The sequence below is a fragment of the Eulemur rufifrons genome, chromosome 8 (assembly GCF_041146395.1).
Source record: "Eulemur rufifrons isolate Redbay chromosome 8, OSU_ERuf_1, whole genome shotgun sequence".
Classification (NCBI taxonomy): domain Eukaryota; kingdom Metazoa; phylum Chordata; class Mammalia; order Primates; family Lemuridae; genus Eulemur; species Eulemur rufifrons.
The window spans coordinates 19,088,576-19,205,474 of record NC_090990.1 but is presented as its reverse complement, the minus strand read 5'-3'; the positions used below and the strand labels follow the sequence as shown (position 1 = coordinate 19,205,474).

Below are 116,899 nucleotides of genomic sequence, written 5' to 3'. Positions count from 1 at the left end.
CCGCGCCCGGCCTGGATTTTTTTTTTTTTTTAAATTCCCAGAGCAGAGAGAACTAGGACTAGAATTAAATAGAACCTTGAGAAGTGGTTTAGGCCGTGTTTTGGCTTCAGGGCTAGGCTTTTGTTGTATACTCTCATCTTTTATAAGTATACCTCCTATCTCATTCCCTGCACATTCAATATCCATTGGACCTGCCTTGTTAAAAAACTATTTTTGAGATAGAGTCTTGCTTTGTTGCTCAGGCTGGAGTACAGTGGCCTCATCATAGGAACTCCTGGGCTCAAGCAATCCTCCCACCTCAGCCTCCGGAGTAGCTAGGATTACAGGCACATGTCACCATACCCAGCTAATTTTTTTTTGTAGACATGGGTTTTGGTATGTTGCTCAGGGTGATCTTGAACTCCTGGCCTCAAGGGATCCCCCTGCCTCAGCCTCCCAAAGTGCTGGGATTACAGGTGTGAGCCACCATGCCTGGCTCAGGACCTCCCCTTTCTGATAGTGGTTTTCCAAACTTTCCTCTCCTATCTACATCCGCAAAGACTCAAAATTCGTTCATTGTTTCAGCAAACACTGGGCAATGTATACCTCCAAAACAGCCTCCTGGAGACACTTTAACCTCACAAGGCAATAGCAATCTGAGGCCTCTTTGGAGGGCTACTAGAAGGGAAATCAGTAGGTAGAATCCGATGACATAAGCAGTTCTGACTCATGGTTTCTTTTAACTCTTGGTAAAGTGTGATGCACTGAAAAAGGCCAGTCTCTACAGTGACAAATAGAAAGTGAGTCATTGCTGAGGCCACCTGGATTGAAACTGGGCTGCTTGCCAGAAAAGAGGACATGAAGTACTACTGTCCTTTTGTGATGTCAGCCTGAGGTCTATTTATATATGGTCCATATTGAATAAATCCTGGGATGCAAGTGCTTATTCTTGAATATATTCAAAGAGTGATTATATAATTTGCTTTGACCTGGGGGAAGCAACTTTACCTCAGTTTCTTCATTGGTAAAACCACTTACCTAACAGGCCAGGGGCAGACTAAATAGGATAAAGCTCCTAGCACAAGACGTGGCAGGTATGGGGTTCACAGTTGGTTCTCCTGTCTGCAGCCTATTCTTTTTCCATGTTTGGGCACAGACAGAAACAACCATGAATGACCCTCATACCTCTGGCTACATTTAATGTCCTATTTTTTTTTTTTTTTTTTTTTGAGACAGAGTCTCACTCTGTTGCCCAGGCTAGAGTGAGTGCCGTGGCGTCAGCCTAGCTCACAGCAACCTCAAACTCCTGAGCTCAAGCGATCCTCCTGTCTCAGCCTCCCAAGTAGCTGGGACTACAGGCATGCACCACCATGCCCGGCTAATTTTTTCTATATATATTTTTAGCTGTCCATATAATTTCTTTCTATTTTTAGTAGAGATGGGGTCTCGCTCTTGCTCAGGCTGGTCTTGAACTCCTGAGCTCAAATGATCCGCCCACCTCGGCCTCCCAGAGTGCTAGGATTACAGGCGTGAGCCACCGCGCCCGGCCTAATGTCCTATTATTTCCACCCCCCTCATCTACTTCTCACTTATGGTCATTAGCAATATTTTAGGTTATCATTTTTAAGCTGGCTTTGATCTTTTGGAATAGAGTAGAACATAAAAAAATACCTCACACCAGAATAGTATAGTTTGGAATTTTAAAATTCTAAAATACTTTAATAATTAATATTGATGGGAAGACTGATATACAATGCAATTATTTATTTTACAAGGAGATTCTGTACATCAGGGAAGCATCTTGAAGTACAATACACCAGACTTTTATTTCTTCTCTACATGATTGTGAGTTTCCATGTAAGTTGGTAGTTACGTAGAAAGGGAACACAGAATCGATTTTTATATATACAACACAAACAAACACCTGAACAGACTTGACCCCCAAAGTGTCTTATTTCAAAAGAACATTGAATGAGATGAAAGATTAACCAGATTCCTTGGTGGCACACAGAAGGCAGACCAGTAGCTCAGGAAATCAAATCCTGTTTCAGGCTTGGCACATTAAGGGTAAGAAAGGCAGTGAAAGAAGGGTTTGAAAATGTCACCTCAGGCCACAGAGAATGCTGGCATAAGCAGTCTCCAAACCAACAAGATAGAATGGTTAGAAGTTGTCAAGTTAGCAATTAAAGTGTGGCTATCTTATATCCAGACCTCTAATAGAGGAATCATTAGTAGAATCATCACTCATCTTCCCTCAGTTATCCCAAGTGTTAATGAACTTCAAGGAGATGTGGATCCAGTATTATTTCCATAGCCATAAAACATTTGACAATAACTGAGAAATCCCAACCTCCCCCCCCTTTCCCTATACAGAGAAGACACTGCCTTTTAAGGTCACTTTGGATTTTTTGTTTTGATCTGATATTCTGCTTCTTCAGTAAGTCTTAGGTAGATGTGAAAGGAGAAAAACCTACTGAAAGATTATATAACAGAAAAAAATGACAGGGACCTGCAGAATAAATCAGAATAAATCCATGAAATAGCCACAATTTCTTGAACATTAAAGTGAAGGCAAAAAACCACATTCATCAGTTAAATAAAAACTTTTTTTTTCTTCTACTTATAGTGTGGATGGGAATTAGAGGGAAATAGTGAGGCTGTATGGTTTTCAATACAAATTCAAACAAAGCAACGAAATTTTCTGTTTTAGGAAATCATATTAATGTATATTACAAACACAGAAAGGGGAGGGGTGCCGAGCCAATGCCCAGGCACCAAGTACGCGGCTACAGTGTGGAAGAGGAAGGGTGATGAGGTGGAAGCTGCCAGAGGGGGTGAGCAGGAGGATGGGTGCTGGAGCGAAGAGGGATCGGGGGGCAAACAGCACAGAGAAGAAGAGGGGGCAGTGGACCATGATCGTGCCACCTTCTTGCTTCTCCAAAGACCTTTCCCGATCTAGCGCCCCACATCCCTTAGCATCTTGCTGTGATTCTGGCTGGAAGTGTGAGGACAGACAGCTCACAAATGCTCTCACAGAGTTGCTAAAACTCTGCTTTACGGAGAATACATTTATTGGTCAAAATGATTTAGAATATCATCTGGTACAATAAAAGGACAATAGCCTACAAAATTTAAGCCATGAGTCAGTTTTCTGCCAAGTTGGCATTAATACTAAGGCCTTTTCTTGTTTTTGTATATAGAAAATATATATGCTTTCTCATTTAACCAACATGGATTCTGGTTGTAGCTCAGATTGCTTAACAGACAGGAAGAACATAAGTTCCCATTACTTTAAGATCACTTTTTAATAATCAGGATGACATGAAAGAATGAGGAACATGTCAGATCCTGAGCTTCCTCTCAGGCTAGGGTGCCTGAAGACTATATTGCTGTGTCACAAGAGGTACAGTGCAATGCTTTCATCTGACATGCCAGTGTGGCATGAAGGCTTTTCCTGGAGGTGGGGACCCCTTTAACAGAAGGTTGGGAGCCTCCAGAAGGTTTTTCCTACCACAAGTTGGATTTAATGGCTGGAATTTAGCACCTGCACAAGTAGGTCCCACACCCAGGGCAGGGCAGGTAAGGCTAATGGTGTAAACTGTGCCTCAGCACAGGCAGTCATCTTGGGGAGAGGGTGTGGTACAGCTAATAAAACCTGGAACCTGCAACTGGTCTAGAACTTTGGTGGCTGGTGAGGGAAAAAACCCTCGAGTGTGCTGCGATATCAAAAGATTCAAAAGCACTAACAAATGTTCAGTTTTGCCCCAGGGGCAGCACATGAGAATCCGTTCCAGTGAAATGCTACATTCATAGAAGTGCTATTCACCCCAGAACTAGATCCCAGAGGACGCAGTTCTGGCTGTGCTGGGAAGTGCTCAAGTTCACTCCATATGTCACTCTGGAGACTGAAGTGGCAAAGCAGCCCTGTTTGGAGGGGTCGTTTAGTTCATCTTTCAAATTTTGGCATCAAGGACGATGGTAGCTAAAAGAGATGATCAAAAAGAGACAAGTTACCAGATAATGTACATTGCTTTGCTATTATCATATCAGTAGCAATGAAACATTATATCCTAATTAGAACTGCCTCTACTCTGGCTCTAATTCTATCTGGCCTTTCTGTTGCACCTGATACTCCTCAGCCCCTTCCTTCTTTTCTTTTCTTTTTTTTTTTTTTTTTTTTTTTTTGAGACAGAGTCTCACTCTGTTGCCCGGGCTAGAGTGAGTGCCGTGGCGTCAGCCTAGCTCACAGCAACCTCAAACTCCTGGGCTTAAGCGATCCTACTGCCTCAGCCTCCCGAGTAGCTGGGACTACAGGCATGCGCCACCATGCCCGGCTAATTTTTTTGTATATATATATTTTTAGTTGTCCATATAATTTCTTTCTATTTTTAGTAGAGACGGGGTCTCACTCTTGCTCAGGCTGGTCTCGAACTCCTGACCTCGAGCGATCCACCCGCCTCGGCCTCCCAGAGTGCTAGGATTATAGGCATGAGCCACCGCGCCGGGCCCCTTCCTTCTTTTCTGAAACTCTCTTCTCTTGGCTTCTGTAACACTATCTTTTCCCTAGTTTTCTTTCTTCTTTAATTGCTCTTCCTCAGTATATTGTCCTGGTTCATTTTTCTCTGTCCACTCTTTGCTTTTTATTCTTTTTAAAAAAATTTTTCTTTTTTTTTGGATAGGGTCTCACTTTGTTGCCCGGGCTAGCATGCAGTAGCGTTATCATAGCTCACTGCAAACTCAAACTCCAGGGCTCAAGTGATCCTCCTGCCTCAGCCTCCCAAATAGCTGGGACTACAGGTGCATGCCACCACAGCTGGCTAATTTTTCTATTTTTTGTAGACAGGGTCTCGCCATGTTGCCCAAGCTAGTCTTCAGCTCCTGCCCTCAAGGGTTCCTCCCGCCTTGGCCTCCCAGAGTGCTAGGATTATAGGCGTGAGCCACCACGCCCAACCTGTCTACCATTTAAATAAAAAACAATTTCCCTCCTAAAGGTCCACTGTCTCCTCTCATTTGTGTCTTTAGACCTTGCTTTCTTTCTTTTTTTTTTTTTTTTGAGACGGAGTCTTGCTTTGTTGCCTGGGCTAGAGTGAGTGCCGTGGCGTCAGCCTAGCTCACAGCAACTTCAAACTCCTGGGCTTAAGCAATCCTACCGCCTCAGCCTCCCGAGTAGTTGGGACTACAGGTATGTGCCACCATGCCCGGCTGATTTTTTCTATATATATTTTAGTTGGCCAGATAATTTCTTTCTATTTTTAGTAGAGACGGGGGTCTCGCTCTTGCTCAGGCTGGTCTCGAACTCCTAACCTTGAGAGATCCACCTGCCTCGGCCTCCCAGAGTGCTAGGATTACAGGCGTGAGCCACCACGCCCGGCCCTAGACCTTGCTTTCTTTCTGGACCCTAGACTGAATTTCTGTCTTCTAGCATCTCCATCTCAATGTGTCACAGGCTCATCACACTCAACATAGATGATTTGTTTTCTAGCTTTTTATTGTCTGCCTTCCTCTTTTAGAATAAAAGCTCATTGAGGATAGAAACTTTTATCTTGTTTCCTGCTGTATCCCAAGGACCTAGCACTTATCTATCTTGTAGTAAGTGCTCAGTAAACATCTGTTGAATAAACTGTTCACCTGAACTCCTTATCACTTTCATAGATCTCAAAAAATACAAGTTAGAAATTTCAGAGTCATTTTGATTACTCCTTTATTTCATCCCTGGAATCCAACAAATTGCCAAATCTTATTGATTCTATATTTGAAATGTCTTTCAAATTTATCCCTTTGCATTCTCACTATTACTTCCCTGGTCTGAGCTACCACTATGCTCACCATGACTATTTTTTTTCTTTTAGGCTAGTCAAGTGAAGCAGTGGGAGTAGAGAAGGAACAAAGGAATCTGTGACTGGTTGTGATCAATTAGCTGTCAATATCACTGTACTCAGACCAGCCCACTATGACTATTCCAGTCACTTCCTGAATGATTTCTTTGCTGCTAGTCTCCTTCCATATCACCTTCCACAGTTCCAGCAGAGCTTGTTTTTGTATGCATGTATGTATTTATTTTTTCAGAGCTTGTTTGAAATACACAGATTCCCTGCTTATAAACTTCTAATGGTTCCAACATTCTGGCATAATAGTCAAAGCTCTTCAAAGTGATACCGGAACCCATCTTTCTGGCTTATCTTTACCACACTGCCCCACAAATCCTGCTCCAGCTACATCTTTTGTTACCCAGAAACACCATGCACTTTTCTACCTCCCATACTCTTGCTCATGCTGGTCCTTCTGCTTGCAATATTCTTTCCCTCCTTCTTCTGCAGATAAATTTGTTTATATGCTTTAAGATCTAGCCTAAATGTCACATTCTTTATGGCTCTTTCCTTTGGCAAAAACTATTCTTTTGCTTTGCTCACTATAGCACTCTATTACTACTACTACTACCACTACAAACATAGCTAACGCTAGCACAGCCAGGATTTTGGATGGAGGTAGAGTTTGGATATGAATCCTGGTAGACTAACTCAGGCATTTATCATATTAATTGTAGTATATTTAGTAATAAAAAGGTCTTCTGCAGATTAGACTAAGAAGTCCATGTAGGCAAGTATGGTTTTCATTTGTGCTCATATTACAGTGCTCTAAATAGAGTCATTGCTGTTCAAAGAATTTTTTTCTTTTCTTTTTTTAAAGCCAGTCAAATTCAGCAGTGGGGTTGAATACCAACTTTAGTGACACTAATGTTAATAACTTCTGATAACCCACTACGATCGGACCAGTCGCTGTTCAAAGAATTTGTCTTCTCCACTCCTATCACGTTCAGTACAAAAAGATTCGGTAATCAACATAACCATTTGTCTATATGGTGATGAAAAAACACTTAACATTTTATTTTCCATCTCTGCTTGTTCCTTTATACCAAGGTCTGTAATTGTCATTATATGTTCTTTCATTTAGTGTCTTTTCATAAATGTTCTGAGAGAGTCATATAAAGATACTTTAACTGATTGCAATTTGTCGCTAGCTGATTCTTTAGATATTGTAGTTTCTTATTCTTAATCACAATAGTAATTCCAAATCAAAATACTTCTTGGCTGTTTCATGAAGACAGCTAATTAAAATGAAGTTTATTTACTAAGTTGGTAAGATCAACTGTGCTAAACAGAACTGAAACCAGAAAGGGCAAGGTCTTGTCTAACTTAGCACAATCTCCTTATTCATAACCTGGGAGAGTGAAGTGCAAGGAAGAGAGCACCCCAAAGCTTTGAAGTCATTCATTCCTTTCTCCAAATCCTAATTCTGTAATTTACTAGGAAGTCAAGCAAGTTAACCCTTCTGAGCCTCCATTTTCTCACTGATAAAATAGGGACATTAACAGATCTTGTGGATTTATTGCAAGGATTAAATAATATACATAAAGTGCCACACTCAAATTAGGCATTCACTATTGTCTGTTACTTCTCATCCCTTTCTCTGAAAGTAGTCTTCTTGTCCTCAACACTGTGTGTCCTCCTTTTTATCAATGTCATTAGAGCCGTTCATATCTGAAAACTCTGGTTTTTTGGGGGGAAGCTCTATTTATCTCATAGTACTGGGTCTTTTGGACCTTACCGTGTAAAATGTTTGCTCTCTTCATGAACCTCCATCTCTGAGCTTTTAAATTCATTTAATTCTTTTCTTATGGCAGCCTGTGGAATAGAAACAAAATGTTTCAGCTTCTTCTGGCTGCTGTGCTATAGCAGTGTGACTTCCCACCTATTCTCTATTGTGCTCTGAGTACAATACACACATCACCTTCCTGGACACCATTTATCTCATAATAAATATAAAATCTTGAGTTTAATCAAAATAGGTGAAAAACCTGAAAGAGATTGTAGCTTTAATAGTTTTCACAGCATGCAAAAATGCTTTTCTCATTATAAAAGTGAAATATGGGTAATTACTAAAATATACAACCCACAGTCCCTCCAACCAAACATAATGACTGTTAAATAGCAGGGATTTTGTTTTCTTCAGTGTTGGTGATGGAGTCATTAGTATAAAGTTTTGGTTTCTACAACTTGGCATTTTGTATCCTCATTTCAAATTTAACATTATATTAAAACTAGAAGCTTTGTTTATAGTTCTCCCTTCTAGTTAGTATCTTGCATCCTTCAAATAAAAGAGAAAAAGAAAGAGAATGCCTGAACAAGAGAGCGCTTTCCAGGTACCTTGTCAGCAGGGGTCAGTTTGGTCCAAGGTTTGTCGGCTCGCCGATCATAATCTTGAGCATCTGTTACCTCCACATATTCATTAAACCTCAGAATCTTCCTGGCAAGTAGTTCAGCCACAGTTGGCCTTTGACTGAGCTGAAAGAAATGGAGTCTCTTAGTTCACTAAGCCAGGAATTAGGTATCAATCTTTCATTCAAATTGCTTCTAACTCAGTACTTCAACCTTCATCGCACATTGGAATCACCTGAGGAGCTTTAAGCACTACTGATTCCTGGGTCCCATCCCCCAAAGATTCTGGGCAACAGGACTTTTTTCTTTAAGCCATTCAATGCACAGCTAAGACTGAAAATCACTGCTATAATCTAGTGCTTCTCAAACTTTAATATGCATACAAATCATTTGGGATCTGGTTATGGTGTAGATTCTGATTAAGCAGGTCTCAGGTAGAGCCTGAGATTAAGCATCTCTTATAAACTCCCAGGTGATGCCAATGTTTCCTGGTCCATGGCCCACATTTTGGGTAGCAAGGCTCCTGTAAATTTTATTTCAACATGAGTAATGCCCAAGATAGCAGATTCTGGAACACATTATGCTTTAAGGTTGCACAATAAGGTAACCTGCTCAGTCTGAAGGCATTAAATCCAGCCATGGCTTCTAATTATCAAGAATAATTCCTCTGTTTCTGGCGAGGGAAGAAATGGGCTAAATCAAGAAAAGAGTATATAGATCCTTTGCTCTCCTGGGGATTCTTATAAGTTTTAATAAATATCTAGAGAACTCAGACCAAATCAGAACCTACAGGAGGTATTCACAAACTTATGGCGGGAAGGAAAGGAGAAAAGAATTAATCCCTGGGCTTAAAAGTTAACACAGGTCTAGTTAAGAAAAGACTCTATCCTACTTGATCTGGGACCAATGAGAAAATCATGGTTTTTCATACTTTTCAGGTTTTACTACTCAGGGTTATTTAAATTCTTTTCGTGATTAGAAAACAACCAGTTTGTTTTGCAAAATTGAATGCTACACACTCCTCTAGTTACTGTCACTACACATCAATGAGTTTTAGTGTCTACATCAAAATCACAGGACTACCAAATAAAAGGTCAAAATTTGTTTTGTCAAACATTTATTGGACACCTTGGGCTAGGCCTGTGTGAGATATTAAAAATGAGAAAAAAACCTCTTGATGTTATTTTCTATATTTGCATCATGTATATTTTCATAACAACCTATGGCACTTGGAGTCAAATTCATTTATTTCCAATCAAACAGGTCATTCAAATACAACATAGTCAACTGAACACATGGGCAGCAATACCTTTCTAGTGAGGCGACGTTTAATCTCTCGTTTTTCTGCCTGACGATCAGCTTCATTTTTAGCTATATTTGATAGTCGGAAACAAAGAATATTACTTCAAAATGGCTGCAGGTATCTTTTCAATTTGCATATCAAACTTTTAGTAATCACACCAGATATTTCTTTCTTTCTTTTTTTTTTTTGAGACAGAGTCTCTCTCTGTTGCCCGGGCTAGAGTGCCATGGCATCAGCCTAGCTCACAGCAACCTCAAACTCCTGGGCTTAAGCAATCCTCCTGCCTCAGCCTCCTGAGTAGCTGGGACTACAGGCATGCACCACCATGCCCGGCTAATTTTTTTCTATATATATTTTTAGCTGTCCAGATCATTTCTTTCTATTTTTAGTAGAGACGGGGTCTTGCTCTTGCTCAGGCTGGTCTCAAACTAATGACCTTGAGCGATCCTCCCGCCTCGGCCTCCCAGAGTGCTAGGATTACAGGCGTGAGCCACCGTGCCCGGCCACACCAGATATTTCTTATAGGTCCAAATCATAATAAAATTTGGGGATGGCTAATCAAGATAATTTTCTTGTCAACTGGTACAAATGCTTAAGGCTGGGCATAGTGGCTCATGCCTGTAATCCTAGCACTTTGAGAGGCCGAGGCGGGAGGGTCGCTTGAGGCCAGGAGTGGAAGACCCGCCTGAGCAACATGGCGAGACCCTGTCTACAAAAAATAAAAAAATTAGCCAGCCATGGTGGTGTGCACCTATAGTCCCAGCTACTCGGGAGGCTGGGGCAGGAGGATTGCTTGAGCCCAGGAGTTGAGGTTGCAGTGAGCTATGATGGCGCCACTGCACTCTAGCCTAGGCTACAGAGTAAAACCCTGTCTCAAAAACAAAAACAAAATCTTAAGAACAAGGATCAGCAAGCTGTGGTACCAAATCTGGCCAGTTGCCTTTATTTTTACTGCCCATGAGGTAAGAATGGTCTTCACATTTTTAAATGGTTTTATAAGTACCTACAAAATAGTTATTCATTTACTTTTTGGCCTATAAAGCCAAAAATATTTCCTATGTGCCCTTTAAGGAAAAGCTTGCAGATTCTTGCTCAAGAGTACCTGCTAAGAATGGACCATGGAGATCACGTCAATTTTCATGTGATATGTGTATAAAGGCTCCCACATTTTAAAATTTACAAGTGATTAAGTTATGAATATCCAAACAGGGGTGAGAGAACAGGGAATGGGTTGGTCAGACTGAGCATGCCCACAAATAACCCCAGGAAGGCCTAAACCTCTTCAATGAGGCTTCTAAGGCCAAATTTCACTCTATACTCTGGAAAATCAAATCAGTATTGGATTAGAATGCTATTTCAGGAAGTTAATTACACAGACAGCAAATTAAATACATGGTCCTATTTTGTGACTCTAGAGGCAAGAAAGTCTTAAGGGATTAAAAGTGGGAGGAAAACTGCTTCATTTGGAACTTGTTTTGGGCTTCAGCCCTTAGATTCCACTTGGAACAGGAAGGTCTTCACCACATACACAGCCACCACCTTAGCTCCCTGAAGACAAAGAAAAGTTGGGCACATCTCCCACATACTGTCAAATCCTCCCAAATGCCCAAGGCAGTCCCAGGATACTGTCAGAACATTAAAACAAAATTTTCTGGGGTATCACAGTACACGAAACAATACCATAATGACATCTTCCACGGGAAGCTTGGGGGAGTTCTTTTCCTTTAGGGGGAAAAATATGAATAGTCCTTTCCTGGCTGGAACACTCTCTCCTTAGTCATATTAACAAATGCTTCTTTTCTCTTTTATATATATTACAGTCAGAAACATATCAAAAAAACTATACAACTTTATTTCCATAGCCAGACTCACGTTGTAATATATTTCGTTGTTCCAGTTCTTCTGGTGTTGGTCTTTGACTCAGTCGCCTAAAAAGGAGATAAATAGGGGTATTGTCTATGTTAGACTTCTCAATTTTGTTTATAAAGATTTTTTTTGGCCATGGTTTATATTAGCTCCTACATAATAAGAAATCAATAATTTTCCAAACTGATATATTTATCTGCTTGCTTATAAAACAATTTCACATTGAAAATGCTAACACAGATATCACATTGTAAAAAGAACTGTATGTGGAAACAGGAGGCCAGGATTTAAGTTCTAGCTCTGACATCAATGAGAGATACCACCATAAAAGATGCTGAGTGTCCTCATCTGTAAAATGAAGGTTTGGACTGAACTGGTGGCTCTGAAACAAATTTGCCTCTTCAAAAGCAGTAGAGACTTTGTTAAAAACACAGATTCCCAAGGCATGTTAATAGAAATTATGATTCAGAAAATCAGGATGAGGAATGAGATTTTATACATACATATTATATATATATATATATATTTTTTTACATAAAACTTCCTTCTCATATGACTCTGATGTACCCCTTTGGATTTTTAAACCAATGATTTAGAAACACTGAAATTTAAGTTTGTCTTTTTCTGGCTGATATTCTATAACACTATGATTTTATTTGCAGTCCTCTATATAAAGTATTTGATGAAGTTTCTCATCGCAACAACAGTTCTGAGATGTTATCAATGACAACCTGTCATTTCTGGAATCAGAAAGCTATTCATTTCTTACCTTTAATTTACACTTCTCAGGTAGTATTTGAGCTACCCGCTAATTTTTCAACCCTTTGGCTGCCTGCATGAAGCACTCCCAGCCCCATTCTATATATAATTTATAACTTTATATATTTTAAATTTTTCTTTCTGAACACTATCTTCCTTTTTTAATGTTCTTTAAAAAAAACAGTTTTATTAAGGCATAACTGACATACAATAATAAATAAATACGTACAATTGTGCACATATTTAACATGCATAATTTTGTAACTTTTGACATTATTCACCTGTGAAATCATCACCACAATCATGAGAATGAACATATCCATCACCCCTGTATTTGTTTCCTACGGCTGCTCTAAGAAATTACCATGAACTAGCTTAAAACAACAGATAATTATTTTCTCCTAGCTCCAGAGGCTAGAAGTCCTAAATCAAGGTGTTGGTAATGTTGGCTCCTTCTGGAGCCTCCGAGGGAGAATCTGTTCCATGTTTCTCTCCTATCTTCTGGTAGCTGCCAACTGTCCTTGGTGTTCTTTGGCTTGTAGACACATCAGTCCAATCTCTGTCCGTGTTGTTACATGGCTATCTCCTTGTGTGTGTCAGTCTATGCCTGCATCCAAATTGCCCTCTTCTTGTAAGAACACCAGTCACTGGATTAGAGCACACCATATCCAGAATGATTCCATCTTAACTTGGATACCTGCAAAGACCCCACTTCCAAATAAGGTTATATTAACAAGTACTAGGGGGCCGGGCGTGGTGGCTCACGCCTGTAATCCTAGCACTCTGGGAGGCCGAGGTGGGCGGATCGTTTGAGCTCAGGAGTTCGAGACCAGCCTGAGCAAGAGCGAGACCCCATCTCTACTAAAAATAGAAAGAAATTATATGGACAGCTAAAAATATATATAGAAAAAATTAGCCGGGCATGGTGGCTCATGCCTGTAGTCCCAGCTACTCGGGAGGCTGAGACAGGAGGATCCCTTGAGCTCAGGAGTTTGAGGTTGCTGTGAGCTAGGCTGACGCCACGGCACTCACTCTAGCCTGGGCAACAGAGTGAGACTCTGTCTCAAAAAAAAAAAAAAAAAAACAAAAAAAAAAACAAGTACTAGGGGCTAGGACTTGAATATATCTTTTTGGGGGACATAATTCTACTATCTACAAACCCCATCACATTTCATCACGTTGTTTTATAATCTCACCTTCCTTAACCCAAGGCAAATAATGATCTGCTTCTGTAACTATAGATTTTCTAAAATTTTATACAAAATGAACTCATATAGTATGTGCTCTTTTTTGTCTAGCTTCTTTTTATTCAGCATCATTGAGATCCACCCACATTGTGATATTATAAATAGCTCTTTCTTTTTTGTTGCTAAATAGTATTCCATTGCATGAATATACCACAAATTGCTCATTCATTAACCTATTGGTGGATATTTGGGCTGTTTCTAGTTTTTGGCTATTACAAATAACAGCCAATGGAATGACTGGGTCATATATAGGGATATGTTTAATTTTTATAGAAACCACCAAATTGTTTTCCTAAGTACTTCTATTTTACATTCCTACCACCAGTGTAGGAAAATCCAGTTGCTCTTCATCCTCAGCAACTCTTGGTATTGTCTGTCTTTTATTTATTTTTAATTTATTTTTATTTTTTATTTTTTTGAGACAGAGTCTCACTCTGTCACCTGGGCTCTGTTGCTGGGCTAGCTCATAGCAACCTCAAATTCCTGGGCTCAAGCAATCCTCCCGTCTTGGCCTCCCAGAGTGCTAGGATTACAGGCATGAGCCACCATGCCCAGCCGTCAAGTCTTTTAAATTGTGTAATCTTAGCCATCCTAGTAGCCTTGTGGTGGTATCTCATGTTTTATGTTAAAATTTCAATCCTTGTTTTATTGTGGTAAGAATACTTAACATGAGATCTACTCTCTTAACAAAAATTTAAGTGTACAATATTGCTGTACAATGTTGTACAGCAGATCTCTAGGACTTACTCATCATGTATAAGTAGAAGTTTATACCTACTGATTTCCAACTCCCTATTTCCCCTCCTCCCACCCTCCAGCCCTTGACAACCACCATTCTACTCTCTGCTTCTATGAAGATGACTATTTCAGATACCTCACAGAAGTGGAATCATACAGTGTTTATCCTTCTGTGACTGGCTTATTTTACTTATCTTTATGTCCTCAAGGTTCATCCATGTTGTTGCACATCGCAGAATTTCCTACATTAAGGCCAAATAATATCTTACTGTATGTATATACATTTTCTTAATCCATTTGTCTGTCTATACATATTTAAGTTGTTTCTACATCTTGGCTATTAATGAATAGTGCTAGTGAATGTGACAGTGCTACTCTTCAAGGTTCTGATTTCATTTCTTTTGGATAAATACCCAGAAGTGGGATTGCTGGATCATATGGTATTCTATTTTTAAGTTTTTCAGGAAACTCCATACTATCTTCCATAGAAGCTACACCATTTTGCATTCCCACCAACAATATACAAGAAGCCCAATTTCTCCACATCCTTGCCAACACATGGTTTTTTGTTTTGTGGATAATAGCTGTCCTAACAGGTGTGAGGTGATACCTTGTGGTTTTGATTTGCATTTCCCTGATGATGAGTGATGTTGAGCATCTTTTCATGTACAAACTTGTCATTTGTATACCTTCTTTAGTGATGTGTCTTAAAGTCTTCTACACAGTTTTAAAAATTGGGTTGGTTGTTTTACTGAGTTTTGAGAATTTTTCATACATTCTAGATACAAAACCTTTACCAGATACATGATTTGCAAAATTTTCTCCTCTTTGTGGATTTTTACATTTAACAGTGTTTCTTAAAAAACAGAAGTTTTAAATTTTGATGAAGTGCAATTTTATCAATTTCTTATGAATCATGCTTTCAAGTCTGTATCTAAGAAATCTTTGTCTAACCCAAATTCACAAAGATCTTCTGCTTTCTACTAGAAACTTTTATAGTTTTTAGCTCTCATATTTTAGTCTATGATCATTTTGAGCTAATTTTTACATATGGTACAAAGTATGGACCAAAGTTCATTACTTTTGTATATGCAGAGAGATGTAAAACATGCATATAAAAACACTGGAAAAGAATATTATGAGTATTTATTTATAGCCCCCATGGGCCAAATCCAACCTAAGACCTACTTTTGTGGAGCCTGAAAGCAAAGAAATATTTTTACATTTTTAAAGGTTGTTTAAAAAAAATGACAGAGACTGTATGTAGCCGGCCAATCCTAAAATATTTACTGTTTGGTTCTTTACAGAAAAAGTTTCTGAACTCTGGTTTATAGGGCATAAGATTATGGCTGGTTTATTTATTTATTTTTTTTTGAGACAGAGTCTCACTCTGTTGCCCGGGCTAGAGTGAGTGCCGTGGCGTCAGTCTAGCTCACAGCAACCTCAAACTCCTGGGCTTAAGCGATCCTACTGCCTCAGCCTCCCGAGTAGCTGGGACTACAGGCATGCGCCACCATGCCCGGCTAATTTTTTGTATATATATATTTTAGTTGTCCATATAATTTTTTTCTATTTTTAGTAGAGACGGGGTCTCACTCTTGCTCAGGCTGGTCTCGAACTCCTGATCTCGAGCGATCCACCCGCCTCGGCCTCCCAGAGTGCTAGGATTACAGGCGTGAGCCACCGCGCCCGGCCTATTTTTTTCCCTTCTTTCGTAATTTTCAAACTACAATATAATGAACATGTTTTTCTTTACTTTTATACTAGGAAAAAATCTTTGCAAAGCTTGATAGAAAGAAGGGAGGATTATTTTAGTTTTTCCCACATAGTGATTAAAGCTATGCTAACGTGTCTTCCAAGAGTCTGGAAAAAAGACTGTTCCCAGGTCTTGGGAATATGTATGGCAGTAGACAAGAAGGATGAGTTCCCTGCTCTCTCAGAGCTGGGGGATGAGATGGGATGGCATGGGGAAGACAATAAACAAGTAAATGACAACAGCCAAAAGTGTATAACCACAATCTCATCATGAGGAAACAATTACAAAATTCTAATTTAGGGATATTCTACAAAATAAGTGGCTTGTGTTCTTAAAAAAATGATAATGTCATAACAGAAAATAAATAAAAAAAGCTAAAGAACTATTTCAGGCCGGGCGCGGTGGCTCACGCCTGTAATCCTAGCACTCTGGGAGGCCGAGGCGGGTGGATCGCTCAAGGTCAGGAGTTCGAGACCAGCCTGAGCGAGACCCCGTCTCTACTAAGAATAGAAAGACATTATATGGACAACTAAAAATCTATATAGAAAAAATTAGCCGGGCATAGTGGCGCATGCCTGTAGTCCCAGCTACTCGGGAGGCTGAGGCAGCAGGATCGCTTAAGCCGAGGAGTCTGAGGTTGCTGTGAGCTAAGCTGACGCCACGGCACTCACTCTAGCCTGGGCAACAAAGTGAGACTCTGTCTCAACAAAAAAAAAAAAAAAAAAAAAAGAACTATTTCAGATTAAAGAAGACCAAAGAGACATGACAAGTACATACAATATGAAATCCTAGACTGGATACCAGACCGAGGAAGAAACTGCTATTAAAGACATTACTGGAGATAGCAGAGTAGCACAGTGCAAGTGTGCTGGGCCCGTAAAGACATTACTGGAATAATTGATGAAACTGAATGTGGATGGTATACTAGACAAAAATATTGTATTGGTGTTAAATTTCTTGAATTTGGTCAGTATGCTGTGGGTATGTAAGAGAGAATGCCCGTGTTCATAAAAGATGACATGCTGAAGTATTTAGAAGAATCATGATGTCTGCAATTTATTCTCAAATAGTTGAGAGAGAATAAAAAGTATATATGTGTGTGCAGAGACAGTAAGCACACAATAATCATTAAAGGAAACATGGAAATGTTAACACTCTTCTAAGTGAAGGGCAGGTATTCTTGTAACTTCTTTGTAAGTCTGAACTGTTTTTTTTTTTTAAATAAAATGAATGAACAAACGAATGAATTAACACACACACACACACACACACACACAATCTCTGCACCATAACACACTGACTGCCACACTAGAAAAAAAATTTTTCCCTGGGGCCACAGTGTTTTATTAAAACAAAATGATCCTTTCTAATTTGTTATTTTTTTATTGTTTTCTGTGCGTGAGTTATATGCAACGCAATCCATGTTTTTAGAATTAAATTGTCAATATTAATTGTAACAATAAGAACATCAACAAGTTAAGATTTTCAAGAACCAACTGCAGGGTTTTGCGTCACCAGGCTCCAGGCTCCAAACTAGCGTGAGTTAAATACAACTCACAGGGCAGTTATGTAAAGGGCCAGACCCCCAACCTTCCTTAAGATGACCTTTCGGTATCACATCCTCATGGACATTTAACAAACTGATTTCTAGACTGGTGACCTCTGAGTTATGGACACTGTCCGAGCAAGGAAAGGCCTCTATTTCCCTTTCCTCTAATCTCCCTTAATTTTAAAAGTAGTCAGACCACAGAGGTCATACAGGCTGACCATATGTTTAAGAAGTCACAGAGAATGGTTTCAGGATCCAAAACATGTCTATTGGAAGACAAAGGGCCAAACTTGTCCCTATGTACAGCATACACTGTAAAGCCAGGTCTCTGAGGTAGGAGAGAATATATTTTCATTAATGGACATCTTCGATTAATTATTTTGTAGGAAATTATGCCAGGACTTCGAACTCCTTTTCCTCTCCCTGCTGGGAAAAACATCTGTGCTGGGCAAACACCTGTCTATATACCTGGACTCGTATGGGTATTACATATGCAGGAAGCTAGCCTACATTCAGTTTCTCTATACTTCTGGTTCCAGCTGACTTTAAAAATATAATAACATTTTGAAAGAAGGCAGTTACAAGAAACATGTAAAATAGATAATATAATGAAAAATATGGTTATGATTGTTAATTGGGTTGGCATCTCATGGTTGAGCACCCAGATAAAAAAGCGATTTGCTGTCCTGGGAACCACCATGACTTCCCTAGAAACCTTTGCAAAATGAAGTGTCCATCTCACAGTTTAAGGCTCTCAGAGCCATCTAGTTCCTTAATTTCTAAATTCTTAGAGGATATTCAATTGTGTCCAATATATATTTTTAAAAATCACATTTAAAAAGAAAGATAAATGAATGCCCCACCACAAAGTAACACATATACCAGCATAACTAAATTAAATCAAGGTAATCTAAGCAAAGGCCTACCGGATCAGTGTGTTCCCAATCTGGTGCCGTATTTCATTCCACTCCTCCTTGCTTTTATGAGGCCACGAATTCAAGTTCAATTCTGGTTCACTGGGTCTGTGGTTCAACTTCATTGCCAGTGTGTCTTTCCTCTTCACTTTGTTGGCCAGAGCGCCTTTACACAACAGGAAGAAAAAAATGCATAAGCCTGAGAGTTGAACCAAAGGCTCAACCTCACCTGGAGCTAAGCAAGAGTCTGAGTGAAAAATAACTCCCTGCTTCTCACTTGGCCTCAAGTGATCCAGCCAAATATTGAGGTGGGGGTAAAGTTGAAGGCAACTAAAAATCTTTTTTAGCCAGATGCACCCAGATGGGCAAAAGATATCTTTTCTCTTCTACCGGTCCTCTACATTTTTCTCCTTACTAAGAGTTGCTAGAGAACAATCTAAACACAGGACAGCCCTCTAAATTAAAACACAAAGCCTTTCACATTAACACATGTATTTGTTTTTTCTTTGTTTGTTTTGGTTTTTTTGAGACAGTCTCGCTCTGTTGCCCAGGCTAGAGTGCCATGGCATCAGCCTAGCTCACAGCAGCCTCAAACTCCTGGGCTCAAGGGATCTTCCTGCCTCAGCTTCCTGAGTAGCTGGGACTACAGGCGAGCACCACTATGCCCTGCTAATTTTTTCTATTTTTAGTTGCCCAGCTAATTTTTTTCTATTTTTAGTAGAGACAGGGTCTCGCTGTTGCTCAGGATGGTCTCAAACTCCTGACCTCAAGTGATCCTCCCTCCTTTGCCTCCCAGAGTGCTAAGATTACAGGCCTAGTCTATTTGTTTTTAAACCTGCTTTTTCACTTTTATAAATCAGAATTCTATTATTTGCAAAGATTCGTGGGCATGGATACGGTTTTCTTTTTCTCTGTTCTGTGACAGTAAGTTGATTAGACCAAAGGAAAGTATCACTTTTGTCTGTTTTTTTTTTTTTTTTTTTTTTTTGGAGACAGGGTCTCACTCTGTTGCCCAGGCTAGAGTGCAGTGGCATCATGATAGCTCACTGCAACCTCAAATTCTCCTCTGGCTCAAGCAATTCTCCTGCCTCAGCCTCCGGAGTAGCTAAGACTACAAGTGTGCACCACCACACCCAGCTAATTTTTCTATTTTTTGTAGAGATGGGGTCTCACTATGTTGCCCAGGCTGGTCACCAGCTCCTGGCCTCAAGTGATCCTCCCGCCGCAAAAGTACTAGGATTGTAGGCATTAGCCACTACGTCTGGCCTGTCTTTTCAACTTAGCCCATGTGCCAACTTTCCTCTCTCTATTCCATATTCTTTAATACCATTAACGTGAATAGTTTTTAAATAAAAAACAAATAAAAACCTGAAATCAGTACAGCCACTATAGAAAACAGTATGAAGGTTCCTCAAAAAACTAAAATAGAACCACCACATAACCCAGCAGTCACAGCTGGGTATATATCCCAAACAAAGGAAATCAGCATATCCAAGAGATTATCTATGTTCTCATGCAGCCCTGTTTCCAATAGCCAAGATAAGGAATCAGCCCAAATGTCTATCAATGGATGAATGGATAAAGAAAATGTGGCATATATACACAATGGAATATTATCCTGCCATAAAAAAGAATGAAATCCTGTCACTTGCAGCAACATGGGTGGAACTAGAAGATATTATGTTAAGTGTTATTTAAGCAATGCACAGAAAGACAAATATTGCATGTTCTCACTCACATGTTGGAGCTAAAAAAATTGATCTCACAGAGGCAATGACTAGAATGGTGATTACCAAAGGTTGGGAAGGATAGTGGAAAGAGGGATAAAGAGGTGTTGGTTAATGGGTACAAAAATACAGTTAGATAGAAGGAATAAGATCTACTGTTAGTTAACAACAATTTATTGTATATTTCAAAATAATCAGAAGAGTAGATTTGGAATGTTCCCAACACAAAGAAATGATAAATGTTTGAGGTGATGGATATCCCAATTACCCAGATTTGATCATTAACACATTGCATGCTTGTATTAAAATATACATGTATCCCATAAATATGTACAACTATTATGTCTCCATAAAACTGAAAACTAAAAAAAAAAATTAAAAATCCCCAAACCTGAATGACTCAATCTACTTGGGTCCCTCTTACGACTTGTTTTAACGGAAGGATGACAGCAGTGTGAGACAAAGTAACAAACGTAAGCAGCAGCCGCGTTTGCTCTTTTCTGCTTGCCAGCATTATTTCACAAAGCCCCTGGCTGTTAAGATGTGCAGCTCTCTGGAAAAATGCTTTGAAGACAAAACAGGAGAAAGGACAGGGCCACCTACATCTTTTGCATGAGTCACTATATTCCTTAAAAGATAAACAACCCTAGTCCTTGCTTTTCCTGGACATAATATCCGACAGGGTTAGTGATTATGCTTCTGTAACCTATAACAAGATGTACTGTTACACCCAAACCTTGATGTGATTCTGCTTTAATCTAACTTCTAAGCAAGTGCGATGTGATTTTTCATGTACTGAACCTCTACAACCTATATATAAGCAAAGGCTGATATACTGTGCTGGAGCTGTCTAAAGGACTGCTCTTGGGCTACAGGCCTTACTCTATGGTTCTCAGTAAGACTTCTAAAAAACCCTAACTTTAATTCTTTAAAAGCTTGATTTCTTTTCCTTTAGTCAACAGCAGGAATAATGACTCCTTCACAGTGGTTTCCAACATCACTTAGCCAGATGAGTCCATGGGAGACAGTGCCTGTTTCCATTCATCTTACATTTGCAAAGATCGGCAAATAGGTTTATCTGTAAAAGAATTTTCTCTTTTGCCTTTCTCTCCCCTTCTTACTCTGATGGCTTTCATCTTCATCCTCTTCATCTCGGTACTGAATGGGCCCCTCTGAATCAGAGTCACTCTCCTTCTCTTCTTCCTCCTGCAGATACTGCGGTAGCTTAGGAATGACTGAGGTAGACATCACATCTTCACTGAATGCAGATGGGCAGATCTGCTCCTCTTCTTCATCGTCTGGACTAACAAATTAACGTAATTATATTTTCTTTTAAGAAACAAAGAGGATAACTGATTTGTAAGACAAAGGAGTAAAATAACTATGGAAAAGTCCATGAATGAAATATTAATAACTTATAATGCTCTCCCTTAACTTTAACGATCTTGCTAGGAAACTTTTCAGCAGCTATTAATCAAAGGGCTATGGGTTCAAGTCCCAGCTCTAACACTTATTAGGCACTGGTGCTTTCCAGAATTTGCCTAATATCATTCTCACAAGCCTACAGAGTATACATCATTTCCATTTACAGATGAGATAACTAAAGAGCAGAAACGTTAAGTTAACTTATACTACCATAAGCTGAAAGTGCTTGTAGACCTGGAATTTGAATCCAGGGCTATTTTACTCCAGGCAAACGCTCTTAAGCACCACGTTATACACTGCCTTCCTTATACCATATAAAGCTAGTGGTTTTAATTTTCATGTACTTAAGTTTGTAATGTTTGTGTTATCATGGAAATCTCTATTAAAAAAAAAAGAAGAATGAAATCAGCAGGGTAAAAAAAAGTCCAAATTCTAGGACTTACCCTTTTGGCAAAGTACCCTTTGTACTTTAAATTTATTCACATTTTCTTTTTATAAGTAAGTTTTTCCAAGCAGGGCTTCTTGCAGTAAAGAAAGAGAAACAAGAGGGAAACTTTAAAGTACTCACACTTTCAGCATTTCAATAGTGATGGGAAGTGATCTGGTCCGACCCAGGGTACTGCTGTCCTGAGAAAAGCTGTCGCTGTTCTCAAAGAGCAAGGACTGAGCTCTGTGAGAGCCCTCCAAGGGAGGAGTCATGGGAAGTGGGCTGGTCAGGGCCTGCTGGATTCGAATATGCAGTGGGAGTGGAGGCAGTCTAGAAGGTATATGGGGCTCCCCAAAGCTCTGGTCCAATATCCTCTTGGGGACTTCCTTTTTCTGATCTTCCTGCTGGGGAACTTCCTGGGGTAGATCCAAGGATGGTGGAAACTCAATTTCTGGCACAACTGGAAAACTCTTAGCAGGGAATGGAGGGGAACGTGGAGGCTCTGGAGGTATATGAGTAGGCAGTGGCGGGGACGGAGAGGGAGGTGGGATCATCATCAGCGGTTCAGAGCCTACAGAGTACATGCTCTTCTCTCTTTGATCACTTGGTGTTTTTGTGGTGATGGCAGCAGCAGACTCCAAGGTGGGTACCAAGGTTGATGGAATACCTCTCTTAGGTGGTAAGGGTGGGGATGGTTTTGATAACAATGTACCACTGTTTATTGCTTGGGACAGTTCAGCTGGAAAAGAGAGAGTTAACATGTCAATTTAACATGGCTTTACAATGTCTTAAGGGACCAGCCCAGGGACTAGAATTAGAGCTGAACTTAATTTTAATCTTTTAAGCAAATTATATAATTTTATGGCTTTGCTACTCCTTACATACCTCATTCTGAAACAAAATTTATATTTACTCAAGTAGAAGGCTTAATAAATGTATAGAAGTGTAGGAAGACTCTGGTAAGTATTTTACTTCGTTGCTATGACCGTAAATATGGTAACTTTTTATTTCATTTTATTTTTTTGAGACACGGTCTTGCTCTGTTGCCCAGGCTAGAGTGCGGTGGCATCATCATAGCTCACTGCAACCTTAAATTCCTGGGTTCGGCTGGGTGTGTTGGCTCACCCCTATAATCCTAGCACTCTGGGAGGCCAAGGCAGGTGGATCGTTGAGCTCAGGAGTTCGAGACCAGCCTGAGCAAGAGTGAGACCCCGTCTCTACTAAAAATGGAAAGAAATTAGCTGGACAACTAAAAATATATAGAAAAAATTAGCCGGGCATGGTGGCACATGCCTGTAATCCCAGCTATTCAGGAGGCTGAGGCAGAAGGATTGCTTGAGCCCAGGAATTTGAGGTTGCTGTGAGCTAGGCTGACACCATGGCACTACAGCCTGGGCAACAGTGTGAGACTCTGTCTCAAAAAAAAAAAAAAAAAAATTCTGGGCTCAAGTTATTCTCCTACCTCACTCTCCCAAGTAGCTGGGACTATATCCCTGAACCACCACACTCAGATAATTTTTCTATTGTTTTTTGTAGAGACGAGTCTCGCTATGTTGCCTAGGCTGATCTTGAACTCCTAGCCTCAAGTGATCCTCCCACCTGGGCCTCTCAAAGTGCTGGGGTTACAGGCATGAGCCACCATGCCCAGTCTATGATAACTTTTTATAACTTGATATTGGTGTACATAAAGTTAATATGAATAGAGACAGGGCTGGGTGTGGTGGCTCATGCCTGTAATCCCTAGCACTTTGGGAGATTGAGGATTGCTTGAGGGCAGGAGTTTGAGACCACCCTGGGCAACACAGCGAGACCCGTCTCTACAAAAGTAAAAAATAAATAAAATCAGCCGGGCATGGTGGTCTATGCCTTTAGTCCCAACTACTTGGGAGGCTGAGGCAGAAGGATCACTTGAGATCAGGAGTTTGAGGTTGTAGTGAGCTATGATGACACCACTGCACTCCAGCATGGGTGACAGAGCGAGACACTATCTCAAATAAATAAATAAATGAAATAAAAAATATTAATATTAATATGAATAGACAGAAAAAAGCTGATAAAAAGTTCTTTTGTATGATAGTACTCCATTTAAAATTTAAACATTAAGATAGCATAAAAAATAAATACAATTGGACACTTTTATATCCTGATAAATGATATTTAGATATCTTAGCTCTGTATTATAAAACTATTAATAATAAGATCTTGAATTTTTATAGCAAGTGCAAAGGCCTTTGAAGAAATCAAAGTGTTTTTCTATTCTTAATATTATATTCTTGTTATCATCCTTACCATTTTTCATTAGGGAAAACTGAAGTCACAGAACTTAGGTGACTTGCCCAAGATCATATTACAAACTGGCATGGACTCAGCTAGCATCCCAGTCTCTGACTATTTGGCTCCATTCTTTGGATCCCACTGCCTCTGATTTTTATTAGTGTGCATACCTCTTATGGTCCCTTTGCACCTCACCCTTCCATGTCTACTCCCCACTACATGATGGGCTCCTTGATGGCAGGGTAACCCTTGCCTCCATCAGCATATCCACAGGGCTGTGCACAGTGCCTGGCACACAGTGGACTCTCAATATGGTTACTAGATGAGAAGCCCACAAGCTGTATCATGACAGTATACATCCCTATTGATTCCCCAAAGCCCACCATGGCTCAGCAAAGGTGTTGATTCAGCGAAGTGCCTTTGGAGGGCTCCAAATGACCTGTAAGAAGTGGATCATCAAATCACATAGGAGCGAACCTTGCAAAATAATTAAAGAGTAGTTCTCTGGATTACCAACCTCTAACCTTGTATGTAAACCCCTTATTTTGGTCTTAACTAGTGTTTTCAAATGGTCCCAACAAGCTTTCCCAAAGTAAAATTGTACTTGTCCTAAATCCCATTCCATTGGAGACATTCAAAGTAAAAGGCCAGCTAATCTTATAATGTTTTAATGTTAGTCATCATTAAGTAAATTTTTAAAAGGATATTATAGGAAAACATTGCATTGCATATACACACAAAAATATTTTAAAAATGTGAATTTTAGGATCAATGAAAGAGATATTTTTGGATAGACTGAATATTTGCTGGTTCTCTAAAAATATCAGTTACCTATTCCATCTACAACAAAACACCCTTGAAAACACCATATTTGAGTATTTGCACTTTTGAATTAATAAGGCAAATTACTTCCAGTAATTTAAGGAAGGCACATATCTCAAGATGTCAAGGAAGTAAATTCTGGTACATATGCCCTGACAACAGCATCTGGCTGTAGTTTTGTGAGAAAGATGCCAGAGTTCCTGGGATGGGTTATAAATTCCCTTAACCTGTTTAGCTATTGATGGTTGTCCTTCCTCAGTCCTAATACTCCCTATTATGCCTATTAGAAGATAGTCATTTTTTTTAAAAAAAGAAAGAAGATAGTAGTACTTATAAAGCAGTGGTTTTCAAACTATTGGATTTCAAGGACCAATGCAATAAAAAAAACTCTTGACCAACCTCAGGCTGTTTGTTTGTTTGTTTGTTTCTTTTTTTTTTTGAGGTGGTCATTTTTTAAAGATTCTCAAATAAGGCTTGGTATTAAGTAAACCGTTTATGACCATAATCTTTTTCTGAAAGAATGGTATTTTAACACCAAAGAATTAGGAAGGTCATATTTCAGGTAAGAAATAGTTCTTTAAATCAAATCTGTTTAACTTTAATAAAAGCTCTGTGAACTGTCCTATTTTTCTCCTGCTGAGGAACCCTCATGGACTGATGTTCATTCCTCAGTTACAAGGCCTATTATTTTGGGCTACTCAGTTCAGGTAGCAGTTTAGCCCATGATACTGTACGCATATTATCATTTTATGTGTTGCCTTAACCTGGAAAGGATGGAGTACCACTGGTCTATGGCAGTGGCTCCCAATGTGTGGTCCCTGGACTAGCAGCATCAGTGTCACCTGGGAACCTATTAGAAATGTAAATTCTCAAGCCCATAACAGACTTATTAAACTCAAAGGACAAGGCCTAGCAATCTGTGTTTTATTAATAAATATATAGAATACTTATAAGTCTTCTAGGTGATCCTGATGAGAATACCAGTGTAGAGAACAGAGGTCTGGACCTGACAGTAAAAAAGCCTATGTTCGGTTTCTCTCACTAACTACAACCTCGAATGAGTCACAATATCACGTTCTAATTGCCCTATCTATGTGATAGATAAAATCAGTTTCCTATAGCACAAGGTGGTTATGAAAATAAGTATGTGAAAGCTCAAGTTCCTCAGAGATAAGTCAACATAACACTATGTATCCAAGGTGTTGATAATAATAATCTTCATCCTGTTTTTATCAAGCTACTCCAACCTGTCATACTCACAATATATTCTAAACCTGTTTTTCAAGGTTCTAGTCACTCCACCCAACTTGGTGATATTATTTAATGAGCATACTTTCTATTCATCCATTCAATCATTAAGAACTTTAAGCAGTATAAGCCTATTATCATTTTTTCTGAAAAGCTACATTTTCATTAGCTTTGAAGCACTCATTAGCCTTTCCTCTTTCCCTAATTTTCTTGAAAATTCCTCTAAGTTATGCACTTATATAAAGAAAACAGACCTAAATAGAACTTTGGGTAGATGCAAAAAATTTACTAAACCCATAAGAATTTACTGATTACCTTCTCTTTCTCTACCACCCCTCATTGTAATATAAGAGTAGCAATCTTAACTCTCCCAAGATAAAACATACTTTTATCAGAACAATTTAAGTAACACCTTCTGCAGTTATCCATGAAGACATATGTCAGACAATGAATCACAAGTTACACTGGAATCTACAAAATCACCTTTTATCTACTAAACTAGTTTATTCTTATGGAAGGCATTGGTAGTTTTAAGTAGGTTTAAAAAAAAAACCCAACTTTTCATTTGAAAAGTTTGCCTTGCCCCTTGAAAGCTGTGGCATTATTTTATTTATTTATTTTTTTTGAGACAGAGTCTCGCTCTATTGCCCGGGCTAGAGTGCTGTGGTGTCAGCTTAGCTCACAGCAACCTCAAACTCCTGGGCTTAAGTGATCCTTCTGCCTCAGCCTCCCAAGTAGCTGGGACTACAGGCATGCGCCACCATGCTCGGCTAATTTTTTCCTATATATATTTTTAGTTGTCCAGCTAATTTATTTCTATTTTTAGTAGAGATGGGGTCTTGCTCTTGCTCAGGCTGGTCTCGAACTCCTGACCTTGAGCTATCCTCCCACCTCGGCCTCCCAGAGTGCTAGGATTACAGGCGTGAGCCACCACGCCCGGCCACATTCTTATTTTTTCAGTAAGTGCCACAGATAACTCCAGGCAGGTCAAATCTGCTATGGTCTTCACACATCCAGTCCCCCAAATATACATAGCATTTTGGAAACACTGTTTTAGAAAAATAGATATAAATCCCCTCAAACCTAAACCTAATTTTAGTGATGTTTCCATTTATTGCTATTTTCCTCAGTTTCAAGACCTCTTTCTCATATATTTTTTCCCAACCCAAGACTTTTCTTTATATTGAGGATATTCAAAGGGACAAGATATGAAAAACTCTCACAGACCAAATCAATACTGTGCCAGCTATCCAAAAAAATAACCATCTCAAACCAAACCAAACCAAACCAAACCAAACAAAAAACACCAAAAGCCTAAAGACTTACTTACCAATGACAGGGTTGCTATTTCTGTGAGCTGGTTTAGGGGGAGGGATAGGGGGCTGCTTGGCAGGGACTGTATGAGTGAGGCTCGGGGTAGCAGTAGTGTTAGTGCTGGCAGGAGCAGTAGGCAGAGTCCTGGGTGCTGGGGAAGGGGTGACAGAGGAAGTAACAGTCTTTGCTAGGCTTGTGGCAGCAGTGGTGGCAGCAGGTGCTGTGGTGGTGGTAGTGAAGATGGACCTTGCCATGCTGCCAGAGGAGGTGGTATCCTTTGCTTGCCCTTCACTTGCTTCATGAGAAGAGGACAAAGGTCTTTTGGGAGGAAGTAAAGGCTGTTTGGGTACATTCTCAGGAACAGACTCTGCTTCAGAATTAGGCTGACTTCCAGTTGAACCTGTGTAATAAAATATATGATGTAAAAGGGAAGAGATAGTAGCAAGAGAGACTGAAAAAGCTAATGTATCTATGGATTCATAGTTAACTTCATCAATTATTTGCTTTATAGATTAGTTTACAGGTTAGAGTTCTCAATGTTTCTCAGCTTTAACATACTTAAAAAATGTAAAGGCCAGGCGCAGTGGCTCATGCCTGTAATCCTAGCACTCTGGGAGGCCGAGGCAGGAGGATTGCTTGAGCTCAGGAGTTCGAGACCAGCCTGAGCAAGAGTGAGACCCCGTCTCTACTAAAAAATAGAAAGAAATTGTCTGGCCAACTAAAATATATATAGAAAAAAAATTAGCCGGGCATGGTGGTGCATGCCTGTAGTCCCAGCTACTCGGGAGGCTGAGGCGGTAGGATCGCTTAAGCCCAGGAGTTTGAGGTTGCTGTGAGCTAGGCTGATACCACGGCACTCACTCTAGCCCGGGCAACAAAGTGAGACTCTGTCTCAAAAAAAAAAAAAAAAAAAAAAAGTCAGTACAAGAAGCTCAGTAAGAGATGCTCATTATGGTAGTGATTCTTCACACAACAGCCAGGCTACTGGAGGAGAGGCACGTCCAAATTCCTTGGGTGGAAGAAGAAGAATGTGTAGCTTGGGAAAATTTTATAGGTATCTGATATTTAACATCCTCTTCCTTCCTTAAGAATCACAAATTTAGATATTTTGTGAATGCAAGAATGGGGTGGGGGGAATTCTACTTAAAGTTGCTAGTTAAGGAATTGCTAAAGGAGAACATAATTCCCTCACAATTTTACTTCTCCCTGTTCTCTTACAAACCCCTGAGGTAAATGAGAATGATTGGTTCATGGCTCTTAAACTAAAAAATCCAGAATTTCTTACCTAGTCGCTTCTTTGGGTCTTCTTCTGGAATGGGTTGCCTAAGACTTGCTATTCTTACTGGCTCTTCCTCTACTTGAACTGGACTAGGAGATCTGGCACTCCCTATGGGGGTGGTATGGCCATTCTTTAACATGGTGTGGCTCGACTTTCCTGGATCCTCATCACCTGCAAGGTAAAAGAGGAAAGTGCAAAGTGATGGAATTGGCGTGATCTGATAGCGAGAAGAGCTGGTGATTTCCAACCTCTCTTATCCCCTTGCACCCCTCTTCGTGTTGTAGCTTATTCTTGAGATCTAGATTATCTGGATCCCATAGTAGTAATGGAAGTAAGTAATTTCTTTCTGTAATACACATTTGATTGTCTATTATTTGCCAAGTACTTTGCTATAGGAATAAGACAGACTTCCTATAGATAAGTAATTACAATGCTAAATGTCAGGAGCTACAATGGGTGAAGCGTTGTGGTAGGAATGAAGAAGAAACTATTCTCCTTGGGGTGGGAATGGGGCTGGGAAAGCTTCATAGAAAATATCTGAACTGGATCTTTTTTTTTTTTTTTTTTAACAGAGATAGAGTCTTGGGTCAGGCTCAGTGGCCTGTACCTATAATCCTAGCACTTTGAGAGGCTGAGGTGGGAGGATTGCTTGAGGCCAGGAGTTCAAGACCAGTCTGAGCAACATAGTGAGACCCTGTCTCTACAAAAAACAAAAACAAAAAAACTAGCGAGTCATGGTGGCCCACACCTGTTAGTCCCAGCTACTCAGAAGGCTGAGGCAGGAGGATCACTTCAGCCCAGGAGTTTCAGGTTGCAGTGAGCTATGATGACACTACTGCACTCTACCCGGGGCAACAGAGCAAGACTCTGTTAAAAAAAAAAAAAAAAATATATATATATATATAGAGAGAGAGAGAGAGAGAGAGAGAGAATTTCACTATGTTGTCCAGGCTGGCCTTGAACTCTAGGGCTCATGATCCTCCAACCTCAACCTCCCTAGTAGCTGTGACTACAGGTACACACGATTGTGGCTGGCTTTAAGATGAATCTTTTTTTCTTCTTTTACTCCCACTGATCAGTCTGATAAGATGAATATTGAAGGAGAGTAGGAGCCTACTACAATGATGAAAGATAGTCTATTAAGGAAAAAGCCAGTCTATGAAGGATACCAAATGCCACATAAAGGAGCCTGCACTGAATCCTACAAAACAAAACAAGAAGCCAAAAGAATTATAAGTAGTAGAAAGACATGATATGATCCATCTTTTAGAAGGTTAACTCTGAGAGCTATAAGGATGGATTATAGATGGGCAGTGATAGGGACAGGATAATAATAAGCTACAGTACTGTTAGACTGTAAATGAAAAATAGCAGAGGGTGACCAAGGGCAGTAGCAGTGGAAGGCAAGGGGCATCCATCAGTTGATGGACAGATCAGAGGTAAACATGATATACTTGTAACACGATGATTTTCTACACATGAAACTATAGGGATGATCAATAGAGGCTGGAGGCTTTGGGATGACCTGTAGTCACCACTCATTGCTATGAAAATCACAGGTGAGATTCCTTCATGGAGCAATTAGACAAACCTACTGCTGAGGTTTCCTAAACTTTTTTGGAAGAGAAAACTGAAAACATTGATGTTAGAGACTAAAAACTCTGTCTCTAACAGAGTGTCATGGAGATTGGAACCAGTTGCTCTCTAGATGATGTCATTTACTTTCCATAATGAGATACTTTGGGTAATAGCATTTTAGTGTCTCGAGTTAGTCCACTGAGTTCTCATAGACCAGTCCCTCTCACCCTGACCCACAGCCTTCTGCTCGGAGATTAGACAGTGTTGGTCTTCACGAAGCCCCAATAAGAGGCGGAATTTGGGCTAAAAGTAATGAAGAGTCAAGGCAAAGGAAAAGGTACTTCTAAAGCTGAAGAAATTTTTCAACCTACTTTTAATTTTTAAAAAGGGGAGGGGGCAAGATGACTACAACCACAGAAAAGTATTAAGTTACTGCTCATGTTAATATAGCCCAGCTTTAACAAAACAGGATTTTCTAGACTACAAAGCAATGATTTTAAAGCCAACAAACCCTATTGGTGAAAACCATAGAGACAGTTTGTGAAAACCACATAGTGAAAGTTTAAAACACATTTTTGTTAATCAGTTTCTACTTAGCACATACCAGTAAAATATATGCAAAAATGATCAGTGATCTCAAGTTACTTAATAGGAATGTCTACTTTAAAGTATCATTTCTTATATTTAATGCAGAGAGTTTCTGCAATGCTAACAATGTAGCAGTATTATTGGGTTTTAACATCTTTGACTGTTCCCCCCAAACTCAGAAAATCTATTAAATATGTTATAATATAGTCAAGTTAGAACAATAATCAAGGCAAAAGCCATCTTTCAGCATGAAAAGGACTTCAAGGTTCAAACACCGCTTTTGGCCTAAAGTGTAGATCTTATAGGCCAGGCCCAACGCCCTTTCCCCCTATGTTTTCTGATACAGAATAAAGCAGTTCTCTGGTTGGCAGAGTGGCATCTTTTTCCAATGCCTGCAACTCCTTTTTCAACTGGGCTTTTGAGGCTTTAAACTTGTAGACTCAAAACAACTTGGATTAGGAACCAACAGGAAGCATAGGACAAGAGATTGAATGATGGTGAAAAGAAGTAAAACACCGGGTTTGTGAACAGTGAGCAAGAAATGTGAGAGACAGGACAGGGAATGGGGAGAGGAATGGCTATATCAAAAAAGCAAAGGCCTGAGTTACCACAGTGTCTGTAGAAAAGGGGGAAAACAAACAGAAGCAAGAGCCAAAGAGGTGCCACAATGGAGGCTTTATAATTGCACTTAACTACCTAAATACCTAGAAGAGGTTGTGTCCTAATATAAAAAACAAATAGTGTTATGGAAACAAAAGTTATACATGCTCATAACTAATCATGTAGAAAATTCAGGAAAAAAGGAAAAAACCGGCTGGGCGCGGTGGCTCACGCCTGTAATCCTAGCACTCCGGGAAGCCGAGGTGGGTGGATCATTTGAGCTCAGGAGTTCGAGACCAGCCTGAGCAAGAGCCAGACCCCTGTCTCTACTAAAAATAGAAAGCAATTAGCTGGACAAATAAAAATATATAGAAAAAATAAGCCAGGCATGGTGGCACATGCCTGTAGTCCCAGCTACTTGGGAGGCTGAGGCAGGATTGCTTGAGCCCAGGAGTTTGAGCTTGCTGTGAGCTAGGCTGACGCCACAGCACTCTAGCCCGGGCAACAGAGTGAGACTCTGTCTCAAAAAAAAAAAAAAAAGGGAAAAAACCCACTCATATTCCCATATCGACTTCTAGAAGTAATCAATGGTAATAACATTTTCTAATTACTCCTTCAAAGCTTGTTTTCTCTGGTTAGATTTTATATAGTTGAGTTTTTATATAGTTTTATATAGTTTTTATATAGTTGAGATAATAAATCTTCAATATCTATAATTTAATTTAGTGAACTGGCAATACATTCGCATGGTTTGCGAATATATTGTACAAAATATACTGTAATAATCCATCTGTTTGGTTCCCCATCCTCCAAAGGTATGGTATATTTTTAAAACTTAGCTTTCAGATTTTGTCCCACGCAATGTAATTGAAATGAAATGCAATCAATATACTAGAGTTCTACATTTACAATAACCTGCTTCATAAAAGTCATACTTTAGAGAAAGACCTAACACTATTAAACTAGCAATGAGTGTTAAAATATCAAAACATGATCTTTATGACAAATAATCAAAAGAGTAGGACAGCGTGACATAGGCATGGAGACAAAGTTGGTCAAAAAAGGGAAATTACGCACAGTACTGCAGCTGGCACAATGTTGAGGATGTAAAGAGACACAAGGATTGTTTGCCCCAAGGATCCTTCACCAACCACTCAATTTTATAGTTAAAGACCACAGCCAGACACTTGGAAGGGTGAACATTATTTTTAAAGTCTCCCCGCCACCTTAACAGCAATAACAAAAGAAAGAAAGAAAGAATATTCCAATCCCTGGTCAGATCCAATCAAACACCAAGTGTACAGACATAGGCATATGCTATTCATTTGTAAACTCACCCTGCTCAGGGTCTTCCAACAGAACCCCTCTTTTAACCAGCTCTTCTCTTGGTTTTCGCATAGATATTTTTCGCTCTAAAACTAACATTAAATTGGAAAACAGCGCTCAGAAATGTGGCAGTTGAAAGTTAACATTACTTTTAGCATTCTAAGTCTATAGTAAAAGAATAAAGTAGTTCAGATTTCTATTCTTAGGAAAGAGAAAAACAGGGAAACTAACTTCAAATTAAAACATGTGAATTTCTTCCATAACCTGTGCTATTGGGAAAACACCATTCTAAAAAACTAGCCTTACATAACTGTAGCTTAATTGAAATCTCAATAATAAGATATTTACTACGGATGAACTTTGTGTTGATGGGAAGTGGGCAGAGTAGGAAAAAAGAAGCATCTTAGATTTATTTGCTACAGCTCAAGAACTCCATTTGCCACTCAATAGATGCTTTAATCCCATCAAAATACAAATTTGGGATTGGGACTACAGAACATAGGTTTAGTGAATGACCACTTGGTTGTTTAATTCTGAAAGATTAAATTCTGTCTTCAAATAGACGGTTATGGAAACTTGGGAAGAGAATGAAAAGTTAGATAATTCTAAAATAGAGAACTCTAACTTACAACACATATTTAAACCTTAGTAGCTCACCTTCTGAAGTCTCTTTGAATTTATCACTACTTTTTTTTTTCCTCCATTTCCAAGGCTTGAAGATCTTGCCAAAGCCAGAGAACTTGCTCTTTCTTTTGGTGGGAGGTGTTGTGTCTCCTGCTTCCACACTGTCCATGACCATGCCTGGGTCTGCAGTGGACTGGTCTGCTTCTTCTGTTGCATGGAGAGAAGAAGAGAGGGAAGAGAACAGTCAATTTATTATTTCAGCATAATCTCAAAAATGTCCCTTCCCCTCTCTTCCTGTGGTAGTTGGAAAAGATCACAGCAATGATAAACAATCATGCAGACAGTTAGACTTCTTGACATCACATGAACACCAAACATCAAAATCCATAACAGATAAATTACTTAGCAAGAAAAGGAACCAAACCAAGTGGACATCATTTTAGGACAAAATTTGGTGAAATGATCAGAACTAGCTGAAAATCTTTTAAAGGCACACACACACGAAATGTGGATGTCTTCTCAGTATATATGAGATCTTGCCTCACTGAAGCAGGGAATTCCACCATTAGTCATTAGTGAGTGATTCATTACTCTCTGTTAAGCATTGCCCTATCCCTGCCCTTTACAGGACATAAATAGTTCAGGGAGGGGTAACACATTAAGTGTTAACACCTTACTTGTATCTATCAGATAGTTTTCTTCCTTCACAAAAAGGATCCCAGATAATTTTGGAGTACTGGAAGGTGCATGAGGTAGGAGAAAGAGGTAGCATTAAAATGGAGGGACATTTTTTGGGAACTAGAGGTGAGATTCCAGTCTGCCTATTACAGTATTGCTTTAGGGACAATCCTGATATTAAAGATTTGACATGAAACATAACTGACATGATACGTGTGCAGGATTGAAATGAAAGGCCATGAGCCCCTCATAATGACCACACATGCAGGGTTTTGTTAGTTAGCTTTAATGGCAGAGAAAGAAGCAGCCAAGGCGGGGCCAAGAATTAAAAAAAAGAAAAAAAAAGCAAAAAAAAAAGCAGGAAGGCAACAAAAAAAGCAGGAAGACAACACAATACAGCTTTGCACTCCACCTACTGTCCCAGGGTTCTCTGGAGAAGTCTAGAGGGGAAGAAAAAAAGAGTCATGTGGAATAACCATCTTGGAATTAAAGTGGAACCTCTACAGAAATACATCAAGGAACAGCATGTGATCAATTAATATGTTTATTGTAAACAATTTCATATGTGAAGCAAATACCACTTTTGGAGGGGGGTAAAAAGGGTATAGTGCACAAAAAATCACTTTCATCTTTTAATACAGTAGATATTTGTTAGGAAAAAAACACAATCCACAAGAATTAAATTTTTTTAGAAAACAATTTCTAAATTTAATCTTTTTTTAGTTGACAGATAGAAGTCTAGGGAAGTCCATAGATAAGGGTCTGATTTACATAGTCATAATTTAACTGCAGCGATGACTGCTGATGAATTAGTTTGCTATGCCCAGAAGATTTAGGCAAAATAGGGTCCTGGTTACCAATGTGCAACAAATTGAGATGACAGAGGACAGTAATTCTTTTCTTCCTAGTTGCATGATTTACTTGAGAGCATCTGGGGTTTCAACTAATTTAATTCTTTACATGAAATGTACTAGAATCTGTATTATAACACTGGACCATATATTTCAAAATTTGGTTGCCAGAGACATCAGAAGAACTTCTGACATAATAATGTGTCCTTAATGGTATCCTGGGATGGACCCCGTAAGTGGCATTAGGGTGAACACATGGTATTTTTTTTTTTTTTTTGCCTAGATAGGGTCTCACTCTGTTGCTCAGGCAGGAGTGCAGTAATGTGATTACAGTTCACTGCAGCCTCTAACTCCTAAGCTAAAGTGATCCTCCTGCCTCAGCCTCTTAAGTCACTGGAACTACAGGCACATGGCACCATGCCCTTTTTTTTGAGACAGAGTCTCACTCTGTTGCCTGGGCTAGAGTGCCGTGGCATTAGCCTAGCTCACAGCAACCTCAAACTCCTGGGCTCAAGCAATCTTCCTGCCTCAGCCTCCCAAGTAGCTGGGACTACAGGCATGCGCCACCACGCCCGGCTAATTTTTTCTGTATATATTTTTAGTTGTCCAGCTAATTTCTTTCTATTTTTAGTAGAGATGGGGTCTCGCTCTTGCTCAAGCTGGTCTCAAACTCCTGAGCTCAAACGATCCACCTGCCTCGGCCTCCCAGAGTGCTAGGATTACAGGCGTGAGCCACCAGCCCAGCTCCGACTAATTTTTTAAAAAAAATTTTTGTAGAGACAAAGTCTCATTATGTTGCCCAGGCTGGTCTTGAACCCCTAGCCTCAAGCAATCTTCTTGTCTCAACCTCTCAAAGTGCTGGGAATACAGGCATGAGCCACCACGCTCAGCCTGCTTTTTAAGACTTAGTGCTTTAATTAAGACAGAATTCTCCTAATTATGGAATGTCAATAAGAACTGAAGACATTTCAGAGCATTCATAATACAATATTTAACATGTGTTAATAATAAGGCTTTCAAAGACCTAGGCAACCTCAGAAATGGAACTAAGTAACATAAAGTAACTGTTCAATCTCAAAATAGCCTTAACTTGGAAAGGCTAGGAGGGACTGAAATTTTAAATCTCCTGCTAACCCACACACTGAGTGTTCCAAAAGACACATGGGAAAATGCCTATTTGGTTATAAGTAATAGGGAAAATATATATAAATTAAAAAAAAATAGACTAACACTATGAAGAAGAGGCTATTAGTGCTATTATTACTTTTACAAAGAAAAATGGCCAAAAAGCTCTAGAAACACATTTAGTAACATATTCACAGAGAAGAGCCTATCTGTAAAGTCCTTAAATGAAATACTGCTGACCCTTGAACAAGTCAAGTTTGAACTGCTCAGGTCCACTTACATATAGTTTTCTTTTTTTTTTTTCCCCCAATAAAAAGCAGACTGAAAATACAGTATTCTCTGGATGTGAAATCCAAGTATACAGAGGTACAGAGGGCCAACTTTTCCTGGAACCAATTCCCCCAAGTACAACGAAGGAGCACTAGCATAGACAATCTAGCTTGCTTCCACTATCTTCTAGGATACCTTTCTAAACTAGAACTTCACCCCTTTTATTAATAATAATTCTTCTTTACATTGAATAATATATTTCTATGTCACCTTTCTCTTATAGATTCAAAAAGACATGGCCGGGCACGTGGCTCATGCCTGTAATCCTAGCACTCTGGGAGGCCGAGGCGGGTGGATCGTTTGAGCTCAGGAGTTCGAGACCAGCCTGAGCAAGAGCGAGACCCTGTCTCTACAAAAAACAGAAAGAAATTGTATGGACAACTAAAAATATATAGAAAAAATTAGCCACATGGTGGCATGTGCCTGTAGTCCCAGCTACTCGGGAGGCTGAGGCAGAAGGATTGCTTAAGCCCAGGAGTTTGAGGTTGCTGTGAGCTTGATGCCACGGCACTCTAGCCTGGGCAACAGAGCGAGACTCTGTCTCAAAAAAAAAAAAAAAAAAGACAACGGAATCATGAAATCCTTTCAAACATACTTATGTCTGCCAGCACATGTAGTCAAAACAAGTTTGGTTTGTATTAAAAAGTGAAATATGTATTAATATATGAATGTGTTTGGATTCACATCTACTGCTAAGAATAGCCCTCCTTTTTCTTTATGTAAAACAGTCACTGAATATAAAAAGCAAAGAGAGCAGCAGTTTTTTTCTTTGCTTCTCTATGCAAATTTGCTTAATTTTCATGTTTAGAAAACTTTAGAGGTAGATATGCTTCTTGTCGCATGGGAGTTTAGCCACACCCAGCCCTGCCCTAGTTATTATCCCAAATTCATTCATTCGTAGTTTTATATTCTCATGTTCTCCATTCTCTATTCTCTACTACAAACAGAACATTATTTCAATGATTCCCAAATCTGTCTAAATACTTAGAATCAGCCTTTTAAAAATACAGAATCTCCAGAAGGTGGGACTTGGAATCTGTTTTTAAAAATATCTCCAGGTGATTCTTACAGTCAGTCCCATTTGTTAAACCCAATCCCAGATTATTATCTGGAAACCTCATGTGTATTAAAGGAAACAGAAGCAGACATTCTCTGGCTATAATCTGCTTCTTTGTTACAGAAAAATAAACTAGAAAATTATGGCATTATTCCAGTGTTTCCTACTCAGCAAGGTATTTCCTACAGAGGAATTATGAGGGTCTTCCCTGTGTTTCCTGGTCTGAAATATGGTTTAAATTTTTAAAAACAACAAAAAGTTTACAGTTACTTCTTTCCAAATTTTTAACATATTTTGTTCCATGTGTACATGGAAAGAAGTGTATTATGCAGTTGTTGGGTGCTGTGTTCTAAATATGCCAATTAGGTCAAGTTGGTTAATCATACACAAATCATTAACATCCCTTCTGGTTTGTTGTCTGCTTGTTCTATCAGTTACTGAGAGAGGTATGTTAACAACTTTAATTATGAAAGTGAATGTCTCTCTCTTTTTAGTTCTATTAATTTTTGCTTTGTATACTTTGAAGCTATGTTATTAGGTATATACAAATTTAGAGTTATATCTTTCTGTTGAATGGACACTCATCATTAGGAAATTCTCTGTTATTCTAGAAACACTTCTGCCTTGATTTTGTGTTTCTATGTAGTTTGATAATTTTTTTTTTTTTTTTTAAGAGACAGGGTCTTACTCTGTCGCCCAGGCTAAAGTGCAGTAATCATAGCTCACTGCAACTTCCAACTCTTGGACTCAAGCAATCCTCCCACCTCAGTCTCCCAAGTAGCCAGGACTACAGGTATAAGCCACCTCTCCTGGCTGATTTGTTTTTTGTTTTTGTAGAGACAGGGTTTTGCTATGTTGCCCAGGCTGGTTTTGAACTCCTGGGCTCAAGCAATCCTCCTGCCTCAACCTCCTAAAGTGCTGGGATTACAGGCATGAGCCACTATGCTTGGACTGACAATTATCCTGTAATTGGAGTATTTAGTCCATTTATATCTAATGTTTTCACTGGCATAATTGAATTTAAGTCTATCATTTTGCTATTTATTTTTTATTTGTTTCATTTGTTCTGTACATTCTTGACATATTACAAACTATGTTAAGTTAGCACTTTTACTGTTTTTTGAACAATGCAAGAATCTTACAACATTTTAACACTATTGTCTGTGATGTTTTCATATATTTCACTTCTACATACGTATAACAGTAAACCACAGAAATTTTTTTTTTTTTTTTTTGAGACAGAGTCTCGCTCTGTTGCCCGGGCTAGAGTGAGTGCCGTGGCGTCAGCCTAGCTCACAGCAACCTCAAACTCCTGGGCTCAAGCAATCCTCCTGTCTCAGCCTCCCGAGTAGCTGGGACTACAGGCAAGAGCCACTATGCCCGGCTAATTTTTTCTATATATATTTTTAGTTGGCCAGCTAATTTCTTTCTATTTTTAGTAGAGACGGGGTCTCGCTCTTGCTCAGGCTGGTCTCAAACTCCTGACCTCGAGAGATCCACCCGCCTCGGCCTCCCAGAGTGCTAGGATTACAGGCGTGAGCCACCGAGCCCGGCCTCCGCAGAAAATATTGATGTTTAACAAACAATATTCTTTCATATTTCCTACATATATTTTTCAGGTACCCTTCATTTCTTCTTGCAATTCTGTGCTTCCATCTAGGATAATTTTATTTCCTCATTTTTGAAGAATATTTTCACTGGGTATGGTATTTTCAGTGGGGAGTTGGTTTTTTGGTTTAACTTTAGCACTTCATAAGTGCTATTTCATTGTCCTCCCATCCCAACTGCTTTTCTTTGTATGGTTCAGTTCAGCTGCTTCCTATTTGCCTACACAGCATCAGTGACAGAGCTGTGATTTAAATCCAAATCTCCCTGACTTCAAAGTCTGTGATCCTTTCCACCATAATACCTTCAGAACAAAGACTAAACTGATATCTTACAAGTCTTTCCAACATCTGGTTTCATTCATCAACAAAGGTTTTTAGAATATAATTTATAAAGCTGGCATGTTATCTAATTTAGTTCTCACAACAATCTAGATGGTTGGTGTTAATCTCTTTTTTATATAATTTTTTTGTTTGTTTTAGAGATGGGAATCTTGCTGTATTGCTTGGGCTGGCCTCAAACTCCTGGGTTCAAGCAATCTTCTTGCATCAGCCTCCAGAGCAGCTTCCCAAACATTAGGTTCCTATAAAAAGGAATTATTTCCCACATGAAAGTCATAGTCTCAAATACTAAGCAAATTAAACCAGTCAAGGATAGCAGATTATTTTGGTATTTGGAGTACTGACACATGTTAAAGTGAATAGATTTAGATTACCCAAACAACACTTTCTAGTCCTAGATTCAAAACACAGGTGATCCTTGAACAACTCAGGGGCACTGATCCCCTTGCAGTCGAAAACCCATGTATAACTCTTGACTCCTGAAAAACTTAATTACTGGCCAGGCATGGTGGCTCATGCCTGTAATCCTAACAATTTCGGAGGTTGAAGTGGGAAGACTGCTGGAGCCCAGGAGTTCAAGACCATCCGGGGCAACATATCAAGACCCTGTTTCTACAAACAACAACAAAACCCTTATCTACTATTAACAGTAGCCTACTTTTGACTGGAAGCCTTATCAATAACATAAGCAGTCTATTAACTATTTTGTATGTTATCTGTATTATATACCGTATTCTTATAATAAAGTAGAGAAAAAGTTATTAAGAAAATCATAAGGAAGAGAAAGTACATTTATACTACTGTACTGCATTTATTGATACTGTAAGTTTACGTCATCTGTTTACAAGATGAATTGTCTGTCTGAAATGGTGGGCAACTAAAGCTGCAGACTTCAATCTATGTACATATCAGGCAATTCAGCTTTTTCTTATAATGTCATGACTTTTCTCTGCTTTTTGAGAGCACTTTCAGCATCGCTAGTGGCATGTCGTATGGATCCCATGGTGTGATTCAAAGTATACAGTATTGTACTAAACACGATGAAAAATACATGAACCATGAAAGAACCATGAGAGATCACTTTTTACTATGATACACAATTTACTGAAGTGAAGAACTCCTCACGTGGAGATGATTAGCATCACATGGCATTTTAAGCAGATATTTGGATATTTCCAACACTTGAGCTCACTGCAATAGCAATAGGAGGTAGCAAAGAAATTACAGTAGTGCAGTATGTACTACGGTTAATTTTGTGCAGTTCTGATTCAATACCGCATCTTCACATTTGTTTACATTTCTCTTGATTGCAAAAAGTTGCCATGTACAGTCTGCAAGTGTTTTGTGTGCACAGGTTTTGAAACACTTTTAACTTACAATAGATTTTTGCATATTTTATGATGGTAAATGATAGACTAGTATCTACATATATTTTATGTATTCATGATATAACTAACTTTTTCTTTTTCTTTCGAGACAGACTCTCATTCTGTTGCCCAGGCTTGAGTGCCGTGGTGTTAGCCTAGCTCACAGCAACCTCAAACTCCCGGGCTCAAGCAATCCTCCTGCCTCAGCCTCCCGAGTAGCTGGGACTACAGGCATGAGCCATCATGCCTGGCTAATTTTTTCTATATATATTTTTAGTTGTCCATATAATTTCTTTCTATTTTTAGTAGAGACGGGGGTCTCGCTCTTGCTCAGGCTGGTATCGAATTCAGAGCTCAAATGATCCATCTGCCTCGGCCTCCCGGAGTGCTAGGATTACAGGCCTGAGCTGCTGTGCCCAGCCAACTTTTTCTCAATTTTTCTTGATTATTTCTAGGCTATGTGGTTTGTCTGCAAGATTTTTCAAATTGTTGTAAATCTCCAAAAAATTTTCCAATATTCTTATTGAAAAAAACCCCACATATAAGTGGACCCAGGCAGTTCAAACCTGTGCTTCTCAAGGGTCACTTGTAATCTGGATTTTAAATGTTGTTTGAAGTATATTCTCCTGGTTTGCCATGAGTACAGTCTTGTGCTATCAGAGCTAGAAACCAAATTTTAAAAGATCTAAACATACCAAGTGGAAACATTTTAGCTGTAGACTGAAGAGCTTTAAAAAATACATAAATCCTTGATAGTAGTGGCCAACTAGATCTAATGAAGCCATTAATCTCAGCAGCATTCTGAGATCTAGTAAAGTTGCTACAATACGCCGGGTGCAGTGGTGTGCGCCTGTAGTCCCCAAGGAGTCACTGCACTCCAGCCTGGGCAACATAGTGAGACCTCATCTCTTAAAACAAAAAATCCTACAATAGTTTAAGCTTCTTACTATGAACTTCTGTTCGACAGAAAGAACATTCAATTGCATCCCTGAGAAAACTAAAATAGAAGAGACAGATGAATATATAATAGAACAAAAAGTATTCTCAGGTATCTAGAAATCACTTTTTTAAGTGATATAATTATACCTCAGATTTGTTCTAGCCTCATAAATAAAGGGCTGAAAAAGGTGAGCTTGAAACTGTTCATGAGCAAATTTGCACATCAACCTTGGTTTTCAGTATCTCTGAGTTTATGACCAGCTCCCTCCCATTTCCTATTTGACAGAAGAAACACAGGCTTGCAGTCACATTTGGATATCCCATTGTTTCTGTTTAAACTAGTTATGAAATTTTAAATGGGCTTATGACCCCATTCTGTTTTCTATGAGTGCCAAAAAAAAGGGGGAGATCCCTTCCTTGTTTCCCTTTGTTTGCCAGAAAACAGGGTGTAAGATGCTGGATATAGTGTTATGATTGTGTGTTCTAAAGAAAACACCTTTTTCTTTGAGTCATGCGGCTATAAGCCACTAGGAAAGCATGTCACAGAGTTGGGAGTCTTGGTGTTTTTTGGAGGGGGAGGAGGATGGGAGAGGCAGATAACTAACCAAATTACAATTTGGAGTTTCCTATTTGAGTAGTGCCAGGAAACCAGGCCCTGGTATTTAAACTACTGACTCCCTGATTCAAGTTGTAGCACCTGACATTTCACAGATTTGTTTCTTTGTATCACATATTATGCAGAGTTCTAATAGTTTCTTCAACTACCAGATTTTTCCTGGTCAACATTTAATTCAAGTTTTTTAAGTTCAAGTTTAGTTGTTCCATATGAATTTCAGAGGTGATTTTTACATAAATGTATTAATATATTATTTTTAAAAAACCACTTAGCACTTTTCATCTTCAGATAAAGTATTCATTAACTATTTGCTATAGATACATATTATATCTACATAACTTGATGGAGATACAGGATAAAACAGGACTAACAAAGATCATGTTCATTTTAGAATCAGATTTACAACCAATCCTTCACTTCCTCTCTCCCTTCCTTTCCATTTACTTATTTTTAGCAGGCTAGTGGGGAGGTGGGAGGGAGGACACCTTCCTTCCTTATTGGAGATGGGGTCTTGCCATGTTGCCCAGGCTGATGTGAAGTGGCTATTCACAAATATAATCATTGCGCACTACAGACTCAAACTCTGGAGCTCAAGTGATCCTCCCTCCTCAGCCTCCTGAGTAGCTGGGAGTACAGGTGTGTGCCACTTTACTCAGCACAACCAATTCTGTTTTTTTTGGAGACACAGTCTCACTCTGTTGCCCAGGCCGGAGTGCTGTGGCATTAGCCTAGCTCATGGCAACCTCAAACTCCTGGGCTCAAGCGATCGTCTTGCCTCAGCCTCCCGAGTAGCTGGGACTATAGGTGTGCGCCTGGCTAATTTTTTCTATTCTTAGTTGACTGGCTAATTTTTTTTCTATTTTTAGTAGAGACACGGTCTTGCTCTTGCTCAGGCTGGTCTCGAACTCCTGACCTCAAGTGATCCTCCCGCCTCAGCCTCTCAGAGTGCTAGGATTAGAGGCATGAGCCACCACGCCTGGCCAACACAACCGATTCTTAATCATCCATGTTGGATGGCAAGGTAACGCAGAAGCAACTGGGATCTAAGGGGGCAGACTCTTAGTTTTCATCACAGCCTTCACTGCCCTCTCTCCTTCACTAGACTTGGTAATAAGTGATATTATTGGGTCTGTGTGAATTCTACCTCTTTGATACCTTATCAGATTTTAAAAGATGTTTAGCTCCAAAGGGTACAAAGTTCTCCCATTTTCCCCATAAAATTTTTATATAATTGGTTATTTGTCCAAAAATTTAAAAATCTATGGTTTTATTCAACAAAATACATATTTTAGTATCAAGAAGTGCCAAATATCTTTATAATCTAACAGTTTTGTCTGTCTAATATATTTTACGCCCACCTAGCTAGAAACAAACCTTGCTGTAAACAGCATTTTCACAGCATCAGGACACTGCAAATGGAGAACATTCACTTATGGACTTATGCTACTGTATTTACACATTTTAGTCTTCTAAAAGAGGATTATTATTGGATTTAAAGAACTGTTTCAGAAAACTGCAGCAAAATTACAGAAAGCAAACCTGCCACTAATGAACAAAGCAAGCTTTGTCTAGAGAAGGCCCATAACTTCCTGTGGAAATATTGCATAGCTCTGATCCTTGGGAACTAGAAAGAACTGGGCAAAGCACTCAAGAGAAGATAGGGAGAAGGTCTCTGTCTGCAGTTACGTACACTCAGGTCTGAGATTCCACCTCTAGAAAAACATAGTTTTCTGACTAGGATTGTGTCAAGTGATGGTGCTTTACCCTTGGCAACTTGCTGTGCACACTTTTTTGATAAAAATTCCAGGTTGAGGGTAAGTTTTTATAGTGAGAGGCCAGAATTTAAAATATTTTCTCATGGAAAGAACTCAAATTTTCCAAAGTTTACCTGAAAGTGGAAAGAGGGAATATATGTAGGTCCTGATAACAGACTATTCAGAAAATCTACCAGAGCAGAGAGAGGGGTCAGTAATTTTTGGTTGGTATTCCAAATTTGGTAACAACAGAAAATTCTTTAAGGAGTCCATGACAAACTCCTGTACAGTTACCTCCTTCTCAGAAGAAAGCAATTATTATTGTTAGACTCAGATAGATATGAGAAAGGTCTCTGATACATCTGATGACTAAATACTACTGTTTTCCTCCAAAGTCCCATGAATTACTTTGTTTTAAATTAAACCATCTATTATTTATTTCTGTTTTATTGTTGCTATGTGGCTATATTAAATTTTATTCATCTAGCAATCTCCTTAGCATTTTGCCTCTGAATGATATTTCTAAATTACCTCCCTCCCAAACTACTCTCAGTATGAGGGTGAGAACCCATAACTACAAGTTTCAGAGCAAAACAAATCAGATTGTGATGGAAAAGAAAGGTCGGAAAGAGAAAATACAGTATCTTTTGAAGCAATATATTCCTATGTAAAAGAAAGGTGGGAAAAAAGAAGTTAATTAGTGAATGAAAGGTAAATGAAGGGGCAAAAAGAAAAGAAAGCTAGAGGAGGGAATGGAAAGGTAGGGAGAAGGAAAGTTCCAGACTAAATAGTTGCATAGAGCTTATTAAAACTCTTTGGTCTTGTTCCTAATTTAAGGATATATGCTAATTAATTATGTAGTTGTTTTAATACGATACATAATAAACGATTGTAGCAAACACAGAAACAGCTTTTATGTTGATCAAGAATTAGAGTGTTATTTACAAGTTTTACCTGGATAAATCTATTGGCTTCTCTCCTATGAACATATTTCATTTACAGGTAATTTTTTTCTATGAACTGATGAAGACAATTGCTTATTTCCTGGAATGGACACCACAGCATAAATTCCTACTCTGCATTCAAATGCTCAATTAGTTCTCCCATTGTTACAAAGATCCCAATGGTTGGATAAGGATATAACATCTCATCAATTTGCATATGGCTCCTCATGCAAAGGTTGTTTATTTGAAATCAGCCTCTTTTTGGTTAATAGCTCTGGGCTTCTGTTATAAGTCAAGGGAGCCAACTAAATTTTAGAAAGGAGTATGCCTTAATCTTAAACAAATTTACAAATATTTTAGGTATCTTTTTTCATATTTTAAATTCTCAACTAGAAAGCAAACTTCTAGAGGGCATAGACATGAACTACGTCTACAAAGCGTGCTCTATGTCATTCGCAGTGCCTTGAAAATGATAAAAAAATCAATTCAATATATTCTATATTCACTCATGAGTTTTGTATCACTTGACTCGTCAAACTTAGTACCATTAATTTCAAAGCTCAAAACTAAATGTTGAATTATAGGCTTAGAACAGTAAATAAATGATTTAAATTTTAATTTACTTTGTATATGTATCCTTTCAGAGAATCTGGCAAGACTTTCCAAACAGATACACACTGAGAAGCTTTTAAAATTTCATTAAGAAACTTATTTGGAGCCGGGCGCGGTGGCTCACACCCGTAATCCTAGCACTCTGGGAGGCCGAGGCAGGAGGATCGCTCGAGGTCAGAAGTTTGAGACCAGCCTGAGCAAGAGCAAGACCCCTGTCTCTATTAAAAAATAAAAAGAAATTAGCTGGACAACTAAAACTATATATAAAAAGTTAGCCCGGCATGGTAGCGCATGCCTTAGTCTCAGCTACTCGGGAGGCTGAGGCAGGAGGATTGCTTGAGCCCAGGAGTTTGAGGTTGCTGTGAGCTAGACTGATGCCATGGCACTCTAGCCAGGGTGACAGAGCGGGACTCTGCCTCAAAAAAAAAAAAAAGAAAAGAAACATGTTTGGTAAAAGTGTTTAAAGTAATGGTACAGTCCTCAAAGTTAAGTATTCAAACAGAATACACCCTGAATTATAAATATTATAATAATGGAGTCAGTCCATTAAAATTGCTTATAGCCCCCTACTAATTATCTAGGTAATAGGAAATAAAACCCAAAAATTAAATCCAGAGAAAACATAAAAATCTTAGTTAGGTTCCTGAGTAATTTCTATTTCTTCCTCAAAGATTTTTTATTAGGGTTATTGGTATGCAGAAAATCGATTAATTGGATTCTCACCTTTTTTTTTTTTTTTAGAAGCATAAAAAATACCAAATTTTACTCAGATGAAATTTTTTTATAGTATATAGATGTTAGAGACAGGGTCTCATTCTGTCACCCAGGTAATGGCATCATCATAGCTCACTATAGCCTCAAACTCCTGGGCTCAAGTGATCCTCCTGCCTCAGCCTCCCAAGGAGCTAGGATTACAAGCATGTGCCACCACACCAGCTAATTATTTTATTTTTTGTAGAGATGGGGTCTTGCTATATCATTCCGGGCCACAAATGATCCTCCCACCTTGGCTTCCCAAAGTGCTGGGATTACAGGCATGAGTTGCCATACCCAGCCTGATAGTATATAGATGTTAGATGGACATTCATCATAAATACCCATCACTGAGTTGTATCAGCTTAACAATTTATTGCTTTTCAAAGCCCTTTCATTTCTACCTCATAGATAAATGCCTAGCATTAAGTCCTTACTATATACTTGCTAAAAAAGAACTAAACTTTGGAGTAGACATCACAGAATTTAGTGGCCCCAAAGTGAATTATTTATCAAATATAGGAGAGTAGTTATTTCTGGGAACAAAGAAGAAAAATGTCATCATAAAGGAATGCAGGCATAGGGATAGGGGTGGGGTAGGATATATCTCTATGTTTTTAATTCCATTTCTTAAGCTAAACAGTGGTCCCAGAGAGTTCTTCATATTTTTATTCTTTTTTTTTTTTTAATGTACTCTACTACGGCTTGGAATTTTCATATTTTTCTCTGTACCTTTTTCTATTTATGAAACATTTAATTTTTTTTTTAAAAAAGTGAGTTAATGAATTGATAAAAACACAAACCTAGTGATCAAAGTAAAGAGGATCAAGTCCTGACTTCAGTTCTAAAAATCTGTTGCTGAATGACTCACTTTGTGATCCATGTGCCTCAGTTTCAGTAATATATGAAAAATACTTCCGTAGATATTTCACCTGGAAGTTCTTAGGTGAAAACACTACCTTTAGAAACAAGATCACATTAAATTATGAGGCACATTTGGAAGTGTTACCTGTGTACCCACACTTTTATGCTTTTCTTTAAAGTCACAACATTTGTTGTTTCTGGGCAGGAAAAAAAGCAGCCTAGGACTGAATATGTTTTCTGCTGCTTCATAAATCAAAGCGAAGGTATAAATGTTTTTCTTAAATAGTATAGTGCCCAGAAATGATTCACAGGCTTCCTTCGCCTTACTTCTATTTAGCAACCCTTTAATAAACATACACTTAAAATTATTTTTCCCAACTTATGATTGTTATCTTATATAAAACCCTACAAGGTTAGGAGCTTGCAGGGACAATGTACTACCATTTCACATATAAGCTTTGAAACTCTAAGCTATACTCACAATTATCAGCTTGGTTTCTAGCTATCCCTGAGACAGTAACACTTCACATGTAGAACACTCACTTGAGAAAATTTTTTATCAAAGTGTTGTCTTATGAGAAACGAAAACACCGGCACAATGGGAAAAGCCTGACACTTATTTGGAAAATGTATAACCAAGTCTAAAAAATTAAGTAGATTCTTAAAAATCGTCCTGTTTATGGAAGTCAACAGTTCTAGTTCTACACCACATATATTTGTCAATTGCCCAAGTCCTGAAAAATACTAGTAAAATACCTCTGAATTCTAAATAAGACTTCCTGTAGCACTTACCTTCTGCAATGGCAAGAAATTAACAGGTAATTCCCTAGCAATATAAAAACTCCAAAGAGATCAAGTAAAACAAAACTGTGAGAGATAAATTAATGAACTGAATGAAAACAACTTACATGTTTTCATTCATTCTTCACAAACTTATAAACATTCCAAAGTTATGACCATCAAAATTCTTACATTCAAATTCCCACAAAATGCTCAACTTCACCTGTAAATCTACCTTGCCTGTCAAGATTTTCTGTTTCTTTGCCTTCAATTACTCACCAACTGCATCTGGATTTACCGGTCTGGAGACATCAGCTTGCCCCATGATTAATTATATTGTCTGAAGTACCTCACAACCACAAACTGTCCCGGACAAAAGCAAACTTTTCTTAAAAGATAAATCCACATAAAGGGGGGACATGCAATCCTCTCTCAGTGTCACTGCCAAACGTCAGGAAATGGCACGAGGTCAGTTAATCTGCTGGAGTTTCTGTTTCCCTGTATCCTGGCCTGGGCACTTGTGGTTCTTACAAATCTGTCTTCACACTGGCTCTCTTCACACAGGAATGCCTGTCATTCCAGAGTGCGTACTGTGTAGAGCTGAAGTGCAGGAAGGGGAGGAGACTGTCAACCACACTCTAGCTGCTGAGTGGCACAGCCCGAAAGTCCACACCCCCTGTTCCTGACTTTGAACTTGGTTGGAACTCTCAAGGCTCAGAGTCACAGAAGAAAGGGAGCCTGCTCAAGGGTACACCAAAGAAGTATTTTCTTTCTTTCTTTTTTTCTTTTTAGACAGAGTCTCTCGCTCTGTAGCCCGGGCTGGAGTGCAGTGGTGTCATCATAGCTCACTGTAACCTCCAACTCCTGGGCTCAAGAGATCCTCCTGCCTCAGTCTCCCAAGTAGCTGGACTACAGGCATGTGCCATCACAACCCAGATAATTTTTCTTTTATGTAGAGACAGGGTCTCGCTCTTGCTCAGGCTGGTCTGGAACTCCTGGCCTCAAGTAGTCCTCCTGCCTTGGCCTCACAAACTGCTAGGATTATAGGCATGAGCCAATAGCATTTGTAAATTTAATCACACAAAAATCACCAGTGTGGTTATGAGTAGAAGGCTAATAGAAGCAAAGTCCATTCAAAGGTATGTTTTAGACACAGGCTTACCTCAAAAGTATCAGACTGTTCCAGCATTTCATTGTGGTATGAATGTTTGTGTCCCCTTAAAATTCATATATTGAAATCCTAACCCCAAATGTAATGGTGATAGGAGGTGTGGTCTTTGGGAGATAATTAGGTCATGAGGGTTGAGGCTTCATGAACAAGATTAGTGCCTTATAAAAAAAAAAAAAAAAAGACCTGGCTGGACACAGTGGTTCATGCTATAATCCCAGCACTTTGGGAGTATAGCTTGAGGCCAGGAGTTTGAGACAAGCTTGGGCAACACAGCAAGATCCTGTCTCTACAAAACACTTAAAAATTAGCTGGGCATGGTGGCATGTGCCTGTCATCCTAGCTACTCTGGAGGCTGAGGCAGGAGGATTGCATGAGCCCAGGAGTTCAAGGCTACAGTGAGCTATGACTGGGCCACTTGGCCACTATACACCAGCCTAGGCAACAGAGTGAGACCTTGTCTCAAAAAAAAAAAAAAAAGAAAAAGAAAAGAAAAAAGAAAAGAAAAAAAAAAAAAGGACCCAGAGAGCTCTGTAGCTTTTTCCATCTGAGGGTACACTGAGAAGACATCAGGAAGAAGGCCCTCACAGACACCAAATCTCCTGGTTCCTTGATCTTGGACTTCCAGCATCCAGAACTGTTAGAAATAAATGCTTGTTGTTTAAGTCCCCCAGTCTATGGTATTCTGTTCTAGTAGCCTGAACAGACTAAGACATACTGCGTGCTCTAAAATTGTTTTTCCTACCTGTGAGTGGCATTCCCAAAACAGGATGAGATGTATCTACTGGGAATTAATAACATTAAGAAGAATATTTTAGGGTTGAATATACCTTTTCTGAGAATAAAAAAATTTCTGAGCATTTGTTTAAATAATAAACTTGAAATAAACATTTGGAAGGTATTATACAATATTTCTCTTCCTGCTAAAGCTCTATGACCACCACATGCTCTTGGGGAATACAAAATTACAGGAAGTAGCCCTACATGCTGGGCATAATACATGGAAATAACAGCTAATCACATGTAACAACTGAAGGTCCAATTTGCACATGGATTTTTCTTTTTTGTTAGTGCATATACAAGTAACTTACATATAGCCAGATAAATAAATATTAAGAATACAGCTTGATGAATTTTTACTTACATGCATATCTGTGTATACTAACACTAAATTTTCTAAATATAAAAAAAATCACATTTAACACAATCTTAACATAGTTTTTAGCCACATACTATGGATTATTTCACCAACACCTGGAAGGAAAAGAGGAAATTAACAATTCTGAGCACTATATTAAGGAGTTTTACACTGGTTATTTCATCATCACAACTAACCATGCATCATGAGGCATGCATGAGTACTATTTACCCTACTTTCAGAAGAGAAAACTAGGGCTAGTAAGGTCAAATCTTGTGTCTTACATCACCAAGTTTTAAGTACCAAAGCCCTAATATTCATTCAATAAAAGAAAGCTATCAAAAGATAGAGCTTTTAGTTTAAGTCTTTGTTCTCTATACCGAGATCTGGAAAGATTTTCTACTATATGAACTTTCCCTTAGCCTTTCCTTAGTACATTCTCTTTTCTCTCCATTATCTTATTCCCATTATCTATTTTTGACAGAGGAAAAAAAAAAAGCAAAAGTAACAAATAAGAAAATGATAACACTGAGGCATCAGTAAGGGAAAAAGTATAAAAACACTCAGGCAACATTCAATTGTTAATACTGGGCCGGGCACGGTGGCTCACACCTGTAATCCTAGCACTCTGGGAGACAGGTGGGAGGATCACTTGAGCACAGAAGTTCGAGAGTTCGAGAGCAGAATGAGCAAGAGCGAGACCCTGTCTCTACAAAAAATAGAAAAATTAGCTGGGTATCACAGCTCATGCCTACAGCCCCAGCTACTTGGGAGGCTGAGGTTGCAGTGAGCTACGATGATGCCACTGTACTCTACCCAGGGCAATAGAGCGAGACTGTTTAAAAAAAAAAGTTAATACTGGTAGTAGTCAGAAAAACATTATGATGTTGACCATTAAAATAGGAAAGAGTAAAAGGAAAAATGTACTGAAAGAAGAATCCAATTTAGGAATGTCCAACATTTTGGAACCCAGATACTTAAATTTACTAGCCTAAAAGCAGACCATGAGCAATGGCTGTTTCCAATACTATAAAATGAGGATGCAAAAGGTGACAAACACATTGCTTGTTACCCAGGAGGTGCTCAACATATTGTAATTATCAATATCATTATTACTAGCACTGTCATGGAGCCAATATAGCATACTGCTTAAGAGCATGAGCTTTAGAGTCAGACTGAAATTTTAATTCCAGCTCTAATACTTATTAAGCATTAACACTAAGCAAGTTACTCTACCTCTCTAAGCCTCAGTTTTCTAGTGTTATAAAAGCATATAACAATACCTACCAGTACAAGGCAGTTGTAAAGGATTAAATGACATGAACATAAATAAAGCACTTTGCAATGTGTCGAGCACCTAGAAAGCTCTCCATAAATACAAGCAACAATAATCATAGTTGTTACAGTAAAAAGGCAAGAAAGGAGAGGCCAAGTCAGGAGCCGTAGTAATGGTACATGGTAAAAAACTCAAACAATCATACTAAAGAGGTTAGTCAGAGATGGAAGAGGATGACATTTCCGTACCATGAATCCAGAGAGCAAATTGGAAGAAGCAAGCCAGGGAGGAAGTTTGAACACAACCATGGTTGGTGTACAGATACATTAAGCAGATGGAAGGGCCCAGACAAAAGAATTACCTTGAATATTTGGCTAAGTTCAACCAGGCACATTAAACACACACACACACACACACACACACCCCCCCCATGCTTAGAAACAGTACCTTAGAATCTGATTTATATAGACAGGGCCATACAAGAGTAGAACAAGATAGATTTATGGATCCTGGGTACAGCTGTTAAAACCACCTGCCAACTTTAAAAGCCAAATCTTAGCTTGGCTCACTGCTGATTCTACGGTATTGTGAAGGTGGCAATAAAACTTAAAAGAATGAAAACATACTTAGTGATCATTTGGCTCAATCTCCTTCTTATTACAGAAGGAGGAAACTCAGGTTCAAAGAGGTCAAATTTAGTACTTGCTCAGAGCCAGTACTAAAACTCAGATCTCCTGTTTCTGACTCCAGGACTCGTTTCAGCTCTTATATAAACGGTCCAGGCAATATTTAAACTCCTAAAGAAATATTCATGTTCCCAGGAAGTCCACACTCTACAATAATAAATTTCTCAGAAATGCTAAGTCTGCTGCCTATGTGCCAAACCAATACATGTTCCCCCACCATGACTCATTTTCCTTTTTTTTTTTTTGAGATAGTCTTGCTCTGTCTCCCAGGCTAGAGTACAGTGGTGTCATCATAGCTCACTGCAACCTCAAGCTCCTGGGGCTCAAGTGATTCTCCTGCTTTAGCATCCCGAGTAGGCAGGGGGACTATAGGCACGCACCACCACGCCTGGCAAATTTTTCTATTTTGTGTAGAGATGGGGTTTTGCTCTTGAACTGATCTTGAACTCCTGGTCTCAAGCGATCCTCCCCACCTCAGCCTCCTAAAGTGCTAGGATTACAGATAGGCGTGAGCCACCTTGCCCAGCCTCATTTTCCTTCTAACAAACAATATTTACATTGTGCTAACAGGTAAGAAGACAAGCAGAGAGATACGAAGATACTAGCCCATTAATGGCTTTAAAATTAACAAGTAAAGCCTTGGGTTCATTCTAGTTTTCCATGTATTACATTTTAGGAATGCGAAGTCTCACTTTATGAGAAATAGACAAATATCACTTGTTATTTGTCAGCTAATAAAAGATACTCCCTTTTTAGAGTAGTTTTCCTCCACAGCTTAGTGCCTCAAGGAATGGGGGAAAATAACAGGATTAAAATTTGTGGATCTTTTCTTGTTTTTTTTTTTTTTAATCTCTTTCTCTGTTGCCCAGGCTAGAGTGCTATAGCTCACAGCAACCTCAAACTCCTGGGCTCAAGCAATCCTCCTGCCTCAGCCTCCCGAGTAGCTAGGACTACAGTCACGTGCCATGACACCCAGCTAATTTTTCTATTTTTAGTAGAGACAGGGTTTCACTCTTGCTCAGGCTGGTCTGGAACTCCTGAGTTCAAGCAATCCTCCCGCCTCAGCCTCCCAGAATGCTAGGATTACAGGCATGAGCCACTGCGCCCAGCCCCTATTTTATTTAGGGAAAGAACAAGAAATGCCTTAGAAAAATAAGATTTAATAGGCAATGGAATCTAAGCCACTGTTTAGACAGCACTTGAAGCCTTCTAACCAGAGCCTTGTTTTATTGAAGAACTGTTTCTAAATACTGCATATAGCCTATAAAGAGCTAAGCATACCAATGATATTCTTTTCCTAAAAGCCTAGATTTGAAAAGTTCCACAGATGGTGTTCAACAGAGAAACTTAAGGAGACCATTGGCTAACAGCACAGAAAGCTCCAAAGCAGGCTGCATAAACATGAACTAAATTTCTCATCAGTAAGCCATTGTTCCTTGTACATGTTAATCCAATCTTGATTTGTTAAAGTAAATAGTAAGACATTGTGGAATATCTTTGCCATGTTCTGTCCAGAAGATGGGGAAAACTTTATCCTCCTTTTCCTGAACTAAACACAGTTTGAATTTTCTTATATGTTAGTCATTGGGCTTTACTGCTAAAAACAGACTGAGATCACAGTAGGCTTTTGCTGTTCATGTCTGGGCCAGAGTTCTTTTTGGAACTTGGTGATTGGTGTTTTTATTTCACCACAAAAATTATACTTTAGAGGCTGGGTGCGGTGGCTCATGCCTCTAATTTCAGCACTTGAGGAGGCTGAGGGAGGAGGATCACTTGAGCCCAGTTGTTCAAGGTTGCTGTGAGCTATGATTCTGCCAATGAACTCCAGCCTGGGTGACAAGGTAAGAAACCGTCAATAAAAAAAAGAAGAAGAAAATTGTATTTTACTGAATTAACTTGTGGTGAAAATGTGTATTTTCATTTGAAAACCATGATATCTAAGTGTATGTATAATAATTCTTTCTTTTGCTAGTTGAGACTTTAGTTGTAAAAAAATAAAAATAAAAACTTTATAGCTTTGAATTAAGAAAATAAGGTTCTTTTTGGAGACAGAGTCACTCTGTCACCCAGGCTAGAGTGCAGTGGTGTCATGATGGCTTACTGCAATCTCAAACTCCTGGGCTCAAGGGATCCTCCTGCCTCAGCCTCCTGAGTAGTTGGGACTATAGGTGCATGCCACCATGCCCAGCTAATTTTTCTACTTTTTGTAGAGACAGGGTCTCGCTCTTGCTCAGGCTGGTCTTGAACTCCTGGGCTCAAGCAATCTTCCCACCTTGGCCTCCCAAAGTGTTAGGATTACAGGCGTGAGCCACCATGCCCAGCCAGAAAATAAGATTTTAAATTCAAGAGTACTTTCCCTGGGGAGGGGAGGGGGTCAGGCAGGAATGGGGTTCAGAACATAACCCCATTATATTTATGTTCAGGCATAAACTATGTCACTAATTTCTTCCATATGAAACATTTTCATTGATTATTTTGCTTAGGGAGATTTTGTTCCTCAGATTTAACACTCAAAGGAAAAAAAATGGAGATAACTACAAATTTTCTTGACCTCACAAGTTGTTTTTTTTCTTGTTGTTTTTAAGATAGGGTCTTGCTCTGTTGCCCGGGCTAGGGTGCAGTAGCATGATCATAACTCACTGGAACCTCCAAGTCTTGGGCTCAAGTGATCCTCCTGCCTCAGCTTCCCAAGTAGCTAGGACTGGCTGATTTTTCCTTGGTATTATAATTTTGTAGAGATAAGGTCTCACTGTTGTTTCTCAGGCTGTTCTTCCAACTCCTGACCTCAAGCAGTTCCTCTACTTTGGCCTCCCAAAGTGCTAGGATTACAGATGTGAGCCATGGTACCCGGCTGACCTCACCATTTTTTAGACTATTTTCTCTTCTAGTTAAAACATTCCTCTAGAGATTCGAAACTTTTAGTGATATTTATAATTCCCAAACTTTTCATTGACAAATGCATATGACAAATCATCTACCAACATGAGAGCATGCTTATATGCTTTATGTCTTCAATAAACAGTTTACAAGATCAATCACAAGAATATAATGCTTTACTTTAAATGTACTTTTATGCTGAAGTACTAATATAAATTGGATCACCTAGGAGAGTAAGCGCTTAGCTATTTTAATTACATTTCCCCCAGCTTAATTCAGCATAATTCTTTCTTATGGCCTAAGATGTCTCAGGCAGGTAAGCTCTAGTGAGAAGTTAGGGAAGAAAGTCACTTTACTCTAGGAAAAGATGATCAACAGAAATTATAAGCGGATCACACAAATACGTATTCCTATAAAAGACTAATTTTCAACTTCTGGATATATCATTGAGGGAAAGATCAGCTTCCTTCTCTTTAGTCCTTGATCTACTCAATCTGGCTGGCTCTGGATAGTTACAGGAGATAATACCCTACAAGGAATAACCTGTGCCTCAAACTCCCTGCGCAAATTAGAAAGCACTGCTAGTCATTTGAAAACTCTTCATTATCTCATCAATTGGGATAAATTGCTCCCTTGTCCTAGAATTTCTTTCCCAGGTCCACCTGGGAAACTCCTCCTCATCCTTTAGTAACTGGCTCAAATGCTGCTTCCTCCCTTATAAGCAGTTCCTTGGTCACTCAAGCAGAATTCCGATAAAGACTTTCTGAACCCTGATTATGTGCCCAGCACTAGGTTGGTGCTAAAATAAAACAATTTTGGCCCTTAAGGTGCTTTCAGTTCAAGTAAATAGACCTACAATAGAGTATAGTGAGTACTTAGGCACTATGCAAACACATATTGATAGGGGTAAGAGTGTCTAGTTTTGTCTTGAGGTCAGAGAAAATATCTTGATTGAAGTGACATCTAAAATCTAAAAGAGTCAGCCACAGAAGGGATGACAGAAGTGAGAAAAAGGTACAAGTATCAAGAGATAATATTGGAGAGTACAGGGCTGATCATGACTATGGTCTTGTTGGACACACCACCCTGATGCAATAATCTTCAGACTTCTCTAGTAGGCTAGAAAATCTTTGTGGGCAGGGACCATGATGTATTTATCCTTAAACCCTCAATGCTTGGCACAACGTGGTGAATAGTGTACATGCAACAAGTATTTACTAACCTTGAGTACAAGGAAAGAAACAGCATTCTTTAATTTTAAACTTTGCCCACAGAATCTAGTCACAAAAGGCAATTAAGGTGAAAAATTCCACTGATGGAGGCTAGAAGAAATGTGGTGACCATGGACTATTCTATTATTCCAAACAATCCTTAGAGCTGCTGTGAAACTCTCACTTATGTGAAAAATATGGCCTGTTCACGATTGTTTTTGAGAATGTACTGCTTTGGAAGTAGTAACAAAGGAGACAAATTTGTCATATAAACCCTCATTTAATCATTACTGTTAAGCTCAAGATCCTTAGCAGAAAGCTTTTATATGTCACATGAACTAGCCTGAAGAACAGGCTGAAAGAGATAGAAGGTTAAAGTTAAGGTTGGGCCACTGGAATCACTGGATATTCATGCCACTTACCCAAATAATACTGGTTTCTTTCTGTGGCTGGGTCATTGGATGCAAAAAGCAAAACTGCCTCCCATTCTACATCAAATACTGTAACTCTTGTTCCCTGCCTGATACCAACTTACAGAAGGCAGCATGGTTTACCAAAAGAAGAAAGCAGAGGATTTGGAGTCACATATAGCTATGTACAATTTCAGCTTTCCCATTTACTGATTAGGTGACTCTAGACAAGTTACTTAACTTATCTGCACCTCAGTTTACACATTGTAAAATGGAGATAACTGCTCATAGTGTTGCTATGAGAATTAAATAAGAGAACTCTCTCATGATGAAAGGTGCTTAATATATTTTGGCTCCTTTTCCTCCATTTAGATTCTTTACATAAATGAACCCCACCTCCCTGATGGCTAAATTTAGCCATCATAGTAATTTAGGAAAAACTGGGGAGGTTCTATTATGCTTTTATATCACAGCAGTTTTATTATCTCTTCTGCTCTTAATAATAGCAGGTTTGAAGTAATGTATATGTTTATACACTCACAATATGTTGCACTATGTTTATGGGACAGGGAAACTGAAATTATGTCAGCAGGACTGCTTTTAGCTCCATAGAATGAAAGATCTCAGTCTAAGAAATTGGAACTACAGGGATTCTGTCTTTTTGTTTTCTCTTCAAGTTTTTGTTTTGAGAATAAGCTCTTGAGGATACCTCTAGCAGGTAAGAAGATGCCTCTAGAACTGAGGAAGGAGTTCTAAGAAATTATAGTAAACAAGGGAAGTTTAGGTTAAGAAAGGTAAAAGGGTTTTTCTACAGTTGAGTTAAGGATTTGAGGAGTTCCCTAAGGTACAGTAAAATCAGTGGAAAAGTAGGAAAGTGAGAATTAGCTGAATGGAGATGAGAAAATGTAGAAAAAATAAGTGTACTTATATAAAAGATTCATACATTGTGGGGATAAGGGAAAAAGGGAAGTGAGAGGAGGATATAAATGACATTGACGGAACTTTAAATCACCATGTGACATCAGGCAGTTGGTTCAAAGTATTGGCAAGGTCCCTTTCGTTAAACCAAGAATTTAACCAATTCAATGTTCTGTTTCAAATAATGGTTCAGGTCAGGCGCATTGGCTCACACCAGTAATCCCAGCACTCTGGGAGGCTGAGGTGGGAGAATCAGTTGAGGTCAGCAGTTGGAGACCAGTCTGAGCAAGAGAGAGACCCTGTCTCTACAAAAAATAGAAAAATTAGCCAGGCGTGGTGGTACACACTATTGGCAGTGAAAGGGGCAGCCTTGCTGAAATAATAGGAAAATATCTAATCCCACAATTTCCTAATAACATCTAAAGATCAACGATGAGCTCTCCCCCTGCTCTCTGCTCTTTCTCTCCTTAGCTGACAGGCACGCTGCAGGTACTCCGTATTCACAAACATCTGAAAAAAGCCCAAAGACAGAAAGGAAATATAAATCTTTCTCTTTACAGTCAGCAGTTCAATGCCTTTAGAATTTGTTTTACAGCCTCGAAGTGTTCCTGAGAAGCTCCCAGACTGACAGCAGGGGGGACAAACTTCAGGATACAGATCCTGCCCGGAATCATATCTTAAGGGCTAGATCATAGACAAGATCTTTGATACCCGATAGCCACTTCTGCTGTTATCTATTTGCTGAGAAGAAAGAGAGGAGTGGATGCAGTGTTCACAGTACCCTGTTAATTCGCTACAGCCATAAATCATCTTCACCCCTTTTTACAATTCCTAAATAAAAAGCCTAAATACCTGATTCTCTCGGCCAACATACTTTTCCCCTTCCTCCTTTTCACCATGTTGGCCCTTTTTCCACTTGGGAAAAAGTTAAATAAACTTCTTTCTATTCTAATCTTTCTTTAGAGAAATTTTTTGCAAACCCACATGCACCAGCACTCCACCCTAGCAGGCAGTATACTTCGAAGAAATCTTGACAGTTGGAAAAAAAAGTTTCCTTTTATTCAGTTTCAAACCACTGAGCTATTTATTACACTCACAATTTTTGATACTGATTGTTTAGCAGCTGAATTACTACTACTTTTTCTAGTAACACTCAGTTAAACTCTGTGAATATTAATAATTTAAAGCCCAGGGAACCAAGAATGGTTTTATTTCACCAAAAGACTTACTGAGAGTTACATTTATTTGTTATCAGTTGAAAATTAACAACCTCCATCTTACTGGCCATTCATTCTTTCTAATCCAAATGGTACTTTTTCATAAGCTGAAGATATATTTCATGAAATTACAATAAAAGTGATTAAGGAGCCTTAAACTTAAAGAAAAAAAAGTACCTTATAAAATCACCTGATATTCATAAAAACAAGTCCCAACTGACCTCTATTAAGGAACAAAGAGGTATCAATGATGTACAGAAACTAACCAGTCAGAAATCAAGGAGCTCCCATCACAAGATTTTGAAACATGTTGAATGTTTCCCAGTAAAGTGACATTCATTGCTGGTGACTCAAAGAGATGACTACTAAGCCATTGCCACTTAATCTTCCTTCTCTCTCTTTCATAACTCTTTCTAACTCATTTGGCTCTCAAATTCACTTCGAGTGAGAAAGATACTACCAACACTACATATACAGTGGGAATAAAATAAATGTCTGATGATAGCTGTAACATTTTTAAAAGTTATCCAGAAATTCCTAACAAGGAATCTCCTTAAGCAAAAATATACATGTGCAGAATATAGCCTTCATCCTCTACTAAGTAAAAAGTCTGAGTAATGAACACTTGGTTATGCTACGAGTCAATAGTAATTCCTGCAAAGGAATTAAGGATGACTATTTAAATGGTGTTTCTATCAAACATACTCCAGCCAGTAATTCAAAACCACTTTTGGTTTTCCATGTATGAAATATCCATATCTCTTTCATACCATTCCCTTCCCTCAAAACCCTCAATTTTTCACAATCACAGAAACTGAGGCATTGGGGGTAGGGGGGAAGTTATGCATATAATTTCTAAAGTCAAAGAGAAATTATGTTTTGGATTATACATATTTTGGCTTCTAAATCTTGTTAAAAAATAATAGAGAGTCAAATACATTAATACTTAAGGAAGAGAATATAGTGAGGTCAGAGGAAAATACAGACAACTTGTGCTTCTGTTTACCAGTCTATCCTAAAGCAACTAGCCTAATCTCTGAAAAACTAACGTTTCTGAAAAGTTTTATTAGTGCACTGAGTCTGTGAAAATGTAGCCACCAAACAAAACCTTCCAAGAGGCAAATTTGATGATTGTTATTTCAGCCTAAAAATAATTTCTTTTATCGAAAAAGCCCGAAATTAAACAGGATCCAAAAGCAATAAACACCTAGCCTAGGCACCAACAACGTTCAGAATACTGCTCATCCTAAAATCCAGAAGAGCTAACAACCAGTTTGTTTTGTTGATTTATAGTGAATGAAAAGAAAAACGGAAAAAGATAAAGGGCTGAAATGATTCTTCTGGGATTTATTTGTTTGGGAAAAAGTCTTCTATATTTTTACACAATCTATAAATCTTCTAGGTCTGACAGAATGTGTTTATGGAACACAGCTTTCAAATTTGACATCCTCCTATGTAAGTTCAGGGCAGGAATAATTTCTTTCTTACTGGCCTCCAGTTTTGTCCTTTTCTAATCTATTCTCAACACTGGTGCCACACTGATCTTTTTTTTTTTTAAGCCAGTCAAATTTAGCAGTGAGGGGTTGAATACCTACTTTCGTGACACAAATGTTAGTAAGTTCCGATAACCTACTACCATCGAACCAGCCTACAGTGATCTTTAGAACAATATAAATTTAATAATGTTCTCCACAGCTTACAAAAAACCCTTTAAGACCGGACCTGGTGTCTGTTCTGACCATTCTCCCGCATCTGCCCTAGTCTTTAGTTCCACTGAAGCGCTTGGGGTTCCTAAACTACGACATACCCTCCCAGGTCTACCAACCTATGCATTCATTGTTCTGTCTCTCCCTCCCTTTAATCTCTACTCTACCTAACTCGTACGCCTTCAAAATTCAGTTTTATGTGTCACTTCCTCAAGGACGGCTTCCTTGAAACTTTCTACATCTAAGACTGATTTAGGCACTCTTCTGTGCTTCAAAGTCACCTGAATATACCTCTACATATAGGGGTATATAACACTTATCTACTTACCCATTTGTCTCTCCTACTAAAATGTACATTCTCTGAAAGCAGAAATTGTCCTTATATTCTCAAGAAGTAACATAGTATTCAGCACATAGCAGGCATTCAATAAATACTTTAAAAAATAGAGGGAGGCAGAGGGAGAATAGGATCTTTTCACTCCTCCCAGGGAAAGGTTTGTCTATGTGTCCCTTTCGAGTTATGGTGTAATTATGCTGGGAAATGTGGCAGGCCTGTAGGTAATGAACATCTAATAAATCACTGATCAGTTTTGTGACAAAAAGGAAAAGACAGCCTTGATTGAAATTATCTTACTAGCTATGGATTACATATTATTACAAATTCGCTCCCACATATGCTTACAGCAACACATTTCTTTTAATTATAGTTGCTTTTTGATTTAAAAAAAACTAATTAAAAATAGCTCTGCTTTTCTAGTTCCTAAGAGAAACATTTAGAAGGACTAAACTATAGCACTACCAGTTTTTAATTAGTCAAAGCTGATTTCTGGTCTCTGTTTCTTCTCCCCTTGATTCCTCTTTCCTGGTTTCTGATTTCATTAAATTGTAAAAATTGCTATTAGCAATAATAGAACACAAAGAAATGAAATACCATTAACTTTAAATTGACCTATTGTAACATATGAGTAACTCTAACAAAAGATTTGATGAAAAGAAAGCTAAAGCTTAGAAAAATTTAAACTAAATTCAACTACCCATGCATCCTTTCTCCCCATTCTCTAATAACAATAATCGCTAAGACTAATTGAGTATGCTATTAGTATCATGCCAAGGACTGTTCTAAGTGTTTTACGTATATTAACTTGTCTAATTCTTACAAGTCTATGAGAAAGATACCATTTATTATCCCCATTTTATAGATGATGAAACTGAGTCACAAAGAGTGAACTTGTACAAGTTAATAACTGGCAAAGACAGGATTCACATCTATGTAATCTGGATCCCAGTCTCCACTCTTTGCTACACTATAAACGTAGATATACAACCAAAACTCTCTAATCCAAATCTTTAATGAGAAACCCAAATTACTGAAGCACAGGTTTACATAACCTTTCACTGACATTTACACTACTTGGAGCATTATTACTAGCAATGTACAGGCATGTTTTGTGACATATAAGGTAGTTAAGAAGCCTCTAGTTTTTCCTATTTCCCTGGGTGTGCCAAATTTTCCTTTTAGATACAAAACAAAAACAATAAAACAAAAAACTCTTCCTAAAGAAATTACCACTAAATTGTTCAAAGAGCACAGATAAAGGAAATATATTCATCTCTAGGTATCTGAGGAGGACTGGTTTTAGGACTCAGATGCTCAAGTCCCTTACATAAAATGTCGAAGTATTTGTACACAACCTATGCACTTCCTGCCATATACTCTCAATCATCTCTAGATTACTTATAATACCTAATACAACGCAAATGCAATGTAAATCATTGTTACGCAGTATTTTTCAAAATTTGTATTATCTTTTATTGTTTTATGTTTTTTTCTCCCAAATATTATCCATCTACAGTTGGTTGAAATGGTATATGGAACCCTTGGATATATAGGGTTCACTGTATATATGATATACAAGTAAGTTTTGTATCTCATTCATTTTTTCCTTCAAGGCAGCTAGGGCAGTGACCCAACACAAATTTATTAAATGAATTAATATATCATTCAGTCAGCCAATCCTCCACCCATCATCATTCATTCACCTTTTGGGTGTGGTCAGGACATGAACTGGCCTTCATTGTAACCAACATTAATCCATCTACCCTGCATGCATTGTGAGATTATAACTGGAACTAAACAAGTACATGGCTTTGATATTAAGCAAAGCTCTTCATCCTAGCAAGAATGTCCTTTCTTTGGCGCCCCTTTTTTCTTACACTATTTAAGACATAATTCTTAAGGCTTCGTCCTATTCATGCCCTTTGATTGCTGAGCTATAAACTGAAGAGGAAAAACACCAATCCCTGGGGGGTGGGGAGGAGAAGACAAAAGAAAACACCCACCTGTTTTATAGCATCTAAATTCTTTTGGGAGATCAAAAAAAAAAGAAAAAGAAAAACTATGGAAGCATCAAAGGAAACTTAAATATGACACTTGCGAAATCTAAATAGGATAATTTTGTTTTATAAAATATTTTATTTTGTAAAATGTGTCTTAATGTTATCGATTTTTACATCAATTTGGTAGAAATATTTCAGAATAGAAATAAATTATCCTATTTCTAGGGTAATTAAAATACTCAAAATAGGTCAAACATAATATTAATCTTTTTATGCAACAGAAAAAGAAAGCTATAGCTACAGATTATAATCTGATATGATGGCACTGTCTACCACAAGATAAATACTGGTTTGATGAGGAAATCCCCTTGCCACAAATCTTCAATGAGGAATTAGAGGTCATTAGCACCATCCCACAGATGGTCCATTATATTAATACTACCAGTACTTTCTTTCAGTGGAAGCCTCAATTATGGCGAGTGTGTGTATGTGCACGCACCCATGTGTTTTGGACTCCACTGATGTTTCAAACTGTTATTGTGTAAAAATTATCCTGCCTTTGAGTCAATTCAAAGCTCCAATCATGAAATTCATTTTTAACATGACAGCACTCAGAGCAGGAACAAGAATCCAATCAGTGAAGCTGTTTGTTTTTTTTTTTTTTTTTGAGACAGAGTCTCACTTTGTTGCCCAGGCTAGAGTGCTGTGGCGTCAGCCTAGCTCACAGCAAGCTCAAACTCCTGGGCTCAAGCAATCCTCCTGCCTCAGCCTCCCGAGTAGCTGGGACTACAGGCATGTGCCTCTATGCCTGACTAATATTTTTTCTACATATTTTTAGTTGTCCAGCTAATTTATTTCTAATTTTTTTAGTAGAGATGGGGCTCTTGCTCTTGCTCAGGCTGGTCTCAAACTCCTGAGCTCAAACGATCCGCCTGCCTCGGCCTCCCAAAGTGCTAGGACTACAGGTGTGAGCCACCGTGCCTGGCCAGTGAAGTTATTTAGACTGTAGTAATAAATATATCATAGAACTGGTGCAAACACTGACAAATGGTTCGACAGAACAAAAATATAGTCCAAAAATACACCCAAGACCTTACAAAACTTAGTGTGACCACACAGGCATCATAAACCAATAAAAAGGGTAGTTAGTTAATTACTTAATTTCGATTTTTTCTAAGTTATATTTTGTAATCATTTTGTCAAATATCAAAAGCAAATATAAGTTCACTTCAATTATTAAAGTTGTATTAATCTGTGTAATAATAAATTTAGGAATAAATGACACTGATAATTTTTCCTCTTTTCCCCATTACTTGATATAATATATTTACTTATGTACAGCAAATTTTTAATTTTAACATAGGTTACATCTTGTTAAGATCACTCCTAGGTATTTTATAACTTTGGTTGTTATTGTAAATGACTTTTAACCCATTTCAGTTTTCTATGGGTAACTTATTATACTTGTATACATTATATAACAATTCATTTTGGAACATTTATTTTGTAGTTAGCCAGCCATTTTACCGAACTTTGTTTCAGTTGATTCTCTTTGAGTATTTTTCTGAAGAGACAATAATAGTACCCACCAACAAATGCACAATTATTTTGTTCTTTATTAGAAACATACCTCTAATTAGCGTTTGTCTTACTACACTGTCTAGGACTCCCAAAATAATGTTGAATAAGGGTAGCAGTGGACATTTCTTCAGTACTTCACTGATAAATGTAGTGGTGTCTGTTGGTTTCAGAGAACTACTCTTTGTTTGTTTGTTTTTTTTGAGACAGAATCTCACTCTGTTGCCTGGGTTGGAGTGCCGTGGCATCAGCCTGGCTCACAGCAACCTCAAACACCTGGGCTCAAGTGATCCTCCAGAGAACTATTCTTCATCATGTTAAACTATGTTAATAAATGTTATAAAAAATTCACCTAGTCATATTCTTTCAATATATTCATAGATTTGTCACATCAAATGAAAAAAAGCAGTTTAAATTAGTATATTAAAAATATATAACTACTGTATATAGATAACTGCCCTAGGAAAAATCCATGGAAGTAGATATTTCAAAATGTTATCAGTAGTTATTACTGGCAAGAAAGATCCAGTGTGATTTAAAACTTTATGCTTTATGCAATATTTTCTAATTTTCCTCAAAGAAATATATTTTTTTGTAATCAGAAAAAAATATGATTTGTTGGATTTTTTTTTTTTTTGAGACAGAATCTTACTCTGTCACCCCAGCTAGAGTAAAGTGGCATCATCACTGCTTACTACAACCTTAAAGTCCTAGGCTCAAGCAATCCTCCTGCCTCAGCTTCCTGAGTAGCTTGTACTACAGGTGTGTACCACCATGCCTGGCTAATTTTTCTATGTTTTGTAGAGAGAGGGTCTTGTTCTTGCTCAGGCTGGTCTCAAACTCCTGACCTCATGCAATCCTCCCGGGTTGGCCTCCAAGAGTGCTAGGATTACAGGTGTGAGCCACCATGCCTTGTCAATTTGTTGGATTTGATCTGCAGGTATTTTATGTCAACTTTCTATAACTATATATTCATTAAGTGAGATAGGACAAATGTACTTTTATACTATCTTTATCAGCTTTTAGTTATCAAGATTCTGCTAACTTTATAAAATAAATAGATATACTTTCTCTTTCTCTGCTCTGCTATGGTTGATATAGCGTTATACAGTTGTCCCCTCTTATCCCTTAATTTCACTTTCTGCAATTTCAGTTACCCACAGTCAACCAGTCCAAAGCTATGAAATGGAAAACTCCAGAAATAAACAATTCATAAGTTTTAAATTGGTTGCCATTCTGAGTAGCATGATAAAATCTCACACCATCCCGCGTCATCCTGCCCAAGACATGAATCATGTCTTTGTTCAGCGTATCCACACAGTATAGGCTGCCTGCCTGTTAGTCACCTTAGTAGCCATTTTGGTTGTGAGATCGACTCTAGCAGTATTGCAGTACTTATATTTAAGTAACCCTTATTTTACTTACTTGCTCTATTTTATTATTAGTTATTGTTTTTAAACCCTTACTGTGTCTAATTTATAATTCAAACTTTATCATTGGTACATACGTATAGGAAAAAACATAGTATATATAGGATACAATACTATCCAGGATTTCAGGCATCCACTGGGGGTCCTGGAACATATCCCCAGTGGATAAGGACGGACTACTGTAATTATCTGCTCCATCAATATGAATCAAATTGCTCATAACCCCCCAAGGCCCAGATACATTTTAACATTAGTCTACAAGGGATTTTTATTTCTTGAGTCACTTTGGCAAATTATATTTTTCTAGAAAATTATCCATTTTGTCAGGAATTCAACAAAGGTGCCACAGTAATTCAGCAGACACAGGAGAATATTTTCAACTTTGTACCATATCCAAAAATTAACTCAAAAAGAATCACTGACCTAAAATAAAACCCAAACTATAAATACCCTGAAGAAAAAAATAGAGAATCTTTGTGACCTTCAATTAAGCAAAGATTTCTTAGAACACAAAAAGCATGAACCATAAAAGAAAAAAAATTGATTAAATTGGATTTCATTAAATTAAAAACTTTTGCTAGTAAGAAAATAAAAAGACAAGTCACAGGCTGGGAGAAAATATTTGCATAACATATATCATTGCCTAAACAGGGTGCAAGACACATTGATATGGGCACAGTATACAGAAATAAATTCAGATGGAAACCAGTCTATACATTCAGTCAACCTACCACACTTGCTATGATTTTCTAGGAATAAAGAATAGTCAGAAGTGATGAAAAACGATGATAGGACTCAGACAATAGTCCAGAATGCCAGCATTACTACCTTTCCAGGCTTGTATTACTATTACGATGAAGCTTCTTTTTCTACCAACAGAAGAAATAATTACATGACGTATTATTCAAGTTCAGAGAAACTGGTGTCTGTTCATTCTATTTCCCTTAAGATTGGTAATTCTATTTTATGCAGAAAAATTAAAACCACTGGAAGAATGTATTATGTGCTTCCTGTTGGGCAGTGGGATATAACAATAACAAGACCTTGACCTCCGTAAGTTTATACTCTTATTACAAAACAAGATGAGAGAGGATATTTAACATACATTTGTAATAATGTTTTATTAGATTTCTACTCAAAACCTTAAGGGGAAAAATGAAATTGGCATTATTTTTGGCATCGTTTAATCCTGGAGGAATTTATAATCCTGGAGGAATTTATCTCCTACGCACAGAGGATCTCAAAACTAATTAAGTTTCTATCTTGTCCTTCATTATTAAAGAGGAGGGAAGAAAGGACTGTGACGGGCATATTTTGAGCTTCAAGTGGTAACAACATATCACCACACAATTCTTTCCCATGAACTCTGAAGTAAAGTGCATTAAACCTTCAGTGTGATTCCTTAATAAATGTTGTTGAACAGCTAGGAAAAAAAACCTTTATAACATAATAATTATTTGTAAATTCAGATACGGAGTAAGAAAAAAATAATTCCCTTTAAGTATTTTTTTTAAAGTATTTTTTTAGAGACAGAGTCTCGCTCTGTTGCCCAGGCTGGAGTGCAGTGGTGTGGGTCACAGCTCACTGTTAACCTCAAACTCCTGGATTCAAATTATCTTCCTGCCTCAGCCTCCTGAGTGGCCAGGACTACAGAGTCATGAGCCAACACACCAGGCTAATCCTGGCTAATTCAACAAATCTTTTTTGTAGTTATAATTGACTTTAATTATTTAGAAAATAATAAATTCTATTTATTACCTAAACAAACTGCTTCTCGTATTTCCTATTTAATATAAATTCTAATAAAAAAGGAAATATTACTTTGTAACTTCGTTCCTAGAAAACCATTCATATGAATAAAGCTTTTGCAACTAGCTAAAAATGTCCTTGATGAGGCAATAAAAATTACTAGTTTTAATAAATCTCAACCTTTCAATATGTCTTTTTTACTACTGTGTGTGGTGCAATAGAAGTGTGTATAAAGTACATTTGCATACTTAAGTATGATGGTTACTCCAGGAAAGGTACATGCATGACTGAGCTGCAAGGTGAACTAGCCAGTTTTCTTCATGAAATACCATTTTCACTTGAAAGAATGAATGACAAACAAGCTTAGATATTTTTGACAGACATTTTCTTAAAAGTAAGCCTGTCACTAACAAAGAAAATTGACAATATTTGTTGCCAATGATATAATTCCAGCTTTCAAGTGAAAATTAGAATTTTGGAAAATTTATATCCATAGTGAGCCTGGCAGCTTCCCAACCTTAAAGATTTTTCTCATGAGACTAATAGTGGTATTAACAGATGTGATATTTAAATGTTGTATAATGAAATGTGTAAGCATCTGTCCATGTAGGAAAGGTCCTAGAGGCCTTAGGGCTGTCCCTCTGGCACTTGATGGGTAAAAATCCCTTACTATTTTTATTTTCAGAATACTACAGTAATTATTTAAAAATATATCTACATAATTGTTAGCTACCTTGATTGTAACAAAATTCTCACTCCATGTTATAAGAAACAGATAAACTCATTTTACATTCACAATTTTTTTCTTTGTCAAATCACACTGAGTATACCAAATTCTTATCATATATATAGTAAACAACTAAAAAAAATCAGAATACCATTTAGAAGGAAGAATAGAGATGGAGAAGAAGTCTGATAGTTAAATATAACTCTGAATCATTCCTATTTTTCTCTAAAATCCACATTATGAATGTAAATGTTAATTTATAAATTCCAAGTATAAAAGAAAAATCCTCTCACTAGCAAAGAACTCAAATTTTTACCTATCTTAGGAAACAATCAAAAGCATATTCTTGGTACCAAGTTAATATTGTTTAAAAAAAAGAAAAAAAAGCACTTTTACTTTATCTTTCAATAGACTACTGGCCAACTATAACTTCCCTAACAACTCACACTTTGATACTCTCTAGTAAATTTAAGTTATATTTAAATTTAATTTCAGTTGAATCTAATTAGTTTAATAACAAATCTAATTAATTGGGTTATACTGGGTTTAAGTTATTTGTACTTATGTTAAGTAAAGCTAGAAGGTCGGAAAGAAAACTAGTTTCCAGTAAAAATCTTGGAGTTGCCATGGTCATTACTCCAGTTATTCATATAGACAAGTTCTTCAGAATATGTCACCAGGGCTGGGCAGGGTGGCTCATGCCTGTAGTCCCAGAACTTTGGGAGGCTTGAGGCAAGGAGTTTGACACCAGCCTGGGCAACATAGAGACTCTCTACAAAAAATTTAAAAATTAGCTGCGGTGGTGGCATGAGCCTATAATCCCAGCTACTTGAGAGGTTGAGGCGGGAGGATCACTTGAGCCCAGGAGTTCAAGGATGCCGTGAGCTATGATCACGCCACTGCACTCCAACTTGGTGATAGAGTGAGACCCTATCTCAAAACAAACAAACAAACAAAAAATTGTCACCATGCGACTAAAATAAACTCAATTTACCAACTTCTTCATAAATAATTCCCTCAAGAATTAAGTTGGTAATGAAACTGTAAAATTTATGAATAAATACTGACTGCCGGGCCGGGCGTGGTGGCTCACGCCTGTAATCCTAGCACTTTGGGAGGCCGAGGTGGGCGGATCGTTTGAGCTCAGAAGTTCGAGACCAGCCTGAGCAAGAGCGAGACCCCATCTCTACTAAAAATAGAAAGAAATTATATGGACAGCTAAAAATATATATAGAAAAAATTAGCCGGGCATGGTGGTGCATGCCTGTAGTCCCAGCTACTCGGGAGGCTGAGACAGGAGGATCGCTTGAGCTCAGGAGTTTGAGGTTGCTGTGAGCTAGGCTGACGCCACGGCACTCACTCTAGCCTGGGCAACAGAGTGAGACTCTGTCTCAAAAAAAAAAATAAATAAATAAATACTGACTGCCCTCTGGTGTTCAAACTAAGGATCTCATTGATGAACTAGGTTAATCCTGTAAACCACTCTTCAGGGAAAAAAAAAAAAGGCCCAGGTCCTAAAGAAGTCATCTAGAGTCACTAAAATCAGAGGAGAAATTCTGATCTTGCCAGGTTTTAAACAGCAGCCATCTCAAAGCAAGACAAAAACTATTAATCAGAGGTATCTGATTACTAGTACCAGCAGCCAAAGAGCCTAACCTCAGTCATCAACTGCAACTGGGCAAGAACAAAACATAAATTTGGTAACATTTTTACTATACTTCCTCAACTTGCATTGGCATAAAAAGGGATTCAGACTTCTTTCTACATAATAAAGAATCAGAAAAGGCTCGAATCAAATGCTTCCTCCAGTGGGGCTGGGCGTGGTGGCTTACACCTGTAATCCTAGTACTCTGAGAGGCCGAGGCAGGAGAACGGCTTGAGCTCGGTAGTTTGAGATTAGCTTGAGCAAGAGGGAGATCTCATCTCTACTAAAAATAGAAAAAAAATTAGCCAGGCATGGTGGCATGCACCTGTAGTCCCGGCTACCCAGGAGGCTGAGGCAGGAGGATCACTAGAGCCCAGGAGTTCAAGGCTGCAGTGAGTTATGATCGTGCAACTGCACTCTCCAGCTTGGGCAACAGAGTGGGATTCTATCTCTTAAAAAAAAAAAAATAGGGTTCAACACAGTAAATGACTTTGTAGTCAAAAAGACAGACATCAAACCTTTGTGTATATAGATTTATATTCCCTTACTCATGTTGCTAGATGAAATATGATATACAGGCAAAACTTAATTAGAAAAAGTATACATGCCTGCTATTATAATTATGTTCACGTTACCTTTCATTGGCCAAGTACTAACGAAGCACTACAAAGCACACTTGTTTCTTAAATACTAACAGAACTACATTTCTAACCAAACAGAAGTATATGTAAGTTACTGGGTGATCAAGATAGAGAATTTTAAATTTCTCATTTAAACATGCTGAATGATTCTTGTTTTTATTTGAGATAACTAACATTCTCGAGCAGCAGGTCTCAAAGTGTGGTCTAGGGACTCCTGGGGATCCCCCCCACTACTCTTTCAGGAGGTCTGTAAGGTCAGAACTATTTTTTCAAACCATTTTTTTTTTTTGAGACAGAGTCTTACTCTGTTGCCCAGGCTGGAGCGCAGTGTTGAGATTATAGCTCGCTGCAGCTTCCAACTCCTGCACTAAAGCAATTCTCCTGCCTCAGCCTCCTGAGTAGCTAGGACTACAGGTGTGCACCATCACGCCCAGCCCCATTTTTTTAATTCATGCATAACAGATATACACAGTTTCAGAATACACATGATAATTTAATACATCAATTTGTAAAGATAAAATCAGTGTACTTTGGATATCCACCACCTTAAATATTTGTCTTTTCTTTTTGCTAGAAACATTTGAATTATTCTCTTCTAGCTATTTTGAAATGTACAATAGATAGAACTATTTTTATACTAATACTAAGATGTTATTTGACTTTTCAGTCTCATTATCTCCCAACTGTACAGTTGATGGATCTTCCTTCCAGAGCCTACATGGTATGTACTGTAATAACACAACAGATTGAATGTAGAAGCAGATATGTAAATCCAGCTCTATTCTATTAAACCAGACATTAGATATTTACAAAATCATAAAACATTCTTCTTATTTTTTTTTATTTTGGAAGCTATTTTTCATTAAAAAAAAGTTACATGTGTAATAGATAATGGGTTTGTCAATGTTATTTTTAAATGAATTAATATTTTTAAATTTCTCAGGTTTAATTTATAATATAGTAAATATCAATAGATATAAGTCATACAAACAAAACCTCCTTGGAGCCCTCAACTATCTTAAAGTGTATAATCAGATACTGCGAGGAAAAAGTTTGAGAATTACCAATCTAGAGAGTAGCATATTGAACATGAAAGAATAATTTGCTCTCACAGCTTTAATGGAGGTGAGGATACAACACAAATGTCATTTAAGAAAAATGCAGGTGATACTCACCAAACTGATCTTCCATGCCACTAATAACCAGTTCAGGGAGGTAGGGTACAGTTTCTAAAAAGAGAAAAAGGTAAATGATATGCTTAAACAAAATCTATTACCTTTGTTAAGGAAAATGAAATCACCCCCCAACTCCTATGCAAAAGGGAAAGTCAAGCCTGGAGGCTTAGTTATGCAACACCTTCTTCTGAATGAGTAACTGTTACTAACATTATGCATTAGCCAGATCCCCATGGAAAGGTAAAGTCCTCAGGCATCTAAGGAGAAGTGCCCCAACTCTCATAATTCTTTGCTGGCCTCCCATAAACAAGGGCAGACCAATCGTAACTTTAGGTCTGCAGTCTACGTCTGGCTCCTAACTGGCAGTGGTGGCCCACACCTGTAATCTCAGCACTTTGGGAGGCCCAGGCAGAAGAATCACTCAAGGCCAGGAGTTTTGTAGAGCCCCTTGTGTCTACAAAAAAAAAAAAAAAAAGGAAAAAAAAGAAGAAGAAAGGTGATTAGGCCACGAGGGCTCTGCCCTCATGGATGGATTAATGACATCATGGGGAGAGTGGGCTAGTTACAATAATAAAAGCTAGTTCATCCCCATCTTGCTTTCTTGAGGTCCCTTGTCCTTCTGCCATGGGATGACACAGCAAGTAGGCTCTAACCAGATACAAAGCCCCTAGATCTTGGACTTCTTAGCCTCCAGAACTGTAAGATATAAATTTCTTTTCTTTATAAATTACCCAGTCTTTGGTATCATTATAACAACACAAAATGGACTAAGAAAAAGTAAAGAAAAAACAGTTACTACAATGACAATGGAATTGAATGGTTATTGCTAAACTCCATTGGTGCTCTAGGAAAAGATAACAAAATGATGAGAGTGATTAACAGTCAATTGAAAACCAAATGTGAAAGCCACAGGACCTCCTTGGTAACTTACAAAGAGGGTCTTTTCTCTAGTAGCAGGACAGAAAAAGCTGAAGACCAGGCCCAGGAGAGAATCATTAGAGCGACCCAGCTCCCAAGAAGGTTACTTTTCAGCCAAGGGAGGTGTGTTATACCAACTTCAGGGCCCTGATTGGGAAAGAATGAGAATCTAATACATGAGATGAAGCCATCTGAGATGATGTCCATCCAAAATTTCAAATGTCTAGATAATTGCTTAACCCCCGAGACTGCAAAAGTAGGCCATTCTCCCTATATGAGCTAGCACTCTCCTGCTGTATAACTATAATGCATAGGCCTCCCCACCCTACTTCCCAAAAAACGGTGCCCCCTCAGGATTTGCCTCCATACTCCCTAGCTAACCACCATGTCTCCTAGCTACCAGGCCTTTAATTTGTAGTAAGTAGGTCACAGCATAACTCAGCCTGAATGTGCTGGGCCTGTTAAGGTCAGAAAGGAACTACAGGCCGGGCACGGTGGCTCACGCCTGTAATCCTAGCACTCTGGGAGGCCAAGGCGGGAGGATCCCTCAAGGTCAGGAGTTTGAGACCAGCCTGAGCAAGAGCGAGACCCCCATCTCTACTAAAAAATACAAAGAAATTATCTAGACAACTAAAAGTATATATAAAAAATTAGCCGGGCATAGTGGCGCATGCTTGTAGTCCCAGCTACTTAGGAGGCTGAGGCAGAAGGATTGCTTGAGCCCAGGAGTTTGAGGTTGCTGTGAGTTAGGCTGACGCCACGGCACTCTAGCCTGGACAACAGAGGGAGACTCTGTCTCAAAAAACAAAACAAAACAAAACAAAAAAACTGTAACTTTATATATACTTTTATGTTTATAATATTAATTTAACAATAAAAATACTTAAGCCAATACTGAAGAGTAACAATAAAATTTTCCCTTAAAAAGCATTACTTGGGTTTAACAAACCCTGTTCTAGAACAAAATCTCATCACAACATCCCCCTGGCTTTATAACCTTACACTGCCCAAGATAAAGTTCAAACTCCCTAACTTGACTAACATGATCCTGTGTGATCCAGCCTGTTTACCTTCCTGATATCATCCCTTGCCAGTCTTCTCTGCTGCCTACTATATGTTACATAAACCAAACTATGTCCCACTTCCTGAATGAATCATATTCCTTCTGACCGGAGCCTCTGCATATGCTGTTTCCTCTACCTTTTTTTCTTTCCTTTAAAAATTCTGTTTACTTTTTCATTTTGTTAATTTTTTTTTTTTTTTTTTTTGCTTTTTTTCTTTTCCCACAAAATTACCCTTTACTTTAAACTCTTTTTCCTACCTCTTTATACAGCTAATTCCCCTTCAGGCCTCAAGCTTACCTAACATATCCTCCAGGATACCTTCTGTATTAGTCAGGGCTCTTCAGAGAAGCAGAACCAGTAGGATGGATACAAACATACACACGAGAGAGAGAAAGAGAGAGAGAGGGAGAGAGAGAATTAAAAGAGATTTATTTCTAGGAATTATCTTATATGACTGTGGGAGCTGGTAAATCAGAAATCTGTAGGGCAAACCACCAGGCTGAAAACTCTCAGGCAGAAGTTGATACTGCAGCTTGGAGACACAGAAAACTTCTACCTCAGGGAAACCTCAGTTTGTCCCTAACCCTTTAAATTGACTAGATGAGGTTCATCCAGATTATCAAGGATAATCTTTACTTAAAGGCAACTGATTGTAGATGTTAATCACATCTACAAAATACCTTCATAGCAACATCTAGATTAGTATTTAATTAAATAGTGGGTACTGTAGCCTAGCCAAGTTGACACATAAAACTAACCATCACACTTTACTGTACAAATTAATACAATCACTGTACCTATACAGCAGATCCCTTGAAGCTGCACCAAAGCTCTATAAAGTAGGAGCTAAAATACTGATGCTTAACAAGCGCTTTTGAGGCAATAGTTTTATCAATCAAACAAATGCAAAAATAAATTCTATTTATATAATTAGAAAAAAGTGGCAACCTTTCTAACTCATACTCCTTGTACATCCAGTAAAGTCAAACATTATAAAGTCAGAAATGCTTCTTAAATCTATCCTCTCATCCCTACAGTCCACTGCCTTAATCCAGATCCTTATTATTATTAATAATATATCTCAGTATTTGGGATCCCATCATAATAGCTAACCCTTATTTAGTGCTTACTACACAGTAGGTGCTGTTTGTAGTCTAATAGCTTATTTGATCTTTTTAAAAATAACCTCAAGAAGCAGGTACTATTCTTATCCTCATTTTATAGATAGGGAATCTGAAGCACAGAGAAGTTTAATAATTTGACCACAACACTCACAATCATGCCTGTTCTGGAGATACTGCAATCTGTCTTACGGGGGTTAGGGTATAAAATAGAATGACATAGGTTAAGTGTCTAACATTGTGCCTGGCTTTCTAGGTACCTGATAAATGTTTACGCAATGAATGAATGAATGTTCAACAGATACACATTCACTTCTCTCCCTCCTGAGGACCAGAACTGAACTAAAGAAATAAATAGAACCAGGCACTCCACCTGTAGCACATGTAGTCCCAGCTACTCAAGAAGCCGAGGCAGGAGGATTGCTTGAGCCCAGGAGTTGGAGGTTGCAGTGAGCTATCATGATGCCACTGCCCTCTACCTGAGGTGACCGAATGAGACTTTGTCCCCCCCCTAAAAAAACAGAAACAAAAAATAAAAAAACAGAAAAAGCCTAGACTATAAAGGAAAAATTATAAAAATTTGACTAAATAAACTTCTATTTATGAAAATGATTACTGATTTTTTATTTTTCAAACTGTACATATATATCATATATATATATTCTTTTATTTAAAAAGTATGCTAAAACAAGTACTTGCGTACCAGGCACTCAGATTTAAAAATAAAAACATTACCAGTAGAGTCAAAGCCCGATGTTCCCCTTGATGATTACATTTCCCTTTGTCCTACCCAGAATACATCACTCTCCTAAATTTACGTTTATTATTCCAGTATATATCTTTTTATGTTTTTAACATGTATATATCCCTAAATGCCATTGTTTTGTATGTTTTAAACTTTATATATATAATTGATCTCATGCTGCACCAATTCTTCTGCTACTTAATTTACTCAACATTATATTGGTATATTCTTCCATGTTTATATATTAATATGTGTCTGGTTTATTCATTTTTACTGCTATATAGTATTTTACCATTATTTCTTCATCTCAGGAGTTTAAAATGCAAAGTATTTCAGAAGTGATAAATAACAGATCCTCCACAGTAGAGAATATCTGTGGCTTTTGATAGCATTTTACAAGAAATATCTGAAGAACACACCATTAGTAAGAGCTAAGGAGCAGGTGAGACTCTAATATTGTGAATAGAAGTGTAAAAGGTCTGGCCAGAGGTGGTGGCTCAAGCCTGCAACCTCAACACTTTGGAGGCTGAGATGGGAGGATTGCTTGTGGCCAGAAGTTCAAGACCAAACTGGGCAACCATAGCAAGACCCTGTCTCTACAAAAACTAAGAAAAATTAGCTGAGTGTAGTGGCATGCACCTATAGTTGCAGCTACTTGAGCGATTGATGCAGAAGGATCACTTTGGGCCCAGGAGTTTAAGGTTACAGTGAACTATGATGGTGCCATTGCACTCCAGCCTGGTGACAGAGCAAGATCCCATCTCACAAAAAAAATAAAAGTAATGAAAGAGTCAATTATATGCCATGTACCATTTCAGGCACTACACATATTTGAGTAAGGTTTGATCTTTACCCTTAAGAAGCCAGTATACTAACAGAGAAGTTGAGATGGTCATGTAAACAATATGATATGTATAATAATGGAAATACAGGAAGCAAAGAAAAGAGTTCCCTCTTTCCTTTTTTAGCCACATGAGAAGTAGGGCTGGACTTCTAGGTAATGCTAAAGCTTACCCCACTCCTTGATTTCAGCTCCAGAACAAAAAAGGCAGATTTTGGCTCTAACATGATTCTAAGCTTAATCAAACTCACAATGTTTAAAATCATCATCAAAATAATTAAATCTATATTTGCACTGGCAGAGGAAGAACAATTAAAGGGCTACTATTTCCATGTATTTCTTGATCTTGACTTAAAAGGGCATCACTACAGAAATAAAATTAGGAAACATATCATCTGTTCTTCTAGAATGACCTTCAGATGCTACTACCTTAATATAAGGAGTAAACACTATAATCTACATGTATCTTTATTATCTGTCACCAAAGAATCTACCCTTTTTCCTGGAAATTTGAAAAGCCTTAGAAAACCTCTACAGTTTCCTAAAATCATTTTCTTTGCTATTTCTTTTCTTTCTTTTTTTAGACAGAGTCTCTCTCTGTTGCCCGGGCTAGAGTGAGTGCCGTGGCGTCATCCTAGCTCATAGCAACTTCAAACTCCTGGGCTTAAGCGATCCTACTGCCTCAGCCTCCTGAGTAGCTCGGACTACAGGCATGCACCACCACGCCTGGGTAATTTTTTCCATATACATTTTTAGTTGGCCAGATCATTTCTTTCTATTTTTAGTAGAGATGGGGTCTCTCTCGTTCTTGCTCAGGCTGGTCTCGAACTCCTGACCTCAAGCGATCCACCCACCTCGGCCTCCAAGAGTGCTAGGATTACAGGCATGAGCCACCATGCCCGGCCCTTCTTTGGTATTTCTAAACTAGTTTTGTCACTACAAAGCACAGAAATTTTGTAGCTATAAACAGAATAAGTTCATAAAGAACTCAATCTGTTTTTGCCTTGTCACAAGAAAATGAAACATTATACAGAGATTTACAATCGTGCTCTTGATAAAGATGCAGTTTTACAAATGTCTTTTTAAAAGTCTGTTCAAAAGAAGTTACACTTAAAAGTTTACTTTTTTTTTTTTTTTGAGACAGAGTCTCACTTTGTTGCCCGGGGCAGGTGCCATGGTGTCAGCCTAGCTCACAGCAACCTCAAATTCCTGGGCTCAAGAAATCTTCCTGCCTCAGCCTCCCGAGTAGCTGGGTCTACAGGCATATGCCATGACACTTGGCTAATTTTTCGTTTCTAGTCTTAGTTGCCTGGCTAATTTTTTTTCTATTTTTAGTAGAGACGGGGGTCTCACTCTTGCCCAGGCTGGTCTCGAACTCCTAAGCTCAAGTAATCCACCCACCTCAGCCTCCCAGAGTGCTAGGATTACAGGCGTGAGCCACCGCACCCAGCTTAAAAGTTTACTTTTAAGAACAAATAATCAACATCTAACATATTACTTAAGGGTTAAGACAAAAACATGAGACCAATTTCCCTTTTGAAGAAAAACTGTGCCCTTCTCCTCCTAGTTAAACTTGATACTTCTGTTACTACCAAGAAGAAAGAATCAGCTCTTTAAAACAGAGGTGTGGCTTACTAGTAAGCAAAAATACTGCATGCTAAGCCAAATTCTCTTAGAAAATATCACTAGTGAGTTATAAAGGACATTACTTTCAAGAAAAATGCTTATAGATCTCAGGAAGGGCAATTCCTCACTCCAAAGATCATGACAAAAATCGATACCCAAAAAGATAACAGCACTGTTTATTTCTGGCATTATATACATCACATTCTGAGAAAATCCCCAAAGACAAGACATACTTTTAAAAGCTACAATTTAGTGATGTAACATTAAAATTAAAAAAAATTCAGTACCAAACCTTAATTATGATAATACTATTTATATAATTTCTAAATATAACCTATCCCAAAACAAAGAGTTAAAAAAAAACGAAGTTCATATTTATTTTCAACTCGACCTTTAAAAATAGTTAAGAGACGAAGACACATGAACAGATAAAGGGCAAAGAATTATAACAGCGAATTCACTGAAGAAATACAAACAGCTAATAAACATGAAAAGATGTACAACCTAACTACTAATTAGGAAAATGCAAATGTAAAATTAGTTTGGGTTGGTTTTCCTTGCCTATCAGAGTGGCTAGAATTTTTTTTTTCCTTGAGCCCATATTTCTGCAGAATTTGGAGATTTAAAATATCCAGTACTCATGGTATTGCTTTTTCTTTTGAGACAGGGTCTGATTCTGTTGTCCTGAGTACAGTGGCATCATCATAGCTCACTGCAACCTCAAATTCCTAGGCACAAGTGATCCTCCTGCCTCAGCCTCCTGAGTAGCTGGGACTACAGGCATGCACCACCACACCTGGCTAATTTTTCTATTTTTCTGTAGAGGCAAGGTCTCACTATGTTGCTTAGGCTGGTCTTGAACTTCTGGCTTCAAGTGATCCTCCTGCCTCGGCCTTCCAAAGTGCTGGGATTACAGGAGTGAGCCACCACACATGGCCTATAATATATTTTAAAATCAAGTAGTATTATGCCTCCAGCTTTATTCTTTTTGCTCAAGATTGCTTTAGCTATTTAGAGCTTTTTTGTAGTTCCATATGAATTTTAGGATTGTGTGATATGTTTTAATACATACAGTAAAGATACACTGATATCTTCAATCATAATACTCTCCCTCAAATTTAAATTCAGAGGAAGAGACAGGAGGCAAAGTTGGGTGTATGTAAGTAAAAGGAAGTAGAAAGTGCTCTCTCATACCTTGTGATTGGTTCTATACAGTTACTCATTGTTATCTATTGGCAGCATTTTTTTTTCTGAGACAGGGTCTTGCTATGTTGCCCTAGGCAGAGTGTAGTAGGCTATTCACAGCCATGATCATAGTGTACTGTGGCCTCGAACTCCTGGGCTCAAACAATCCTCCAGCTTCAGCCTCCCGAGTTGCTGGGACTACAGGTGTGTGCCTCTGTGCCTGGCTGACAGCATTTTCCATAGAGATTTATCCATGAGAGAGGGGGAAAAAAGGTAGGGCTATTATTATTAAATTCTCTTCTAGGAATTCTCCCCCTTTCTACTCACTGGAGAGGGGGAAAAAGTGAGGGCTCCACTTTTTAACCTTGCTTAATAAACAATCAACTCACCCAAGCTTTACCAAAGAACAACCATTTCTCTATAAACCCTATTCTGATGTAAACAAGAAAGAAATATATCAACACTAATATGAAAAAGAGACTTTTTAAAAAATATCTCTGATCCCTAATAAAATGAAGATTTTAAATTTCTAATGACCTAGGTGATACTAGTATCCCAAGATTAATAAGAACACTTTATAAGTAGAGTCTTACAAAGTCCAAAATGCCCTCACAAAACAATCATTCCTGGGAATAACTGGATAGCATTATTTTTTAAAAAATTAATAGAATAACATTTTTATCCCACATATCAAAATTAGTTTTTCAAAAAGTTAAAAAAAAAGCTAATAATAAAAATACAAGTTGAGAATTTAATAAAGTATTTACTCTACCTATGGAGAAATAATTTTATAATGATAGAATATAAGAAATTACAAAACGCCAGGTGTGGTGGCTCACATCTGTAATCCCAGTGCTTTGGGAGTCTGAGGCAGGAGGGTTGCTTGAAGCCAGGAGTTTGAGACCAGCCTGGGCAACACAGCAAGACCCTGTCTCTAAAAAAAAAATTTTAAAAAATTAGGCGAGTGTGGTGGCACCCACCTATAGTCCTAGCTACTACTCAGGAGGCTGAGGTGGGAAGATCGCTTGAGCCCAGGAATTTGAGGCTGCAGTGAGCTACCATGGTACCACTGCACTCCAGCCTGAGCAACAGAGCTAAACCCTGTCTCAAAAAAAAAAAAAAAAGATAGGAATATACCCCCTTTTTTTTTTTTGGAATATACCCTTAAATAAGGTATAATCAACATCTTTACAAAAAATAGTCCTGCAAATTTAGCTAACAAGTTCACAGTTGAGAGAATAAATGTAGAAAATCTTTAATACTGAAGTTTAAAAAAAAAGAAAGAAAAGAAAAAGTTATAGATTTGATTCAAGATTCATTTAGCTATATACCTGGAAGAACACCTAGGAATATCATACACTACAAATAGATTTCTAAATTCAACACACCAACAGGGCTCACACCCTGAGAGATTTCCCTTACCACTCAGTATTACTTTAAACTGGTGCTCCTTCATACAACACCGATCACACTACTACAACTATCTTTTCCTTTGCCAGGTGTAATGATGTCTTTTTTCTTATATATTAAACACTATACAGCTTGCAAAGACCTGTCATTTATCTTATCTTATCTGACACCTATTAAGAAAGAGTTATCTTCCCTATTTAACAAATGAGGGTAACCAGAGAAGTTAGCTGATTTGTCCATAGCTGATTTGGCTGTGGATATTTACAGCTAAGAAGTGATAAAGGTAGAATTAGAACCTAAGTCTTCAGATTCCGAAGGTAGTGGATGCATTATATTGAGGAAAGATGTCAGAACTTTCAGACTGTCAAAACAAATATTGGTGCTTTAAGCACAATAGAGAAATTAAACTGAAAACCAAGCTTGCATCTGAAAGCTGCACAGTTTTCCCTAAACCATCTCTTCCCTAAAAATCAAACAGCCACTCAACACTGAACTTCTCCTAAAACCCCACCTTGGAATATTTTTAGTTGTAAATCATTAACATTCTAGAATTTGAGAGATGAGAAAATTGAAGCAGAAGACTTGTGATTTGCTCAGGGACAGCGGCATTAGAGGCTTCATTATAACACAGTGCATCTGCGTCTTCTTCTAAGGCCCACATCAAGAGTAATTGTCAAAAAATTTTGTTTTAATGAGAATGTAGGAGAGAGAACAGATGGACTATTGGGTAATTTGGTTCTGACTTTAGCTGGGCCCTAACTGCTGTTCAACAACCCTTTTGCACATCTCTGGTTGGCTACCTTATCTTTTCCACAATTGCTATTCCAAACTTTTTTTTGAGAAGAGGAACTCCTCATTTCAAGCAATCCTCCTACCTCAGCCTCCCGAGTCCCAGGAGTGCTAATTCCCAACTTTTGACACTCTCTGAAGTCCAAGAGCCCATGTGTCCTTTTATCATTCTGCAGATAACCCTTTCCTTCAGTGAGGAAGATAAAAAAGAGGTTCTCAGACATGAACAGGCTCAATGAGGCAGCAATTATGAACCTGGGTTTTAGAGTCAAAATATATCTCATTTCCAGATTGCTTCCATTACATATAAAATGGAGTGCCTGAGAAATTTAATCTTTTTGTTTCTTTAGAGACAATGTCTCCCTCTGTAGCCCAGGCTGGAGTACAGTGGCCTGATCACAGCTCACTGTAACCTCCAACTCCTGGGCTCAAGCGATCCTTGCACCTCAGCCTCTAGAGTAGCTGGGACTACTGCATGGCGCATGCCACCATGCCTAGCTAATTTTTTTTTTTTTTTTTTAGAGACAGGGTCTTGCTCTGTCTCCCAGGCTGGAATGCAATGGCACGATCATAGCTCACTCCAGCCTTGAACTCATGGGCTCAAGCAAAGACCACCACCCTTACCTCAGCCTCCCAAACTCTTGGGATTAGAGGTGTGAGCCACCTCACCCAGCTTTCTTCAACTACCAAACGGGGATACTCACTCACTCTATGGAATTATTGTAAAATTAAATAAAATAACTCATATAACAGCACCTAGATCAGTGCCTGGGTACAGAATAAACAATTGGTAACAACTATTCCTGTCACCTTCCACCTCCATAACTTCCAAATATGTCTTCTTCCATCACTTTCTTCATCTTTCCTTCTCAAGGTTCATCTCTCCATAAGCTTTTGGTTCTATTTCCTCCTGAGGTTTCTTCATTATCTACGTTTTCCCTTGTGCAGGTCTTCAATATCTGCCTCTCTGCGGGTTCCTTTCCCTTTCTCTGCAAACATGTCAAATCTCTCCCATCCTTTAATATCAAAACAAAACAAGCCCTGGATCCTGCCTCCTTTTTAGCACTTACTCTCTAAATATCTCCTCTAAACCCTCTAACCTACCTTTGAGAATGCAAGCAATTATCTTTCTAAATGGATCAGATTATGTCACTTACCTGTTTAAAAAGCTTTGATGGCTTAACAATTCCCTAATCATAAAGCCTAAAATGTTTCAGCAAAGTATTTTGAATCCTTCTCAGCACTGAGCTCATAAACCTTTCCTTTCCCTTCAACAGCCACTGTACCCTTCAACTGCTCAACCCAGGGGTCCAGGGACCTCTGAGTAGCCCATAACGTTCTAAAATTATATGCAAATGTTTACTTATATGCAGTTTTCTCAGGCAAATATCCATTGCTTTTCCCAAATTTTCGAGAGGGGGTATGTCAATCAAAATATGTTAAAAAAAAATATGTTAAAGACCAGTTGCAATATACTCTAGCTATACCAGACTATTCATTCTTTCCCAGACACACACCTTATAGTTTTGCAACTTCATTCTTTCGCTCAAGCTGCTCTCTCTACCTAGAATAACCTTAATAGTAACTGATCTACCTGAATTCTACTCATCCCTCAAGACCAAATTCCAAAATCACATCCTCTGGTAATGCCATCCTTCACTAGTTACCAAAACAGAATCTTTCAGTCCCTATCTGTTTTATAACATACATCTTTTTAACACTTACCACTGTCTTTTTAACTCTTATGTGGTTTAATATAGTAAGATTTTGGAGGCAGAGGCTTTATGCCTTCACATCTTTGTAGCACCAGAACATAATCCAGATTCTAGCATACAATGAGCAAAACAAAAATATCTCAATAAAAGAATTATTTTGGTTCTGGTATTCTCTAGAACTGCACCTGCCTACTTTTGTTCTTCATTCACTGCTTCAGCAAGCACCTATAAAGTCTCAGCTATTAGAGAGGCTGAGGTGGAGGATCGCATGAGCCCAGAAAATCAAGTCCAGCCTGAACACAGCAAGGTCCTGTCTCTAAGAAAAAAGAAAAAGAAAAAAGATAGCTAACTGCAACAATATTAAATGATAGTCTTATTTGATAAATGCTATGAGAAAGGTCTACACAAATGGTTATTGTAGGCCCTGTGAAGACCTAACAGTCTGTGAAAGTTTTACAATGGGACATCAGACTCTCTTAGACCAAAGAATCCAGCCATTCACTTCCTTCCTTATATTAGTAAATAACCTTCTGCCAGTGCTCCTTTTTCTTTTCTAATAGTAGTAAAAATAACTTACCACAGGAATTGGAAGCACATAATGCATCCAAATACTTATCCTATTCGCTCTTGGAAACAATCCCACAAGTTAGGTAGTGTAGTAATCATTACACCCATGTTAAAGAGGAGAAATCTAAAGCTCAAAGAGGTTAAGTGAGTTGCTCAAGGTTGCACAGTTAATACAGTGGATTTTATCTATTTAGTGCTTATTTACTATCTGACTCCTCCCTCTTCTCACCTAACCCTAATCAGTCTGTAAACCCCAAGAAGAAGACTTGTTTTCATTGTTTTTCTCTCAGGGTCTAGAACAGTGCCTAGAACATAACAGGCTTTCAATAAATATTTGTTGATTGAATGAATGAATGGGATTTGGAAATAAAGTAAACTAAAAGCAAAAAACACAAGGAAAAAATTCTTTGCCATTATGATGGTATAATAAAAGATTTAAAACAGGCTTCTACTAGTTAGAAAGGCTAGACTACATAATTGTATTGACTCAATTCCATTGGCATGTTATGCATTTTACCTAAGAAGAGTTTAAGTATGGGAGGTGAAGTAGTTTTCTATTTCTGATGTCACATTCATAGCATGTACTGACATAAATCCAAGACTTAACTGCAGGTTTAAAACTGATTAAAAGTTTTTAATAAAGCAGAAACTAAAGAAACCATTCTCTTGAGTCTTGACACTTTGACCAAAAAAGTACAGTGTCTGAATTTCAGTTCTGTCTTCTATGATAGTTTCAGCAGCCAACGCTATTGTATCTATGTACTCCAACATACTTCTTAAAACTTTTAGCAAAAATTAGTCACAACCACAACCAAGTGACTCACCGCCCTTTCACCACAAAGACTCCATAAAACTGATATTCTGCCTAGGTACAAGGTAATCACACTGCATCAGAAGACAAACTGATGACACCCATGTTCAGTACGACTTATGGGAAAGACTGTTTATGGTTCTAGAAATTCCAGTTCCTTATAAATCAGTTTGCTCTGATTGGAAAATATTTCCATTGTTTTTCTCCAATATTTAGACTTCAGAAAATTAAAGCTGTTGGTGGTTATATGATTAGTAGCTGTAGTAAGTGTGAAGTAATGGAAAGAGCACTAGTCTTGGAAGTATGGTTTACTCTGCTTTTTCCATATCTCGGTTAAAGTATAACCCTGGGCAAGTCACTTAACATTTTAGAGGCTAGGTTTTAGCAGCTGTAAAATTAGGAACAACAACCTCAGAGAATTGTAGTGAGAATTAATTTATACAATGTGTAGTAACTTGTTAAAAAAATTGATAAAATTATGTTTGAACAAATAACTAACAGCCAGTCAATAGCAAGTGTTGTTTCATAAATTATTTGTAAAACTTCTAGAGCAATTCCTTGGATGCTTCTTCAAAGCATAGCCAGGAAAATATAAAAGCCCCCCTACTCACTGCTGGGTTAAAAATTAAAGAACCGCATTAAGGACCTACCACCCCTATACAATATTACTAAAACAATCTGGGATTCTCAAGAGTAAGTCACTTCCATTACGAGATATCAAAGTAATAATGTGCAAAGGGCTTTATTTGCCTACTTGGCTAGGGTGGAGGGAGAATTAACCTATATAACTCCAATAACCTTCCCTGATTCATGTAAAGAGATCTTGGCTGTCGTCTATCCTAGAGACTTGAAATGCTAATTAATCTATTTTTCAAAAGGGGTATTTGCAACGGCCTTTAGAAAGCTTTACCTGATTCTAGCAATGCAGTCTTCCAACGGGACATTTACAGAGTTACCACTATCTAACTAAATTTGATCAAATCCACACAATTAAGTGGTTACCAATAAGAATCTACCACCTCTCCCCTAAACTGGCTTCATTCCTTTTACTTAGTGAAAAAGTGCTTTCTAGAAGCCACTAGATTTCTGGTTTCTCTATAAAGCAGATCCTTCTATTAATGGACTTTTTTCTTTCGACTTTTTGTTTTAAACAAAAGAAATAAGAAAAAGATGCGGTTGAGGGGAGCGAGGAGCTGGGTGGCCGGATAAAGTACTGGTGTCTTTTCTGCAAGCAATGAATGATGCCCTATAAATCACTCTCCTCCGAGATTTGGGATGTGTGTGAACTACCATTCTGCCATTCGCATTGGTTCTTTGCGCCACCCCCCCCCCCCGTAACATTTGTGACCTATACAGACATCGCAGCAAATTCTATCTTTTCCCCGTTTCCCAGGGCCGAGGGTGTCGCTTCTTTTCCATAGACTCAGTCCTCTACCAAGAAAAACGCCCAGAGATCAGTGCCCTGAAGCCTCCCGGTGCTGACGTTTAAGTTAGACAATAAGCTCGAGGTTTCTACAGAAACTCCTACTAGCTGCAAAATCTTCGTTCTGCTAGCCGGGGTGCAGAGGTCTGAGAGAGGTCGGTTTTGAAAAATGGACTTTGATCCGATCTGGTTACTGTAACCGGATCCCTAGGGAGCGGTCCCCCTCAGGGACTGGCCCGGCAGGCTCCCCCAAGGAGGCAACTCCACGCACGGGCACAAAGGGGGCGCAAAGCCGCCTAGACAAAAGGGCCCGGCTAAGTCTCGGGGGGCGGAGAGGACGAGCCCGCGCGGGCCCTGCTGCAGGCGGAGACGCCACGCCGGGACCGTTGTGGGAGGGCCGAGGAGGGAGGCGGCGGCCCCAAACCGCCCCGCCCTGGCCGGACGGGACTGCGACCTGGGCCGTTACCCTCTGCCCTGACCGCGACCCTCTTGCGGAGCCAAGAACGCGGCCCGAGCCTGCCCGACCCCAAGCGCGGCCCGCTCACTTTCCCTTGCTGGCTGAACTCACCCAGGTCGCCGCCGCCGCCTCCTCAGACTCCACAGCAGTTACCCCCGGAAATCCTACCTGGCCCGCTGGCCGCTCGGCTGTAGCCAGAGCCTTTGGCCCTCGGGGAGGGGGAGAAAGGGAGCGGGCGGGACAGCGAGGCGTAGGAAGTGCCGCCGCGAAGGCTCACGGGACTTGTAGTCCCAGCAGGGCCAGCTGTGCGGCGAGCAGGACAAAATGGCGGGAAGTGCAAGTCCTTTGCTCTCCGGGCGGTCGGTCCCCGTACGGCCTCTCTGGGTATGCGCCGCCCGCTGCCGGGGCCCTGCAGGTACAAGAACTTTGGCAACTTTCCTGATACCGAGGGAGGCAAAGGGCTTTGGGCTTGGAAGGACAGGATTCAATACTGCCCCCAGAGGGAACTGATACAAGTGTGTGTGGTTTTAGAAAACTGTATCCCTGTCTGACCAAATTTCAATCATAATCTCCCCAAAAGAAAAAACCATGTATTGAGGGCCAATTTGAGGTGCAAAAATTTTACAAGCAAGTTATCCTCAATTTTGTGTATAAGAAACTCAGGAATCATTCTTGACATCTCCTTCAGGCCACAATGTCCAGTCAGTCTACATCTCCAATATTTTAACTCCTACTATCACCTAGTGGAAGCCAACATCATCCCTCTCCAAGTCTCACTAGTTTCTGGTCTCCAGGCTATCACCCTCCAAACACTTTACTTGCTGCTGCCAGAGGATCTTTCTAAATGCCAAACCCATTGTGTTACAACCCAAATTAGCCCTAAATATAAAACCTAAAGCTACAACACTTCTAGAAGACGTCTTAGGAGAAAAATCTATGTAACTTTCAAAAACACGATGCATAATTTTTTTTTTTTTTTGAGACGGAGTCGCTCTGTCACCTGGGCTAGAGTGCCGTGGCATCAACCTCGCTCACAGCAACCTCAAAGTCCTGGGCTCAAGCCATCTTCCTGCCTCAGCATCCCCAGTAGCTGGGACTACTAACCACCATGCCCGGTCAATTTTTCCTATTTTTAGTTGTCCAGCTAATTTTTTTCTATCTGTAGCAGAGACGAGGGTCTCGCTTTTGCTTAGGCTGGTATTGAACTCCTGTCCTGAGCTCAAGTGATCCTCCCTGCCTTGGCCTCCCAGAATGCTAGGATTACAGGCTTGAGCCACTGGCCCCCAGCCTCAAATGATGTTCTTTTTATTTCTGTAAGACCAACATCTTATATAATCCAGAACTAAACGTAGCTACGAAGCAACAACAAAAAAAGAACATTTTACAGAGGTTATGAATTTAATAAATATCTGGATGAACCCCCCCGCCCCCTCCATATAAAAATAAAATCACCACGATAGTTGAACTGCATGATTTCACCATAGTTTCAAATCCTGAAGGCAATTCTCCTGAGCTGAGAAAGTCAATGAATTGGCAAAGAATTAATTAGGCCAATCAGATGACAACATGCAAATGAGTGAGTGAATTTTTAAAGTCTCCTCACCATAGCTTTGAGTATTGTAAACTTTAAAGAAACGATTATGTTGCTGCCACCTGCAGGCCACATCTCTCAATATCAGATTCTTGGAAATACCCAGGGGGATTCTTCTCTCAGTTGAGTCCTTTGTGGGGCTCTGGATTGGAAAAAGAGTGACTCACAAATTTCTCCCTTTTCTCCCTCAGCCCACACTCTGCCACAAGCCAAAATTGGTAACAGGGGTTCCTAAAAGTGGGGACTGTGGCATCAGATTGCCTGAGTTTGAATCCTGTCTTTACCTGGGGTAAATCAGACACCCGTTCTATACCTCAGTTTCTTCATCTATAAAATGGAATGATAACAGTAGCTCCTTTATATAGGTGTTGTGAGGATTGAATTAGATCATGTAAAGTGTTTAGCACAATGCCTGGCACATAGTGAAGATAGAACAAATATTAATAGTTGTCATTGTTAGGTATCACTTCAGAGCCTCTCCTAGTCTTTTGTTGTTTGTTTGTTTGTTTTTGGAGTCAAGATCCCACTCTGTTGCCCAGGCTGGAGTACAGTGACACTATTATAGCCCACTGCAGCCTTGAACTCCTGGGCTAAAGAGATCCTCCCAACTCAGCCTCTCAAGTAGCTAGGACTACAGGCATGCACCACCACGCCCAGCTTATTTTTTAATTTTTTGTAGAGACAGGTCTTGCTATGCTGCCCAGGCTGGCCCTCAAACTCCTGGCCTCAAATGATCCTTCCACCTTGGCCTCCCAAAGTGCTGGGATTACAGGCATGACCCACCATGCCTGGCTCCTATTCTAAACTGACAGATTGTACCTTGACACACAGAAGTCCAATGGAAGGACCTTTAGCACCTGGTTCTACCACATACAGCTTGTGACCTTGGGCAAGTATCTTAACCTCTTTGAACTTTACTTGACCTCACTGATGGTTCTGGAGATTACATGAGATCATCTATGTAAAGCAACAAGACAGTGCCTGGCACGGAGTGGACAGTTAATAAATGGAGTGATGATTAACACAGAAACAGTTGCCAAGTATAGCTAAAAGTTGAACAGCATAGGTCGCAAACAGGCAGGCCACACGCAGTCACTAACCTACAGATATTTTGGTTTGGCCCAGTGTTTTACATTTTTAAAATTATTTACCAGCATTAAAAACAGAAATTTCACATTTAAGTCCAGATTCTTAATTTCTCTTTAAAAATGTAAAGATCTGACACTATGTATCACACTTCATCTATAAGGAAGGTGGCGAGAAGACCTAATTTCTTCCAAGAGAGCCAAGTATGAGACACACAGGTTGAGTGGGGGTCAGCCTGATAAAGAGATAGGGGACAATGCTTCAAGCAGGGGGACTGGTGCGCCCAAAGGCCTTGGGTCAGGGAGTTTAGTGCCTCCAGGCAGCCGAGTGGCTGGAGCACAGTGAGCAAGATGGTGTGCAGAAGATGAAGCTTCAGTCAGCACCTTAAGGATTTTGGTCTTTATCTTGAGGACAAGTGTATTCTAAAGCTAGAAGCTAGGAGGTAGCCAACTGGTGTAACAAATTGAGGAGGTAGGCAGGATCAGAATGGAGAAGGGCAGGGGTCAGCAATTAGCAGATGAGAAAGTGGAGAAGTGCAAGGGCAGTATAGGATATACATCTAGAAACTCTGGACATATGCAGGACAGTCTTTTAGGTGTGGTCTGGCAAAGGGCAGATTTTATGAGAACCAAGTAGAGTTGGACACCAAGGTGAATATCTTATGTTCATTTTAATAGTGAAAAAATGAGAGGAATAAACATTTCACCCAAGGGAGTATAACAAACGAGAAACAGAGCTAGATTCACAATACCTATCTCTAATTTGTTGCTCCTCCCACTATATTAGTTTTCTCAAGGTGAATAATCTCATTGCTAATATTTTGTTATTAATAATAATAATTTTCATTTATTGAGAGCTTGTTAAATGTTAGGTTCTGTACTTATGTGCATTATTATCTCAGTTTTTCACTCAGTTAACAAGTTCAGTCCACCCAAAATATTAGTACCAAGGGACTATGAGACATCGGAGACACAGGAATGAATGAAACAGACACCGTCCCTATCCTTTGGAATTCACAATCTAGAAAGAAAGAGAGTAGTTTAAGAAGTAATATAAAGAGTAATTGGCAGGTGCTAGACAGAGAGTATAACAGTGGACTGCCACTGGAAGAAGTGGCAGTCACGCTGGAAAAGCAGGAGGAATTATCAAGGTGAAATGTGGGGGAACAGTGTCTCAGGCAAAGAGAACAGCAGGTGGAAGGCACTATTTTCACAATAACCTGATGAGATAGGTGCTATTATTATCCCCTGTTCACAGATGAGAAAACTGAGGCTCAGAGAGATGAAGTAACTGACCCACTAGCCAGTGCTAAAGCCAGGATGTAAGCCTATGTCTACCTAGAACAAAGCTCATTCTCTTCACTGCTAAGCTAGATATTTCTGTTGGTTTACCCTTTCTTTCTAAGGGTCATGTGAGTGACCCTTAGAAAGCAAATAGAATATTAATTGAGATATCTGCAATGCCAGATGTTGAAATCGTGGCTTACAAACTGTATAAGCATGTCTGTGTCATGGTTGGCTGTCAATTTTGGAATGACAGCTATTTAGTGACACAGCTCTTGTGCTAATGTTTGAATGGGTGTTCATTTCAATTTAATGTGATTCAACAGCTATGTACTGAGTGCCTACTATGTGCCAGGCATGGTGCCAGGCACCATCAGGTTTACCAAGATAATGAGACAAGTTCCTAAATACTAGGCTAAAGACTGTGTAATCACTATCACTAACAAAATTTTAAAAATAAATAACGAAGCCATAACTCTAGCAGCGTTAGAAACTTATTGCAATGGCTATATGTTTTGAGCATCAACCGTGTGCCAAGCACAGCAAGAGGTACCTTAAAGAAAATTTAAACGTTCATGATCATAACTAAAAACTAGAAGCACTTACCATGAGCTCTGTTAAGCAGTTTACATGTATTATCTCTTTTAACTCTTATGTTTATTCTATAATGTTAATGTCATTTAATGACACTAATATTTCCCAGATAAGAAAATTGTGCTTCAGAGATTTTTGCCTGAGACCCCAGAGCCAGTAAGTAGAAGAACTGGAACTCAAACTCAGGTCTGCCTGACTCTGAAACTTGGGCTCTAGACCACTGCACCACTACCTCTGCAAGGAGAGTCAGCTTGTCAAAAACCCAGGGGAGGGCTGGGTGTAGTTGCTCATGCTTGTAATCTCAGCACTTTGGGAAGCTAAGGCAGAAGGATCACTTAAGGCCAGGAGTTTGAGACAAACTTGGGCAACATAGTGAGATCCCATCCCTGTAAAAAAATATTTAAAAATCAGCCAGGTGTGGTGGGGCACACCTGTAGTCCTAGCTACTTGGAAGGCTGAGGCGGGAGGATTACTTGGGCCCAGGAGTTCAAGCTATGGGCCCAGGAGTTAGCTATGATCATGCCCCTGCACTCCAGCCTAGGTGACAGAGCAAGACCCTGTCTCTTAAAAAAAAAAAAAAAAGAACCAGGAGAATGTGTTATGATCTATGTAGCCAACCACACATCCAGAAAGGAAAAATAAATACTGGTGCTTTTAAAACCCTCTAAGGAAGTAAAGAAACAGGGGGAAAAAAATCAAAACAATGTATCTATTATAGTAATCAGATCCCAGTTAATCCCTAAAACAGAGAGCCTGTCCAAAATATTTATCATTTAATTATGCTAAAATTTTCCCCTAGAATTATCTTTAAATTTAACTAGTTACTAAAGCACAGAATCTTTGGTATCAAGATATACCTCCTTTAATTCTTATGTTATATCCATGTGGGAAAGAAAATAAACTATTTTGCAAAAATCAGTATCAAGCAAACAAGTGATCCCATTAAGAATGGGGTGCAAACTGTTCTGTGCTTTGTAAACCAGGAGAAAAAGAACCCCACAGGAGGGGTCCAACCCCAGCCATCGGGCCTGGACCATATGAATATCCTGTCTCTACGATTACTTGTGGCTATGAGTAGGGAGGTATGTATCCTCCTTCCAGACGTTCAGATATGGCCAGAGGTGTGAAATCTGTGTGGCTAAGGAAGTGCATAGAAGTGGCTCTGTGACACACAGACCAAGGAGATCAATGTTGTGTTCAAACATAGGGATGTTTACATTTCTGTCTGCTGATTGACCTTTTGTCACAACACAAAAATGCAAGAAAATAAACTAATATTTATTGAGTGCCACTTTGTATATGCTATATTATTGTCTCAACAATTCATTTAATACTGTAGAAACTGGAGTTCAGAGAGGTAGAAGTTCTATTATAGCAACTGTAACAAATTACTTATTATAACAAAAATCCTCTTACTGAAACAATAATGATAGCTCCCATTAATTGAGTGCCTATTATGTGCCAGGCACTGTGGAGGGCACTTCTCATTATTTCACTTAATCTTCACAACGACCCTGTGGTATAAGGACTATTACACATTTTAAAGGAAAAAAAAAAAAAAGACACTCATGAGGTTAAGCAACTTTACAAGGTCACTTGGTTAGCAAGTGGCATCTGTTTGTATCTATCTTTCTGCCAATTACTGTAAATTTTTCTTGACGGCAAGGACGGTGTCTTATTCATCTCTGCATTCCTAGGCTTTAACACTGTGCTTGACATGGAGTAGAGAGAATTCAGTAAATATTTTTGAATAAATGAGTGAAAGAACGAACAACATATCCCTAGATAAATAGTAGAGCCACAACTGGGATTTAGGTCTTCTGTCTTGAAGTCTAGTATGCTTCCCATAATTGCATATTACCTGCCTAAATCAGGATCCTGATCAATCACTCACATGCCTCTTTCACTCTGGAAATTTCTATTAGATACTCTTCATATGAGTATAATAGAGTGACTCTACTTCTAGGTCTTTTATGTTACAGAAATACTAGCACAAGTGTATAGGGATGTTTTACCAGGGTATCCACTATTGGTATCTCAGAAAAAAATATGAAAAATCAATATTTATTAAGGGAAGAATGATTAAATGGTATATCCATTCTATAGAATATCATGTAACTTTAAAGAGAATAAGGTAAATCTACTTATATTTATGATGTACAAGAATGGCTACAAGATTGGATTATGTAGAATAAGCGGGTTTCAGAATGTTAACTATGGTTTAGTGTATATAACAGTAATCACGTATTCAACATTCATTGCATACCTTATTTCAGGTACTCTTCAAAGTGTATTACATGTATTACCATATTTCACTAAACCTAAGATAGTGTTTATTGAATGCTTACATTATATTTGGAACTGTGCTAAATGTTCTTATTTTATAGATATAAAAATGTGGGAAAATATGTCTCTTGAAATCAAATATGGTATTTTGAGGGTGGGGGCATTGGGAAGATGTTGGTCAAAGGATACAAAATTTCAGTTAGACATGAAAAATAAGTTTAAGATAGGACTTAGAGATTTTATGAAAGAAAAAATAGAAAAGAAAAAATTAAGTTTAAGAGATCTATTGCACAATAAGGCGACTATAGTTAATAACAAGACATTTTATAACTGAAAATTGCCAAGAGAGATTATAAGTGTTGTCACTACAAACTTGCCATTCTACAATTTATACATATATCAAGATATCATCTTGTACACCATAAATATATATGCTTTTTTGTCATATTAGGCTTCATTTTCCCTGAAGAAGACTGGTTTGCAGCTGGGTGAGGTGGCTCACGCCTGTAATCCTAGCACTCTGGGAGGCCGAGGTGGGAGGATCACTTGAGGTCAGGAGTCGAGACCAGCCTGAGCAACAGTGAGACCCCATCTCTTCTAAAAATAGAAAAAATTAGTTGCGTGTGGTGGCGAGCACCTGTAGTCCCAGCTACTTGGGAGGGTAAGGCAGGAGGATGGCTTGAGCCCGGGAGTTTGAGGTTACTGTGAGCTTGGCTGAAGCCACAGCACTCTAGCCTGAGTGACTGAGCAAGACTGTGTCTCAAAAAAAAAAAAAAAAAAAAAAAAAAAAAAAGAAGACATACAGGCCGGAAGAGGTATTTTCCCCAAAGGAAAATATGTGGAGGACAAAGAATGAGACAGCAGGTGTCTAGTTCTCATATTCTGTTTTATGTTTTTGTCATTTGTAAACTCTTTTTGAGGATAGGAACTTATTAGTCATCTTTATATATTCCTCTGACTCTATAGAAAATATAAAGAGGAAAATTTTAAAAAATGACCTGTAATTCCACCACACATTGATGGCCCCTTCCCTTTTAGGTAGATCATTAGACATACACACATGCACACACACATTCATATACATATACATATATATTTATACCTTTTAAATAAACTGCACAAATTCAATTATACTGTTGTATTTGTATCCTGCATTTATCTACCTAACATCTTTTTCTAAACATTTTCTCTATGTAAAATATTCTTTGAAAAAACACAATTTTAAATGGCTATTGAATTTTCTACACTAAAGGATATGTCATCTTTTATTTAGAAATGCCCCTATCATTGGTTAGATGATTTCAAATTATTTCCATGATTAGTAATGCAGTAATGAAACCCTTCAAGATAGTATTTATTTGCATTATTTCTGTGGGAAAAATGCCTAGAGTGGAAATGCTGGGTCAAGGAGCACCTACTGGAAGCTCAGCACCAACCCAAACCCTGGGGAGGGGCATAGTCATCAATCAATGAATCTGCTAATAAGGTGGTAAATTCTGGAGAGTAATCTAGTAGCAGGTGTATGGCAATGTAAATCAGGAACTTTAGAAATGTTCATTCGTTTGACTTTGTAATTATTCAACATTTAATTGCTCTCTTTTCCCTACGACAAGGGGTCTGGTCATCATCTGTGGTTTATGTATCTTGCTCTGTGATTTGCTCTTGCTCTATAATCTTGTCTTGCTCCCTCTCAATAAATTTGTGCTTGCCTTAAAAAAAATAAAAATTTAATTAAACTTTTAACGACAGTGTAAATTCTCGAAGTTAATTTGATAAAAGATGTGAATAACTTTAGAATGGTTATTATTAAAAAGACAAAAAATAACAGATACTGACTAGGATATGGAGAAAAGGGAACTGTTATACTCTGTTGGTAGGAAAGTAAATTAGTACAACCACTATGGAAAACAGTATGGAGATTTCTTAAAAAACTAAAAGTAGGCTGGGCACAGTGACTCACACCTGTAATCCCAGCACTCTGGGAGGCTGAGGTGGGAGGATGGATTGAGGCCAGGGGTTGCGACAGCCTGGGCAACATAGTGAGATCACATCTCTACAGAAAAAAAAAAAAAAACTGCCAGGAATGGTAGCAGGAGCCTATAGTTCTAGCTGCTTGGGAGGCTGAGGTGGGAGGATCGCTTAAGTTCAGAAGTTCAAGGTTGCCATGAGCTATGATTGTGCCAGTGCACTCCAGCCTGAACAACAGAGTAAAACCCTGTCTCTAAAATAAATAAATATATAAATGAATTTTTAAAAAACTGAGGAGAAACCTAAAACTAGAGCCACTATGTGATCCAGCAACACCACTACTGAAGTCCAAAGGAAAAGAAATCTGTATATCAAAGGGATACCTGCATTGGTGTTTTTATCGCAGTACTATTCACATGGATATAGAATCAACCTAATGTCCATCAACAGACAAATGGATAAAGAAAATGTGGTATATATACATGATAGAATACTATTCAGGGATAAAAAATAATGTAATAAAAATTTATTGAAGTGCTATTCTTTTGTTGAACATTTAGGTTGTTTTAAGATTTTTATTATGAAATATATTTAGTTTTTTTCTATACTTTAGCTAACTTCCTCAGCCTGGATTACCAGAGATGGGACTATTGGGTCAAAGCATATGAACATTTGGTGGTTCTTTTTCTTTTTTTTTTTTTTTAGTTTATTTTTAACTGACAATCATTTGGTGGTTCTTGATATTTACTTCCAAATTGCTTTCTGGTAGGTTTTCACTGACTTATAATGCCAGTAGAAACATGAGAATACCAATTTTACTATAATTAAAAAAGTATTGTGTATTAAGATTTTTATTAAAAATCATGGAGCTAGAAAAATATTTCATATAAACCAATTTTAAAATCAATCAATTTGACTTCTCTCCTTCCCCCCCCCCCAAAATTCAAAAAAATTATTTGAACAATGGCAAAATTTTTGAAATAAGTGTGTGAGTTCTCAAAATAAGTACTTTGAAGGGAACTAGTTATTTAGATGTTTCTCTTCTGGTATATTTGTTTGCTTTTCTAAATTAGTCTCATCAGTTCACATTCACACCACCAAGGAAAAACACAGAAACAATTATAGTCAACTTGACATACGGCCAATGTGGTGACTCATATCCTGTTCACCTCTAGAGTTCAGTGTTGGTTCTATATTGTTGGGCCCCACAGCTGCTAAGAACCTATCACAGCCTAAGGGCATCCTGAGGAGCCTCTCTTCTTTAAGAAGAGGGAAGATCACCTTTCAAAGTGGATGGAGGAGGCTAACCCCTCCTACACTCCTACACTGGCCACACGGACTGAAAAGCAGGGCACAGAAAGGGAGGAAAGTCCCAGACACCCTTATTCCCCTACTAAAACATTACTTTTTCCATTAAAAAAAAATTTTTTTTAAGTTATACAAGAAATATACAATCATCATAAAAAGAGGCCAAAAGAATAAAAACTACAGCTTATCTCAAAAAATTAAAAATTAAACTACAGCTTATTTCCAACACCAAGCTCTATTAACACTTTGAAGTATTTACTTTTATGCCATTTTCTCTATGTACATGTTTTATAAAAAATAACATACTGTACATATTAAAACTTTTTCTTTCACATAATAATAATTACAGCTTACATTTACATAATGTTTACTATGGGCCAGGTACTATCCCAGATATTTTTTCATACAATAACTCATTTCATCTTCATGAGAATTTTATAAGGAAGGCAATATTAGTATTCTCATTTAATGATAAGGAGACTGAGACAGAGGAGTTAAGTAATTTGCTTAAGGTCACACAGTTAATAGGTTAACTATCTGGAATATTTTTCCATGTCACTAAATTCATTTCTACAAATTCTTTTTTTTTTTTTTTTTTTTTGAGACAGAGTCTCACTCTGTTGCCCAGGCTAGAGTGAGTGCCGTGGCGTCAGCCTAGCTCACAGCAACCTCAAACTCCTGAGCTCAAGTGATCCTCCTGTCTCAGCCTCCCGAGTAGCTGGGACTACAGGCATGCGCCACCATGCCTGGCTAATTTTTTCTATATATATTTTTAGCTGTCCATATAATTTCTTTCTATTTTTAGTAGAGATGGGGTCTCGCTCTTGCTCAGGCTGGTCTAGAACTCCTGAGCTCAAACGATCCGCCCACCTCGGCCTCCCAGAGTGCTAGGATTACAGGCGTGAGCCACCGCGCCCGGCCTACAAATTCTTTTTGAATGGCTACAGGATATCTTATTGTATGGATGAAGTATCATTTAATTATTCCATCCCCTTCTATTAGACATCAAGATTATTTCTATTTTTTGCTATCATATACATTGCTAAGATGATCAGCCTTGTGCTAAACCTTTGTGAACATTCCTAATTATTTTACGCTAAATGCCCTCAACAGCACTGATTTTTATTTCCTCCAAAAAGGTGCTCCTTTCTCTACTTTCTCCATGACCCTGAATGTTGTAAATTTTAACATTTTTGCCTACAGCAACTTTTTAAAATTCATATTTTCAGTTCTGAGAAATAAATTAGAACACTAAAGTATGAGTGATTTCTTTAGAGTAAAAAAGTCAAGGTCTAAAAGCTCTCCTTTTCCACAATCTCCTGCTTTTTACAGATGCTGGGCCTCATGTCTTATACACAAACTCACCAAAGAGGAATGAGAAGTGTTAACCTGGGACAAACCAGCTTACACAGTCAAGATTCTTTTGGTCTACAAGTCAGCATTCACTAATTCACTCACTCATTCATTCAACAAATATTTGAAAGATTATTATATGAGTAGTGCTATGCTGTCTAGGGGTTAAGGCGTTCACAGAAATAAGTATATAGGACAGTGCCAAATAAAACATTAAGCACAGTGCTGGGCACATAACAATTGATAAAAAAAAAATCAATATTTATATCAGGCACTGTGCTGAATGCTAAATGAGTGGATTAACTCACTACAACAATCTCTAGGAACAGGGTTCTGTGATCACATTAATTTTGCACATAAGAAAACTAAGGCCTAGAGAGGTTTACCCAGAGCAACATACTTGCAGTGGAGTTTAGATTTCAACTTGAGATTCCAAAGTCTGTGCTCTTAGTCATTATGCTATACTATAAAACACAGTTCCTCCCCTTAGGAAGCATACAGTCTTGTCAATAATACTAAAATTGAGAACAGCTAACATGTATTAAACACTTATGTACCAAATTCTCTGCTAGGTCTTTATGCATATTGATCATTTAATTTATATGAAAATCCTATGAAACAGGGATAACCTTATAATTATGCTTGTTTTACAGATGAGAAAATAGACTTGCTGGGAGTTTAAATGACTTGCCCAAGAAACGAACAGCTATTAAATGGTAAGGCTGGAAGCCCAAATACACAGACATGGAACTACCTCACGGGGAACATGATGAAATGTGAAATGAGTGATGCTACTTAGCTGCTGTCAAAAGTCAGAGGTCAGAGGAAAGACACGTGACCTTCTTGTTGTCCAGGAATGATCACAGAACGACAGAAAGGGAAAATCCTAGTGCCCTGTCAGGCTCTGTGTTGAAAACCTTCCCACAGTTTAGCTCATTATATCCTCTTGCGATGAAGGTATCATTATTCTCAATTTGACAGATGAGGAAATGGATTCTTTGCGAGGTAACGCAATATGTCTGAGGTCACATAGCTAGTAAAGGGATGGCCAGAATGGGAGGCTACATATATCTCTCAAGCCTGAGCTCTTAACCACTGTGTTACATGCTTTCCATTGTTTAGTCTTGCTTTTTGGTTGTGTAGGAATCACATTGGCAGAGATGAATGGAAAAGGCAATGGTGAAAGGGTATTAGAAAGATAATACAGTAGGATGACTATACGCAACAATATTACATAGTTTCAAACAGCTAGAAGGAGGATATTGAATGTTCCCAACCCAAAGAAATGGATATGCTCATCACCGTGATCTGATCACTATACATTATATGTTGCAAAACATCACTATTTACCTCATGAATATGTACAATTATTATTTGTCAATTTAAAAACTTAAAAATAAATAAAAAAGAAAGATAATAATACATAAGAGCAAGCTTGTTCAGTGCTAAAGATTAATTTACTTTTGGAAGGAGCCCTTTGTTCACATAGCTTTTATGTCTATGCAAATTGTATAAATGTCTGTTTCTGCTGTTATAATGGCAGCTACTAAAAACAGGGACTACGAAGCCAGGCATGGCAATGTTTGTAGTCCCAGCTGCTCAGGAGGCTGAGGTGGGAGGATTGCTTGAGCCCAGGAGTTTGAGACCAGCCTGGGCAACATAGCAAGATCCTGTCAAAGAAAGAAAGAAAGAAAAAATGAAAGAGAGAGAGAAAGAAAGAAAGAAAAGAAAAAACAGGCCGGGCGCGGTGGCTCACGCCTGTAATCCTAGCACTCTGGGAGGCCGAGGTGGGTGGATCGTTTGAGCTCAGGAGTTCGAGACCAGCCTGAGCAAGAGCGAGACCCCATCTCTACTAAAAATAGAAAGAAATTATATGGACAGCTAAAAATATATATAGAAAAAATTAGCCGGGCCTGGTGGCGCATGCCTGTAGTCCCAGCTACTCGGGAGGCTGAGACAGGAGGATCGCTTGAGCCCAGGAGTTTGAGGTTGCTGTGAGCTAGGCTGACGCCACGGCACTCACTCTAGCCTGGGCAACAGAGAGAGACTGTCTCAAAAAAAAAAAAAAAAAAAAAGAAAAGAAAAAACAGGGGCAATATCTTAGCCATTTTTGTAACCTAGCATCCAGCATAGTGCTTAGCTTGCAGTTCCAGCAAAGGTGGGAAAAATAGGGAAGAGTCACATTGCATAGATCTTGGAATGGCAACTAAGGAACCCACAATGCAAATATCCTAAATAAAATAGTAGGTACCCAAACTCAACAGAATATTTAAAAGATAAAAATCATGATGCATATGAGTTATCCCAGAAGTAGAACAATCACCCAACAGCAGAAAATCTGTCAATATAAATCACTACATTGATGGATCGAAGGATAAAAAAATCACATCTCTTTTTTCACACTTAATAGAGAAACCTGATGAAACAGCATTAAGATCAGGACTAAGCTGTGGATGCTCACTATTAACACTAGCGTTACCCAGAGTGTTGGAGAGTCTGGCCAATTCTTTTAGGTAAAACAGGTATGTAAAAATAGAAAGGGAAGAGATGCAATTGCCATTGCTTGCCAATGATATGACAGTCTATATGGAAAATAAAACAGTATCAGCAGGAAAACTATTGGAATTATAAAAGAATTAAGTATATTTGCAGAATAGAAGTTATCTCACAAAAATCAATAGTGGCCCGCACCTGTATTGCCAGCACTTTGGGAGGCTAACGTGGGAGTATCGCTTGAGGTCAGGAGTTTGAGACCAGCCTGCACAAGAGAGAGACCCCGTCTCTACTAAAAATAGAAAAAATTAGCCCGGCGTGGTGGTGTGTGCCTGTAGTCCCAGCTACTCAGGAGGCTGAGGCAGGAGGATTGCTTGAGCCCAGGAGTTTGAGGTTGCAGTGAGCTATGATGATGCCACTGTACTCTAGCCTAGCCAGAACAACAGAGTGAGACTCTGTCTCCAAAAAAAAAAATCCATAATGTTCTTATACCAGCAATAACCACCTTAAAAATGTAATAAAAATATACTATCTACAATAGCAACTAAACTACTTGTATAGTGTATTGCAGGAATCAGCAAACTTTTTCTGTAAAGGGCCAGACAGAAAATATTTTCCACTTTGAGGGCCACATGGTCTGTATTGCAGCTATTCATATCTGTTCTTACAGTACAAGAGCAGCCATAGACAATATTTAAATGAATAAATATAGATGTGTTCCAATAAATCTTTATTTACAAAAACAGGCAGCAGGCAGACATGCATTGGTATAGTTGGCTGACTACTGGTCTGCAGTAATTAGCCTAAAAGCAATGCCCAAGAAATTTATCAAGAAAAAAACTTTAAACTCTATTCAGGGACATAAGAAGATCTGTCATACTTGGCATAACCCAAATAGTGCAAAAATTTTATTCATTTACTTAATATTCAGAGCACCTACAAGAAACCCAGGTACTTTTTGGGGTGCTAGGGATACAGCAGAGAACAAAACAAAGCATCTGCCGTCACTAATATTACATTTTAGTGGAGAAGCAGTAAATAGTCAGACGGTAATAAATGCTATGAAAAAACTTAAGAAACAAGAATAGAGAGTAGAGAGTGACAGAGAGTTATTGTGCTACTTAATTTTGGATGGTCAAGGAAGGCTTCCTTGAAATTTTAGCAGAGACCTAAAAGAGGTAAAGGAAGGCCAGGCGCGGTGGCTCACGCCTGTAATCCTAGCACTCTGGGAGGCCGAGGCAGGAGGATCCCTTGATGTCAGGAGTTCGAGACCAGCCTGAGCAAGAGCGAGACCCCCCGTCTCTACTAAAACTAGAAAGAAATGATCTGGACAGCTAAAAATATATATAGAAAAAAAATTAGCCAGGCATGGTGGCACATGCCTGTAGTCCCAGCTACTTGGGAGGCTGAGGCAGTAGGATTGCTTGAGCCCAGGAGTTTGAAGTTGCTGTGAGCTTGATGCCACGGCACTCTGGTCTGAGCAACAGAGTGAGACTCTGTCTCAAAAAAAAAAAAAAAAAAAAAGAGGTAAAGGAAGCCAGCCACCCTGAATTCTGGGGAGGGAGTGTTCCATGCAAAGATGTTAGTTCTCTCCCAAATTAATCTGTACATATTCAATGAAATTCCAATAAATTCCAGTAGTAATATTGAAAAACTATTATAAAGCTCACTCTAAAATAAATATAGAAGAATAAAGGTCTATGAAAGCTAAATCTATTTTTGAAAAGTAGTAGTACCTGCCCTACTGGTAGAACTGGCTCCACCACAAAGCCACAGCAATAAAAACATTGTGCTCCTGGCACTGAAACAAAGAAAAAGACCAATGAAATAGAATGCAGAGCTTAAAAATAAAGCGTATACATGGAAACCTAATGTGTTTGGGGTGCTAGATTGCAAAGATTGTTTTTCAGATGGTGATGGAATAACTATTTCACTGTAGGGAGAAGAAAGCTGGATTTTTACTTAGAACCATACAGAAGATGGAATCCAGATGGATTAAAGACTTAAATGTAGAAGTTAAAACTAAAAAGCTAGTGTAAGAAAATACAGGAAAAATCTATGTTACCTAAGGTAAATAAAGGCTTCCTAAAAAAGACTCCAAACCATAAGGTCAAAATTTAGGACATCTACTTATTTAATGACATTGCAGATAAAGTTAACAGGAAGGTGATAGACTGAAAGAAGATATTTGCAATGTTTAAAACAAAGGGTTAACATCTAGAATATACGAAGATTCCTGCAAATAAATAAGACAGAAAATCAAACAGAAAAAATGGGCAAAGAATTTATAGATACCTTAGTTTCACATACTAAAGAAGTCTGTATACCATCACATACAAAGAAGCAAATGAAAAAATTCTCAAATTTAATTATAATCATAATCGGTGACATGCAAATCAAAACAACCAAGAGCTGCCACTTTACATCCATCAAACTGGCAAAATTAGGAAGATGGATAACACTAATGACTGGTAAGGATGTGGATATGAGTTCTTTCACACTGGCAATAGGAAAGTAAACAGTACAGCCATTCTGAAAAGTAATCTGGCAATATCTAGCGAACCTGAGGACAGCCATAGCTATATGGACCAGGGGAATTTTCACACCAATCTAAAAATTTGCTTATTTTAGCATTTTTCATGGTAGTGTAGAGCTGAAGGCAGTCTAGGTTTCTATCATCAAGGGACTGAATGAAGTAAACATGGTAGATACACAGTGGTTATATGCCTGGATTCTGAAGACAGACTGCCTGATTTGAGATTCAGGGTCCATCACTTACTAGCTCTGACTTTGGACAATAGAAAAAAAAATTTTTAGTAATCTCTCTGTGCCTCACTCTCATCTATAAAATGGGAGTAAGATAACAATCCTCATAGTGTTGTTGTGAGAAGTATATGAATTGAAACATTTAAAGCATCTGTCACAGAGTTAAGCACTATTTAAACATTAATATTACTACTGTTGATATGAAAACATATGCAAGTTGGGAGGAGTTAAGCACTATTTAAACATTAATATTACTACTGTTAATATGAAAACATATGCAAGTTGGGAGTTATGAGTTAGATTTCCAAATAGCAACAAGAACATATCACAATGTTGATTTTTTTTACACTAAGAAAAGGAATAATATCATATATTTTGATATAAATTTGGGCCAGGCCTAGAACAAATGGGCTGACTTGCAGGCCCTCAAAGAGGAACACCATCTGATGGTCAAGGAAAGTCTAGGTTCTACGTTGTCACAGAAACCACAAAAGCGGTAGAAGAGGCCTTCCAAACTGTGATCTAAAACACTTCCTGCAGAGGGAAAAAGCACTACTGAGTCCCATCTTTCATTCTGGGTCATGGAATTAGCAAAAGATTGAAAAAACTTAAATGAAAAACTAAAACAGTTGAGTGTAATTTAGTGAATTGAACATATTTACAATAACTCTACTTACAAGACAGGCATACATTTAACATATCAGAGTGGGTGTCTAGAGCATAGAGGGAATGAGAGTAGAATTTGTAAATAAAGAGGAAGACTACAAAACAAGATAGGGGCTTTGCCTGAATCATTACAATAATATGCTGTGAAAGAGGAATAAGATTTACTCACTTCTGCAATCTGCAATTTGGGGGGGTGGGGAGGGTGGGGGAATTTGTTTTGCAAACATGTAGGGGAAAGCCAAGAAAAAGATCCCAGTGCTTGTGAAACCACAAGCTAACTAACTTGGTAGTCACTCTGCCTTGGAATTTATCACTAGGTGCGATAATACTATCCTTATCGTTTAAGGCAGTTTTGGATAGGTTATCTGTTACTTGCAGCCCAACGCATCCTAACAGAGGACGTTTAGTTCATATACTCTTTCAAGTGACAAACTTAGATTAAAAGAGAATTATGAGTTGTCTAATGCAGTGCAGCTGAGATGATAATTAAGTGGAGGTTCCAGAGGAAAATAAAAATTTTGAGTAACCTACAATTTTTAGCCAACCACACACTCTCCAGGTTTTTTTTTTTTATTTCAGGAAATTATGGGGGTACAAACATTTTGGTTATGTGTTATGACTTTGCTATATCCCAACCATGATTTGAGACATGCCCTTCCCCCCCTACAACGCTCACCACGTCCATTAGTTGTGAGTTTATCCACCCCCAAAGAATATTACTACTGTGTGAGCACCTTAGTGATCAGTCAGTACCAGTTTGATGGCGAGTACATGTGGTGCCTATTCTTCCATTCTTGTGATACCTCACTTCAGAGGATGGGCTCAAGCTCTATCCAGGAAAATACAAGAGGTGCTAGATCACCATCATTTTTTATAATTGAGTAGTATTCCATTGTATACATATACCATATTTTATTAATCCACTCATGGATTGACGCGCACTTGGGTTGTTTCCATATCCTTGCTGTAGTGAATTGTGCTGCCATAAACATTCAAGTGCAGATGTCTTTATTATAGCCTCCAGGGTTTTAAAAACTCTATTATAAGTATTAAAATAATCAACATTTATCCCACTAAAAACTGTTACTTTAAGAAAATCCATTAAGTCATATGTTAAGTGGGAAAAGTTACAAAGAAGCTCTTTACAAATTAATAAGGAAAAGACAAACATCAGTAAAGGGAATTCATATAAGATATCTAATAAATATTTTATTTTTCCTAACCACTAGACCACCAGGGACCAATAAACATTTAAAAATTTAAACCTTGCTGATTAATACTTTTTTAAAAAATTAAAACTAAGGCCGGGCGCGGTGGCTCACGCCTGTAATCCTAGCACTCTGGGAGGCCGAGGTGGGCAGATCGTTTGAGCTCAGGAGTTCGAGACCAGCCTGAGCAAGAGCGAGACCCCATCTCTACTAAAAATAGAAAGAAATTATATGGACAGCTAAAAAATATATATAGAAAAAATTAGCCGGGCATGGTGGTGCATGCCTGTAGTCCCAGCTACTCGGGAGGCTGAGACAGGAGGATCGCTTGAGCTCAGGAGTTTGAGGTTGCTGTGAGCTAGGCTGACGCCACGGCACTAACTCTAGCCTGGGCAACAGAGTGAGACTCTGTCTCAAAAAAAAAAAAAAAAAAAAATTAAAACTAGTTACCATTTATCATCAAATGGGAAAAGCAAATTTTCATGGTAAGATCCAGTATTTGCAATAGTGTTGGAAACTTCATTTACAGTTGGTAGGCGTGGAAACTGGGATGTTGCTTGAAGGTATTTGGAAATTCGTGGCAGAAGTCTTACAATAGTGCATACTATTTGTAGTTCCCTAGAATTTATCCTCAAGAATAATCACAGATGTCAATAAAGATTTAATTAAAAACACTAATGTTATAGGAATGTTGATAAAAGCAAAAAATTAGGATCACTAAAAATCCAAAAGTAGATTGCAGTGAGTTATGATGACAAGACTGCACTCTATCCTGGGCAACAAAGCAAGAGCCTGTTTCCAAAAAAAAAAAATCCAAAAGTAGAGGAATCAGGCTGGGCGTGGTGGCTCACGCCTGTAATCCTAGCACTCTGGGAGGCTGAGGCGGCAGGATCGCTCGAGGTCAGGAGTTTGAGACCAGCCTGAGCAAGAGGGAGACCCCGTCTCTACTAAAAAAATAGAAAGAAATTATCTGGACAACTAAAAATATATAGAAAAAATTAGGTGGGCATGGTGTCACATGCCTGTAGTCCCAGCTACTTGGGAGGCTGAGGCAGAAGGATCGCTTAAGCCCAGGAGTTTGAGGTTGCTGTGAGCTAGTCTGATGCCACCGCACTCTAGCCAGGGCAAAAGAGCAAGACTCTGTCTCCAAAAAAAAAAAAAAACAAACAAACAAAAGTAGAGGAATCAATTAATTTATGGAAAATCCATATGATAAAATACAAATAGTAATTAAAACTGTCAATATTTAAATACCAGCTCTGCCAAATAGTAGCTGTATAGCCTAGGGAAAGTTAATTGATCTCTCTGCACATCAGTTTCCTGTTTTTTTTTCCTTTTTTTTTTTTTTTTTTTTTTTTGAGACAGTCTCATTCTGTTGCCCGGGCTAGAGTGCTGTGGCGTCAGCCTAGCTCACAGCAACCTCAAATTCCTGGGCTCAAGCAATCCTCCTGCCTCAGCCTTCCAAGTAGCTGGGACTACAGGCGCATGCCAAAATGCCGGGCTAATTTTTCTATTTTTAGTAGAGAAGGGGTCTCGCTCTTGCTCAGGTTGGTCTTGAACTCCTGACCTCAAGTGATCCTCCAGCCTTGGCCTCCCAGAGTGCTGTAATTACAGGCGTGAAACACCGTGCCTGGCCCTCAGTTTCCTGTTTTAAAATACCTAAAGCATTTAGGATAGTACTCACACATAAGAACTCAATAAGTGAGTTATTATTTTGTTTTTACAAAAGCACACCGTGGACTAATGTCCTGGAAAGATGTTAATGGTAAATTAATGAAAAAAGGTTATAAATCAGTATCTATGGAATATTTTTATAATAAATATATCTCATATACATAAATTTACAAAAAAAAAAAAAAACTAGAAGGATATATACCTAAATAGAACTAGCATATCTCTTTGGATAACAGGATGTTATTTTTATTATTTTGTCTGTGCTGTATTTTAAAATTTTTCAACAACAAATGTGCTACTTTTATGAAAGGTAAAAACTATCATCCTGTGAAAATTAAAACTAGGAACTGTCATTTTCTTTTCTGCTACAACTAGTAATGAATCCATCCCAAATTAGCAAGATAAGGGAGTAAAGATCAGAATTATAGAATTACAGACATTTCTTTTCATAGCCTTTATTTCCATATAACACAAGCTCACAGCCTCTACATTATCAATCTTATACACACATGGTGAAACCGAGATTTTTCTTTCCAAAAGCTAATTTATTCCAGTTTCTCCTCTTTATTCAGAAGGATTAGATGGATTTTCCATGTTATCCTGAGCCTTTAATTTATTATGGAAAGACTGTCATGAAAGTGAAATCACCACCTGAGGAAAACAGTGCAAAGAACCAACTAAATCCTCACTGTCCTTCTTCCTGAAGGAAGACTACCTGGCTGGCAGTAGTGAAATGGAGTGTTTAAAACAGCTTTTTCTAATAGGTGAGGACAGGCCCCAAAGATGCACAGACCTTCTTAGTCACATGAGCCTTTTGGGGTCTATTTTCTCTAAGTGAACCAGAGGTTTCAGCTGCTCAGCAAAGTTCCTCATGTCATCAGAAACCATGTCCTGCCCAGCCGGTGCAACAACACTTAATTCCACAAGATAGGAGAGCGACAAGGCCTCAGTACTATCTGTGTTCCCTGGCACTAGGATGCGGAAAATCTTGTACACCATAATCTTCATGATGCCCTTACGGAACAAGTGTCCCTTGGCAACAAACTCATGGTCCATGCGGAAGCCCATTTCCATCAAGAAGTCGGTGAGGTTCTCAGATGTGGCAATATCCACGCAGTTTCTCACTAGGGCATGGCGGTTCTTGTCTCCCATTTCTGGCTGTCCTAGGTAGCGTAGATGCCAGGGTGCCCCTGCCCTGTCCATAGAGCGCCGAGCCCTCAGAACAAATGGGCTGGCCTGCTGGCCCTTAAGGAGGAACACCATCTCATGGTCAAGGAAAGTCTCAGGTTCCATGTTGTCACACAAACCACGAAGGCGGTGGATGAGGCTTTCCAAACTGTGATCTAAAACACTTCCTGAAGAGGGAAAAAGCACTACTGAGTCTCACCTTCGTTTTGGGTCATGGAATTAGAATTACCATATAATCCAATAATCCCACTTGGGTATATACTCAAAACAATTCAAAACAGGATCTCAAAGAGATATTTGCACACCCATGTTCCCCTTAGCACTATTCACAACAGCCAGGAGATGGAGGCAACCCAAATGTCCATCAACAGATGAATGAATTAAAAAAATGTGGTATAGACATACAATGCAATACGATTTTGTCATATACTATAACATCGGTGAACCTTGAAGACATTATGCTAAGTGAAATAAACCAGTCACACTGTATTATTCCACTCACATGAGGTTTCTAAAGTAGTCAAAATCAGAAACAGAAAGTAGAAAGGTGGTTGCTAAGGGTTGGGAGTAGAGGGGAGGGGGAATTAATGTTTAATGGGTACAGATTCAATTTTACAAGATGAAAAAGTTCTAGAGATGTTGTACAATAATGTGAATATATTTAACACTAAACTGTACACTTAAAATGTTAAAGATGACAAATTTAATGCACATGAAACCATAACTTAAAATAACAATTAAAAAAAATAGTTGTTATATACTGGGTGGCAGAAACCATGCAGGTTGCCTTTGTGTAACAGTCTCTCATCTCCAGGGAAGTGGAACAGAAAAGAGGAAAATAGGTAATCCAAGCTCCTGGATTCACTTACCCTGTAACAAGTACTCCATCATGTTAATGGTGCCCCCAGTGACGGGCATCATGGTGACTGGAGGTGCCTCCATGGTGTCTGTTTGACTAAGTGGAAGACAACAGAACTGGACTCAGAGCCTCCAATCAGGTAAGGCACAGGATACACCTGGAAAATTGTTACACTTGTTTATACATCAGAATGGTGGAGAGACATCAGATCTGCCATGGCAGTGGCCTTGAAATAAAAATTCATTCATGCATTCAAATGAGTATCAGCTTATATGGCCAGTTTCAGGAACTCAAATATAAATAAAAGATAAACATAAATAACAGAAATATTCAAAAGAAATTTGATCATGGAATTACAGCATATCCTTCTAGTCTCAAGTTCTGAAACCTCCAAAAGTTATTGTGCAATCTTGAGAAAGTCATGTATCTTCTCACCCTGGGACTCAATGTCTTTCTTATAAAACGGGGCCAACGATATTTAACCCCCAAGGTTATGTGGCTCCAAGGACATAATAGACATGCAATAACATTCAGAAGTCAGTAAAAGTGACTTAAGGGACTTTGACTTCCCTTCGTTTTACAGATGAGGATATTGAGAGTCAGAGAGGGGCCCAAGGACAGAGAGGGGCACATGGCAAGTCAGTGGCAGAACCTGGACCAGACTAGACTAGACGTTCTGCCTCTCTGAAAATGCCTTTTAAAGCAAGTTAGGTGGAAGCGTGAAGTTCTTTCAGGTCCTCCTAAGCCGGCATCCAGGACACATGACCACTGACACTAGAAACACGCCTCCCCGCGCGCTCTAGCTTCACGCAAAGCCAGGAATTATATCCACCCGCGCAACTAGGAGCCTTCGAGCGACAATTACCCGCAACCTTCCGGTTAACCCAGCTCGCCAAATCCCCTGACGGGTGCAACCACTCAATTTCCTCTTCTTCCCACTTGCGGCAGGAAGCCGACGTCGCGCAACGTAAGGATGCCGAGAGGGCAAGCAATCGCGTTTTGCTGCCGGGCAAGCAGAAGCGCATGCGCAAAACTCGGTGCTGCCGTATGAGAGGTGGTGTCCTCCGGGAGCTGCCAGGAGCGTTGGTGTCATAGACCGTCCTCTAGGAAAATATTTTTTTCAGGTTCGACGACCTGGAGATGTTTTTGTGTAGGAAATTTCTTGGAACTGTTAGTACTGAAGAAAGAGATTATGTTTAAACTTTGATCTCGGAGCAGGCGCTGTCAGGGGTTGAGGGGGTGGCTTGATTCTGGGGAAGGGAGCTGCAGAGAAAAGAGAAGAGGAGACGCGAGTGTGATAAAACAAAGACCTCTTTTTGTCAGGTACCTGAATGTGGAAAGGCAAGACGCCCTGACTGCTTAGCATAATGTGCTGAACAGTTAAGGATCTCAGCACTACACTATTTTTTCACTTTACTGTGTATGTTATACCTCAACTGAAAAATAAAGTGAGATTGCAAATTCAACGAATATTTACTGAATGCTGCTAATGTGTCAAGTGTAGGAGGTGCAGACGGCAGGGACTAGGGTGAGGCAAATGAGGCACCAAAAAACTCAATAATTAAATAATCTATTTTTTGTTATGGCAAGTGTGTTGTTACACATTCCTTAGCGGATTTCAACTTCCATGATCACCATCCTGCTGATGTATTAATATTGTATTTTACAAAGTTAATGCAAAACACATAGTGAACAAAATATTAAAATTATCACAGCAACCCTATGAGCCAAGTACCATTATTACTGTAATTTTACAGGTGGGGAAACTTAGGCAACAAGTGGGGAGGCTAGGACACAAATGTAATCAGCTGACCTCAGAGTCCACCCTCTATATACCTGCCACTTCTAGCTCTAGTTCCCCTGCTCTAACCTACACTACTTCCCATTGATTCTTTTTTTTTTTTTTTAAAGTTGAACATTTCTTGAAAGTCTACTGTGTTCTAGACAATCACTTAGCTGTTGACTCCATTTCTGCCTTCAAAAGAGTTTATAAACAAGTTGTGGGATCCAGAGTTAAGGAGACAGTAGCATGTGATTTGATGCAATAAGGTAATAAGACATAAACAATTCAGCTGTTTTGGAAACAAGTGGAATGCTTGATCCATCCTGAGGCACCAGGGAAGTCTTCCTAGTTAATGTCCAAAGTCACTTGAAGGATCAATAGGTGTTAGCTAGATAGAGGAGAGAGGAAAGGGAATTCCAGGTAACGGGAACAGCATGTACAAAAGGACACTGGGTTAAGTAGAATTAGGATTTAGAATCTGAGTTTAGGGAGAGTAAGAAATGAGTCTGGAAAAGGAATAAGGTCCAGATTCTGGAGGACTTTGTATGCCAGAATAAAGAATAGATTTGAGTTCTTAAAAGATAACTAACCCTGGCTACAATGTGGAAAAGAGCTTGGCAAAAGAGAGCCTAGAGAAAAAAGACCAGTTAGGAACTTTGGCACAACTCTGGCTGAGATACGACTGTTAGAGAAAGATTTTAAAAATATAAAAGAGATAGGATAATTTATAGACTAATCAGAGGCAGAGAGAGAGAGAGAGAGAGAGAAAGGAATCATAAATGTTTAGATTTCTATCTTTGGTGGCCACGGTAGTACTTTTTTTCTGAGCTAGAAAACAGAACAGTGTGGGTGAGGCAGGAAAGATGAGTTCATATGTAGACACACTGAACATCAGTTGTCTATGCGTCACCCACATGGCAAAGTTCAGGGGAGAGAAATGGGCTGGAGATGGAGACTTCAAAGTCATAGCCTTATAGATGGTAGCTGAAGGCATGAGAACGAATGAGATCGTCCTGAAAGAGTGTGCTGAGTAGAAAGAGAAGATAGACAAAGACTGGGCCTTGCATCGAACTCTTACTGTTATTAGAGCTGCATATACCCCACGGCTTAGGATGTGTCTCCTGATTGACCTGGTGATTCATAAGATTTGGCAGAGTAACAAGCCCTCAGGGCTGTAATGATTGAAGGAGGTTATAAAATTGGTTGGCCTCTCTTTTCCTACATAGGCACTAATTTCATCATAGAAAATCCAGTGAATTACAGGTCCTTTGAGGCATTAGAATATATACCAAATTTTAGCTGGCATCTTGAAAAAAAGATGGACAGGAAATGGGTTATGATATGGTAACACCTGGGTAAGGCCTAGGAATTATAGGGATGGGTTTCTCTGAAAAGGATGTGAGGCCTAGAGCTTAGAATGGGGCTCACCCTTGTGCTCTGCCGCTACCCAGCTGTGCACTCTTGGGCAATTCACTTCCCCTCTCTGAGCCTCAGCTTCCTTTTTTTGTAAAGTAGAGGTAATAATAGAACTTTCTAAGAAGGAATTTACAAAAATAAAATGAGATAGTTATAAAGCACTTGGCATAGTGATTGCCTTATTGTAAGCACTCAGTAAATGATAGCTATTACTATTATATTTTATATCTCTCATTTGAGCATTAATAGTCTATCTTTTTTTTTTGCCTTTGCTTTTAGCCCACAAGTGCTACTAAAGCATTTTATCTTATTGAATGTATATTGTGCATAGCTCATCTCTCTGGGTAGATTGTAAACATCTCAAAGGGAAGAATCACCATTTTCTTTATAAATGTGCTTTACATGTAGTAGATGTTCAGAAATTATGTTGAACACATCACAGTGGCTACTAATTATTGAACAGCTGCTACACACCAGCCATTTTACACTATATGTGTGTAAATATGCCAAATACTACCAAAAGGTACATCTTACCATCTCCACTTTACAGGGGAGGAAAAGAGGTTTAGAAAGGTAAAGTGACTTGCCCGAGGCCACGCGGCCCATAACCGGTAGAACTGAGATTCACATTCAGTTCTCTCTGACACCAAGCCTGTCTCTTTCCCAGGCTTCCTTCTGAATTCATGTGCTCTTTCCCCATAGTGAATTTCCCCAATTATTACAATTAATGGCAGCAAAGGAGGAGAAAAGTCCATACATCTAATGTTCCCCAGCCAAACACTAGACAGGGCTCAGAGGAGTAAAACCGGTTTTTGACCAGTCTTCATCAGCACAGCAGATTGTCAACATGAATTGCAACGCACACACATCCATACACACGTCCTTCATCAGCTTTCTAGAATGGCCTAATGAGAATTAAGATAGATCTACCCCCCCGAATTATACTCAATGTTAGGCTCTCAACCTTAGTGTTACAAACTAATGTTTCCCCAGGAATGAGCTGCCATTTATTGGCTGCTTCTTATATGCATAGCCCTATGGAAACAGTATGACTTGCTTTTCAATGTAATTATCTCCAGCATCCTCATCAGTTCATGTCATTCCTCCACTCGGAGTAAAAGCCAAAGTCCTTATGAGGCCTATATGATCTGCCCCCATCCCATTACCTCTCTGATCCTGTATTGTCAACTATCCCTATCTGTGCCTGCCCCTGCCCCATCCACTGAGCTCCAGCTACACTGTTCTCATTGCTCTAAGTTGAATATGTCAAGGATGCTCCCATCTTAAGTCTTTAGCAATTGTTGTACAGTCTGCCTGGAACTCTCCTTCCCCACTGAATTGCAGGATTCACTCCCTTGTTTTCATCTGGTCTCTACTCAAATCTCCCTTGATTAGAGAGGTCTTCTCTGACCACCTATTTACAATTGCAATCCACTATCTGCCCTGCCCCCCATGCCTTGATGCCCTGATGTATTTTTCTTTTCTTTTCTTTTTTTAGACAGGGATATTGCAGTGAATAAAATAAAGCCCCTGCCTTCATGTAGCTTATAATTTTAACGGGTAGGAGAAAGATAAACAAATAAATTGGTAAATTGGTAGTGTGTCACCTGGTCAAATGTGCTATGAAGAAAAATACAAGCTGGGCGAGGTAGCTCATGTCTGTAATCCTAGCACTTTGGGAAGCTGAGGCAGAAGGCTTCAGTCAGGAGTTTGAGGCCAGCCTGAGTAAGAGTGAGACTCCCATCTCTACAAAAAATAGAAAAATTAGCAGAGGTGGTCCATGCCTGTAGTCCCAGCTTCTTGGGAGGCTGAAGCAGGAGGATTGATTGAGGCCAGGAGTTGGAAGTTGCAGTGAGCTATGATGATGCCACTGCACTCTAGCCCAGGTAACAGAGACCCTGTCCCAAAACAAACAAAAAAGTACATTTGTGACTCACATATTTCTAGTGGACAGTACTGCTGTAGGATCCAGATTTGAAGGTGTGGCTTTAAAGCCAGACAGATCTAGAATTCTGGCTACTGCTTGTGTGGCCCTAGGCAGGTTATTTAACTTCTTAGGCCCAGTGCCTGGCACATACTGTATATTGTAGGTACGCAATGAATCAGAGTTTTTATTAGGAGAGTCGTTTAGGAACTATGGAATGTTTAACTTGGAAAAGACTTCAGAAGAGTGGAACATAACATCTGTCTTCTAGTACATAAATATATGACAAAGCCAGGAGGATTGAGGCAAGAGAAAGAGGAGGGAAGTATCTTACATTTGTCGAGCATTAGATGCCAGATACTTCATACATATTTATCTCATTTAATTCTCGTGACAATGGGTACTTCAGACCACTTTATAAATGAGGAAACAGGCTCTGAGAAGTTAAGTAGCTTGCTAGTAAGTGTCAGAGTCAGGATTAAAACTCAAATCTGCGCATGCCTGTAGTCCCAGCTACTCGGGAGGCTGAGGCAGGAGGATCGCTTGAGCCCAGGAGTTTGAGGTTGCTGTGAGCTAGGCTGACGCCACGGCACTCACTCTAGCCTGGGCAACAAAGTGAGACTCTGTCTCAAAAAAAAAAAAAACAAAAACAAAAACAAACAAACAAAAAAAACCCTCAAATCTGTCTGCTTCTAGAGACTTATTGTCCTAAGACTTTGTGCTGCTTTGGTCATTTCAGGGTATAACAAACTACCATAGACTGGGTGGCCTAAACATCAAACTGTTTCTTGCAGTTCTGGAGGCTGGGAGGTCCAAGATCAAGGTGCACATAGATCTGGCATCTGGCCTGCTTCCTGGATTGCAGATGGCTGTCTTCTCATGTCCTCATATGGCCGAGAGAAAAATAATTTCTCTTGCGTTTTTTCATATAAGGCCACTAATCCCCTTCATGAGGACTCCACCATCATGACCTAATTACAGCCCAAAGGCTAACCACCACATTGGAGGTTTGGGTTCAACATATGAATTTTAGGGAGACACAAACATTCAATCCATAACAGCCTTCTAAGAAAAATTTTAAAAAAGAAAGAAAAAAAAAATTTTGACTGATTTTGTGTAGTTCCAGAGGACAGGACTAGAATTGCTTGCTGGAAATTATAGGGTGATAGATTTCACCTTCATGTAAGGACCAACTGGGGCTGAGCAAGGTGGCTCACTTCTGTAATCCCAGCATTTTGGGAGGCCAAGGCAGGAGGATCACTTGAGCCCAGGAGTTTGAAGTTGCAGTGAGCTATGCACTCTTGCCTGGGTGACAGAGTGAGACTTTGTGTCAAAAAAAAAAAAAAAAAGGGGAGGAAGAACTGATCACAGTATTGGTGTCTAGTAATGGAAAGGATAAGAAGTAATGCCTGGATAAGAAGTAAGGTCCATTGCAGTAGAAATATTGAAGGATTGAAGGAGAGACAATGGTAGATGGAATTCTTTTTCTTTTCTTTTCTTTCTTTTTTTTTTTTTTTGAGACAGAGTCTCACTCTGTCACCCCGACTAGAGTGCAGTGGCGTCATCATAGTTCACTGCAATCTCAAACTCCTGAGCTCAGGTGATCCTCCTGCCTCATCCTCCTGAGCAGCTGAAACTATAGGCACATGCCACTGCGCCCGGCTAATTTTTTCTAAGAATTCTTGCCCAGAGTGGGAGTTTAAACTTTATATTCCCTTGATTCTTAGGCACTCTAAGTCACAATATTTATTTAATAAGAGTTTCAGGCAATTGAGAAACGCCTCTGTATACATGTATATATGTAGTATAAGTCAAAGCCTGATAAACATGAACATGAATTGCATCTAGAGTTGAGAAAATATAGTAGTTCAACTTTATGATAGAATTTATAGACACACCTAGCCTTAATAATTCTACACCTTTGGATTTTTTCCCAATTATGACATCATCATTATTAATAGTAACCACCAACCACAAACACCCAATGACAAATAAATGACACAGTTCTTGTTCTTAAGGAGTTTAGTTTGCTGAGAGACAGGTAAAACATCTCAGGTAATTTTGTGCCTAGTGTTCTTCGTTGGGTGCTGACTCAAGAGTTCACCTCCCCACCCCACCCCCTGCATGACAGGCAGCATCAGCCATTTAATCCTATTAATCTCAAGGTGGGGGGCCCAAGAAAGTCGGTTGCAGAAGGGTAATTGGCCTATTTACTTGCTCCCTTCCACTTATCCCAGCCAACCCAGCTCTAGCCTCTGGTTGACCAGGTGTTGAGGTGCCTCAAGGGGATAGGCTGTAATAGTTAATGTATTACACACATCCATAAAAGATTAAAGATTAGCTCTGTTTTAGCTGAACTGTAACTGTCTGTTTGGGTTTCTCTTCTCCCAGGCTGTCCGGGGAAGTCAATGTTGTTTTTTGTCTAAGGATAATTAACCCATTGGGTCTCAAATTTCCTGGATGGTGGCCCTTTGACAGCTTCTCTTTAGTGAGTACTTACTGGGTACCAGGCTCTGGGGTAAGAACTTTCTGTGAATCTGCATCACTCATTCGCTCCCCATACTGGCCCTTGGAAGCAGGTGGTGTTCCCCCCATCTCATAACTGCCAGAATTGCAAGACTGCATTGTGGTGTATTTGGAAGTATAAGGGTTTGTTTCTGGTCCCCTAAGATCTCATTGCCATTAACCCGTTCGTTGGGTCAAAGGGTTATATGCCA

The 116,899-nt window shown here is 38.8% G+C and overlaps 1 protein-coding gene across 6 annotated transcripts; it reads right to left on the bottom strand.

The window, feature by feature from the left end:
- Positions 1 to 1,733: 1,733 nt before the first annotated feature.
- Positions 1,734 to 110,008, bottom strand: LOC138390546 (mediator of RNA polymerase II transcription subunit 18). 6 transcript variants are annotated; one of them, XM_069479647.1, is made up of 16 exons: positions 109,925 to 110,008; positions 109,070 to 109,216; positions 72,065 to 72,118; positions 34,654 to 34,677; positions 33,593 to 33,766; positions 32,947 to 33,027; positions 28,850 to 29,014; positions 27,581 to 27,964; positions 22,048 to 22,645; positions 21,176 to 21,357; positions 18,340 to 18,493; positions 11,371 to 11,426; positions 9,505 to 9,566; positions 8,184 to 8,321; positions 7,585 to 7,661; positions 1,734 to 3,961 (listed from the first exon to the last, which is right to left on the bottom strand). In XM_069479647.1, the coding sequence occupies exons 2-16, from the start codon at positions 109,140 to 109,142 to the stop codon at positions 3,946 to 3,948; spliced, it is 2,238 nt and encodes a 745-aa protein (XP_069335748.1). In that variant the 5' UTR covers positions 109,143 to 109,216; positions 109,925 to 110,008; the 3' UTR covers positions 1,734 to 3,945. The 6 variants fall into 6 exon arrangements, with proteins under 6 accessions (XP_069335748.1, XP_069335750.1, XP_069335753.1 ...); XM_069479649.1 differs by lacking the exon at positions 34,654 to 34,677; XM_069479652.1 differs by lacking the exons at positions 109,070 to 109,216; positions 109,925 to 110,008 and adding an exon at positions 86,848 to 86,920 and having other exon boundaries at positions 34,650 to 34,677.
- Positions 110,009 to 116,899: the final 6,891 nt, after the last annotated feature.

Bases quoted from the DNA above. Each gene is read 5' to 3' on its own strand.
- LOC138390546 (XM_069479647.1), bottom strand. From the start codon at position 109,142: ATGGAGGCACCTCCAGTCACCATGATGCCCGTCACTGGGGGCACCATT. The intron at 29,015-32,946 runs GTGAGTTTACAA...TTTACCTTGCAG, and splicing joins GTTGGAAGACCCTGAGCAGG to GTGATGAGGATCCAGGAAAG. The intron at 7,662-8,183 runs GTACCTGGAAAG...TCTATTCCACAG, and splicing joins AACTGACCCCTGCTGACAAG to GCTGCCATAAGAAAAGAATT.